At 46.0% G+C, this 143,224-nt stretch overlaps 2 protein-coding genes across 9 annotated transcripts; one reads left to right on the top strand and one right to left on the bottom strand.

The window, feature by feature from the left end:
• Positions 1–17,617: 17,617 nt before the first annotated feature.
• On the bottom strand, positions 17,618–44,531 carry ZSWIM9 (zinc finger SWIM-type containing 9). 2 transcript variants are annotated; one of them, XM_049900535.1, is made up of 4 exons: positions 44,285–44,531; positions 42,902–43,186; positions 29,409–29,721; positions 17,618–19,795 (listed from the first exon to the last, which is right to left on the bottom strand). In XM_049900535.1, exons 2-4 carry the CDS (start codon positions 43,174–43,176, stop codon positions 17,618–17,620), a joined length of 2,766 nt encoding a protein of 921 aa, XP_049756492.1. In that variant the 5' UTR covers positions 43,177–43,186; positions 44,285–44,531. The 2 variants fall into 2 exon arrangements, with proteins under 2 accessions (XP_049756492.1, XP_049756491.1); XM_049900534.1 differs by lacking the exon at positions 44,285–44,531 and adding an exon at positions 43,895–44,051.
• Positions 44,532–44,572: 41 nt separating this feature from the next.
• Positions 44,573–119,349, top strand: LIG1 (DNA ligase 1). 7 transcript variants are annotated; one of them, XM_049900542.1, is made up of 28 exons: positions 44,573–44,726; positions 52,139–52,212; positions 55,946–56,035; positions 60,340–60,475; positions 65,220–65,346; positions 69,531–69,626; positions 73,709–73,813; positions 75,482–75,601; positions 76,051–76,126; positions 89,539–89,619; positions 89,870–89,926; positions 93,118–93,290; positions 95,377–95,543; positions 96,421–96,497; positions 97,698–97,789; positions 98,056–98,155; positions 99,063–99,148; positions 99,838–99,953; positions 102,463–102,558; positions 106,489–106,599; positions 107,168–107,239; positions 110,446–110,590; positions 111,284–111,366; positions 113,043–113,195; positions 114,821–114,874; positions 115,858–116,001; positions 118,816–118,908; positions 119,061–119,349. In XM_049900542.1, exons 2-28 carry the CDS (start codon positions 52,196–52,198, stop codon positions 119,142–119,144), a joined length of 2,751 nt encoding a protein of 916 aa, XP_049756499.1. In that variant the 5' UTR covers positions 44,573–44,726; positions 52,139–52,195; the 3' UTR covers positions 119,145–119,349. The 7 variants fall into 7 exon arrangements, with proteins under 7 accessions (XP_049756499.1, XP_049756498.1, XP_049756494.1 ...); XM_049900541.1 differs by having other exon boundaries at positions 44,574–44,726; positions 73,706–73,813; XM_049900537.1 differs by lacking the exon at positions 44,573–44,726 and adding an exon at positions 45,065–45,568 and having other exon boundaries at positions 73,706–73,813.
• The last annotated feature ends 23,875 nt before the right edge of the window (positions 119,350–143,224 follow it).

Raw genomic sequence — 143,224 nt, forward strand, 5'->3', positions numbered from 1 at the left:
TCTCCAGGGGCTGATTCCTCCTGATAACATGTCCAAAGTATGTGAGACTTAGTCTCACCATCCTTGCTTCTAAGGAACATTCTGGTTGTACTTCTTCCAAGACAGATTTATTCGTTCTTTTGGCAGTCCATGGTATATTCAATGTTCTTCACAAACACCACATGTAGCTATTATTATCAAGGTGAGTTATTCCAGGCTATCACTACTTTGCTAAGAATTCTTATAGTATATATATGCTCAATTTTATAAATGATTTTACACATCTATTGAGGTGGTCATATATTTTTGCTCCTCTGACCTATCAACGTAATTAATCATACCAATGAAACTTCTAATGATCAAATTCACCCTGCATCCTTGGGCTAATTCTCTTATTCAGTTGCCTGATTAGATTTACATATTGTGGGGTCAATTTTACAATGATTTTGTATAGTTTTTTTTTCATCTAGGCTCCTAAAATGAACAGTCTTATGATTTTTCATACTTTCCTTGTCAAGTTTTGCCACAAGGTTATGTAACCTCATAATGTGATTAATGGAATGTTCCCACTGGGCTGAGCTGGTTGTGGTTAGGGGCTCCGATCCTTTCACCCTTCATTTCTAGAACTTCAGGTCCACAGCTGCTCCCACATTTGTGTAAATTCTAATTCCTATATTGAATCCCTTATTCCTAAAAAGCTTCTGTTCTTGTTGTGTGTCCTGGAGTCAATTCCGACTCATAGCCACCCTAGAGGACAGAGTATAACTGCCCCACAGGATTTCCAAAGCTGTAATCTTCACAGGAGCAGGTCACTAGGTGTTTCTCCCATGAAGCCGCTGGGTGGATTCAAACAGCCCACCTTTCATTTTTAGCAGTGCCACACTTAACCTGTGTGCCACTAGGGCTCAACTTACATATTGCCTTGCTATTTGAAATGGAGCCCTGGTGGCACAGTGGTTAACATATCAGCTGCTAACAAAAACGTCAGCAGTTTGAATTCACCAGCTGCTCCTTGGAAACCCTCTGAGGCAGGTCTACTCTGTCCTGTAGGGTCGCTATCAGTCAGAATCACAAAGGCAACGGGTTTTTTTTTTTTTAATTCTCTGCGTGCTTGCTAATTCTATCTTGACAACCAGTTGGTCTGTCTTTATTGCTGACTTTCTCATGGTTTCAAATTATTTGTCCCCAGGTATTCTTATGCCTGTTATTTTTTTAAATGGAAGGTCAAAAATTGTATATGCTGAACTATAAAGTTTCCAGGTAATGTCATTCTCCATTGTGGGGTTTTTACTTTATCCTCCACTAGTCATATAGAAGGAGACCTGGTAGCACAATCGTTAAGTGCTCAGCTACTAACCACAAGGCCAGAGGTTTGAATCAACCGCCTGGCTCCACAGGAGAAAAGACCAGGCTATCTGCTCCTGTAAAGATTTCAGTCTAGGAAACCCTATGGGGAAGTTCTACTTGTCCTATAGGGCCACGATCACCCAAAATGGACTCAAAGGCACACAACAGTAACAGCAACAGTTAAGTAAAGTGGGGGCTAATACTATTTATCCAGTTAGGCACTGTACAGAGTGGAGACTGGGTTAAGTTTGGATGAGATCCTGGTATGTTATCCAGGACTTCTCTGTAGTGAGTTTGAGGCAGTTGCAGGGTGATCAAGGGAAAAGATATGACCATGAGAAGCAGGTTTCCACAACAAAGTATTCAGTGGGGTTGACACTTGACAGCTGATGCAGGAGCTGGTACCCACAGTAGGGGGCCTTCTAGAGGCAAGGGGCACAGGGAACCACTAGAAGAATAAGACAAGAAAACTCCTTGGGAGGAGGAAAATGGAGAGGAGGCTTATGTGTGTCTCCCCGATGACTTTCTGCAGCAGGGTGGGGAGTCTCAGGATCAAAGAGCTCCAAAGAGGAGCAAAAACTTAGATCCTTATAACTGCAGGGTTTTTTCTAAAGGAGTCCTTGGGTGGTGCAAACGGTTAAGCGCTGGACTGCTAACTAAAAGACTGGCCATTCAAACACACCCCGAGATGCCTCAGAAGGCAGGCCTGGTGTTATGCTTCTGAACAATCACAGCCTTGCAAACCCTACGGAGCAGTTCTATTCTGCACACATGAGTTGGAATTGACTTGAGGGTAACTAACAACAACAAATGGCTACAAGATGTTGAGTGCAGCTTCTCATGGTATGTAGGGCAGGCTGACTCTAAGTGCCTAAAAATCTGCTTAGTGTGCTATTTTTTAAAACAATTGGATGTGTACAAATTTGAGTTTGCTGCAGGCAGGCTTTTGTGATCTAAGGAATCTTAGCTTGCTATGAAGAAATAAACAACAGGGGCCCATACTCAGAGGCCATCTTTGCTCACTGAAAAAACCCTCTCCCCTTGGCAGAAGGAAGTCTGAACTACATAAAGACTTATGGGAATTTTGAGACTGAGCTAGAAGACAAAGTTATTGAAAGAGACTGGATTGTTAAGGGAGGGTTGTGGGGTGAGGATAGAAGACAACTGAAGACAGAATTCTGGCTGATATTAAGGAGGGCAAGAAGGCCAACCCTTAGTGAACGTGGTAGGGAGTGAATGGTAAAGGAGCTTGAAAGTGAACCTAAAACTCTCATGCCAGAGAATTAAAAATGAGATGCATTTTCAAGAATGAGTGTATGGTCAACAATTGTCAACCATATCAAGTATTGAAGATTCACAAAGATTGAGGTAAGAAACCTAAATCATAAAGTTGCTAGAGAAACCAATGAGATAATGGAGAAATAGTAGATGTTCAATAAATATTAGTCCCTCCTCCATCTCCACCATATATAATGAGATCGTCATTGGTATATAGGATCAGATGTTAGAGTAGAAAAGCTGAAGGAATACAGCTTAGTAAGTTTAGAACACTCTGACTCTAGCATATAAAAAAGGGGACACATATGAAATTCACTACAGGCTATGAAAGAAAGAAGGATTGTGTTTTAAATGGCAACGACAACTGGTTGAATGGAAGAATGAGGTCTAGAGAGAATGATACAGTAAACAATTCCAAAATTCAATATATATGTTGCTCTGTGCCATCAAGTCGATTCTGACTCATAGCAACTCTGTGAGGTAATAACTATGGATTTCAATGCCAACTTTAATGAATGTCCTACTCATTTATATTCTACCATGTTTGTGGCTCTACAATTCTGTACCATAACAGACATAAAAGCAAAATGTTCAGTATAAACTGTGGGCTTTGTATATACTGAAGTCAGCGGGTACATGTAAGATTTATTGGATCACTGTTTTCCAACTTTGGTATAATTGCCATTTTGTTCAGAAAATTGCTTGTTGCAGGGGCTGACTTGTGCATTGTAGGATGTTTAACAGCATCCATGGTCTCGACCCACTAGATATCAGTAGCACCCCACCCAGCTATGAGCACCAAAAGTGTCTCCAAACACCGACAATTCTCTTATGGGTGAGGATGGCAAAATGGCCCCCATTTGAAATCTCAGTGTTAGATAAATGATAAAAAGGAGAACAATTTTTTTAGAAAAGTTGTGTAATACAGTCAAAACTCTCCCCAAAAGTTCCTCTGCACATCCTAGTGTTTATGCTTTAGAAGTATAATGTTCTGTAGAACATTAAGCATATAGGTTTAGAGAGGAAATTCAATTCAACACTCGGAAGAAAAAAATGTCTTTTAACATACCAATTTGTCTTTCATACAGGCCAGACATGTCCTGGGCAATGTGCTAGAATGCAGAGTGCTACCATTTTAATTCTACCTTCTTCACAACACCTAATTCTGTGCTTTAGGGTTTGCAACACTCTCTGGAGCCCATCCTCTGGAAGTGCCACAGCTGGGCCTGAAATACACAAGAGTCCAAAACATTTTAACCCCTGCTCCTCACACTGAACAGTCAATTGTAATTTCTTCCACAGGTTCAGTAATTTCACTTTTACATCATGATCTACTTACATTCTGTTTGTAAATGAGATGGTTCCTCCAATTAAAGCACGTAAAAGACCCTGAAGATGATGATTCCCAGTGACATGACTTCGGGGATTTTCTTCATATCTCAACTTTGTATTGGGTTCATAGGGAACTTGTTGCTCCTCACATTATGTATGTACACCTTCTTAGTTCAGCCTCGCCTGAAGAAGCCCATAGATATGATTGCCGTGCACCTCACAGTGACCAACAGTATGACCATCATGTTCAGGCTGATTCCAGATATAATGGCATCCTTCGGAGTAAGAGACCTTATGGACGATGTTGGTTGTAAGGCAGTGTTATACATTTATAGAGTTACCCGGGGTCTTTCCATCTGTACCACCTCGTTCCTGAATGCATTTCAAGCCATCACTATCGGCCCCAATAATTCTAAATGGGCGTGGCTTAAATCTAAAATCTCCACATGCATTTTTCCTTCTTTCCTTTTCTTCTGGATCATCAACATGCTGATCTACAACAGGATCATCGTAAGTGTTGGAGCCCAAAGAAATCTCACTGTCGTTGGGTCTGGGTTCCATCAAGTATACTGTAAAGGTAAGAAGTTTGAATACGATCATTCCATGACATTTGTAAGTGCCATGGTGATTTGAGATCTGCTTTTTGTGGTTCTCGTGATCTGGACCAGTGCCCACATGGTGAGTGCTCTCCTCAGACACCACAGGAGAGCCCAGCACCTCCACAGCACCAGCCTTTCTTCTCGGCCATCTCCTGAAAACAAAGCCACCCACAGCATCCTTTGGCTGGTAAGCTGTTTTATTTTCTTTTACTGCATAAACAGCTGCCTCTCCATTTATTGGACTTTTGGATCTGAGAAAAATCCAAGAATGGAGAGAATTACTGGAATTATTTCATCATGTTACCCAACCATCTGCCCTTACATGTTCTTAAAAAATAATAAAAGTATTTCCAAATTTATTTCTTACCTTTCAAAGATGAGAATTACTTTTTCTCAAAGAACATTCAGTGACTGATCCAATACCCCTCAACTTCCTTCTGCAGTAGAGGAGTCTCTATATTGATTAATATGCAGTGAAAAGATTAACTGATGAATATGAGGTGAAATATTTGATATATTTGTAATGTACTTTTGAGCCCCTACTAAACTAAGATTAAATTGTGGGAAAGTTTTATCAATACATAACCATTCTAATTATTTCAAGGCATATGTGATGCAGTGACTTAGTTAATATGGCCCTTCTAGCCATAGCCTTTGTGACTCCCACACAATCATTAGGTGATACTGGGCAAATAGGATGCTTGTGGCCCGCCAAGGGGTTTGGACAGCTTGATGCTGATACAATTAAGGTGTATGGAACCTGTTATGGTTAAGGTTATATGCCAACTTGGTTGAGTCATGATTTCCAGTGGTTTGGCTCTCGTGTAATGATGTAATATGGCAGTCACGTAATGATGTAGCCATCCTCCATTTTGTGGTCTGATGTAATTATCCCCCATTTCAGGGTACGTTATAAATCCTAGTCTCTATGCCTGTGGTTATTGTCCCATTTGGGAGTGAGTTATTCATGACGTTAATGGTGTTAATGAGGCAGGATTAGGGTCAGACCTATCTTGAGTCACCGCCTTACTAGAAGGTGTGACTCAAGTCATCACCCTTACCACCATCACCACACTTATCACCCTTATTCAAGTCACACCCTTGCATTCCCTTGCTCATGTACAGGGAGTTCCCTTGAGAGTATGGTTGGGATCCACTACATATATGAATGCTCTGTCAAAGTTCTCTCTCTTGCTCTGGATCCTGCATCCATCTTGTCATCATCTGACCACTGTTTCTTGGAACTTGAGCCTGCAGCCTGCTGTCTGACCTGCTAATTCTGGAATTCACCAGCTTCTGCAGACTTGTGAGTCAGCAGCCTGTGGTCTAACATGCCGATTTGGGTTCATCAGCCCTGCAACCACGTGAGCCAGGGCCCTGATGCCTGACCCACAGATTTGGGACTTGCCAGCCTCACAACTGTCTGAGCTATTTCCTTGACCATTCATGAGTTCTGTGAGACTTTGCAGCAAAGCGGAAAACCCAAAGACTGGAGTGGAAGTAATGAGGGGAGGAGGAGGAGATGATGTTAGAGATGATGGTGTGGTACAACAGTTTGGAGAAATTGATCATTTTGGACATCTTTAATCTCTGCCTGATAGGAACTAGCTTTGTGCTGATCCTTCTAAAAGTAATTATTCATTTGGTAAGGCATACAAAACAAGTTTCAAAAAAATTAATAAAACGTAACTACGTATTAATTCTACAATCATGCAAAACAATACAGTATGTACTTATTATAGATGAACACACAAATAGTGAAGAATGAAGGTACACATAAAAAAGAGAAATGTGTAATTTGGGATGGTGGCTACTTTTGTGAGATATGGGAAGAGTGTACAGAGGGCTTCACCTGCATTTGTAATGCTGTAAATCCTAAGCAAAGTTCTGGAACATGAGTTTTTAAAAAATTGTTTATATGAATTGTTTAAGTCTGGAATTTTTTATGCTGGATTTAAAACAATATTTCTCCTTTTCAATAATTTACCTCAATTTTAGTTTAGAGTCATATGCTCATGCTCCCTTAAAATGTCCAGTATGGGTTACTAAATGGTTTCGTTAAAAAATATTGGCTTAGGTTCTTGGGAACCATCCTCTTAAAACAAATTAAAATGATGGATAAAATATGTTTTAAAGCTCATTGAATGCTTCAAAGCACTGACAAGTCTTATAAAGAACTGCTTGGCAAAAACAAGAACCCAGAGTGGCAAGCACCAGAATCCCTAATTGATTTTTATTCTTGAGGGTCCTTGTTAATTCAGGCAAGGTTACAAAACCAGACAAGGTTCAAGTTTGGGAGGCTCCCATGACCACTCACAGGGTCAGTGATTCATAGAAGTAGTCACAGAACTCAGCAAAGCCATTATACTCATGATTACCATTTATTACAGCAAAAGAATATAGGTTAAAATCAGGAATGGAAAAAGATGCAGACAGGGACTATTTCTCCCAGTAATGATTTAGGCAATATGCATGGAGTGTTGCCAAACAAGGGAGCCCATCTGAACCCTAGTGACCAGAATTTTTATTGGGGGTCAGACAATGCTGACCACCTGTGTAGCTGACCTTGGTCACCAGGGCCACTAGAAGTTAAGCAGATGCCACATGGCCTGAGATTCTCATCATACATTGTATTGTTATAATACATTTTCAGTTGTGATCCAACCCTCACCATAAGACACATTATTATCATAGACTATCTGGTGTGATCCAAAACCCCCAGGTAAACAAAGACACTCTTATTAGGCAAAATGTTCAAGGGATTAAAGGAACTAGGGGCAAATGGCTAAACATGTTTTGGGGCAAGCTTAACCCATCATTGAATACTGACTGTCTGTGTGAGTCATGGGGGCAAACTTGGCTGCCTGAAGTAGGACACAAGGTAAGGGTCCCTTTTATTGAGGCTTCTGTAGAGCAACTCCAGGGCCTAGTCCCCTTTGTTCTGTCCTTATACCATCTTGGAACAAAATTTTTTATGGCTTTACAGTTGCACTGTATCCAACATACCAAGACTTCAGACTCTGTGTTGCTTATTCAAAATTCTTAAGAAAAATATCTGACTGGCTCAGTTTCCGTATTGAGTTGATTTCTTCTGCAATCAGTATTAGAGACTTAGAGATTAAAATATGGACTTTAGGTAGAAACATCAGGTTCTTGATGCTAGGGTGATAGTTTCTCAAAATCTTTTCAGTAGACCCTTGATGCTAGGGTGATATTGTCTCAAAATCTTTTCAGTAGACCCAGTTAGAAAGGATGTATTTTTATATTTATGCATCCAACAAAACAATTCCCTCTGTTAAATCTAACAATGGAAAAAGAACTCAAAGTCAATCCATATTGACACTAAAATTGTTGTTCTTAGGTGCTGTGGAGTCAGTTCTACCTCAAAGCAACCCTATACACGTAACAGAACCAAGTACTGCCCAGTTCTGCACCAACCTCACAATCATTGTTATGCTTGAGCCCACTGTCACAGCCCCTGTGTCAATCCATCTTGTTGAGGGTCTTACTCTTTTTTGCTGGCCCTCTACCAAGCATGATGTCCTTCTCCAGGGACTGATCCCTCCTGATAACATGCCATCCTTGCTTCCAAGGAGCATTCCAGTTGTGCTTCTTCCAAGACAGATTTGTTCATTCTTTTGGCAGTCCATAGTATATTCAATATTCTTTGCCAACACTACAATTCAAAGGCATCAATTCTTCTTGGGTCTTCCTTATTCATTGTCCAGTGCTGCATCCACTTGTTGAAACATCTCAGTTGGTATTCCATCAATTCCTGGAGCCTTGTTTTTTGCCGATGCCTTCAGTGCGGCTTGGACTTCTTCCTTCACTACCATTGATTCCTGATTATATGCTACGTCCTGAAATGGTAGAACGTCAACTGGTTATTTTTAGTACAGTGACTCTGTATATTCCATCTTTTTTGACGCTTCCTGCACCATTCAATCTTTTTTGCCCATAGAATCCTTCAAAATTGCAACTCGAGGCTTGAATTTTTCTTCAGTTCTTTCAGCTTGAGAAATGCCGCATGTCTTGTTCCCTTTTTGGTTTTCTACTTCCAGGTCTTTGCTCATGTCATTATAACACTTTGTCTTCTTGAGCCGCCCTTTGACATTTTCTATTCAGCTCTTTTTTACTCCATCATTTCTTCTTTTTGTTTTAGCTATTCAACATTCGAGAGCAAGTTTCAGAGTCTCTTCTGACATCCATTTTGGTCATTTCTTTCTTTCCTGTCTTTTTAATGACCTCTTGCTTTCTTCATGTATGATGTCTTTGATGTCATTTCAAAACTCGCCTGGTCTTTGGTCATTAGTGTTCAATGCATCAAATCTATTTTTAAGATGGTCTCTAAATTCAGGTAGGATATGCTCAAGGTCGTACTTTGGCTCTCGTGGACTTGTTCTAATTTTCTTCAGTTTCAACTTGTATTTGCATATGAGCAATTGATGGTTCTATTCCACAGTCAGCCCTTGGCCTTGTTCTGACTGATAATATTGAGCTTTATCCCACTAAAACTACTGAATGAAATTCTTTTTGCAGTGTTTTTTTCCCTCACTAACCTTTTATATTCATATAATTTTGAAGTCCTTCATAGGGTCCTTCATAATTTCTTAAAGGAGTCCCTTGGTGATACAAAGGATTAAGCACTCGACTACTAGCTGAAAAGTTGGTGGTTCAAACCCACTTAGAAGGGCCTTAGAAGACAGGCCTGGTAATCCACTTCTGAAAGGTCACAGTCTTGAAAATCCTATGTAGTAGTCCTACTCTGACAGAAGTGGGTCATCATGAGTTGGAATGGACTCAATGACAACTAACAACTTAACTTTTTATTTGGTAGGGCAACTCAATTAATTATTCAAATATACTTTCAATCAAATATTTTAGTTAATTTTTAATTGGAGGACAATGATATCTAAAATTTGAAAGTTCATATTTCTTAGAAGGTGGTGGTTTTCAGCCACTAGACTTTTCATGGTTGTGATAATCAGCTAACGGGAATTAGGATGAGCCTAGAGGGCAGACTAGAAGTGCCCCATAGAGTTTCCAAGAATGTAAATCTTTACAGAGGTAGACTGCCACATCTTCCTCCTTCTGAGCAGTAGTGGGTCCAAACAACCAACCTTCTGGTTAGCAACCAAGCACTTAACCATTGTACCATCAGGGTTCCTTAGAAGAAGTAGTAAGTTTTAGCATTTCAATTTTGTAAATCCTATACAAACATTTTGTCTTGCCACCAACTGATCCATCTGTAATTATAAAAGCTCAGATGTTCAAACACACCAACTGCTCTGCAGGAGAAAAGACCTTGTGATCTGCTCCCATAAAGACTGTTGTTGTTGTTAGGCACCATCCAGTCAGTTCTGCCTCATAGCGACCCTGTGCACCATAGAATGAAACACTGCTCTGTCCTGCACCATCCTCACAATCATTGTTATGCTTGAGCATATTGTTGTAGCCCCTGTGTCAATCTATCTCATTGAGAGTCTTCCTCTTTTTCCCTGATCCTCTACTTTACCAAGCATGATGTCCTTCTCCAGGGACTGATCCCTCCTGATAACATGTCCAAGGTAAGCAAGAGGAAGTATCATCATCTTTGTTCTAAGGAGCATTCTGGCTTTACTTCTTCCAAGAGAAATTTGTTTGTTCTTCTGGCAGTCCATGGTATATTCAATATTCTTTGCCAACACCATAATTCAAAGGCATCAATTCTTCTTCAGTCTTCCTTATTCATTGTCCAGTTTTAACATGTATAAGAGGTGACTGAAAATACTATGACTTGGGTCAGGCCCATCTTATTCCTCAAGGTGACATCTTTGCTTTTCAACACTTTAAAGATGTCTTTTGCAGTAGATTTGTCCAATGCAATGCTTCATTTGATATCTTGATTGCTGCTTCCAAGGGCATTGATTGTGGATCCAAGTAAAATGAAATCCTTGATAACTTAATCTTTTTTTCATTTATATGATGTTGCTTATTGGTCCAGTTGTGAGGATTTTTGTTTTCTTTATGTTAAGATGTAGTCCACACAGAAGACTGTGGTCTTTGGACTTCATCAGTAAGTGCTTCATGTCCTCTTCACTTTCAGCAAGCAAACTTGTGTCACCTGCATATCGCAGGTTGCTAATGAGTCTTCCTCCAATCCTGATGCCCCATTCTTCTTCATATGGTCCAGCTTATCAGATTATTTATTAAACATATAGATTGAATAAATACGATGAAATGATACAACCCTGACACACACCTTTTCTGATTTTAAAGCATGCAGTATCCCCTTGTTCCGTTCAAATGACTGCCTCTTGGTCTATGTACAGGTTCCATATGAGCACAATTAAGTGTTCTGGAAATCTTATTCTTCGCAATGTTATCCCTAATTTGTTATGCTCTTCACAGTTGAATGCCTTTGCATAGTCAATAAGACACAGGTAAACATCTTTCTGATATTCTCTGCTTTCAGCCAAGATCCATCTGACATCAGCAACGATTGCCTCTTCTGACTCGGGCTTGAATTTCTGGCAGCTCCCTGTCAATGTGCTGCTGCAACTACTTTTGAATTGTCATCAGCACAATTTTACTTGCATGTGGTATTAATGATATTGTTCAGTAATTTCCACATTCCATTGAATCAGCGTTCTTTGGAAAGGACACGAATATGGATGTCTTCCGGTCAGTTGGCCAGGTAACCGTCTGCCAAATTTCTTGGCATAGATAAGTGAGTGCTTCCAGTGTTGCGTCCATTTGTTGAAACATCTCAATTGGTATTCCATCAATTCCTGGAGCCTTGTTTTTTGCCAGTGTCTTCAGTGCAGCTTGGACCTCTTCCTTCAGTACCACAGGTTCTCAATCATATGCCACCTCCTGAAATGGTTGAATGTCAACCAATTATTTTTGGTACAGTGACTCTGTATATTCCTTCCATCTTCTTTTGATGCTACCTGCATCATTCAATCTTTTTTGCTCATAAAATCCTTCAATATTGCAACTTGAGGCTTGATTTTTTTTTTTTTTTTTTTTTTTTTTGGTTCTTTCAGCTTGAGAAATGCTGAGCGTGTTCTTCCCTTTGGTTTTTTAACTCCAGGTCTTTGCACATTTCATTATAACACTTGATTTTGTCTTCTCTAGCCGCCCTTTGAAATCTTCTGTTCAGCTCTTTTACTTCATCATTTCTTCTGTTCACTCAAGTTTCAGAGTCTCTTCTGACATTCATTTTGGTCTTTTCTTTCTTTCCTGCCTTTTTAATGACCTCTTGCTTTCTTCATGTATGCTGTCCTTGATGTCATCCCACAACTAGTCTGGTCTTCAGTCATTAGTGCTCAAAGCATCAAATCTATTTTTGAGATGGTTTCTAAATTCAGGTTGGATATACCCAAGGTCATACTCTGGCTCTCGTGGACTTAACTTTCTTCACCTTCAACTTGAACTTGCAAACGAGCAATTGACAGTCTGTTCTGCAGTCGGTCTCTGGCCTTGTTCTGACTGTTGATATTGAGCTTCTCTATCATCTCTTTCCACAGATGTAGTCTATTTAATTCCTGTATATTCCATCAGGCAAGGTCTATGTGTATAGTCACCATTTATGTTGTTGAAAAAAGGTACTTTCAATGAACAAGTCATTGGTCTTGTAAAATTCTATCATGTGATCTCCAGTGTTGTTTCCATCACCAAAGCCATGTTTTCCATCTACAATCCTTCTTTGTTGTTTCCAACTTTTGCATTCCAATCACCAGTAATTACCAATGCATCTTGATTGCATGCTTGATCAATTTCAGACTGCAGAATTTGGTAAAAATGTTCAATTTCTGCATCTTTGGCATTAGTGGTTGGTGTGTAAATTTGAGTAACAGTTGTATTAACTGGTCTTCCTTATGGAGTATAGGTATTATCCTATCACTGACAGCATTGTACTTCAGGATAGATATTGAAATGTTCTTTTTCATGATGATTTTGGATGTGGAGCAGACAGGAAGAAAGGAGTAGAGCTTAAAAGCTGTCAGCAAGCATCAAAAACTGGGGTCAGACTTTATCACACACTGCAACTTTACAAGACTACAATAATGCCTCAAAATGGAGAGTTTGCTATAAATGTGAAGACAAGGTTAATATCTCATCTGCAGGCTGGCAACTTTGCCTTAAGAATGGATGGATGGGGCTAATTATCAAAAATCCTACCTTCTTTTGATTTGAGTGCTTAGCCACAAACACAGGTAGTGCTAAAATAAACTATAGTGAATCTCATCTTTTATCCTGGGCAGCCATGTTGACATTTGCACAGATGGTACAAAAGCTTGTTGCTGTCGTTGCGTAATGTCAAGTCAATTCCGATTCACAGTGACCCCACAGGACAGAGAAGAACTGCTCCATGAGGTTTTCAAGGCTGTAATCTTTATGGAAGCTGACTGCCACATCTTTTTCCTAAGGAGCAGCTGGTGGGTTCAGGGCACTGACTTTTCAGTTAGCAGCCAAGCATGTTAACCATTTGTGCCACCCAGAAAGTAGTCATTAATTTATATAATAGCCTTACCTCCAGAAAGTGTCTTCAGACTTGATATTCCTAAGTGGAATGGGATGACAAGAATAACAATAATGCTATTTCATAGGGTTGTTATGTTTTAATATGACGCTCATGTAAAACGGAGATGAGTACAAGTAGCTTCATTGTATCATCTGTTCCAATCTTGTATGTGGATGAAAATTTCCATAATAAAAAGTTTTAACAAATAAACACTTTGCATAGTCCCAGCACACAGAAGTGCTGACATTAGTATCGGCTTCAACACCACTACTTTCCCTATCTCCTGTGCCTCCTATAACAACCCAATTATGAGGATAATACCCTATGTTGCTGTTCCTATTCAGTGCCACACCCAACTCACAGTGACCCTATGTGACGGAGCAGAACTGCCCCATAGGGTCTTCTTGACTGTAATCTTTACGGGAACAAGTAGCCAGGTCTTTCTCCCATGGAGCCACTGGGTGGGTTCGAACCACCAACCTTTTGGTTAGAAGCTGAGAGCTTAAAATATAATAATCCACTCTTCCTGGACGCCCCAATTCCCCATAATTAGGGTTGCAAGATAAAACACGGGATGCTCATTTAAATGTGAATTTCAGAGAAACAATAACTAAAAAATCACGGTTACCTAAAATTCAAATCTAACTGGTCATTTTTTCCCTAAATCTGGCAGCAGCCCTACTCATAATGTCAACTTTGCGCACTGAGGAATCCTCAGGGCCTCCCAGAGAGTGGCACTTAGTGGCCTTCCATAAATGGTGATAGAATTTATTTATATAATACCGCTACGACGGCACTGGGTTTTGTTGTTGTTGTTGTTGTCATTCCCTTTAAAACCTTTAGCTTCTCCTTAAAGCTCCAGTTCCTCCATTCGCCCATCACTGTCATAGCAGACAACACCTCCCTTTTCTATACTACCCCAACTCCTCCATAATACCCCATCTCCCTCTATAGTCTAATCTGTCCTGCTCACCACTGCATTTCCAACATCTCACAGTGCCTGGTTCATATCATTTATCATTTAGATTAATTGCTAAATGATAAATGTGTTTAACACACTCAGTTTACCCTACTGTATGTCCACTTCCCCCAAACTTAAACCCATTGCTGTCAAGTGAATTCTGACTCATAGCAACCCTACAGGATAGGGTACAACTGCCCCATAGGGTTTCTAAGAAGTGGCTAGTAGATTCATACTGCCGACCTTTTGGCTAGTTGCAGAACACTTAAGCACTGTGCCACCAGGGCTCCACTTCCCCAAAAGCATCCCAATTATCTATTAACATACTGATTTCTGCAACGACCTTCTCAAATCCCTTCATTCCATCCCGATTCACCATAACACTCCCACTCCTTCAGAACACCCCAAGCCTCCTATTATCCTCCACCAACCGCCTTTATTTCAAACCAAGTCCTCCATCACGCTCTCCATTTCCCCATCAGCAACCCAGTTCCCAGGTTGCTACTCAAATTCCTTCCACGATTTCCCTAATCCCTTTTTCTTTTCATCGAATCCCTGACCACCGCCTCCCCCATCTACTCCAGGGTTACCCTGGCAACGCCAACCTATGGCTCCCTTTCCCTCCCTGCGCGCCCTCCTAGCCCGTCACCATAGAGACCGGAGCGAGCTTCCCCAGTCCCACTCACCCCGAGATGGAGACCCTGAGCCCAAATCCCTCGGACTCTGACAGACTAGAGACCAGAGGGATGAGTGCTCCCCACAACGCACAGCGCGCAAAGGGTCCTCCGCACCCCCCAACACTCTCCCACCCCCCCCCCACTCTTCCCCACCACCCCCCGCCAAATCTCCCCGCACCCTCCTACGCGCCCTTCAGCGGGTAACACACTGAACGAACGCCGAGGGCAGCAGATTCTACTGCGCAGGCGCTTACGCTTAGTAACGCAGTTGGCGGCGCTCAGCCTGCTGGGAGTTGTAGTACTCCAGCTACTGCAGCCGGAGACGTGACCGGGTGGAGCAGTGGTTAAGCCTTTGGGCCCTAACCAAAAGGCTGGCGGTTGGAATCCACCAGCCGCTCCTTGGAAACTCTGTGGGGGCGGTTCCACTGTCTATAGGGTCGTTATGAGTCAGAATCAATGGCAAAGGGTCAATGGATCAGCTGGAGACGGGTGAGTCCCAGGTGGCCAATGGGTGAGCAGGATGAGGATAGGCGCCAGGTTTTTGAAGCTGGGACTTTTCAGAAGGCTGTCACCATGGCAACGATGACTGACTAGCCTTACTAGCCAGTCTGCCATTTTTATTCTTTGATCTTTCTAAGTGAGCGCTGATTTTGCATTGGGCACTGTTCTAGGCACTTGGGATACAATGGAAAACAAAATAGTCAAGGTTCCTCTACCTTCAAGGCGCTTATATTTTGGTGGGGGAGACTGAACATTAATAACAACAGTGAACACAGAGTGACAGACAATGTTAGAACATTGGTGCTGTTGCTAGCTGCCCAACTCATGACAACCCTATGCACAACAGAGCAAAACGGTGCTAGGTCCTGCTGCAACCCCACGATCAGCTGGGTTTGGACTGTTGTGATCCATGTTTTCACTGGCTGATTTTCGGAAAGAGATCACCAGGCTTTTCTTCCTAGTCTTAGTCTGGAAACTCTGCCAAAACCTTTTCAGCATCATAACAACACACGGGTCTCCGCTGACAGATGGGTGGTGGCTACACAAGAGGTAAACTGCAGGGAACTGAACCCAGGACTCCTGCATAGAAGGCGAGAATTCTACCACTAAGCCACCAACGTTCTCCCTCCCTGACACAGACATATAGGCACACACTTATAATACCACGGGATTATGTCCATGTCCCATAACAGAGATATGAGGTACAGCGGATCAAATGAGCACAGAAGAGGGGCCCCTAACCCAGCAGGGTGTGTGTGGTGTGTTGCTACGATGCTGGAAGCTATGCCACCGGTACTTCAAATACTAGCAGGGTCACCCATGGTAAACAGGTTTCCCTGGTGCTTGCAGACTAAAACAGACTAGGAACAGAGGTCTGGAGATCTACTTCTGAAAATCAGCCAATGAAAACCCTGTGAATCATAACAGAATATCATCTGACATAGTACTGGAAGGTGAGCCTCTTAGGTTGGAAGGCATTACCCAATCACTACCACAGGGACTCAAACATACCAACCATGGAGACAGTACAAGGCCAGCCAACAGTTTGTTCTGTTACATATAAGCTAAGGGGCCCTGGTGGTGCGATGGTTAAGCCTTCAGCTGCTAACTGAAAGATCAGGGGTTTGAACACACCCAGTGGCTCCTCATGAAAAAAACCTGATGATATGCTTACGTAAAGATTACCAAAAAAACAAAACACCCAAACCCATTGCCGTCCAGTTAATTCCGACTCATAGCGACCCTATAGCATAAAGATTAAAAAAGATTACAGCCTAGAAAATCCTACAGGGCAGTTCTACTCTGTCCTATAGGTTCAGTATGAGTCAGAGTCAACTCGATGGCAACAAGTTTGTTTTTTGGTTTATACGTAAGGTCTTCATGAGTCAGAGCTTACTCGACGGCAACTGACATCATTGGAGGGTAGAATGGGCGGTTACTGGGAAGTTGCCACCATGGCGCACTGGTCCAGGTGACGGATGAGGTTTGAGCCACCATGGGGATGGACTCATTTGTGAGTCCTCCATTCCATCCAGCCCCCAGAGGCCTTATTGATAGGAGGACTGCCCTACCATCTCCATTCCCTCTGGAGCTGAGCCTCCCACCCTCCCCTAGAAGCCAAGACCACAACACGAAAACCAAAATAACACTGTTTTATTCCAGTTGTGACGCCCAACAGGTCAGACAGTTTACTGTCCCCGTTGGAAACCCTCCATCGCAGCCCCCCAGTCATCCATAGAAGGTGAGGGTGGTCCAAGCCGCCAGGCTTTTGAGAAATACCAAAATCATCCCCCCTTGTTATTTCACTCCCCATCTCCCATGTCTTTTGTCTTCCTTTTTTGTCCCCCTCCTCCATCCTAGTCTCCTTCCCCCTACTCTTCTGCCTCCCCCTCCCCACTTATCCCCATTTCTGCCTCTTTTCTTGTCCTCTCTCCTCCCATTTGTTTCCCTCTTCTATCTTTTTTCTCCTTATCTCTTCTTCACTTCTCTTTTTGTGCTTTCTCCCTTTGCTCCCTCCATTCCTTAGACTGACCAGTCCCCTCCTGCACTTTCCTCTGCCCCGACTCTCCCCATATCCTGTGTCCTTCCCAAGCCTCCAGCGTTCTCATCACCAACCCCCATCCCCAGCTTTGCCCCCTTTCTTCCTCCTGCCCTGGCCTGCCCCTCTCATCACACATTTCCTCTCCTGAGGGAAGCCATCAGAATCCACCCTGGCCTTCACCCTCCTCAGAAGCTGTGGTGTCAGGACCTCAGAAGGCATTGTCAGCTTCTCCTCTGATCTAGAGGAGCAAGCTGCCAAGATGAAGTCCCTGGACGTTCCAGGAGACGGCCAAGGGACTGGGGTGGTCTCCTTGGCCTCAGCCCTGTTATCTTTGGGATCAAAGAATGCCCTCTCGCCCTCACCGTGGAGGGGGGTGGGCAGGGGCCTGAGGGGTCAGGGCTCTGGGGCTGTCCCCCAGCAATCCCTGAGCAGGTCCATGTGGAATAAGGCTGCCCCGGTGAGGAGGCGTGCCGCGAACAGGTGGCGGCAGGGCAGATGCCTGGCAGCGTGGATGGAGCAGCTGCAACGTGTTAGGGCTACGTCCAGGAAGAAGTCCGAGGTGCCGTCCTTGAGGGCAAAGCCAGCTCCTGTCCAGTGAAAACCCCGGGTACCGTGCTGCCTGGCGAAGGTCAGCTCCTCGGCCACCAGGTCCGCTAGCTCTGGCCCGCAGGCTGCTCGGAACTTAGCCAGGGGTTCCCAGTCTACCTCCTCTCCTGATGGGTGGCACAGCCTCTTTGGTTCCCTTGGGACTTCTCTTTCGCCTCTGTCTGGCAGGCTGTCCCCGGCAGCCAAGTACACCCTCCTTGTCTCTGCCCATTCTGGATTCCCCTCAAACACAGCCCCCACTGGCGTGCTGCACACGACTCCATTCCCCTGCCTTAGACGCCTCCCTCCTGTGTCCTCCCACTCCACCCCTTGTCCTGCTTGGTTCTTGGGGTCCATAAGCCAGGCTCCCCCTTCATCTCCATTCTCCAGGCCTGGAACCCTTGTGTCCCCCAGCTGGACCAGAACAATGTCCTCCAGGCCCCTTCTTTTTTTGACCCCCAGTCGCATTCCCCTCTCCTCTCCGATCTCTGGCCCTCTCCCCCTCTCGTCTCCCCACTGGGGCCTCCTTTGGTCTCCATTCTCAGGGACCAGCTCCTGCGGCTTTTCCAAACAGACTCCCGTCCAGTTTTGGACCTCTAGCGCCCTCTCCTCCCCTTCCAGCTGTGGCCCCTTCCAGTCTCTGGTTCTCAGGCCACTAGTCCTTTCATCCTGCAACTGGACTCCCCTCCAGGTGCTTCCCTCTAGACTCCTGGCCCTCTCACATGGGGTCCCCCGGTGGTCTGTGGTCTCCAGGACCCCGATCCTTCGCGCCTCCAACTGGGCCATCCTCCAGGCATACTCTTCCAGCCCTTTTAGCCCCTGATCCTCCAGCTGGGCCCCTCTCCAGACATAACCTTCCAGTCCCCAATCTTTCTCACTCTCCAATGGGGCCTCCCTCCAGTCTCTGATCTCAGGCCCTCCCATGCACTCGTCCTCCAATGGGGCCGTTCTCCAGACACTCCCTTCCAGTCCTTTCACCTTGGGGGTCTCCAACTGGAGCCCCCTCCATTCTCTGAGCTGAAAGCCCGTTCCCTTCTCACTTTCTAACTGCGCCCCTCGCCCGCCTCTGGTCTCCAGCCCTCTTGCCCATTCCTTCTCCAATGGAGACCCTCTCCAAATACTTCCTTCTTTTGGAGTCCCTCCCCAGTCTCCTGTCCCCAGGCCCTTTGTCCTCGCATTCTCCACCTGGGCCCCCCTCCTTGGCTCACTCTCCAGCCACTGCCCTCCGCCGTCAGAGCCCTCCAGCGCTGCCTCCCCGGCCGCGTCAGCCCACTGCATGGCCACCAGGTCACGGAGGCACTGCGCCACGCTACGCGACGGGCTGAGGCGGCGCAGCAGGCGCCGGCGGTGGCCGCGCACCAGGGCGCACGCGTCCAGGTCGCGGGCTGCCTCAAAGGCACGAAAGCGGACCCACATGTCGCGTCGCGGGGCCCAGTTGCGCTCGAAGTAGTCGACGAAGGCGGCCGGGCCGTGAGCGCGCAGCTCGGTCAGCGCCTCGGCGTAGGCGGCAGGCGAGGCGGCGCCGGCCAGGCGGCACAGGCGTGGCCACAGGCCCGGGTCCTCGCGGCCGGCACCGCCCAGCTCCTGCGCCTTGCTGAAGAGCGACTCCAGGCCCTGAGCGCGACAGATCTGTACGCGCGCGCCCGGCAGCAGCTGGCGCACCGCGGGCAACTGCGCCGCCACCTCAGGTCCCGCTGTCAGGCAGCGCACGCGGCCTTTGACGTCGGGCGCACTCTGCAGCAGCGAGGCGAGCGCGAAGCGCAGCAGGCTCGGTGTGCCCGGACGTGCCACGCAGCAAGCAGCCTGGCGCGCGCGGCCCGCGCCGTCCACGCACAACACGGCCAGAAGGTCGAGCGCGCCTTGCAGCCCCGGCAGCCGGTCCACCAGAAGCATGCGCGGGAAGCGCCGCAGCAGCGCCCTGGTGCGTGACGTCAGAAAAAACACGGTCTCCACCACCGCCTGGTCCTCCACGAACACCAGCTTCACCTGCCGGGACATGGGATGCGGAGGAAGAGGTCACCGGGGGCTGCGATTGCGCCTAGCTGCCCGGCCCTCGGTTTCACTCTTGGGAAATGGGTATCCATCCATCCATGCGTACATGCATTTATTTCTTTGGCCAGCAGGAGGCAGTGCAAGGCAGTGGTTAAAAACATGGAGCCAGACTGCCTGGGTTTGAATCCCGGCACCACCGTCTAAAAGGAGCCCTGGTGGCCCAAACAGTTAAGCGGTTCGCTGTTAACCAAAAGGTTGGCATAGCGAGGGTAATGAACGCCTAGGGGCAATCTCTAAGTTGCAGCCTGCTCTCCAATTTCAGCGCCCAGGGGAAACCTCTAAGTTGCACTCCCCCGCCCCAACTCCAATTTTAAGAGGAATAGACGTTGATAGCAGCAACTGGCAACAAAAATGCCTTTCCCCCTCTGTCCGGCTGTCTCAGTCAGGCACCTTTCATACTCATGGCACCTTGGAATGTCATTCCAGCTTCATCTGGCGGCCCCCTTGGACTTGTGGCCAGAGGCAAGTGACCCTTCTGCCCCCCACCCCCACCCCCACCCCGCGCCTCTGGTTGGAACCCATAAGCCGCTCTGTGGGAGAAAAGACCTGGGAATCTGCTCCTAAAGATTGTTATTAGGTACTGTGGAATCCAACTCATAGTGATCCCATGTGACAGAGTAGAGCTGCCCCATAGGGTCTTCCTGGGGGAAGGAGCCTTTGATGCAGTCCTTAAGCCTCGGAGGCCAACCAAAATCTCAAGGGTTCATCTGCTCTGTGGAGAAAGATGTGGCAGTCTGCTTCCGTGAATATTACAGCCTTGGAAACCTATGGGGGCAGTTCTGCTCTGTCCTGTAGGGTCGCTGCGAGTTGAAATTTACTCAACAGCAATCGGTTAATCTTTTACAGGAACAGATTGTCATGTCTTTCTGCCCCTCCAGCTGATAAGTTAACCACCATTGCACCTAACCACTGTCGTGCCACCAGAGCTCCTTCCATAAAGATTACAGCCTAGGATACCGTAGGGGGGCAGTTCTACTCTGTCACGTGGGGTTGCTGTGAGTCGAAATTGACTTGATGGCATCCAACAACCACCACCATCTAAGAGCTGTGTGATTTTTGCACATAAGACTTATCCATCTGAGCCTCAGTTTCCCCTGCTAGGAACTGGGCATTCATCCTTCATGCACAAAGAGGCAGTCTAGGGCAGTGGTTCTTAAAGTGCAATCTCGACAGCACCTGCTGGAACCTCAACAGAAACCTGTGTTCTTGGGCCTATCCAGACCTACCGAGTCAGCAGTCTGGGTTTCGGACAACCCTCCCCAGTGATTCCAATGCGCGCTCAAGTTTGAGAATCACTGCTGTAGTGGTAAAGAGCATAGACATTGGAGCCGGATAGCCTAGGTTCGAATCCCAGCCCCACCACTTCCTAACAGTTATCATGCCAGTGACTTGACCACTCTGTGCCTCAGTTTCCTCCCTAACCTCCTTAACGAGACAACCTTTGTTTCTCCTTCTGTGAACTGAATATTCACAGTGAGAGAAGTCCCTGGGTGGTGCAAATGGTTAACATGCTCAGTTGCTAACTAAAGGTTAAAGGTTCAGAGGCATCTCAGAAGAAAGGCTTGACAATTAACTTCTGAAAAGCTAGCCACTGAAAACCCTATGGAGTGCAGTTCTGTTCTAACACACATGGGGTCACCATGAGTCAGAGTTGACTTGATGGCATTTGGTAGTAGTAGAATGTGCTAAAAGGCAGCTGCTGTTGGTTGCTCTCAAGTCGATTCTGATTCATACCGACCCCACGTGACAGAGTAGAACTACCCCACAGGGTTTTCTTGGCTGTAATCTTTACGGAAGCAGATCACCAGGTCTTTCTCCCGTGGAGCTGATAGGTGGGTTCGAACTTAACCACTGGAGCACCAGGGCTCCTTCTGAGAGGCAAGACAGTGGTTAAAAGTGAAATCTCTGGAACCAGACTTCTGAGCCCCTGACACACCTACTTCTGGCCGTGTGGCTTCCAGCAATTTCCCTAACCTCAATCTCATCTGTAAAACAATGCTAATAAGAGTATGTCTGTGCCTGGAAGGATAAGATGAATGAAAGCGTTTAGAACATTGCCTCGCCCAAGTAATATTACTATTATTATTCATTCAACAAATAGTAAGTGCTTTTAAAGTGTTCATTAACTCTATAATTATCATCTCTGCTCGAAGGTCACCTCCTCATAAAAGTCCTCTGTGACCACTGCATCTACGCAAACAAACCCCATCTCTCTCTAGCCGTTTCTGCCATGACATAAGGTCCCTGGGTGGTGCAGTTTGTGCTCAACTGCAAAACTATATAGGAGCACTGGTGGCACAGTGGTTAAGCACTCAGCTGCTAACCGAAGATCAGTGGTTTGAACCCACCCAGCGGCTCCGTGAAAGACCTGGCGATCTGCTCCCATAAAGATTACAGCCTAGAAAACACTATAGGGCAGTTCTACTATGTCACAAGGGGGCCGTTTAAAAAAAAAATGTTGCCCTTGAGTGGATGCCAACTCATAGTGACCCGATAGGACAGAGTAGAACTGCCCCATACGGTTTCCAAGGAGGGCCTGGTAGATTTGAACTGCCAACTTTTTGGTTAGCATCCGTAGCTTTTAACCACTGTGCCACAAGGGCTCCAATGAGGGTCGTTATGAGTTGGAAATCAACTTGACAGCACTTAACAACAACCAACCTAAAAGTTGATGGTTTGAACCCAACCAGTAGTGCTGTGGAAGAAAGGTTTGGCGATCTGCTTGCATAAAGATTATAGCCAAGAAAATCCTATGGGGATTGCAACTGATGTCACAAAACAACATGTGTATAAATTTTTGAATGAGAAATTAACTTCAGCCGTAAACTTTCACCTAAAGCACAACTTAAAAAAAACTGGGAAAAAAGAAAAGAAGACCCTATGGAACAGTTCTGCTCTGTGACACATAGAGTCGCCGGTGATGGCAACAGGTTTGCTTCTTTGGGGTTTGGGATGTCCTATCTATATTTGATGTAAACCACATGAGGACTGGGTTGTTGCTCCATTTCCCTTTGAATGGCGCCTGGCACAGAGCAACCGCTCAATACATCTGGAATAAATGAGTGAACAAACGAATGAATGAGTGTCTGGCTATTATCCAATGGCCACATCCTTAGAGTGGGGGTCCCGTGAACACACTGTGAGTTTGACTCCTGGTTTTGCCTCTTACTAGCTGTGTGATCATTCATATCCAATCACTGCAACAACACCTGGCACATATAAGATCCCAGCTATTATTACTGCCTGACTTGGCCTCTCGAGCCATAAGTGCTTCAGTGATAGGATTCTCACCTTCCACGTGAGAGGCCTGGGTTCAATTCCCGGCCAATGCAACTCATGCACGGCCACCACCCATCTGACATTGGAGGCCTGCATGTTGCTATGATGCTGAACAGGTTTCAGCAGAGCTTCCAGACTAAGACAGACTAGGAAGAAAGGCCTGGCTATCTGCTTCCAAAAATCAGCCATTGAAAACTCTACGGATCACAATGGTCCAATCCTCAATCATTGAACCTAAGGGTGATCTTGGGGACCCGACTACACTGGGGAAGTGGCTTTCCCAAGGTCATGAGCTTACAGGTGGCAACACCGGGATCCAAGCTCAGGCCATTACAAAGGGCTGAAAAATAAAAAGGAGAGGGTGAAGGGAGGTGTGTGGGTGTCATTTAAGGGGCGTGGTGGCATCTGAAGGAGCCCTGGTGGTGCATGGTTAAGTGCTCAGCTGCTAACGTAAAGGTTGGTGGTTCAAACCCACCAGCCGCTCCATGAGGGAAAGATGTGGTAGTCTGCCTCCGTAAAGATTACAGCCCTGGAAACCTACGGGACAGTTCTGCTCTGTCCTGTTGGGTCCCTATGAGTCAGAACTGATTCGACAGCAACAGGGTGATGACGGTGGGAGACACGTAAATGAATAAATTCATTTAAAAATATTTGCAGAGTGCACACAGTGTGCCAAGTGCTGGTCCAGTCGCTGAAGAGGATGAATGAGACAGCCACAAACCAGAGACCAACGAATAAAAACAAAATGGCTTCAGGTGTGTAAAGGGCTGAGGAGAACTAATAAACAGCTGAGGAGGACTAATTGTGCCAGGCACAATTCCAAGGCATTAACTCCATCTCAAAACAGCCCCGTAAAACTTGTACTGTTGTTGTTGTTGGGCGCCGTTGAGTCAATTCCTACTTACACCGACCTCATGCGACAGAGTAGAACTTCCCTATCGGGTTCCTCGGCTTTAATCTTTAAGGAAGCAGATCACCAGGTCTTTCTCTTGCGGAGCAGCTGGTGGTTTTGAACCACCATTCTTTGGGTTAGCAGCCAAGTGCTTAACCACTGCACCACCAGGGCTCCTGAGAAGCCCAGAGAGGAGCAGATTTTGAGGACCTGAATGAGTGTGGGTGCCGCCTTAGACACACACACTGGTGCCATTGGGATGCATCTACCATAGACAGTAAATAGATCCCACGAATGCCAACAGAAACCACGCCACTTAACACTTTCCATCCATGCCTCTTCCTATGTGTGAACACACATCCTTCCTTTTTCACGTGATTAGAATGACACTATTTTCCACAGATTGTTCTGAAGAATACACTGATGGAATAAAAATAACAACTAAATTAAAAAAAAAAAAAAACTCAAACCCATTGCCATCAAGTTGATTGTAACTCATGGCGACCCCATCTGCATCAGAGTAGAACTGTGCTCCATAGGGTTTTCTTGGCTGTAATCTTTACAGAAGCAGGTCACCAGGCCTTTCTCCCGTGGCACTGCTGGGTGAGTTCAAACCACCAGCCTTTAGGTTAGTAGTCGAGAATAAACCATTTGCACCACTCAGGGATCTAATAGCTAAATAACTAACACGTATGGGACTTCCTACTTGCCAGCCACTACTGTTCCAAGTCTTTACACACACACACACACACACACGCACTTAATCCTCACACAACAGCTCTAACAATGATATGAAGTAGTATCTGTTATTATCCCCATTTTACAGATGAAGAAACTAAGGCTCCAAAACCAAACCCAAACCCATTGCCGTCGAGTCGGTTCTGACTCAGAGCGACCCTGTAGGACAGAGTAGAACTGCCCCATAGAGCTTCCAAGGAGCTCCTGGTGGATTTGAACTGCCAGCCTCTTGGTTAGCAGCTGTAGCACTTAACCACTACGCCACCAGGATTTCCAAACTAAAGCTCAGAGAAGTTAAATAACTTCCTTGTAACTTGCTGCATGTCCCACAATCAGTAAATGACATAGCCAGAGTGTATACAAAGCTTTTTGGTACCTATCAATACAAATAAAATCAAGTTTCTAGCTATTACTCTTAAAAAAGAAGTAGCCATTGAGTCAGTTCCAACTCAGGCTGACCCCACGTGTGTCAGAATAGAACTGTGCTCCATAGGATTTTCAATGACTGATCTTTCGGAAAGAGATCACCAGGCCTTTCTTCCAAGGTGCTACCAGGTGGAATCAAACCTCCAAGCTTTTTGTTAGCAGCCAAGTGCGTTAATCATTTGCACCACTCAGGGACTCCTTAAAGTTGAATAAAATAAAAAGTTCAGTTTCTCAGTCACACTAGCCACATTTCAAGGGCTCAAAAGCCACATGACACTACCCTATCGGACAGTGCAGATAAAGAACATTTCCAGTATTGCAGAAAGTTCTATTGGACAACACTGGGTCACAGAATCTCTCTGGAAAGATATACAGTGACACCTCTGAAAGCTGGAACTCGATGGGGCTGCCTTGTTTTTCTGGGTCTCTCAAGTTTTCTGCCTTTGACAGAGGCATATCTTACCACTTTTCTATGGCTGTCTGTTAGTGGGAAATATTTGAGTTTTGTTTCTCTGACAGGTTTCTCTAACAGAGGTTTCAGCTTTTGCAGGTTTTACTGTATAAGTAACTGATAACTCTAGCTGCCTCTGAGGAGCGGACCTGGGGGACAGGAGGTGACAAGTTGCCTTTTCACCATATACCTTTGTACCTTTTTAATTTAGAAACCTGTGGATGTATTACATATTCAAAAAAATATTTAATATATATATTTTTGGAAACCCTGGTGGCATAGTGGTTAAGTGCTACGGCTGCTAACCAAGAGGCTGGCAGTTCAAATCCACCAGGAGCTCCTTGGAAGCTCTATGGGGCAGTTCTACTCTGTCCTATAGGGTCGCTATAAGTTGGAATTGACTCAAGGGCATTGGGTTTGGTTTGGTTTTATATATATTTTTAAAACTAACAATAACCCTTTCACTGGTCTCTGTCTCTTGGTTTTCCAGAACTGCATCCTCATTTCTTTAAAAAGTATTAAGGTAAACCAAAACCCAGACCTTGGAGCCAAGCTTGGTTTCACCTAGATTCCAAAACGGACATTAAAAGGACAGTCTCTTTACGTGGAAGGCTTAATTTATGAATGAGCTGCTTCTCATAGGGTGTTTCCAAGGGCAGAGCTGCTGGGGCTTGTTCACCTGACAGCAGACAATGGCTAACAATTAATAGCTCAGGGAAGACAAGTGTGTATGTTACGCTACTGTGTGGGGTGGGTTGTGTGTGTGTGTGTGTGTTGTGTGCCCATTTTACAAAGTAGCAAACTGACTTGGGCTCAGCCCTCAACCCTCAAGAGGCTGGAACTGGTGGGCAGGGGCCCAAACCTTCTCTCTAAACTGGGGAATAGCAGAGTGGTGAAGAGCGTGCCCCTGGATCCAGACTGTGTGGGGTTTGAAGCCCAGCTCTGTTATTAAATAGCTGTGTGACCTCGAGCCAGTTACTCGACCTCTCTGTACTTCGGTTTCCTTCTTTGTAAAACGGGCATGAGAATGGTGGACTTATTTATACTCTCGTGAGATTTACATGAATGAAAATACGTAAAGCACTTAGGGTAGTGCCTGCCACATAGTAAGTGCCTGATAAATGTTAGCGAAAATTAGTATCAATATTATGTGTGCACAAAGGAAAACGGGGCAGGAAGGGAGGTTTTCCAGAGAAGGCCGGGCCTGGGTTTGTGGCTTGAATCAGGGTTGGTTTACTGGGTGTGAGAAGGGGAAAGTGCTGCAGCCTTCACCTCTCGGCGTCACCCTGAGGTGGGGACTTTTCCATGTGTGAGACAACGGCACAGCCAGAAGGAGAAAGCAGTTCTCCTCCCCTCCCCTGCTTTTTTTCTTTTCTTTTTTTTTAACTTCAAGTTCACCCCAGACCTGAAATTGGAGTAAAATAACGGAACGATTCCTCCTGGGGAAGCAGGATCCTCACTGTTCCTCCAACACGCCAAGCTTGCTCCAGCCTCAGGGCTCTGCACTGGCTGTTCCCTTTGCCTGGAACTCTTCCCCACCGCCTCCCCTCCGCCCCAGATGACAGAATGGGTGTGGTGTCCCTCCCCTCCATTCAGTTCTGTTCAGCTCCCACGTTTTTAGAGAGGCCTTCCCTGACCACTTAAATTAAAATTGTTGTTAGCTGCTGCCGACGCTGACTCATGGCAACCCCACGTGTGCAGAGTAGAACTGTGCTCCATAGGATTTTCAGTGACTGCGACCTTTCGGAAGTAGATTGCCAGGTCTTTCTTCTGAGGCGCCCCTGGGTGGCTTCAAACGGCTAAGCTTTCAGCTAGTAGGCAAGCGCTTCACCATTTGTACCACGTAAGGACTCAAATTAAAATAGCCCCCTTTTATAAGTCACAAGGAGCCCTGGTGGCGCAGTGGTTAAGCACTCAACCACTACCAGAAAGGTTGGTTGGAACCCATCAGCTGCTCCACAGGAGAAAGATGTGGCAGTCTGCTTCTATTAAGATTACAGCCTTGGAAACCCTATGGGGCAGCTCTACTCCGTCCCATACGGTTGGTATGAGTCGGAATCCACTCGATGGCAGTGGGTTAAAACAGTCACTCTCCGAGCCCTAACGCTATTCTCCTTTATAATACTCATGACTCCATCACATTATAAGCAACATAGCACCTTCTCTTCTAATTCTTGATCTGGGTGGTGGGTATGGGTGTTTTCACTTTGTGAGCATTCATCAAGTTATATACTTATCATCTGTGCGTTTTCTGTATGTATACTTCAACTAAAAAAAAAAATGGTTTTAAAAAATAGCACTTCACTTCAGATCCTCTTCACCATTAACACCTAACTCTTGTTGTGGGGTACCACTGAGTCGATTTTGACTCATGGCAACCCCATGTGATGAAGCAGAACTGCCCCATACGGTTTCCTAGGCTGTAATCTTTTATGGATGCATGTGAAAGCTGGACAATGAATAAGGAAGACCAACGAAGAATTTGGAAATCTTGATGGCGTAATGGTTAAGTGCTATGGCTGCTAACCGAAAGGTCAGCAGTTCAGATCCACCAGGTGCTCCTTGGAAACTCTATGGGGCAGTTCTGCTCTGTCCTATAGGGTTGCTATGAGCCCGAATCAGCTCTACTGCAGTGGGTTTGGTTTGGTTTGAAGAAGAATTGATGCCTTTGAATTATGGTGTTGGCAAAAAATACTGATGTCTTTGAGTTATGGTGTTGGCAAAGAATATTGAATATACCATGGATTGCCAGAAGAACCAACAAAATCTGTCTTGGAAGTACAGCCAGAGTGCTCCTTAGAAGAGAGGATGGCGAGACTTTGTCTCACGTACTTTGGACATGTTATCAGAAGGGACCAGCCCCTAGAGAAGAACATCACACTGGATAAAGTAGAAGGCCAGGAAAAGAGAGGAAGACCCTCAACGAGACGGACTGACACAGTGGCTGCAACATGGGCTCAAACATAGCAACAGCTATGAGTATGGGTCACGATCAGTCAGTGTTTCCTTCTGTTGTACACAGGGTCACTATGAGTCAGTGGCACCTGACAACAACAACAATCTTTACGGGAGCAGATCGCTAGGTTTTTCTCCTGGGGAGCTGCTGGGTGGGTTAGAACTGCCAACCTTTTGGTCAGCAGCCTAGCACTTAACCATCGTGCCACCAGGGCTCCTTGTACCCAACCCTGCTGACATTATATCACATTTGGATATGTTGATCTTTTGTCAGTTTCTCCCACTAGAACTTCCAGGTAGCCACTAGCCATATGTGGCTATTTATATTTTAATTACTTAAAAATAAACTGGCAAATTGGCAAGTGTTTTGTTGTGCATATTTTCACCACAATAAAAAATTAAATAGACTTGAATTAATTAAAAACAAAACCAGAATTAAATAAAAAATTCAGTTTCTCAGTGGCATACACACCACATTTTAAGTACTTAATAGCCACATGTGGCTGGTGATTACCACATCGGACAGCTCAGAATCATAGAACATTTCCATCATGGTGGAAAGCCCTACCGGGCAGTGCTGCGCTAGAAGATGAATTCTCCGAGGGTGAGGTCCCTATCTGTCTTGGTGATGCTGCATCCCCGGTGTCTGGCACCCAGCAGGCACTCAATAAGTACTTATTGAATGAATGATTGGATGAATGAATGAAAGGAGCAAATGGATGAGTGGACTGATGAATGAATGAATCACCCGAGAGTCTTCCGAGTGGGTCTCCCCCGCCCCTGTCCTGCCTCTCCCGAGACCCCACCTTGGCCTCGGGGTCCGTGCGGAAAAGACCCTCAAGCACATGGAGGGCGTCCAGGACGCCATGGTCTCGGCCCTTGCAGTAGGACAGCAGACGGTGCACATCGGCCGGGGCCACGAACTGCTTGGAGATCTTGTTGGTGGTGCGTACTGGCAGGCAGGCGTTGGCCAGCAGGTGGCCTGGGCGGAAGTAGTAGGCGAACTCCAGCGGGCAGGCAGGGTGCGAGTGGGTCAGAAGGCACTCTGTCACCACGAGGCGGTCCCGCAGTGGGCTGAGCTTGACAATGATGAAGGCAGGGCAGCCGGGCTGGGGGGGCCTGCGGGAGGAATGACCACCGCAGCCATCACCCTGCTGCCTGACCATTTCTTCCTTTCTCTCTTTGTTTAAATTAAGAATTGTTTCCAGCATAAAGAGTAGATGAGGCCTTACAAATATGCTGGCTTTGTGACCTTGGGCAAGTCATTTAAAGTCCCTGTGCCTCAGTTTCCTCATTGTTAACACTAAAAACCAAACCCGTTGCCCTGGAATCAATTCTGACTCATGGCGACTCCATGTGTTACAAAATAGAACTGCTCCATGGGGTTTTGTTGGCTGTTATCTTCACAGAAGCAGTTTACCAGGCATTTCTTACGTGGTGCTGCTGGATGGTTTCAAACCACCGATCTTTAGGTAAATAAACCAATCTTCAGGTAAATAGACAAGTGCAAACCATTTGTGCCACCCAGGGACCTCGTCATATGTTCAAAGGGGGTAATGATAATGATACCTTTCTAATAGGATCGTTGTGAGAATTAAAACGTTGATATTTGTAAAGCACTTAAGCACACTGTCTAGAACATGGTAAATGCTATGTTTTCTATAATTCTCTTTACTCACAGCTTTATCATATAGGATTTTTTGTTGTTGTTGTTATATTCACCTAAAATTTCTGAAAGAAATACACTTCAGATACCCCTCCATCCACCTCTGGTTTAGCAAAAACAACATCACAAGTTGAGGTCCTCTTGTGAACCCTGCCCCAACAAACTCCCCTCCTTTCTTCCCCAGAGTTAGCCACAAAATTAAGTATTTATCATCCATAAGCAATGGAGGGTATGCTTCTATGTTTGAAAACTTGGTATATAAGAAAAGGTGCTCAAAATCATTAGTCATCGAGGAAATACAAATTAAAACCCTAAGGAAATACCATTACACACCCACCAGAATGGATTGATAATATCAAATGTTGATGAAAATGTGGAGTAACTGGAACTCTCATACATTGTTGGTGGGAGTGTAAAATGGTACAATCACTCTGAAAAAGTGTGCCTCAGTTTTAGTAGATACTAAGGCTGATCATATGCCTCTCCTGTGATCCAGCAATTCCACTCAAGCTAAATGCACACATTTGGACACCTAAAAACATATAATAGAATGTTTGCGGCAGCACTATTAATATTAGCCAAATACTTCAGCAACAACTCAAATATCTAACAGTAGAGTAGGAAAGGAAATTGTGATATATTCCTAAAATAAAACACCAATCAACAAGAATGAACAAACCATTACCATCCCTAACAAGGTGGACGAATCTCACAAACGCACCGTGTGAAAGAAGCCAGACACAAAAGAGAACATATTGTGTGATTCCCATTTATATGAAGTTCAAAAACAGACGAAACCAACCTATGCTGCTGAAAGACTGGAAAGTTGCTACCCTTGAGTAGTTAACCCTAGGAGAGGGCACAACAGGAGCTTCTTGGGGCTGGGGGTGTTCTGTGTCTTATTCTGGGTACTGGTTATATACGTATTTTATTTTGTGAAAATTCATCAAGCTGCACATGTGCACGTGTATACTTTTCTGTATGTATATCACACTAAAAAAAGTTTACTCAGAAAATCTTTGTATAAATAGCATTGTGGTAGGCAGAATAATGGCCCCCAAAGATATCCAAAAGGAGCCCTGGTGGTGCAGTGGTTCAGAGCTCAGCTCCTAACTGAAGGGTCAGTGATTGGAACCTACAAGCTGCTCTGTGGGAGAAAGATGTGGCAGTCTACTTCTGAAAGATTACAGCCTTGGAAACCCTATTGAGCAGTTCTACTCTGTCACATAGGGTTGTTATGAGTCAAAATCAACTCGATGGCAATGGGTTTGGTTTGGGTTTTTTGAAAGATATCTAAAGGAGCCCTGGTGGTGCAATGGTTAAAGTGCTCAGCTACTAACTGAAATGTGTGGGTGGTTCGAACCCACCAGCTGGTCTTCAGGAGAAAAACCTGGCGATGTACTCCTGTAAAGATTACAGCCTAGGAAACTCTATTACGTTAAGGATTTTGAGATGAGAAGCTTATCCTGGATTACCTGAGTTGGCCTAATGTCATCGCAAGGGTCCTTATAAGTGGAAGAGGGAGGCAGGAGGGTCAGAATCAGGAAGACTGGAAGATACTACACTGCTGACTTTGAAGTCGGAGGAAGGGGCCACAATCCAAGGAATGCGAGCCCCCTCTAAGAGCTTGACAAGGCAACCAACAGATTCTCCCCTAGAGCCTTCTTCTGAACACAGCCCTGCTGAAACCTGGATTTTAGTCTAGCAAGATCCATTTCAAACATCTGACTTCCAGAACCACAAGATAATAAAAGTGTGTTCTAAGCCACTAGATTTGTGGTAATTTGTTACAGTAGCTATAGAAAACTAACATACACATCATATTGTATCATCCTCAAAAAGAACATTTCAAGTCTATCCTGAAGTACAATGCTGTCAGTGATGGGAGAATATTCACACGCCTACAAGGAAGACCAGTTAATACGACTATTATCTAATTTACTCACCAAGCACTAAGGCCAAAGATGAAGAAATTGAAGATTTTTTTACCAACTTCTGCAGTCTGAAATTGACTGGACATGCAATCAGGATGCATTGATAATTACTGATGATTGGAAAGAGCCCTGGTGGCGCAGTGGCTAAGTGTTTGGCGGCTAACCAAAGGTCAGCAGTTTGAATCCACCAGCTGCTTCTTGAAAACTCTATGGAGCAGTTCTACGCTGTCCTATAGAGTCGCTATGAGTCAGAATCGACTCAACGGCAATGGGTTTTTTGGTTTGGTGATTGGAATGTGAAAGTTGGAAACAAAGAAGAAGGATCGGTAGTTGGAAAATATGGCCTTAGTGATAGAAAAAATGCAGGAGATTGAATGATAGAATTTTGCAAGACTAACGACTTCTTCATTGCAAATACCTTTTTTCACCAACATCAATGACACAGGAACCTTGCCAGATGGAACACACAGGAATCAAATTGACTACACTTGTGGAAAGAGACAATGGAAAAGAACAAGGCCAGGGGCCGACTGTGAAACAGACCATCAATTGCTCATATGCAAGTCCAAAGTGAAACTGAAGAAAATTAGGACAAGACCACGAGTGCCAAAGTATGACCTTGAGTTTATCCAACATGAATTTAGAGACCATCTCAAGAATAGATTTGACATGGTGAACACAATGACTGAAGACCAGACAAGGTGTGTAATGACATCAAAGACATCATACATGAAGAAAGCAAGAGGTCATTAAAAAGACAGAAAGATCAAAACAGATGTCAGAAGAGACTCTGAAACTTGCTTTTGAACATTGAGCAGCTAAAGCAAAAGGAAGAAATGATGAAGTCAAAGAGATGAACAGAAGATTTCAGAGTGGCTCAAGAAGACAAAATAAAGTATTACAATGACATGTGCAAAGACCTGGAGATAGAAAACCAAAAGGGAAGAACATGCTCGGCATTTCTCAAGCTGAAAGAACTGAAAAAAATTTCAAGCCTCAAGTTGTAATATTGAAGAATTCTACGGGGAAAATATTAAATGATGCAGGAAGCATTGAAAGAAGATGGAAGGAATACACAGAGTCACTGTACCAAAAAGGATTGGCGAATATTCAACCATTTCAGGAGGCAGCATATGATCAGGAACCAATGGTACTAAAGGAACAAGTCCAAGCTGCACTAAAGGCATGGGCAAAAAACAAGGCTCCAGGAATTGACAGAATACCAATTGAGATGTTTCAACAAAAAGATGCAGCACTGGAGGTGCTCACTCATCTATGCCAAGAAATTTGGAAGACAGCTACCTGGCCAACCGACTGGAAGAGATCCATATTTATGCCTATTCCCAAGAAAGGTGATCCAACTGAATGCGGAAATTATTGAATGATCTCATTAATATCACACGCAAGTAAAATTTTACTGAAGATCATTCAAAAGCAGCTACAGCAGCATTTTGACAGGGAACTGCCAGAAATTCAAGCTGAAAATTCAGAACAGGATGTGGAACCAGGGATATCACTGCTGATGTCAGATCTATCTTGGCTGAAGGCAGAGAATGCCAGAAAGATGTTCACCTGTGTTTTATTGACTATGCAAAGACATTCGACTGTGTAGATCATAACCAACTATGGATAACACTGCGAAGAATGGGAATTCCAGAACACTTAATTGTGCTCATAAGGAACCTGTACATAGATCAAGAGGCAGTCATTTGAACAGAACAAGGGGATACTGAGTGATTTAAAGTCAGGAAAAGTGTGCGTCAAGGTTGTATCCTTTCACCATACCTATTCAATCTGTACACTGAGCAAATAATTTGAGAAGTTGGACTATACGAAGATGAGCAGGGCATCAGGACTGGAGGAAGACTCATTAACAGTCTGCGTTACACAGATGATACAACCTTGCTTGCTGAAAGTGAAAAGGACTTCAGTATGGATTACACCTCGATATAAAGACAACAAAAATCCTCATAACTGGACCAATAAGCAACATCATGATAAACAGAGAAAAGATTGAAGCTGTCAAGGATTTCATTTGACTTGGATCCACTATCAATACCCACGGAAGCAGCAGTCAAGAAATCAAAAGATGCATTGCATTGGGCAAATCTGCTACAAAAGACCTCTTTACAATGTTGAAAAGCAAACATGTCACCTTGAAGACTAGGGTGCGCCTGACCCAAGCCATGGTGTTTTCAATCCCCTCATATGCATGTGAAAGTTAGATAATGAATAAGAAGACCGGAGAAGAATTGATGCCTTTGAATTGTGGTGTTGGAGAAGAATACTGAATGGTATGCCAGAAGAACAAACAAATCTGTCTTGGAAGAAGTATGACCAGAATGCTCCTTGGAAGTAAGGATGGCGAGACTACATCTCACATACTTTGGACACGTTATTAGGAGGGATCAGTCCCTGAAGGACATCGTGATGGTAAAGTAGAGGGTCAGCGAAGAAGAGGAAGACCCTCAACAAGACGAATTGACGCAAGAGCTGCAGCAATGGGCTAAAGCATAACGATTGTGAGGATGGCACAGGACTGGGCAGTGTCTCGTTCTGATGTACACAGAGTCGCTATGAGTTGGAACTGACTCGACAGCACCTAACAACTATATAAACATATATATATTTGCTATGAGTTGCTATGAGTCAGAATTGACTAAATGAAAATGGGTTTAATCTTTATGTAAGCAGATCACCAGGCCTTTCTTCCACAGTGCAGCTGAGTGGGTTCAAACTATCAACCTTTAGGTTAGTAGTTCAGCACAAACCGTTTGCACCACCCAGAGACCTACACAATCCATTATATGAAATCAATTTAAGGAGTTAAAACCAGCATTATAAAAAATAAAATAGAATAGGGAGAAAAATCAGAATGTACTTCCCTGATGTTGTCATCCTTAGGTGCCATCAAGTCGGTTCCAACTCATAGTAACCCCATGTGAAACAGAACTTCCAGCTGTTTTCTGAAAGGGGGTTTAGTATTTTTCCATTGTGGGATAATACTGGAATTTGGGGGCGGGGAGATTTTATGCTTGTAGAGCAGAGGTTGGCATAGTTTTTCTGTGAAGGGCCACATAGTAAATATATTCTGTTGCTATATTGTGAATGCAATGCAGTAAATGAACGGGTATGGCCGTATGCCAATAAAACTCTATTTACAAAAATGGGCTGTGGGTTGGCAAGTCATATAGTTTGCCAACTCCTATAATATAAACTGTCCAAGGAGCCCTGGTGGCACAACAGTTAAGCACTTGGCTGCTAACTGAAAGGTTGGTGGTTCAAACCCACCCAGCAGCTCCCAGGGAGAAAAGACCTGGCAATCTGCTCCCATAAAGACTCCAAAAACCAAAACAACCAAACCCATTGATGACTCAATTCCAACTCATAGCAATCCTACAGACTAAGAAACTCTATGGGGCAGTCCTACTCTGTCACATGGAGTCACTATGAGTTGAAATTAGGGCAGTTCTACTCTGACACGTGGGGTCACTATGAGTTGAAATTGGGGCAGTTCTACTCTGACATGTGGGGTCACTAGGAGTCGAAATTGGGGCAGTTCTACTGTGTCACATGGGGTCGTTATGAGTTGAAATAGACTTGATGGCACCCAACAACAATTTCTAGGAATAATGCCACTTACCCCTAAATGTAAACTTTATAAGAGCAGAGATTTTTGTCTGTTTTGTTCCTTGTGGTATCCCCAGCATTGACAACAACACCTGGCACCCAGTAGGTGCTCAAAAAATATTTGGTGAGGGAATGACTGAATTGCACCATGTAACCCAGACACCCAGGAACACCATCTCAGGGATACACCTCTCCCATCCAATCCCATCAAAACCATCTGCCACCAAGTCCTGTTCATTTTGCCTTCTAAACAAACAAACAAAAAACCCCACTGCCATTGAATCGATTCTGACTTATGGCAACCCCATGTGTTACAGAGTAGAACTGCTCCATAGAGTTTTCTTGGCTGCGATCTTTACAGAATCAGATCACCAGGCTTATCTCCCAAGGTGCCACTGGGTAGGTTCAAACCAACCTTTAGGTTACTGTGGTGTTGTGTGCCATTGAGTCATTTCTGACTCATAGCGACCCTACAGGACAGAGGAGAACTGCCCCACAGGGTTTCCAAGGCTGTAATCTTTACAGAAGCAGACTGACACATCTTTCTCCCACGGAGCGGCAGGTGGGTTCAAACCATCAAGCTTTTGGTTAGCAGCCAGCCACTTTAACCACTGCACCACCAGGGCTCCTTTTTAGGTTAGTAGTCAAGCACAAATCGTTTGTACCACCCAGAGACCTTTTTGCCTTCTAAGCCTCTCTAAACCATCCACTTTTTTCCATTTTCCCTGCCTCCAACCTACTACAAGTTCTTTCCTTCTTCATGGAACATTCTTCCCTCTTTGTTTCACAGTTAACTCTTACTCATCCTTCAGGCCCCAGCACCAGCGTCACCTCCTCCATGAAGCTTTCCTTGACCATCCCCTACCTAGGGCTCATTCCATCATGTATTGGGGTGATGACTTGATTGATGCCCATTTGGCCCCCCCAGAATAGAAGCTTCCCACTAAAACCTAGCATCTGAAACCCAGCACTCTGCACACAGTAAACCATTGCTTTTAAGACGATTCTGATTCATAGTGGCCCTGCAGGCCAGAGTAGAACAGCCCCACAGGGTTTCCAAGGCTGTAAATCTTTAGCGAAGCAGGCTGCCACATGTTTCTCTCACGGAGTGGTTGGTGGGTTCAAACCACTGACCTTTCGGTTAGCAGTAGAGTGCTTAATCACTGTACCACCAGGGCCCCTCTGCGCATAGCAGGTACTCAGAAACAATCTCTTGGATAAATGGGCAAACAGGCTGGTATCTAGGATTAAAAACTCTTCAGGATGCCTGCACATTCAACTTTCATATTGATAATCAAGATTTAAATTAAAAATATGGTGGGTGGGGAAGGGAAGAAGGGGAAGCCGTAAGAGAGGGAAGACACCAGGGTGGTGGTTAAAAGCATGTGCTGTGTGGGTACAAATCCTGCTTTCTCCTTTTAGCAGCTGTGTTATCTCAGGAGACTTCTTTAACCTCTCTGTGCCTCAGTTTAAAGTTTCACACTGTTATCAACTGAAAGCTTCAGGAGCCTGATGCAGGTTGGATCATTGGCAGGACCATGTAGAACAACACACATTCAAAGCTGCCCAGTCAGCTGCCATCTTTGAGCAGGGCACCACTGCCTGTTTCCTACTTGGGTCAAAATTTGATGGTAAAGAGATTTGGTTGCTATGCAACGTTTACATTGCCCTCGTTTCTGTTGGCCATGACTGAACCATTTCGAACTGGTTCAAAGCCCTGCTGTTAATCTCGAGTCCTGATGCCCTTTCTGTAACATACCTAACTTTCCTTCCACGTGAACTTCCCCAGTCTGGGATCTCTGCCCATGGGCTGTCCCTGAGCTCTCATGCTGCAGAGGTCTCCCTTGAGCAGCTGTGGCGGAAGGAAGCTCAGAAACGGTGGGCCCTGGCACTGTCATGCCCACATTGGCACATCAACTACCTCGACCCCTGGGTCATCATCCAAGGACAACCCCACTATCCTCCCACTCACCAGGCCCAAGCTTACTCCCTCCATCACCTCTGCTATGGACTGAACTCTGTCTCCAAAAAATATGTGTTGTAAATCATAACCCTTATATTTGTGGTCTTTCACCATACTTATTCAATCTGTATGCTGAGCAAATAATCCGAGAGCTGGACTATATGAAGAAGAACACGACATAAGGATTGGAGGAAGACTCATTAACAACCTGCTTTATGCAGATGACATAACCTTGCTTGCTAAAAGTAAAGAGGACTTGAAACACTTATTGATGAAGATCAGAGTACAGCCTTCAGTGTGGATTACGCCTCAACATAAAGAAAATAAAAATCCTCACAAGTGGGCCAATAAGCAACATCATGATAAGCAGAGAAAATACTGAAGTTGTCAAGGATTTCGTTTTACTTGGATCCACAATCAACGCCCAAGGAAGTAGCAGTCAAGAAATCAAACGGCATACTGCATTGGGCAAATCTGCTGCAAAAGCCTTCTTTAAAGTGTTCAAAAGCAAAGATGGCACTTTGAGGACTGAGGTGTGCTGGACCCAAGCCATGGGATTTTCAATCACCTCATATACATGCGAAAGCTAGACAATGAATAAGGGTGAAGAAGAACTGATGTCTTAGAATTATGGTATTGGTGAAGAATATTGAATATACCATGGGCTGCCAGAAGAACAAATATACCTGTCTTGGAAGAAGTACAGCCAGAAAGCTCCTTGGAAGCAAGGATGGCAAGACTTCGAATCACAGACTTTGGACATGCAATCAGGAAAGACCAATTCCTGGAGAAGGACATCATGCTTGGTAAAGTAGAGAGACAGTGAAAGAGAGGAAGAACCTCAAAGAGATCAATTGACACCCTGGCGGCAACAATGGGCTCAAGCATAACAATTGCGAGGATGGCATAGGACCGGGCAGTGTTTCATTCTGCTGTACATAGGGTCACTATGAGTCAGAGCTGACCTGACGGCACCTAACAACAACAACAGACCTGTGTGGTAAGGAGCCCTTGTGGTGCAACAGTTAATCACTCGGCTACAAACCAAAAGGTTGGCTGTTCGAACCCACAAGCTGCTCTACAAGAGAAAAGACCTGTTGATTTGCTCCAGTAGAAATTTAAAAAAAAATAAAATAAAACCAAACTATTTGCTGTCAAGTCACTTAAGAGTCATAAAAAACCTATAGAACAGGTTAGAACTGCCCCGAACGGTTTCCGAGGACTGCCACAGCTTTCTCCTGCAGAGCAGCTGGTGGGTTTGAAGCGACGACATTTGGTTAGCAGCTCAGCACTTCACCACTGCATTACCAGTGTTCCTTACAGCCTAGAAAACTCCATGAGGGCAGTTTTACTCTGCCCTATAGGGTCTTTATGAGTTGGAATTGACTCCATGGCACACAACTGCAACACACCTATGGTTATAATCCTATTTGGGAATAAGGTTTTCTTTGTTATGCTAATGAGGTTATATCAATGTCGTTAAACCAAAAAACCAAACCCAGTGCCATCAAGTCGATTCCGACTCATAGTGACCCCAGAGGACAGAGCAGAACTGCCCCATAGAGTTTCCAAGGAGCGCCTGACAGATTCGAACTGCTGACTCTCCTGTTAGCAGTTGTAGCACTTAACCACCACGCCACCAGCGTTTCCGTTGATGTTGTTAGGTGCCCTCAAGTCAGTTCCGAGTCATAGCAACCCTATGTACAACAGAATGAAACACTGCCCAGTGCTGCGCCACCCTCACAAGCATTATGCTTGAGCCCATCGTTGCAGCCATGGTGTCAACCCATCCCCTTGAGGGTCTTCCTCTATTTTGCTAACCCTCCACTTTACAAAGCATATCAGTGTAGGGTGTGTTTTAAGCCAATCACCTTCGAGATACAAAAAGAGCAGATTAGGCGCAGAGAAGCAAGCAGAGATGGGGGAAGACAGATGCCAGGCCACATGAGATCTCCAAGGAACCAAGAAATGGAAGCTGAAAAGAGACAAGGACCTTCGCCCAGAACCAAGAGAGAAAGCAAGCCTTCCCCTAGAACCAGCGGCCTGAATTCAGACTTCTAGCCTCCTAAGCTGTGAGAAGATAAATTTGTTGGTTAAAACCACCCACTTGTGTTATTTCTGTCATAGCAACACCAGATAATTAAGACATCTGCCAACCCCCAGTCCTGTCCCGCCTGCCCTGACTCCCTCTGATATTTATGGAGTACTTGGGACAGCGCCTAAGTGGGGGTGCACTGGTTAAGGGCTCAGCTGCTAGCCAAAAATTGACAGTGTGAACCCACAGCTGGTCCGCAGGAGAAAGATGTGTCAGTCTGCTTCCGTAAAGATTACAGCCTTAGAAACCCTAAGGGGCAGTTCTGTCTTACGGGGTCCCTATGAGTCGGAATTGACTTGATGGCAATGGGTTTGGTTTGGTTTGGGCAGTGAAAATGGTTAACATGCTCGGCTGCTAACCAAAAGGTTGGAGGTTCGAGTCCACCCAGAGGCACCTCAGAAGAAAGGCCTGGTGATCTACATCCAGAAAATCAGTCATTGAAAACCCTGGGAGCACACCTCTACCCTGACACACATGGGGTTGCGGTGACTCGGAGTCACCTTGATGACAACTGGTTTATGGGTAAACTAGCGAGAATAGTAATCCCACAGTAAATGTTTACATAATGATTATAGGCAAGAATGGCTGTAAAAGATTGCTCAGCCTGTGCTTGATGCCTTCTAGATGCTTGACATGTAATGTTGTCATTAGTCGATTCCAACTCATATTGACCCTATAGGACAGAGTAGAACTGCCCCATAGGGTTTCCAAGGCAGTAATTTTTATGGAAGCAGATCACCAAGTCTTTTCTCCTAAGGAGCAGCTGGTGGATTCAAACCACAGACCTTTCAGTTAGCAGCTGAGCACTTAGCCACTGCACCACTAGGGCTCCTTCCTGTATGAGATGCTGTTGTTGTTAGGTGCCGTCTCACATCGGTTCCGACTTAGATCAACCCTGTGTACAACAGAACGAAATGCTGCTGGTCCCGTGCCATCCTCACAATATACTTGAGCCCACAGTGGCTACTGCCACTGTGTCAGTCGATATCCTTGAGGGTCTTCTTGTTTTTCACTGACCCCTTACTTTACTAAGCCTGATGTCCTTCGTCAGGGAATGGACCTTCCTGATAACATGTCCAAAGATCAACATTATTGTATTTCCCCCATTTTCTAAATGAGGAAACTGAGGCCCAGAGAGGCGAAGTCACTTGCTCAACGTCACCAGCTCATCAGCAGTGGAGCTGTGGTTTGCACCCAGGCTGCTGGCTCCACAGTCTGTGCTCCAGAATCCTGTAACAGCTACTACCCACCCGCCACCTCGTGGTTCCAGGCACCCAGGTCAGCACCTTCTTGTACATGATGCAACTGTGACCTCACAACAGCCCCCCACCAGGCAGATATTGTGACCACCCCATTTCAGGGATGAGAAAACTGAGGCTTGAAGATGTGAAGTCTGTTGTCCAAAGACACTGACCCAGGAAGTGGTGGAGCCCACCTCTGGAAACCTGAAGGCAGAGCCTGTGTTCTTAAACACAGCGCCCCAATCAAGGGTCTCAAACTCATGCATCTACAGGGGCCAGGCAGGCAAAACAAGGATGTGACACTGACAAGCATGAGGCAGTAGAGAATGGTGGGGTCTGGGGCAAACGTGACTGCCAATGTCTAAAGGAGTCAGCTACTTGCTAATGTGGGCTCCGCCCCTTCCTAACTTTCAAGAGAAGCCAGAAATGTCCCTAAGGAAAGTTGTTTTGAAATAAAAAACCCATTGCCATCCAGTTGATTCTAACTAGTGGCAACCTCCTGTGTTACAAAGTAGAACGGCTCCATAGGGTTTTCTTGGCTGTAATCTTTATGGAAATATCACCAGATCTTTCTTCCATGGGGTGGCTAGGGGGGTTTGAACTGCCAAGCTTTAAATTAGCAGCTGATCACAAGCATCTTGTTCTACCCAGGGGTCCCTCGGTGGTGCAAATGGTTAAAGCACTTGGTTGCTAACCAAAACACTGGTAGTTTGAATCCACCCAGAGGCACCTTGGAAGAAAGGCCTGGCAATCTACTTCTGAAAATATCACTAATTGAGAACCCTGTGGAGCACAGTTCTACTCTGACATACATGAGTCAGAGTCTACTGATGACAACTGGTTTTAAATTTTAAAATTAGTGTCAATTAAAACATTCCTGGCCACCCACCTGGGAGTGTTTCCTAGCTTTGATTCCTCACCTGCTCTTTGTCTTTTGTAGCATTTTGCAGCTGTTAGGGGATTATTTGTAAATTGTTCCCTTAATGTCAGTCTTCCCAACCAGTCTGAAAGTTCCGGAAGGGCAGGGACATTGTCTTGTTCATACCTTCCCTCCCCCACTATGCACCCCCTCCCCCACCCTCAGCATCCAGCAAAGGGTTGGCCCTGCATTTCTGGATGGGTGGATCTTTTCCTGTCTCTGTCCCTGTAGCTTTCTCTGCAGCTCAGTATCCCTAGTCTCTGATCTTTCCATACATGCAAAACCAGGCTCTCCCCCGGCTTTTCTGGCATCTCTGGCTCTATGTCTCATGTTTCTGGAATTTTCTGTTTTTTTTTTTTTTCCTGTCTGTGGGGTGTATGTGTCCATTTTATTCTCTCTCCACCTCTCTATGGGTCCCTATTAAAGCCTGTAAGTGGATCCACTATGTCTCTCACTTGGGCATTGGCTTTTGCCCCCGACTTCCTGTGTCTCAGGATTCCTAGTGGTTACCAAAACGTAAGGTTTGAATCCACCAGCCACTCGCAGGAGAAAGATGTGGCAGTCTGCTTCCATAAACATTATAGCCTTGGAAACCCCATGGGGCAGTTCTACTCTGTCCTATAGGGTCCCAATGAGTTAGAACTGACTCCAGGGCAAAGGGTTTGATTTTCTTTGGTCTTGTGCCTTTGTCTCCCTATAAGTAAGGTTCCCTCATCTCTCTGCACCTCTCTGCAAGTGCCTTGGTCTGCTGCTCTCCCTCCCGTCACTGGATAGTGCCTCTCTGCCCACCCATGGGCCTCTTCTGCTTTCCCTCCCCTCCCCCAACAGGGATGCGGCTCAGGCTCACGCACCCCACAGCGGGCCGGCTGGGCGCGCGCACGTCCTTGCACACGAGCCGCACGTAGCTGTACTTGAGCACGTCGATGAGCGTGTAGAGAGGAGGCGCGCTGGCCCAGCGGCAGCGCGCCAGGTGCATGGAGCTCTTGACGAAGAAGAGCGCCAGACGCTGCTGACACCATGCGTCGAAGAAGCGGCTGAATTCGGCCCATGAGAAGAAGGCCCGCTCCCGCAGTTCCTGCTCTTCCTGCCCCGCAGCTGTGCCTGGTGAGGGTTCTAGCCGCTCCATCTTGGGGCGCCTGAGTTGGAGGGAAGGGACACCTAGATATCAGATCCACCCCCACCTGGGCTGTCCCACTTCCTCCAGTCTCGGCCTACCCCTTCGGTGCTAATGTCTCTACCCAGGTGGGGTTAGGGGCCGGATGTGATTATTTCTCTCCGGATATGAACCCCACCCCTTCTTTGGCCATAGGTGACCCCGCCCTCCACCCCCTGGGAAGATTGGGTCCTGTCATCCTCATCCCAATCCCAACTGCGGTCCCCTCTTCCCTAGATCTGACCCCCAGGTCGAGGTGGGGGGCCTTATCCCAAAATATCCTTAAGCTCAGCTGGGGACAGCTCTTCAAATGTGCTCCCAACTTCCAGTTGCGGCCTCTTCCTCCCTAGATGTGCATTCTACCCACCTCCTATAAACAAACAAAAAAAACCACCTCCTATACCTGGTGGTAATCCCCACGTGCCCTCTTCCATCTGGGCTCCCCCTCAGTGTGTCTCCACTTGGCCGTAACCCCACTAGCTCCACATTCAGCTGTGCCCCCCTCTCAAGATGCCCCATCTCTAGATGTGCTCCCCACGTCACGGACCGCCATCCCCTTCGTATTTCTCGTGCACCTGTAGCTCTCTCCTCCCCAGATTTGTCTCCAGTATGTAGCTGTCGCCCCTCTCCCAAACGCGAGCCCTGTATCCCCCGCATCTAGCTGTAGCCCCTGCTTCCCAGAGATGCTCACATCTCCAGATGTGCCAGTTACGGACCCTGCACCTACAGGTGCGTGCCGCATCCACTGTGGCCAGTTCTGCCCCTGATATTTATCTGTGGCTCTTCCACACGCACAATCCAGCTGGAACCCTATCCTTCTCGCTACGGCCGCCATCCTCCCCAGATGTGCGTTCTCGTCTGAAAATATCCCCTGATCCAAATGGGCTTCTTCACCCCCGACGCTTCCCCACATCCAGCCGCACCTCCCCCCACTTTGTTCAGCCTCATCCAGTCCGCTCGCGCCTCCCCAGCCCCTCCCAGCCCCGCCCTCAGAGGCCCCTCCCAGCCCCGCCAACCCACCCAGCTGTGCCTCTCCCCTCCCCCAGATGTGCACCCTTCCCGCCCCTCCCCATTCACCTACCCGCCCCGGAGCGGCGTCCGCCTCCCACAATGCTCCGCGCCAACGCCCGACCGGGCCCTCGCTCCCGGGATGCCCCGCGCGGTCTCCCGCCTCTCTTCCCGCCGTGCCTCGCGCAACCTCTTCCTCCTCGAACCGCTTTCTTCCCCGTCCGTCACTCCTCGGACCCGCAGCCACACCCGCAGGCCGCTTCCCAGCGTGCTCTGCGGAAGGGTTCGCCCTACTTCCTCCTCTTCCTAGGCCACCTCCCACTCGGGGAACTACAACTCCCAGCGTCCTCCGCGAGGACGGCGGCCTCGGGCTGAGCGGAGGTCTCTCGGGTCCCGCCCCTCGACTAGGCTCCGCCCCCGGCTGCGAAGTCTGCGCGCGAATTCCGTGGCGCGAATTTGGGTCTGCAGTCGCGCGCGGAGCGGATCGGAACAGCGGCGTGGGGGGCCAGCACAAGGTCAGTGGGGCGTCCCGCGCGGGGCTGGGGGGCTGGGGTGGCGCCCGTGCCGAACGTTCGAGGCCCGTGGCTTCGCTGGGCCCGGGGTTGCTGCAGACAAGCTGGCGTGGGGGAAGCTGAGGCAGCGGAAAGGGGCTGCGAAGCATTGGAGGGGCGGGGCGGTGTCCGCGCGAGGAAGTGGGGCCAGGGAGAACGTAGACGAGGTCTGCAGACTATGGGACTGGAAAGGGCCTGAGGACAGTCCGGCTGGAGGGGTGGTGCCATCCAAAAGGGGCAGGGACAACAGTCATGGTCGGGGGCGGGACCACCCCGAAATAGGAAGTCTTCGTTGAGGGGCCCTGAAAAGGGTTGTGGATGGTCGGGGCCAGGGAGAGCGTTGTCGTGGGCGAGGAGAGGGAGCTGCTATTTATAGGAAGGGTAGGGAGCCGTGCAGCCAGTTGGAAAGGGTGGGCCAGACCGGACGGAGGTGGGCCCGGCCTGGTAACTGGTAAAGTCCAGGTCTAGGTGAAGAACTTATGAAGGGGTGAGGAGCCCTCTGGGTAGGGAGGGGTCTGGTCTGGTGTTTGCCTGACAAGGGGGCGGAGCCAAGGAAAGGGTGAGGAAGGGGCAGGACCTGGAAACGAGTGGGGCCCAGTGGATCGGAATGGGCCAATGCACCTTATGCACAGCCGCCACCCGTCTGTCAGTGGAGGCCTGCGTGTTGCTTTGGTGCTGAACAAAGACGGGCTAGGAAGAAAGGCCTGGTGATCTACGTCTGAAAATCAGCCAGTGAAAACGTCATAGAGCACAGTTCTATTCTGTCACACGCGGGGTCAGCTTTAGTCAGAATCAACTCTACAGCGGTGAGTTTGCCTTTGGTTTCGTGTAAACAAACCGTAATGCCTCCTAAAGTAGAATAAAACCACTGTAGGATGCCGTCAAGTAGATTACAACCTTATAGGACAGCGTAGAATTGCCCCATAGGGTTTACAAGGAGTGGCTGGTGGATTCGAACTGCTACCCTTTTCGTTAACAGTTGTAGCTCTTAACCATTGCACCACAGGACAGAGTAAAACTGCCTTCTAGGGTTTCCTAGGCTGTAATCCTCATGCAAGCAGATTGCTAGGGCTTTCTCCGAGGAGCTCCTGGGTGGGTTTGAACCACCAGCCTTTCAGTTGACAGCCGAGCGCTTAACCATTGCACTGCCTGATCATATGGTCGGGGACTGGATTTCTTTTACTGTTTGTCCCCAGAGCTCCAGCACACCAAATGTCTTGGAAAATGTGTGTTTGGTGGGTTTTGTGCATGGCTGTTCCTCAGCGTGTGCAGAGATGAATTGGCCACAGTCCCCCACGGGCTGCCAGACTGGCTGGGAAGAAAAGATACAGACTTTTAAAAACGCTTTACGTAGGGGATCGATGAGAACTTTCTAAAGTGAGGGACCTAACGGGGCTGTTCCGATCACTGTATTACTTACTGGTGTTCCTGAATTCTGAGCTTTGGGTTGTGTACTTTAATTTTTATTACTAATTTTAGGTTAATCACTCTCTTTTTTCTTTTTATTATAAAAATTTTCAAATATACAGAAAAGTGGAGCGTAGGATAATGATGATATACCCAGCACCTTGATTTTACACTTATTTAGTTCACAAGAATTATTTTTTGTTATATTTTATTACGTATGTTTCAAACATATATGAAAGTAGAGCGAGTAGTGTAATAAACCCCTATGGACTCGTCACCCAACCCTGTAATTATCAAAATATGTCTGTTCTTATTTCATCTATAAATGTGAAAAAGAACGAGTTGTCAGAGGAGAACTGTGCTCCGTAGGGTTTTCAACGGCTGATATTTCGGAAGTAGGTCACCAGGCCTTTCTTCCAAGGAGCTTCTGGGTGGACTCTCACCTCCAAATTTTGGTTAGCAGCCAAGTGTGTTAACCATTTGCACCACCGGGGATTCCATTTCATTTATAGTCTCCCTCTACTTGCAAAAAAAAAAAAAATTATTTTAAAGGAAATTCGGACATTTGCTGAAATATTTTAAGTAATATACAGACGTCATGACGTTTATTTTATCAAGTGTCTCTAAGCAGGAAAAATGTTTTCCTATATAACAACAATACCCTTTTCACATCTAACAAAATTAACAATAATTATTTGAGATAATTTGAAGTTGTAAATGGACATGAAGAGGAGCCCTGGTGGCACAGTTGTTAAGCACTCAGCTGCTAACTGAAAGGTTGGCGGTACAAACCCACCAGCAGCTCTGCAGGGGAAAGATGTGGCGATCTGTCTGCATAAAGATTACACCCTTGAAAACCCTATGGGGTAGTTCTACTTTGTCCTGTAGGGTCGCTGTGAGTCAGAATGGACTGTCGACAATGGGTTTGGTATTTTGTTTTTTGTTTTTTTGATAAGGTTATGACATTAGATAGCACTGACTCGTAAGTTAGTCCTGTACATGCTCTTTCCGTTTATTTTCTTTAAAGAGAAGTCCTTGATTTGGTGCTAGCGTGTCTTTCCTGCTCTAACTTTCACCAAAAAAAAAAAAAAATACCCCATTGCTGTTGAGCCAGCTCCGACTCATGATCACCCCATGTATTACAGAGTAGAACTGCACCACAGGGTTTTCTTGGCTATAATCTTTACAGAAGCAGATCGCCACACCTTTCTTCCATGGCACCACTGGGTGGGTTTGAACCACCAACCTTTAGGCGAGTAGTCGAGTGCAAACCGTTGGCGTGACCCAGGGAGATTTCTAGCTTTCTCACTCTTCACTAATTACAGCAGGGAGCAGCAGGCCTGGGCTTAAAGCCCACAGTAGCTAAGGATATCTAACTCGATATCTTATTTTTGTCTTTGTATTTATTTTTCTGCTGTTTTCCCATCTATGGGAGTGATAGAACTTTCCTTAGGTCAGTTTAGTCAGTCGTGAGATGGTTAAGTACATGGAGCCCAGAGCACTGAATTTGAATTAGCCTCTGCCATTTATTAGCTCTGTGACTCTGGGCAAGTGATTTTTTTACTGTTATTATTTTTACTTTGTTGTTATTCTTGTTGAGAATATACACAGGAAAAACATACACCAATTCAGCCATTTCTAAATGTACAACTCAGTGACATTGATTACGTCCTTGGAGTTGTACAACCATTCTCACCTTCCTTTTCTGAATTAACATAAACTCACTGCCCCCTAAGGTTCCTATCTAATCTTTTGAGTTGCTGTTTTCACTTTGATCCCGTATAGATAGTTCTATAAAAGCACACAATGCTCGTGGCAGACATTTTTTACTAGTCAAGCTAAACTATTGCTTGGTTTTAAGAAGACTTCAAGGAATACTTTTGGTTTAAGTTTCAAAGATTATCTCAGGGCAGTAGTTTCAGGGGTTCATCCAGCTCCCATGGCTTTAGAAAGTCTGGATTCCCTGAGAATATGAAGTTCTGTTCTGCATTTTTCTCCTCTCTGGGCAACTGATTTAGTGTCTCTGTGCCTCAGTTTCCTCATCGAAAATAGGGATAAAACTTGAAACTGCTTCATCTGGTAGTTGGGAAGCACTGAGTTGACATCATTGTTATGGTTGTTGTAGTCGCAGCATCCCCAAAATCTGGGAATCTCCCAAATCCCTCAATCCCAAGACAGAGGGTTTCTCCCTTCGTCAACCCCAGGACAGTTGTGGTGAAGGGCATGGACTCTGGAGCAGCCATCTAGCTTTGGGTCCTGGCTCTGAAACTCATTGGGCTGTGTGACCTTGAGCAAATTACTCGACCTCTCTGTGCCTCCATCGACTCATTCATAAAATAAAAAAACCAAACCCATTGCCGTCAAGTTGATTCCGACTCATAGCGACCCTATAGGACAGAGTAGAACTGCCCGATAGAGTTTCCAAGGAGTGCCTGGTGGATTCGAACTGCTGACCCGTTGGTTAGCAACCACTGTGCCACCAGGGTTTCATATTCACAAAATAGAGACAGTAATTCACTTTAATAGGATTTAAATGAATTTATATGAAGCACTTGGAATAGTAAGGAGCCCTGATGGTGTAGTGGTTAAGCACTGAGTCACTAACCAAAAGGACAGCAGTTCGAATCCACCAGCTGCTACGCAGGAGAAAGATGTGGCAATCTGCTTCTGTAAAGATTTACAGCCTTGGAAACCCTACAGGCAGTTCTACTCTGTCCTGTAGGATCACTATGAGTCAGAAGGTACTTGATGCCAGCAGGTGTTTTTTTATTTGGAATAGTGCCTGACACCTAGAAAGCACCCCAGTTAATAAACAGTTGAGTCTTTTACAGTAAAAATATTATGTGAAAAAAAACTCAGGTGCTGTGTGGTGGAAATTGTCAAGGTGGTCTGAAGAATGCCTGAGGTTTGGGAAATTATGTTTGGAGAAGATGAGGATGGAGCCAGGCATGGCGCCATTTCTCCAGAGGTCCAGATCTGATGGGGAAGATAACCTCTGAACATCATCCTCAGGACACAGGGTAGACAGAGCATGTGCAGTGAGAGGGGCAGACCAGACAAGTACCGATTAACCACCCCAGAGATAACAGCATTTCCTGTTTATTGTGTCTCCTTGCAGAGCTATTCTCTGCACATACAAGCAGGTACATTTGCATCCATTTCTTTTTACACAGAATACTATCGTGCTTTGCATGACGTCCTGGCCTTTGTTCCAACGAAAAATATGCCTTAGAATTTGTTCAACAGCTAGTTTAGGTATACCAGTGGTTACAGGTTCAGGCACATCCTGTTTCACGGTCTTAGGACTTTATGTCCATTGTCATCAAGTCAATTCAGACTCATTGCAACCCTATAGGACAGAGCAGAGCTGCCCCACGGGGTTTCCAAGGCTGTCATCTTAATAGTGAGCCCTCATGGTGCAGTGGTTAAGTGTTTGCTGCTAACCAAAAGGGCAGCAGCTTGAATCCAAATCCACCAGCCGCTCCCTGGAAACCCTATGGAGCGGTTCTACCCTGTCCTATAGGGCTGCTATGAGCCAGAATCAACCCAATGGCAATGAGTTTTTTTTTTTTTAATCTTTATGGAAGTAGACTGCCCCATCTTTCTCCCACAGAACGGCTGGTAAATTCAAAGTGCCAACCTTCCGGTTAGCAGCCCAGCTCTTAACCACTTTGCCACCACGGCTCCAGGGCGTTTTATATATAATCATCTAAATACAATATTGCACTAACCTTTAAACTTAACTGCAAACTCAAAGTTCCCCAGAGTGTTTTTCATATTAAGATGAAAAGCACGCTTTGTATGGTGAAGAAGGAGTCCCTGGGTGGTTCAAATGGTTAAACTCTTTGCTACTAATCAAAAGGTCAGAGGTTCAGAGCTACCCAGCAGCGCCTCAGGAGAAAGGCCTGGCAATCTACTTTAGAAAAATCAGCCACTGAAAATCCTATGGATTGGTTTCTCGGTTTGGAGATAGGGTTTCATAGTTTCATGGGACATCCTGGTGAATTGGCCTGATAATATTTAGTGCTTCTGTTCTATTTCCTAGTTGGTTCCTTAGTTCCTGGAGTCTTAAAAGCTTGCAAGTGGCCATCCAAGGCACGACAATAGGTCTCTATTCACCTGGAGCAACAGAGGAAGGAGAGTCAGGAATAGAAGGAGGATATGGAATGTGTGGCTTATCGCCACCATGTACAACTGCCTCCTTTGCCATGAGACCAGAAGAATTGGATGGTGTCCAGCTACCATTATTGAACATTTTGATCAAAGATTCTTTAGAAGAGTCCTGATCAAAATGGGGAAAATGCAGACCAGAATTTCAAATTCTCATGGACTGCAGACTTTCTGGAACCATGGAGGCTGAATGAACCCCTGACACTATTGCTCTGAGATCGTCTTTCAACCTGAAAGCAAAAATATGCCCTGAAGCCTTCTTAAAACCAAACAATAGGTTAGCTTAACTGGTAAAAAATGTCTGCCTTGAGCATTACGCTCTTTTAAGAACTACCTATTTGGAATCAGGAAACCCTGGTGGCATAGTGGTTAAGTGCTACAGATGCTAACCAAAAGATCGGCAGTTCAGATCCGCCAGGTGCTCCTTGGAAACTCTATGGGGCAGTTCTACTCTATCCTATAGGGTCGCTGTGAGTCGGAATCAACTTGATGGTGGTGGGTGGGTATATGGGATCAAAGTGACAACAGCAACTCAAAAGCTTAGGTAGGAACCTCAGGGGGCAGTGAGTGTCTTAGTCATCTAATGCTGCTATAACAGACTTGAACAAATAGAAATTTAGTCTCTCACAGTCTAGGAGGCTAGAAGTCTGAATTCTGGGAGCCAGCTCCAGGGGAAGGCTTTCTCTGTGTGTATGCTCTGGGGAAAGGTCCTTGTCACCAGTCTTCCCTGGTCAAGGAGCTCCTTAGCACAGGGACCATGGGTCCAAAGGGCACGCTGTTCTGGCTCTTGCTTGGTGGTAATGAGGTCCCCCATGTCTCTGTGCTTGCTCCTTTCTTTTATAGCTCAAAGAGATTAAAACACAGCAGTCCTGCCTCATTAACATAAAAAACCTTTTTTACATTAACATAACTGCTGCTAATCCCGCCTCATTAACATCATTGAGGTAGGATTTACAACACACAGGAAAATCACATCAGGTGACAAAATGGTGGACGACACACAATACTGGGGGTCGTTAACATTAAAAAACCTCATTAACATAAAAACCTTTTTTACATTAACATAACAGCTGCTAATCCCGCCTCATTAACATCATAGAGGTAGGATTTACAACAAGGAAAATCACATCAGGTGACAAAATGGTGGACGACACACAATACTGGGGGTCGTTAACATTAAAAAACCTCATTAACATAAAAACCTTTTTTACATTAACATAACAGCTGCTAATCCCGCCTCATTAACATCATAGAGGTAGGATTTACAACACAGGAAAATCACATCAGGTGACAAAATGGTGGACGACACACAATACTGGGGGTCAGGTTGACACATTTTGGAGGACACATTTCAGTCCATAACAATGAATTTATGTGACGGGGGAGGTAAACTCAGAAAAGAAGGATTGGAATGGTTGCAAAACTCAGAGAATGTAATCAATGTCACTCAATTGTACATGTAGAAACTGTTGAGTTGTTGTATTTTACCGTGTGTATCCTTAACAACAACAACAAAAGGAAAAAGAAAACCCCGTGGAGCACAGTTCTACTCTGACACACAGCGGGTTACCATGCATCCGAACCAACTCAATAGCAACTGGTTTAAATGATAAAGAAGGCAATTGATGTTTTTATTCACCAGAATATCTTGCTAGCACATCATTTTTGGTTCCTAAAAATAGGAGTGTCCTCGAAGAGAAACTCGTATTTCTGATTTTTTTTTCCTGAAAGAAGAGGATTTATGCATTTTAATCTCTGTGCAGCCAATATCCTAACACGTATTTGGGTTTCTGTTTCAGGACCCGCATACGGGAGAAGAACAGTACGAGGTGGGAAGGGAGACTTCTGACGCCATCATGCAGCGAAGTATCATGTAAGGACCTGCTGTCCCCAAGGCCTCTGCTTCTTTCTCCATATCTGTGCCTTTTCTTAGAAGAACTCAGGTCAAACTTTGTCTTAGTTACCTGGTGCTGCTGTAACAGAAATGCCACAAGTGGGTAGCTTTGAAAAACAGAATGTTAAGCAACTCATTGGCAGTGGAGTTTGATTTTTGGTTTATAGTTCAGGAGGCTAAAAGTCCGGTTTCAGGGTCTGGCTTTAGGGGAAGTCCTTCCCTGTCTTATTTCAGCGTCTAGTAGCTGTCGGCAGTCCTTGGTGTTCCTGGGCTTATAGATGTGAACTGGGGTGGGGATTCCCGGGAGCCACTGTGTCAGTCACGGAGACACTCGACGTTTGCACTCTTGTTTCCCAAATGTATGAGACCTGGTGGTGTGACGTGGTTGGGGACCCTCCCCAAATTCAGGCTTGAGAGAGGCTCATGGTCATCTGCCTTTCTCATTCCCCTGTGTTTAACTTTGTGCCTATTCTGTTTTTTTTTTTTTTTTAATAATTCAGAAGTGATTAGGTTTAAGCCTACCCTACTCTGGTATGGCCTCATTAACATAACAAAAGAAAACCCCTAATCGCGAACAGGGTTATATGTATAGGTACAGGGGTTAGGATTTCAATACATTTTGGTTGGGTGGGGGCGGGGTGGGGGGAGACAAAATTCAATTCATAACAGACTTCACGTTGGAATTTCCAGGGGTTGGGCAGGATAAAAAATAGGGAGTGCGATATGGAAGAAAAAAACCAAAACCAAAACCACTGCCGTCAAGTCAGTTCCGGCTCATAGTGACCCTATAGGACAGAGTAGAACTGCCTCACAGGATTTCCAAGGAGCAGCTGGTGAATTTGAACTGCAGACCTTCTGGGTAGCAGTCTTGCTCTTAACAACCAGGGCTCCGGGATATGGAAGAAGGGGAGGATATTAACCACAACTTTTTGAGTTGCAAGAAACAGAATCCCTACCCCAGTGGTTCTCAATCGTTGGCAGATTTGCTCCCCAGGGGATAACATCTGGCAAGGTCTGGAGACATTTTTGGTTGTCACAGCTAGAGGAACGCCATTGGCATCTAGTGGGTAGGGCCCAGAGATGCTGCCAAGCATCCTCCAGTGCACAGGACAGCCTCACAACAAGGGATGATCCGGTCTAAAATGTCGACAGTGCCAAGGCTGAGAAACCCGTACTAACCCAAGCTGGCTTTGGGGGCGGGGGTAAAGAATTGCTGGGCTTATGTAATTGAAACCTCCTGGAGTCACTGGTGGAAACCCTGGTGGCGTAGTAGTTAAGAGTTTGCTAACCAAAAGGTCATTAGTTCGAATCCACCAGGTGCTGCTGAGAAACCCTACGGGGCAGTTCTACTCTGTCCTGTAGGGTCACTGTAGTCAGAATCGACTCAACAGCAGTGGGTTTTGGAGCCAATGACCATAAGTTTGGTTAGATCCAGTTGCCAAAATGTTGTCAATGGGAGGTTTTTCTCCATTGCTCAGCTCTACTTTGTTCTATGTCCCTTGCAGGCAGGCGCCCCTCTGTGGGCTTGCAGCCCCCTAGCGCCTGTTATGAATGGAATTGTGTTTCCCAGAAATATGTGTTATAAATCCTAACCCTTGTACCTATAGATGGGATCCCATTTGGGAGTGGATTTTCTTTGTTATGCTAAGAAGCCATCTTAGTATGGGTGTGTCTTAAGCCAGTCACCTTTGAGATGTAAAAAAAGTAGAGTAGCACAGAGCAGGGATGGGGGAAGATAGATGGCGCATCACATGCCGGTCACCAAGGAGCCAATGAATAGACTGAAAAGGCAAGACCTTCCCCCAGAGCCAGCAGAGAAAGAAAGGCTTCCCTTAGATCTGGCACCCTGAATTCAGACTTCTAGCCACCTGAACTGTGAGAAAATAAATTTCTGTTTGTTAAAGCTACCCACTTGTGCTATTTCTGTTATAGCGGCACTAGATAAGACAGTACTCTTGATTGCTTTCTGTCTCTCTGCTTTTTAAAATTAAATAAAATTTTTATTTTGGGATAATTTTAGTTGTAAAGATGGAACCCCGTTTCCCCATTGTTAACATCTTCCATTACTATGGAGCTCTGGTGGCGTAGTGGTTAAGAGTTCGGCTGCTAACCAAAAGGTCGGTAGTTGGAATCCACCAGCCGCTCCTTGGAAACCCTATGGGGCAGTTCTACCCTGTCCTGTGGGGTTGGTATGAGTCAGAATCGACTCAGTGACAATGAGTTTGGTTTGGTTTTTTGGTTTATGGTCCATTTGTCACAAATAAGGAGCCAACATCCCGAGGTCATCATCACCAACATTTTGATGAACTAAACTCCACACTTACTTGGATTGTACCAGTTTTTACAGTGGTACTACCACCAGTTGCCTTCCAGTCGACTCTGCCTCATGGCGACCTATGTGTGTCAGAGTAGAACTGTGCTCCACAGGGTTTTCAGTGCCTGGTTTTTCAGAAATAGATCGACAGGCCTTTCTTTGGAGGTTCCTCTGGGTGGACTCAAAACTCCAGCCTTTCAGTTAGCAGCTGAGTGCATTAATTGTTTGCACCACCTAGGGACTCCTCACCTTGCTAGACTTTATTTAAAACAATCAGAGAGAGCAAATAAAATCCAATCTGCAATTGTACTAATTTCACATGGAAAACAAAGAGCCTCTGTAAGGCACAGTTTTCACAGTAATGTCTTTTTTCTGTTCCAGGGTCCAACTGAGGGTATCATATTACATTAGTTGTCATATGTCCTGAGTTGCCTCTGCTCTGTCACAGCTTCTTCAACTTTCTTTGTTTTTTATGTCCTTGATATTTTTGAGGAATATGGCCAGGTGTCCTGTAGAATGTCCCCCAGTCTGGGTTTGTCTGATGTTTTTCTCATAATTAGACCAGGATTATAGGTTTTTGGAATGAGTATCACAGAGGCAAAATGCCCTTTTCTTGGCCTCATATTGGGGTGTGTGATACTCACATGGCGTCACTGGAAATGTAAACCTTCATCACTTACTTACAAAAATTCTATAGAGGAATCCTGATCAAAAGGGGTAAAATACAGAACAGAAATTCAAATTACCGTGGTATCTAGACTTTCTGGACCCAGGGAGGCTGGATGAACCCCCAAACTATTGCCCTGAGATCATCTTTAAACCTTAAACCAAAAATAACCCCTCAAGTCAACCTTTAAACCAAACAAGAGTTAGTTTAATTAGTAAAGAATGTCTGCCCTGAGCATTGTGTTCTTTTAAAGAACTGTCTATATGGGATCAAAGTGACAAGAGCAACTCAAAAGATTGTATAGAAAGCTTAGGGGGCAGTGAGTTTATGTTAATGGGGAGGAACAACTCAGAAAAGGAGGGTGAGAATGCTTGCACAACTTGAGGAATGTAATCAGTGTCGCTGAATTGTACACGTGGAAATTGTTTAATTGGTATATGTTCTGCTGTGTATATTTTCAGCAAAAAATGAAATAACATTATTTTAAAAATATATGTTGAGTGAATCTTGGGGTGTGTCATATCTCTCAGGTGTGTTGGGGCAGAAAGATAAGCAGAAGGTTATCTCCTTTCTCTGAGCCTCTATTTCCTTATCAGCTAAAGGGGGTCGTTTGGAATCCTTTGTTACGTGCCGGGATGTGAAAGGGCATCAGAAGCTGTAGAGTGTGGCACAGATATGAGAGGTTGTTCGTGCTGTTATCATTCCTTGTTTTTCCTCCCATGCTCCTGCAGGTCATTTTTCCAACCCAAGAAGGAGGGCAAAGCAAAGAAGCCAGAGAAAGAAACCTCCAACAGCAGCAGAGAGACAGAACCTCCCCCAAAGTACGTCATGGGCCTTGAGTATGGTTATATGTTCCTTTGTCGTTCAGAACTCTTTTGGCTGCAAGTGTTACAAACTTAACTCAAAACATCTCGGGCCCCAAAGGCAATTTTTTGACTAGGTAGATGGGAAGTCCAAAGGCAGGGATGGCTTCAGGCCTGGCTAGGTCCAGGGCTTCTGAGTTGTCTTCAAGGCTCTTGTTTCCACATGTCTTGGCCTCATTCAAGAGCAGACTATCTGTGCTGTCCAATCTAAGGGAAAGAGACCAGTGTTCTCTCTTCCAGCATCCATATGGCAGATTCTCAGGCAAGGCCAAACTTGGTCTTGCTTGGGTCATATGATCACCCCCGAACCAGTCAACTTGCAGAGCACATAGCCTCGGTCAAATCCTTAATTTGGGACCCTGGGCAAGTAACTCTACCACCCTGTGTCCCAGTTTCCATGTGCCAGTTTCCTCATGTGTGAAAGGGTGTAATAATCTATATCAGGTTTTCTCTGTGGATTCGATGAATCAATCCATGTACAAGTGGTAGAACAGTGCCTGGTTCAGAAAAGGTGCTTGGTAAGTGGTAAGGATAAAGTAATTTTTTTCAGCACTCTTTATTTTCACATCTATCTGTTTTAATAACACTATATACATCCTTATGTAGTGTTATTTGCTGTGGTTTATTTTAATTCTTTAAAAAATGCATTAGATCATACTGTGAATATTGTTCTTCAGCTTGCTTTCTTCAGTTAACCTTATGGCTTAGAGATTGTTTTCTTTTCATGAACACAGAGGAGGACTCTTATTCCTTTCACCTTCTGCTTTATGTATCCCTTTTATGGATATATTGTGGAAGTTATTTAATGTTCTCCTATTGATGGATATTTAGGTTGGTTGCAATATGTGGCTGTAACAATCTGTGCTCTAATAAGTAGTCTATTTGTGTGTCCCCTTGGGCACGTGTGGAGTTTTTTTTTTCCTAGCATCGATAGCTGTATGTGGAATTACCCATGGTAATTCTAAATAAAGAGGCCCTGGTGATGCAGTGGTTAGGTGCACCAGCTCCACAGGAGAAAGACCTGGTGATCTGCTCCCATAGAATACCCTACGGGGCAGTTCTGCTCTGTCACACGGGATTGCTATGAGCCAGAATGCACTCAGCGGCACCCAGCAACAACAATAACGATTACAAATAAGTCAGCTCAGAGAATAATAGAGTAAAAATTTGAAGTCCTTTCAGTATTCACTCCCAGAGGAACTGCTTTTACCAGGTCGATGCATATCCTTCCATACTTTTTTTCCTGTGCATGTAAGAGTACATGTACCTCCCATAGTTGTTGACGCATAGTAGGTACTCAATACTTGTTGAATGAGTAAGTGTTTCCCTTACCCTTATTTACATATTGGGTAACAGGAACTGTCGTGTTGGTCACTGTTAGATCTCTAGTAGCTGGCACGATGCCTGACCTATAATAGATACTCAATAATACACCATTAGTTTTTTAAATAACAAGCAGAACTATTATGTACACATGCTGCCGTATATATACGTGCATATATATATGTGGAACTTATATGCAAACAAGCATATATGTATATACACACACGCACACGTTATATGTGCAGGTAGTTTCCGACTTAACGATGTGTTCAAGTTACGATGAACTGCACTTACGACCCTCCCTTGTTGGGTTTTTTTGTGTGCATGTATTTATCATTAGTAATATGTACTACATACAGTGTTGCAGCATGTAATTTACTGATGTCATCATACCTGTAAGTTTACATGTAATTGTTTCCAACCCGCGAAACAAATAAAGATCAGATTTATAAAGATACTGATAATAATGAAATCTAAAAAAAAAAGAAGTATTCAACTTAACATCAGAACTGACTTACTACAGAGTCGTCGGAACAGAACCCCATCATAAGCTGGGGAACACCTGTATGTATTTTTACATTTGTGAAAACATATTGTACCTATTCTTTTACATATAAAATACATTCACATGCAGATTTTTTTTTTCACATTCATGGACTCATACTATACATATTAATTTACTCAGCAAATATCTACTTTCTCTGTGCCAGGCACTGTTCTAGACCCTATGGATTTAGCGGTGAACATGGCCGACAGTCACACCTCTCATAGACTTGAAAGTCTGCCTTTTTTCACAAAAAACATCTCCGAGCCTGTCTTAGTTTCCCAGTGCTACCATAAAAGAAATACCACAAGTGGGTGGCTTTCATGAGCAGAAATTTATTTTCTCACTGTTTAGGAGGCCAGAAGTCCAAATTCAGGGCACTGGCTCTAGGGGAAGGCTTTTTTCTCTCTTCCTGTTGGCTCTGGGGGAAAGTCCTTGTCTCTTTTTCAGCTTCTGTTCCTTGGATCCTTGGCGCTCTTCATGTGGCCTGGCATCTGTCTTCCCCCATTCATCCTTACATGCCTCTGTGCCTAATTTGCTCCTTTTAGATCTCAAAAATGATTGGTTTAAGACACAGCCTACACTGATATGGCCTCACTAACATAGCAAACGCTATTCTCAAGTGCGATTACATTCACGAGTATAAACCCAAACCCATTGCCGTTGAGTTGATTCCCACTCATAGCAAGCCTATAGGACAGAGTAGAACTGCCTTATAGGGTTTTCTAGGCTGTAAATCTTTACAAAAACAGACTGCCATGTCCTTCTCCCATGGAATGGCTGGTGGGTTCGAACCACTGACCACCTTTCAGTTAGCAGCCAAGCGCTTGACTGTTGCGCCACCAAGGCTTCTTTCCACAGGTAAAAATCCACAGCCATTGAGTTGATTCTGACTCATAGTGACCCTATAGGACAGTGTGGAACTGGCCCATTGGGTATCCAAGGCTGTAAATATTTATGGAAACAGACTGCCACATCTGTCTCCCATGGAGCGGCTGGTGGGTTCGAACCGCTGACCTTTCAGTTAGCAGCCAAGCATGTAAACACCACACCTCTTCCAACACATTATTTTGGGAGGACACAGTTGAATCCATAACAGAGGTTTATGTACAAACCCACTTCATTCTTTGTAGTGATGTTTTGTAAAAAAAATGTGCTGTTGTTGACCCAACTGGGAGGAGGTTTGCATGTATGTTGGTCTCTTCAGACTGTACACTCTTGAGTGCAGAAACCTGTAGAACTCAGCTGTGTTTTTACTGCCTTAGTGACCTTCACCAGCGCACATCTTGCGATGTGGTGCGATGGGCCCCATCCTCAACTGTCCACCCCATCAGACTGAGAGCTCCTCAGAGACCAACCAGGTTACTACTCTTAACAGTGACAAAAGTCACAGTGACTTAGCTAAAATCAAAGTTGTCTCTTTTTTGCTAATAAAACTTGAAGCTGTGCAGGCAATTGAGGGCAGGCAGTTGGCTCTGTACCGCTTAGTTGTCATGGGGCCCAGGTACCCTCTCTCGTGGCTCCACCATTCTCTAGGGTGCTGCCCTCGTATGCATTATCCGAGCAGAACAGCAAGTCCCAATTCCAGGGGCAAGACAACATGGAGGGCAAGCATTGAGTCAGTTAAATCCAGTGGCCAGAATTTATCAGTGGACTGTACCTAGGTGCAGGGAAGCCTGGGAAGTATAGTCCTTTGCTGGCCGGCCATGTTCCTAGCTAAAATGCTCAATGCAGGGACTTCTACTCTGTCCTATAGGGTTTGGGTTTTTGGTTTTCTGTGACTAAAAGAAGATCAACATGGATGATGGAGGGCAGTTCCGCCCTAGGTGGAGAACGCATCTGTTTCCCTGCATCACCCGTTACAGGGTGGGCTCACAAGAGGCCTCTGGAGACTACCTGAATGGATAGATGGGTGATGTAACAAGAGTGCGTGCTGACAGTGAGCATAATATCACTGAACTGTATGTGGGAAGATTGTTGAAATGTCAAATGTTTCATTACGTATGTGTTTGTTATCGTTGTGTGCCATTGAGTTGATTTTCGACTCGTAGCAACCCCATGTGACAGAGTAGAACTGCCCCATAGGGTTTCCTAGGCTGTAATCTTTACTGGAGCAGATTGCCAGGTCTTTGCCCGATGGAGCAGCTGGTGGGTTTGAGCACCAACCTTTCATTTAGCCACCAAGTGCTTAACCACTGCACAGCCAGGGCTCCTTACTTATATGTTTACCATGGTTTGGGGCGAGGGGATGTAATGTGCTTAGTGGACACCCAGGGAATGTTCATTGAATGTTTGAAAGGAAAGGAAGGGAATGAAAGGAAGTGAAGGAGCTGGCGTGTTCAGGGCAGTGGCCCCCAACCCTGCGTGCTGTAACACCCCTTGTCTCCCCTTCCAGAGTGGCGCTGAAGGAGCGGAATGGAGTGGTGCCCGAGAGTGAGTCTCCAGTGAAGAGACTGGTGAGGAAGGCGGCCCGGGTCTTGAGCAGTGAAGAGGAGGAGGAGGACAGTGCTCTCACCTCTCTCAAAGGCCAGGTAGGCCTCCACCCCCTACCCATTTTTAGAGAGGACATGGAGGAAACCATCATTCCCATTAGCCTTTGGAACTGAGTGCAGCAACTGCCCTGGAGGATTCTGGAGACATTTCCCAGGAGTTAGATGAGTTTACTGGTTGTGCCCTGGCGCAGACGGTGTCGTCTGTAAGGCCCTTAGTCTGCCTCTACCCTGGGATCTGGGGCAGGCGCCTGACTCCTAACACATCTCCCGTGTGGTTGCCTCACCTGTAACATGGCGGCTCCCTGTGATGCTCAGCCTAAAGGGTGGTTGTGAAGGTGGAATGAGTCAGTTTGTGTACAGATCTTAGAATAATTTCGATGCAGGATAAGGCTTGGGAATACCTCGTGTCTCTCATGTGGTCACGGGATGTTTTGGTTTCTTAGTGCTACTGTAACAGAAATAGCATGAGAATTAACAGGCTTTTTAAGTCACAAACTTAGTGGCTTTAAACAACATAGGCTTGTAATCTTATAGTTCTGGAGGTCAAAAGTCTGAAAATACATTTATTTTCCCACAGCTTAAGAGGCTAAAAAACCCATTGCCATGGAGTTGATTCCAACTCATAGCAACCCTATAGGACAGAATAGAACTGCCCATAGAGTTTCCAAGGAGCACCTGGTAGATTCAAACAGCCGAACTTTTGGTTAGCAGTTGTAGCTCTTAACCACTACGCCACCAGGGTTTCCTTAGGAGGCTAGAAGTCCGAATTCATAGCACTAGTTCTAGGGGAAGACTTTGTCTCTCTGACAGCTCTGAGGGAAGGTCCTTGTCCCTGCTCGGCTTCTGTTCCTTGATTCCGTGACTGTCTTCAGATCTTCATGTGATGAGGCGTCCATCTTCTCCTTCTGTGCTTCCTTGTTCCTGTGCCTCACCTGTTCCTTCTATATTTCAAAAGTCATTGGTTTAAGACATACTCTATGCTGACATGGCCTCATTAACATGACAAAGGAAACCCTGTTCCCAAATGGGATTTTGTTCACAGGTATGAGCATTAGGATTTACAGCACATATTTTGGGGGACACAAGTCAATCCATAACAGGGTTTCATCTCTAAATACATTGGATCACTTCCCTCCCTGCTGAGAAGTCACTTAATGCCTTTTCACTGGTCTGTGCACAGTGTCCAAGGTGCAGCAGCGCTCAGACCGTCGCTGGTGGTCAGAGCCCGTCACCCCTGCTCAAGCCCTCCAGTGCATCCATCTCAGGCCAATGCCAGCCCTTGTGAAGACCTCCAAGGCCCCTCATGACCTTCCTCCTCCCTGCCATGTCCCCAGCCTCATCCACAGCTTCTCCTCTGCTCACTGGGCCACAGTTTCTCACACACACCAGGTGGAATTCCACCTCTGGGCCTCTTGCCTTTTCTCTGCCTGAAACCCTCTTTCCTCAGATACACACATGGCTCGATCCCTCACTTTCTGCTGGGTTTTGCCCACATATCCCCTTCTCAGTGACACCTTCCCCAGTCTCATGCGACAGTTTACCATTTGCTGCTGTATCACAGACATAGTGGTTTCAAACAACATATGTTTATAATTGTACAGCTCTGGAGGTCAGAAGTCTGATTGGCTCTCAGTGGGCTGAAGTGAAGGTGTCTGCAGGGCTGTGTTCCTTCTGCAGGTCCTAGGGGAGAATCTGTTTCCTTGCCTTTTCCAGCTTCTACACACTTCTCCATTTTTTAGGAGCCCCGGTGGCAGAGTGGTTAAGCACTCAGCTGCTAACTGAATGGTTTGCAGTTCGAACCCACCAGCAGCTCCTTGGGAGAAAGATGTGGCAGCCTGCTTCCGTAAAGATTACAGCCTTGGAAATCCTATGAGACAGTTCTGCTGTGTCCTATGAGGTCACTACGAGTATGAGTCCATTTTCCAAGCTAGCAGCATTACGCTTCTCACCTGTCTTCCATCCTCACATCTCCCTCTTACTCTCCTTTTCTACTTCCAGAGACTCTTGTAGTTACATTGGGCCCACCTGGATAATCCGGGATAATCTCCCTATGTTAAGGTCAAGTGATTCCTGACTCTTCATGACCCCCATGTGACAGAGTAGAACTGCCCCGTAGGGTTTCCAAGGCTGTAGTCTTTACGGGAGCAGGCTGCCACATCTTTCTCCCTCGGAGCGGCTGGTGGGTTTGAACCGCCCACCTTTTGGTTACCAGCCAAGCGCTCTAGCAGCGATCCTTGGTCAGCTGATTAGCAACTTTAATTCTTCGTTGCCATGTTGTCGTTGTTGCTGTCAAGTTGATTCTGACTGAAGGTGACCCGAAGGGTGCAGAGCAGAACTGGTCCATAAGGTTTATCAAGGCTGTGACTTTTCGGAAGCAGATCGCCCGGCCTGTCTTCCTAGGTGCCTCTGGGTTAAGTGGAGCACTTAACCATGTGTGCCACCCAGGGACTCCGAACATATTCCCAGGTTCCAGGTATTAGGATGTGGACATCTCTGTGAACTTGGAACTTTTTGCCCTGAGGCTCTAGGAGCCGGGGAAGAGTGTTGAGAAAGAGGACAGAGGTAGCTTTAAGTGTTTGAAATGCAGCTTTGGGGCCTGTATCTGTCAGGGTCCCCTTCGAACACAGAGATCGTGTCAGTGATTTAAACAGAGGGAACTTGCTGTAAAGAATCGTCAGCTGCATAGGCTAGTTGCAGTCAAATCAGTTACAACTCCTGGCGACCCCTTGTGTGTAGAGTAGAACTCCACAGGGTTTTCAGCGCTGGGACCTTTCAGAAGCAGACCTGCAGGCCTTTTTTTCCAGGTTGCCTCTGGGTGGGTTTGAACCACCAACCTTTCAGCTCGTAGTTGAGCGCTTAACCGTTTGTGCCACCCAGGGACTCTACTAGGTAACTTAAGGGGTAAAAAGAACTCTGAGGTGTCACAGAGGTAGCACCTGTAGAATGTAACCCCACAACTGTGGAGCTTCTGAACCTCAGCCGGTGGTGCCAGCGATGCCCCGTGGTCCTCAGACTCAGACCTAGGTAGTGGATGCTGGTATTGCTGGCTGTCTGAGGGGGCACCATGTAGCAGTGTTAGAAAAATTGTAAATGGATCAGGTCTGCTACAGGAAGACCTGCTGTGGCTCCAGTTGTGAAGTCCCCTCTGGTACCCCCGTGTGGGCACTGCCAGACACGGAGCTGGCTGCCAGCCCACGACAAAGGTTTCCAGGCCCAGCACCACAAGGAAAAGGGGAGGAGATGGGCTTGGAGCTGAGAGACATTTGCTTAATTAACTGGCACTCATCCCAGCCGTCGAGTCGATTCCATTCATAGTGACCCTACAGGTCAGGGGAAAACTACCCCATAGGGTTTCCAAGGTGGTAATCTTCACAGAAGCGGACTGCCACAATTTTCTCCTGCAGAGCAGCTGGTGAGTTCATACTGCTGATCTTTCCGTTAGCAGCTGAGTGCCTAACCATTGGGCCACCAGGGACCTGTAAGAAATGATAAGTCAGTAGTTGAAACTGAGACACAAATAATGGTTGCTTAACAAGCAAGATAAGAAATTTATTTCTCTCTAACGAGCAGGAAACGTCCAGGATTAGTTGATACGGCCGTCTCACAGCTTCAGAAATCCAGTCTGCTTCTAGACTGCTGCTCTGTTACCCTAGGTGCCGTGGTCTGAGCCGTCCAAGATAGCTACCTATGATGTCCACACTGAGCTAGTAGGAAAAGAGGGCACTCCACTTGCCTTTCAGTAAATCTTATTTGAACCACACAGAGTAGATAACATGCTTGGCAGCTTACTGAAAGGTTGGAGGTTCAAGTCCACTTAGAGGTACCTTCGAAGAAAGACCTGGCAATCAACTTCCTGAAAAATCAGCCATTTGGGAATGCTATGGAGCATATTCCACTCTGATGCACATGGGGTCGCCATGAGTCGGAATCAGCTCAACAGCAACTAGTTATTTAAACCAAGGGTAAACCAAAAACCAAACCTGTTGCCGATGAGTCGATGTCGACTCATAGCGACCTTTGAAGGACACAGTAGAACTGCCCTATAGGGCTTCCAAGAAGCACCTGATGGATTCGAACTGCTGACCTTTTGGTTAGCAGCCACAGCTCTTAATCACTACGCCACTAGGGCTTCTAAACCAAGGGTAGTGTACATCTTTTCCCCTTAACATCCTATTGGCTAGAACTTAGGCTCATAACTGTACCTGTATGCAAGGGAGTCTGGGAAATGTAGTCCTGAGGTCCATGACCGTACCTGGTCACAGGGGAGTCTGGGAAATGTAGTCCTGAGACCCATGACTGCACCTGGTCACAGGGGAGTCTGGGAAATGTAGTCCTGAGGCCCATGACTGCACCTGGTCACAGGGGAGTCTGGGAAATGTAGTCCTGAGGCCCATGACCGCACCTGGTCACAGGGGAGTCTGGGAGGTATAGTCCGGAGGCTATACCTGGCCATGGGCGAGTCTGGAAAATGTAGTCTTTAGTTGGTCCACCTTATGTCCATCTGAAAATCAGCTTCTGTAAGTCTGGGTAAAAGAGAGCGTTATTACTGAGGTCCGTGATGGGGAGAACCTGGGACCATGAAACTATGCAAGAGAGTGGAGTGGTGGTCGAAGTGAAAGAGGACAAGGCCTGAGCTAGGGCTGGGGCCATGGGGACAGAGAGGAGAGTGGGGGCAAAGAGAGGTTTAGAGTCCCCTCTACTCTCAACTCTTTGGGAAACAAGATAGCTAGATGGCCCATCCTCCCTCCGCTCACTCTAAGATTGCTCTTCTCGTCCCTTCCAGAAACCTGCTCCAGGCTCTCCGAAAGCCTCCCCTCCCAGTCCTGCCGCATCTCTGGAGAGCATCCCTTCCCCCTCCGAAGCCAGTCCCGTGGAAGTCTCCCCATCAGGGATTCCGAAGCGTCGCACAGGTAAGGACCCAGGGCTGTGCCCTTCAGCTGCCTGTCTCTCACACTTTGGTCTCTGCGCCCGATGGCCAGTCTTAGGACAGCTGTGACCTTGGTGTTGTGGTTAAGAGCTCGGCTCCACCCTTCACTGCCTGTGTGACTTGGGCAAATTACTTACTTTCTCTGAGCTTTAGTTGCTTTACCTGTAAAACAGAGATGGTGATATTTAAAGTACCTACCACAAAGAGAACCAGGCAGTAGTAGTCCAGTGGTAGAATTCTTGCCTTCTGTGTGGGAGACCGGGGTTCAGTTCCCAGCCAGTGCACCTCAGGTGCAGCCACCAGCCATCTGTCAGTGGAGGCTTGTGTGTTGCTGTGATGCTGAACAGGTTTCAGTGGAGCTTCCAGGCTAAGACAGACAAGGAAGAAAGGCCTGTCGATCTGCTTCCAAAAATCAGCAAGTGAAAATCCCATGGATCACAGTGGTCTGATCCACAACTGGTCATGGAGATTCCACGGGACCAGGCAGCGTTTCATTCCATTGTGCATGGAGTCGCAATGAGTCAGGGGTTGACTGGACAGCAGCTAACAAGAACCACAACCGCAAAGATGTGAGGATTCAAGGAGTTAATACGTGTGAAATGCTTGGCGTGTGCCCAGCCCGTAGCAAGTGCTCAGTCACTGCTGGTTATTGCGATGGTTAAACTCTATAGGACAGAGTAGAATTGCCCCATAGGGTTCCCAAGGCTGTCATCTTTACAGAAGCAGACTGCCACATCTTTCTCCCAAGGAACATCTTGTGGGTTCGAACCACCAACCTTTTGGTTAGCAGCCCAGTGCTTAACTGCTGAGCCACCAGGGCTCCTTTTAAGGAGGGCCATGGGGGCGGCTAATGGGTCAGCATGCTGGTGTACAGAGCACAGGATTGGGGAGTGCAAGCGATGAGGCTGGAGAAGGTCCCTGGGAAGCCAGACTGAGGAATGACAGCTTTGTCCTGAGGGCAATAGGTTGAGAGACCCATTCGTAACACAGGGCAGTATCCACTTGCGCTATCCAGTACCGCCACCGCCAGCCACATGTGTCTGCTGAGCACTTGAGTTGTGGCCAGTGTGCCTGAAGAATTGAATTTTAAATTCTCTGTAATTTCAGTTAAATTTAAATTTGAAAGCTGATTTTTTCTTTGGTTATTAAAAACTTTTAAGTATGTTGGGAACAGCTTGGATATGTAAATCTGTGTTTTTGACTGAATTTCATGACATCTAAACACAGATCAAATATTTTCCATGAAAATTCGGTGTCCAGATTGCTATGTGCTGTAAGTGTAGAACACACAACAGATTTTGAAGGCTTCAGAGAACGTAAAACATTTTGTTAATAAGGTCCCTGGGTGGCACAGCTCGCGCTCAACTACTAACCTAAAGGTTGGTGGTTTGAATCCACCAGCAGCACCACAGAAGAGAGGCCTGGTGTTCTTATTCTATAAAGATTACAGCCAAGAAAACCCTATGGAGTACAGGGGGTCGCCATGATCCAGAATCTACTCGATGGCAGTGGTCTTTGGTTTTTTTCCTGCTAACCGAAAGGTTGGTGGTTCAAATCCACCCAGTGGACCGTGTGTAATAATTTAATATCGATAGTATGTTGGGATAATAGTATCTTGAACATATTCAGTTGAATAAAATATATTATTAAAATTAATTTCATGCAGTTTTTTTTCCTTTTTTTTTTTTTAAATGTGGCTACTGTTGTTAGTTGCTGTTCAGTCAATTCCTACTCATGGCAACCCCATATAACAGAGTAGAACTTCCCCATAGGGTTTCCTAGCTGTAATTTTAATGGGAGCAGATCACCAGGCCTTTGGCCTGAGGAGCCACGGATAGGTTCAAAGCAGCGACCTTTTGGTTAGTAGTCAAGTACAAACCATTTGCACTGCCCAGGGACTTTAATGTGGCTACTAGAAAGATAAAAATTATGTATGTGGCTCTTTGTAGATTTTCACTGGACAGCAGTGGTATAAGAAATAATAGTGGTATAAGTCAGACGCAAAAGGACAAATATTGTATGACCTCGCTTATCTTCAGAGAGAAAAGATTAATAGTGGTTACCAGGGACTGAGGGAAGGGGGAGATGGGGAGCTATTGAACGTGGTGAATGTAATTAACGTCACTGAATTGTACTCTTAAAAATGATAAATGGTAAATGTTGTTATATATATTTTACCACAATAAAATTTTAAAAAAGAAAGAAAGAAATAATAGTAGTAACCCAGAGTACCATGAGAGCTCAGAAGGCAGCAGCCCAGAGGAGGTGATGTCTGAACTGAGTCTGGGGGATGGGTGAGGGTTGGCCATGATGAGAAGTGGTGAATGGGAGGGTGTGCCAGATGAGAACAGCACATGCAAAGGCCCTGAGGTGGCAACAGCCCGGCACACTTGGGGAATCACATGTGATTCTGTGTTTCTGGAGAATGACGTCTGCTTTGGGGAGCAGGGAGAGTCTGTGCTTAGGGTGTGATAAGAGATGAGGTAGGGAAGAGGGTGGGAGGACTTTGAGCAGGGCAGGGACAGTGCCAGCTGTCAGTGATAGGAACCCCTCTGGGGCTGGGCAAGGGACCCACCAGGGGCTGGAGACCAGGGAGGAGGCAGTGCAGTGGTCTGGGTGAAAGCCGACAATGACAGTGGCTGTGAAAAAAACAACCGATTGCTGTGAGACGACTCTGACTCATGGCGACCCCATGTGTGTCAGACAGAAATGTACTCCATGGGGTACTTAAAAAACCCGTTGCCATCGAGTCAGTTCCAACTCATAGTGACCTTACAGGACAGAGTAGAGCTGCCCCGTAGAGTTTCCAAGGAGCACCTGGTTTATTCGAACTGCCGACCCTTTTGGTTACCAGCCACAACCTTTAACCACTATGCCACCAGGATTTCTATAGGGTTCTTAGTGGCTGATTTTTCAGAAGTAGATCTCCAGGCCTTCCTTCCAAGGGACCTCTGGGTGGACTTGAACCTCCCACAATTCAGTTAACAACTGAGCTCATTATCTATTTGCACCACCCAGGAACTCCCGAAAATGGCTATCATTGGCGTTTTATGGAGTTCTTCACCAGGTGTTAGTGTCTCAGCTTGGGGTCTTTTAGAAGCAGACTGAAACAAGGACCCCACTGCAACCTATGCTGAAGTCTAGTTGTATGACAGGCATTTTATCATGGGTTTTTTCTTTTTTTGGTCAAAAATGTATTTAGCACTTTTTGGTGGTTTTTAAGACAGTACATGAGGAGTCCTGGGGGTGCAGTGGTTAAAGCACTCGGCTATGAACCAAAAGGTCAGCAGTTCGAACCCATCGGCCGCTGCACGAAAGATGTGACGGTCAGCTTCCGTAAAGATTCCTGCCTTGGAAACCCTCTGGGGCAGTTCTACTCTGTCTTACTGGAGGCAACGAGTTTTAAGACGATCTATTAGAAAAAGGAGGAAAACTGTTTAAGTCACTTAGTTGCGATAGAGACACACTTGTAGTTTTGTGTGCGTATGTGTGTGAAAATGTTTAGAGCTTTTTGTTGGTTATAACAGTCTATCTACTGGCATTAGTGGAAAAACTTGGGAGCCACAGGGAACATGGACAGGGGTCGAGGAAGGCAGGCAGCTGGTAAAGGATGTTGTTAGGCCAGTTCCCACAGTGGGCACCTGGGGAAACTCTGCGGGGAAAGTTGTGGGGCAGCGTAAAGGGGAGCCTCAGAATTACCCACCCGAGGAGCGAGGGAGCTGGGTGTTTATACACCAACTCACCTCTGTCACTGGTGGAGGGCTGCTCACAGGGCCTGTTTCCTCCTTGCCACGTAAGGCCTTCCAAGGTTCTGGAGATGCTGAGAGGATAAGATTCCAGGGATGCTGGCCGGGTGCCGAGAGCATCTGCTAAACTCAGGTGCTGTGCCTAACACAGTACGTCACGATCTTCATTTTGGGACAGTTTCCAGTCTGCAGATACGGTGACTGACTGAGGCACAGAGAGGTTAGGTGGTCTGCTTAAGGTCACCCAGCCAGGAAGCAACAGAGCTTGAAGGACGAGGCCTTGTGGGTCCATGGATGTGGACAGGAGGGGAAAGGCTGGGAGCCCGGAGCCTTCTCAGGGCCCCAGCAGTGGGCCTGAGCTGATTGGGGTGGGGCAGGCAGGCCAGTGGGGTCAACTACAGGGATCCCCTTTCTTTTGCAGCTCGGAAGCAGCTCCCGAAACGGAAAATTCAGGATGTCCTGGAAGAACAGAGTGGAGACAAGGAAAGAGAGACCAAGAGGAAGAAGGAAGAAGAAGGTGAGGGATGAGGAGGAGAGAAGGTGTGTGTGTGCATGCGCACGCGTGCTCTGTGCCCACGTGTGGATGACTCTGGAAGGTCAGGGCCGCATCTAAGAGCACAGGAGGTTTGGACCACACTAGTTTCCGCCTGCACCTGTGAATCCAAACATGTCAGTCAGAATTCCACATGCCAACACGGGAATTTTTGTTAAATGAAGCCATTTTGGAATAAATTCATTTGGCCACATTAACTCGATATTAATCCATATACAGTTTGTACTTTTTATCTTCTATCTTTACATTTATTTTATGGAAAATATTTTCCCCTAAGTAATTTCGTTCTCCTTGTAGATGTACCACAGAGCAGAAGCTCCCGATCTTTCTTGGTTCACAGGGCCCTTAGTCTCTTAGTCGTTTTTTGTGGCACCCATAGGCCAGTTCCTAACAGTTTTGTTTATTAAGTAGTTTTGTTGAAACAACTATGTATGTTTGAACTACTTAGGTATTTGAAAAAATAATACACATACACTGAAAGAAAAAAATAGCATTTTTATTGCATTCTTATCATCTTTGGCCGTTGAGTCGGTTCTGACTCATGGTGACTCCCTATGTGCCCGCACAAAACTTTGCTCCGTAGGGTTTTCATTGGCTGATTTTTTCAGAAGCGGATCGCCAGGCCTTTCTTCCCAGGCACCTCTGAGTGATCTCGAACCTCCCAACTTTTTGGTTAGCAGCCGAGCACATTGACTGTAACGCCACATAACCATAATTACTAATGGGATGTGTGTGCCTTTTGGGCAGTGCACAACTTCTCAGTCTTAGGGATCAGATGGAAAACTGCCACTCCCATTTCCCATTTAATGTTAACTTTTGTGCAATACAGGCAGTCCCTGTATTACAAATGAGTTCTGTTCCTAAGTCTGTCTTTAAGTTGAATTTGTACATAAGTCAGAACAGTTAGGTACAGGTCATATCTAGCGTTAGTCAAATGTTCATCTTGGTATGTAGTATACAGTGCACCTGTCTATGTATAAAAAACATTAAGGAAACACTTCCAGATATACTAGAACATCTTTAACATGATAATATAGTAATGATAATACTAATGTTCTGATGCGTGTCACAAAGTAGCCCATTTGTTAGTGCAAACTGTATTATGTACCTGGAATTTCTAATATAATAGGCTTTACGGGGTTTGGTGCATAAATACAGGTTGTACATAAATTGGGTGTTCATAACCCGGGGTCTACCTGTACTTTTTATCACAGTGGCCACTGAAAACCCAGCTTTACAGAGATAAGACTCATTGAAGGGAATGTGTCCTGGTGTTGCAAATACCTTGAGCTAGTAGTTCACACAGTGTCCAGCAGGTGTCCCTGGAGGTCCCTTCGAAGTGTGAACTACAGTGCCCCCCGTGAGTTCACATGGGATCCATAGCCATCAAGATTAAATCCATTGATCTTTTTAGGGCCTTGATGAGATTATACCAGCTACAGCCTTTGCCATTGTCAGGTGTTTTTTTGTTTAGTTTTGTTTTTTTTTGTAGAAGTTCCTTATTTTTACTAGACTCTGTTTTCCACTGCAAAGAATATTGAACATACCGTGGGCTGCCAGAAGAACAAACCTGTCTTGGAAGTATAGCCAGAGTGCTCCTTGGAAGTGAGGATGGCGAGACATGTTATCAGGAGGGATCAGTCAATGGAAGAAGACATTGTGCTTGGTAAAGGGTCAACAAGAAAATGGAAGACCCTCAACAAGATGGATTGACACAGTGACTGCGGCAGTGGGCTCAAACATAGCAACGATTGTGAGGATGGCACATTCTGTCGTGCATAGCAGGGTTGCTGTGAGTCGGAAGCGACTCGAGCACCTGACAACAACAGGGCACATTTGAACTTGGTCAGGATTTGATTTCATTTTGCAATTTTTAGTCAGTAACAGATTTTACTGTAAGTCATGCACTGCTAGCCATTGTCAGTTTCTAGAATGTGTAGGGGGTTTATTTCTCCTGAGGCAAAATCTTCCCAAGTTACTTTTTGCAGCTTTTATTATTACCCTAAAAGCATGATTTTTCAAGCAGTTTTTTTTTTTTTTTTTCTGTCTCCAACAAGTTATCGTATGCATTTTGAACCCTTTTAAATTCTATTTTGGGATGAATAATTCAAAAATAATAGCTTATAAGAAAAGACTGGTGGTTTGTATTTATTTCTCAGCTGCCTATGTAAACGCTGAGGTTGGTTTCCCTCAAATAGAGGCCCCCACTTTGCTCGTGATTGACTAAGAGTGGGCACACCCCCCCATTGCTTTATAGACACCCTTGAATGGTCCGATAAAAAATATAAACCCACAGTGAGATACCACTTCGTACCTAGTAGTATGCCTATTATCAAAAAGTCAGAAAATAGCAAATGTTGATGAAGGTGTGGAGGAATTAGAACCCTCAACCACTGCTTGTGGAAATGCAAACTGGCGCAGGTGCTATGGAAAACAGTTTGGCGGTTCCTCAAAAAGTTAAACATAGAATTATCATGTTTTTAGGTACCACTCAGCCACTTCCAACTCACAGCAGCCCTATATACAGCAGAACGAAACACTGCCCTGTCCTGTGCCATCCTCACAATCGTTGCTGTGTTTGAGCCCATTTTTGCAGCCACTATGTCAATCCATCTCATTGAGGGTCTTCCACTTTTTTCACTGACCCTCTACTCTACCAAGCGTGATGTCCTTCTCCAGGGACTGGTCCCTCCTGATAACATGTCCAAAGCACAGGAGATGATGTGTCACCATCCTCGCTTCTAAGAAGCATTTTGGACCCAGCAATTCCACTCCTCGGCATACACCCCAACTAATTGAAAGCAAGGACTCATGCAGATACGTACACACTAGTGTTCATAGCAGCACTGCTCACAGTAGCCAAAGGTGGAAATGACCCAAGTGTCCATCAGCAGACAAATGGGTAAACAAAATGCGGTGCAGCAAAACCTGAGAAAGCCGGAACCCATGTAAGGCAGAAATCTATCAGAGAAGGAAAATGCAAGCATTTTCCACTAAAATGAGCAATAGAAAAGTGGTAAGACATGCCCTGTCAAAGGTGAAAAATTTGCGAGACCCCGGCTCTCACATGTTTCCGTGTATATATACATAAAAAAAAAATTTTTTACATAGTGGAATATTATTTAGTCATAAAGACAGATGAAGTTTTATGCATGCTGTAAGGTGGATGAACTTTGAAAACATCATGCTGAGTGAAAGAAACCAGAGACAAATGGACAAATACTGTATGATCGCACAGGTGTGGAAGATCAGAATAAGCAAGTGCACAGAGACAGAGGAGTGTACTGGCTCCCATGGGCTGGGGGAAGAGGGAATGGGGAGTTCCTGCTTGTCATGGATTGAATTATATCCCCCCAAAATGTGTGTATCCACTTGGTTAGGCCATTATTCCCAGTACTGTGTGGTTTACCTCCATTTTGTGATTGTAATGTTATGTTGAGATGATTAGGGTGGGATTGTAATACCACCCTTACTCAGGTCGGCTCCCTGATTCAAGGTAAAGGGAGTTTCCCTGGGGTGTGCCCCGTACCACCTTTTATCTCTCAAGAGATTAAAAGGAAGCAAGCAGAGAGTTGGGGACCTCATACCACCAAGAAAGCAGCACTAGGAGCAGAGTGCGTCCTTTGGACCTGGGGTCCCTGCACCTGAGAAGCTCCTTGACCAGGGGAATTTTGAGAACAAGGACTCCTCCAGAGCCGACAGAGAGAGAAAGGCTTCCCCTGGAGGTGACGCCCTGAATTTGGACAAATAACCGACTAGACTGTGAGAGAATAAATTTCTCTTTGTTAATGCCATCCACTTGTGGTATTTCAGTTATGGCCGCTCCAGATGACTAAGGCACTGCTTAATGGGCATAAAGTTTCTGTTTGGAGGATGAAAAAAAATGGGTACTAGAATGGAAAAAGGAAAAAAAATATTGTTTAATAAACACTTAAGTTCTTCTAAAAAAAAAAAAGTAGGAGCAGACTGTTTCAGGGGTCAGAATGTCCTTAGGGGTCAAAATGACTTGTTTTTGCTATCTGACTTTTTCTATCTGTCACCAGAAGCAGAGACCCCAGCAGAAAGTGTCACAGAGCCTGAAGTGGCAAAAAAAAAGGAAGCAGAAGACGAGGACCAGCCCAGGATGTCACCTAAACCCTGCAAGACTTCTGGTGAGTTTATGATCCTCTTCCTCCCCCCAGCCCTGACTCTGATTTTGGGGTCAGATGTCTTTTGAAAAGAGTTCATTTAATTGAGACAGAGCTTCATAAAAAAAAGCCATTGTCATGGAGTCGATTCCAACTATAGTGACCCTATAGGACAGCGCAGCAGTGCCCCATGGGGTTTCCTAGGCGGTAATCTTTACACAAGCAGACTGCCACATCTTTGTCCCGTGGAGCAGCCAAGTGCTTTCACCGCTTCACCACCTCCGTAGAAGACACATAAGTCTCATTACTGTGGTTTTATTATTATTGCTGTTTGTCTTCCATACATGTGGGAAAAGAGGACAGAGCCAGTTGTCTTCTTCTGACTCAACAAAATACACCTTTTAGAAATCGTTGTTGGGTTCTGTCAAGTCGATTCTGACTTACAGTGACCCCATGTGACAGAGTAGAACTGCCCCATAGGATTTTCTAGGCTATCCTCTTTATGGGAGCAGATCATCAGGTCTTCTCCCATGGAGCCGCTGGGTGAGTTTGAACTGCCAGTCTTTCCCGTTTCACCATCAGGGTTCCTTAGGTGCAAATTAAATGCTATAATTATGGAGCCATAAATGATTGTTAGACAGCCCTGCAGAGTTAGGGGTTTGTAGAGCATAAAGTTACCCCCACAGGCCACAGAGCAACGCCCGCGGTCTGGGATGCCATGAAGCGCCAGCGTTAGACACAGCAGTCACTGCAAGAACAGTTTCCTGGCGCAGAGTCAGACTGATTTTCTGCAGGTGCAGAAGTGGGAACGTTTTCTTCTGATCACGCTGAGATGTCTTTTTGCCACTCTGTATGTGATGGGTCGAATGGTGTTCCCCAAAAATATGTGTTGTAAGTCCCAATCCCTATGCCTGTGGTGATAATCCCATTTGGGAATGAGTTTTCTTTGTTTTATTAACCAAAATTAAACCCATTGCTGTCGAGTCAGTTCCAACTCATAGCAACCGTGTAGGACAGAGTAGGACTGCCCCACAGGGTTTCAAAGGCTGTAATCTTTACAGAAGCCGACCGCCGCACCTTTCTTCCGTGGAGTAGCTGGCGGGGTCGAACCACCAACCTTTCTGTTAGCAGTCCAGCGCTTAAGCGCTGCGCCACCAGGGCTCCTTTTTGTTATGTCAATGAGGCAGTATTAGTATGTGGAGTATCAGTCTCTTGAGCTATAAAAGAGATTGAACTAGCAAGTGAGCAAGCATATATGGGGGAAGAGAGATGCCAAGCCATGTGAAGATCGCCCAAGAGCAGAAACTCAAAAGAGACAAGGATCTCCCCCCAATGCCGACAGAGAGAGAGCCTTCTCCTAGAGCCAGTACCCTGAATTCGGACTTCTAGCTTCCTAAACTGTGAGAAAATAAATTTCTGTTTGTTAAAGCCATGCACTTGTGCTATGTCTGTTGTAGCAACACCAGATGACTGTGACACCGTGTTAGTCCCCAAATCCAGGACCAGTGCTGGAATTCCATTAGTTAGCAGTGAGCAAAACAACATCAGGCCTGAGATGCCCAAAACATAGTGTATGGAAAGAGCAAGGGCAGAATTTGTCATGGTTTCCTTCTACAGGGTCAGAAAGACCTAGGGTTAAAAAAAATTCTTGAGGTCAAAACAGCCTGTGTCACCATCTGAATCTTACTTTAGAAGCAGAGACCCCAGCTGAAAGCACTTCAGAGCCTGCAATGGGCGTGAAGAAGGAGCCACAGGAGGGGGACCAGACCAAGCCTTCCCCCAGGCCTTCTAAGAGGATCAGCAGTTTCTTCAGTGAGTCCCCCTTCCCGCCTCACCTCCCTGGGACCGTGCGCGCAAAGGAAGCCGGTGGTTTCTTCCCTAGTTGTTGATGGTGGTTGCCGTCAAGCCTAGGACTCATGGCGACCCCACGTGTACAGAGAAGAACTGTGCTTCATGGGGTTTCCAAGGCCGTGACCTTTTGGAAGCAGATCACCAGGCCTGTATTCCGAGGTGCCTCTGGGTGGGTTTGAACCTCCACCCTTTCCGTTAGTAGTCCAGCGCTTAACCACCCGCAGCACCAGGGACTCCTTTCTCCAGAACACACTGCAAACCCCTTCTGGCCTTGCACCTCTTAGAAAATCTCCGTCTCGTCCCTCCTGGCTCCTCACCATCTTCCTAAGCGTTGGGGCAGCACTGGGTGGAGAGGGTTTGGGAGCTATCAGAAGGAGAAAGGACCCACGATTTCCTGGCTTCATTCCCAGCCCCTCGAAAGCCAGCCACAAAAAAAGAAGTGAAAGAAGAGGGGTCAGGCGCTCCAGGAGAAGAGGAGACAAAGGGGTGAGTCGGAATCTGGGTCTGGAAAATACCTTCTGGGCCTGTTCTTTTTTCTCTATTCTCACAGCCTCAAATCCAGCTCAGTCTCCTTCTCTTGCAGGGCCTAGCAAGCTTTTCCTATAAAGGACAGCTGTTGTTTGCTATCAAGTCGGTTTCTGACTCAGCAACCCCACGTGACAAAGTAGAATTGCCTCATGGGGTTTCTTAGACTATAGTGTTTATGGGAGCAGATCACCAGGTCTTTTCTCCCATGGAGCAACTGGGTGGGTTCGAACCACCAACCTTTTGGTTAGCATCCAAGTACTTAACCACTGCACCACCAGAGCTCCTTTATAAAGGACTAGGGATGGATAGCATATATTTTAGGCTTTCTGACCCACATTTGGCCTCTCATGCAAAGCCGTTTCTAGCTCACAGGCCCACAGAAACCAGCCCAGGGCATGGTTTGCTGCCCTCTTACCCCAGCCTCATCCCTGACCACGGTCTCCAGTCTTCCGTCTTCATCTGACCCTTTATATGGGCCCAGAGGGCTCTTTCTGATACCCAGAATTGACCATGCCCCTCTAATGGCTCCCCAGCACCTCAGGACAAAATCTAAGCCCCTTCATCCTCTGCTCCTGCCCACCTCGCCAGCCTCATTTCTGACTCCTCTGTTCCTGTCCTGCGGAATGCACCAGATTTAGAGTATGCCTTGAAAGCCAACGGATATGTCTACTCTGTATTAAGATGTACTGAGCGTGTCCCCTGTTCCCGCCCTGGGCTGCTGATGGGGGTGAACCATGCAAACCATCCCTCCCTGCCCTGGCCCTCAGGTTGCTCATAGTTATTGAGGCCGTGGGACGCTGAACAGGTTGTTAATTAGTTGTTGTTGTTGTGTGTCGAAGAGTTGATTTCAATTCATAGCAGCCCCAGGTGACAGAGTAGAACTGCCTCATAGGGTTTTCTTTGGTGTAATCTTTACGGGAGCAGATCAGCAGGTCATTATCCCATGGAGCCGCTGGGTGGGTTCAAACCGCCAACCTTTCAGTTAACAGCTGATTGCCTACCCGTTGCATAACCAGGGCTCCTGTAAACAATATGTTCACTGTCATTGTATTAAGTGCTTTGAAGAGATGATGTCTTGGCCAATTACATGTCACAGGAGACTTGCTGAAGGTTTGTTGAATGAACAATTTGGCTGATGTGTATGTAGAGAAACATGCTTTCTACAAAGCAGTGAAATCGAGCCCCATCCCTGCCCTGCTCAAAACCTGTCTAGGACTCCCCAGTACCCCATGATACAGGCCAGACTCCTCAGGGTCCTTCATGATCTAGTTCCGCCCACCTTACATGAATGTAAGCCTCCTTCTTACTCTATTGTTGTGTGCTGTTGAGTCAATTCTAACTATCGTGACCCTATAGGACACGGTAGAATTGCCCCCGTTGGGTTTCCAAGGCTATAATCTTTATGGGAGGAGGTCACCAGGTCTTTTTTCCCACAGAGCCTGTGGGTGGGTTTGAACCGCCAGCCTTTTGATTAGCAGCTGAGCTCTTAACCACTGCACCACCAGGGCTCCTTGATAAGTGATATAATGAATTAAGAAGGGAAAGGGAACAGGAAACACCGGGAGGGGAAAGGTTGCAGTTTTCAGTAGGGAATCCAGGGAAGATGAAATTTGAGTCAAAGGCTTAGAGGAGCTGGAGGAGTGAGCCCTGGAGGAAGAAGGTTCTGGGCAGAGGGAATAGCAGTGCAAACGTTTTGAGGTGGGAGTGTATCTGGGGATGTCTAAGGAGCAGTGAGGAGGCTGTGGGGCTGGAGGAAAGTGAACAAAGGGGAAAGTAGTAGGAGATAGGGTTAGAGAGGCACCAGGGCCAGCTTATGGTAGGGCTTTGCAAACTCTTGTCAAGACGTTGGTGTTTAATCTGACCTGACATGGGCTTTGAACACCCAGTCATCAGACTAATGCCTTAATAGGACTGTTCTGGCTGCAGTGGTAAGAACAGACTGAAGAGGGTCAAGGGTGGAAGCAGATTATTACAGTAATCTAGGCAAGAGATGGCAGAAGTGGTGAAAAATGCTGGACTTTGGATCCTGTGTTAGCAGGCAGAATTTGTAGTAGAGGAGAATGATGAAGGTGAGGGAAAGAGGAGTCAAAGAGAGGGGTTAGCCTTGAGCACCTGGCAGGATTGAGTTGCCATTGACTGGGACGGGGAAGACTGGAGGAGGAGCAGGTTTGGGGCTGAAGTTTAGACTGTGTTAAGCTGAAGATGTCTGTGAAACATCCAGGTGGTGAGGTGAAGGATGTGACTGGATATGTGAGTAGAGTTAAGGGAAGAAGTTGAGACTAGAGAGATAAACTTGGGAGTCATCAACATATGTTGTTGTTGGGTGCCATCAAGTCGGTTCCAACTCATATTGTTGTTAGGTGTCGTCAAGCCGATTCTGACTCACAGCGACCCCACGTACGACAGAACAAAACACTGCCCGGTCCTGCACCATCCTCGCAATTGTTGTTATACTTGAGTTCTTTGTTGCAGCCACTGTGTCAGCCCGTCTTGTTGGTGGTCTTCCTCTTTTTATCTGACGCTTTACTTTGCCAAGCATGATGTCATTCTCCAGGGACTGGCCCCTTGATAGCATGTCCAAAGTACGTCAGACAAGGTCTCGCCATCCTCGCTTCTAAGGAGCATCCTGGCTGTACTTCCTCAAGGACAGATGTGTTCGTTCTTCTGGCAGCCCATGGTATTTTCAGTATTATTTACCAACACCATAGTTCAAAGGTGTCAATTTTTCTTTGGTCTTCCTTACCTGTAGTCCAGCTTTTGCATCCAAATGAGGCGATTGAAAATATCATGGCTCGGTCAGGTGCACGTTAGTCCTCAAAGTGACATCGAACTCATAGTGACCTTATATGACAGAAGAGAACTGCCCCGTAGGGTTTTCTAGGCTGTAATCTTTATTGAAGCAGATTGCCAGGTCTTTCTCCCACAGAGCTAGCAGTTAGCAGCCAAGCACACAACCGTTGTGCTACCAGGGCTCCTTCATCATCATACAGGTGGCATTTAGTGTTAAGACTAGAGATGATCACCAGGGGAGTGAGGATGAATAAAGAAGAGAAGAGGCCCAGGATCTGAGTCCTGGGGTGCACCAACTTTAAGAAGAAAAGGAGTTTTCAAAAAAGCATGAAGAAGGAAATAAACATGACCATACATGAGAGATCCTCACAGTTAATACTGGTGTGTCTCCTCTAGTCTTATTTTCTCTAAGCAAAGTGAATGTCAGGTTTCACACACAGTAGGAGTTCAATAAATATTGTGGAATCAATGATTGAAGGCCGAGACATCTTTTGTGGGGGCTAGGAGCTTTAAGACTTGGCTGAATTCAAAACTCACCTCATTTTGGGACTTTTTCCTGCAGGATTAAGGAAGGGAGGCTCAGACTTGGGTTTATTGAACTATTGCTGCCATGGGGCATAAGTAAATGTTCCCAGTCCCCCCTGCCCGTAGCTTGGAAAGTAATGCCTTTTTTTATTACTTTTCAAAAAATGTTTTGCTAGGATACCATTGAAAATCTCTCATCATGCCAAGAATCAGGAAAACCACATTTTGAATGAGAACAATCAACTGATGCCAATACTGAGATGAATCAGATGTTGAAATTATCTGACAAGGATTTTAAAGCAGCTTTCTTTATCATAAAAATGCTTCAATAATAAATTGCAAATTCTTTTACAACACATGAAAAAAAAATCTCAACAAGGAAATAGAAGTTATAAAAAAAGAACCAAATGAAAATTTAAAACCTGAAAAATACATTAACCAAAATAAAAAACTTGCTGGATGGTCTCAGTAGTAGAGTGGCTACAACAGAGGGTAGAATCAGTGAACTTGAAGACAAATCCATAGAATTTACTCAGACTGAACAACAGAGAAAATAGACTGAAAAAAATTAGCAGAGCCTCAGAGATTTGTGGGACAATAACAAAAGATTTAACATTTGTATCATCGGAGTTCCAGAAGGAGAGAAGGAAGAGTATAGAAGTGAAAAAGTATTTGAAGAAATAATGGCTGAAAATTTCCCAAATCTGATGAAAGACATAAGGTTACAGATTCAAGAGGCTGAGCGAACCCCAGATGAGATAAACCCTTGGAAATTCACACCAAGACACATCGTAAGTAAACTTCTGAAAACTAAAGACAAAGAAAATTCTAAGCACAGCCAGAGAGAAGCAATGCAGTACCTATAAAGGAGCACTGATTCATATAAGATCAGATTTCTCATCTGAAATCATGGAGACCAGAAGGAAGTATCTCAAGTGCTGAAAGAAAAGAACTGTCAACCACAGATCCTATATCCAGCGAAACTATCCTTCAGGCATGAAGGGGGAATAAAGACATTCTCAGGTGAAGAAAAACTAAGATTTGTTGCCAGCAGACCTATCCTTAAAGAATGGCTAAAGGAACTTCTCTAAACAAAAGAGAATGGAAATGGAAGATTTGGACCTTTGGAACTGAAAGAAAACAGTGAAATGAGTAAAGATAGATGTAAACCTAATAGACTATCCTTCATCTCATGAGTTTCTTCAGTCATATTTCATAGTTTGAGAATAAGTTATAACACCATCTGATGTGATGCTCAATGTAGCGTATAGAGGAAATACTTAAGACAATTATGTTTTTAAAGTGGAGAGGGTGAAGGGACCTAAGTGGAAGTAAAGTTTTTATACTTCCCTCTCAGTGGTAAAGCATCGACACTAGTAGACTGTGGTAAGTTAATGAATGTAGATGGTAATACCTAGAGCAGTCACTAAGAATATACTCAATATACTCAAATATACACAATATATTCAAAAACATTATAAGTAAGTCAAAATGAAATTTAAAAAATGTACAAGTAGAAAGGCAAGGAAAGAAACAGGGAACAAACAGAAGAAAAAAAAAGAACAAAGTGACAGACTTAATGCTTTAAGGTAGCTATAATTATTTTAAATGTAAATGGTTTAAATGTGCCTGTAAGAAAGAGATAGGCAGAGTGGATAAAAACTATGCCCCTGGGCAGCACAAACAGTTAAGCACTTGACTACTAACCAAAACGTTGGCCATTCCGAGGCATCTTGGAAGAAAGGCCTGGCGATCTGCTTCTGAAAGATCACAGCCTTGAAGACCCTGTGGAGCAGTTCTGTTGTGCACACGTGGGGCCACCATGAGTCAGAACTGACCCAACAGCAACTGGTTTTATGCTGGCTACAAGTAACTGACCTTAGACACAACTACATACGTAGGTTGAAATATATAAAACGGTTATCAGGCAAGCATTAATTTTGCCAAAAAAAAAAACCCAGCAGGAGTGGCTATATTAACATCAGATATAGTAGACTTCAGAGCAAAGAAAGTTACTGGGGACAAAGAGAGCCGTAACGATAGAAGGACCAATCCACCAAAGATATATAGTAATCCTAAATATGTATACACTAAACAACAGGTCTTCAAATATATGAAGCAAAAACTGATAGAGCTGAAAGGAGAAAAATCCACAGTTGGGAAGTTCTACTTTTCAGCAATTGATGCCACTACTGGACAGAAAATCAGCAAGGACGTAGAAAACTGAACAGCACCACCAAGCAACAGGATCTAGTTTTTACAGAATGCTGCACCCAACAACAATGGAATATATATTCTTTTCAAGCACCCATAGAAAATTCACCAAGATAGGCATTATCCTGAATCATAAAACGAACCTTAACAAATTTAAAAGAATTGAAATCATACAGGTATGTTCTCAGATCATTATGGGATTAAACTAAGAACCGAACAAATAGAAAAATACAACATATCAAAATTTGTGGAACGTAGCTAAAGCAGTGCTGAGAGGGAAATTTATAGCACTAAATGTTTACAGTAGAAGAAAGAGCTCAAATCGATAGTCTTTAAGTTCCTACCCCAAGAAACCAGAAGTATAAGAGCAAAATGAACCCGGGTGTCTTAGTTATCTAGTACTGCTATAACAGAAATATTAAAGTGGGTGGTTTTAACAAGCAAATTAATTTTCTCACCATTTAGGAAACTAAGAAGTCCGAAATCAGGGTGCTGGCTCTAGGGGAAGGCTTTCTCTCTATCTCAGCTCTGGGGGAAGGTCCTTGTCTCTTCAGCTTCTGTCTCTTGGCTCCTTGGTGATCTTCATGTGATGTGGCATTTACCTTCCCCAACTCTACACTCTTCTCTGTCCTAATCTGCTCTTTTTATATCCTTCAAAAGTGATTGATTTAAAACACCCTACACTGTTCTGACCTCTTAACATAGCAAAGAAAACACTTTCCCAAATGACAGTATAACCGCAGTATAGGAGTTAGGATTTACAACGTGTATTTTGGGAGGACACAATTCAGTCCACAGCACCAAAGCAAACAGCAGGAGGAAAATAACAGCAGAGATTGATAAAATTGTAAATAGAAAAATAGTAGAGAAAATGAAACAAAAACTGGTTCTTCCAAAAAAAAAAAAGGCAATTGGTGACACTCTACCAAGATTGACAAAGAAAAAAAGAAGTTAGAAATCAACAATATCAGAAATGAAACGGGCTATCACTACAGAACCTGGAGCGAATAGAAGGATAATAAGGAGCTACTGCTGTCGTAGTCACCTAGTGCTGCTGTAACAGAAATACCACGCGTGGGTGCCTTCAACAAACAGAAGTATATTCTCTCACAGTCTAGTAGGCCAGAAGTCTGAATTCAGGGCGTCAGCTCCAGGAGAGGGCTTTTTCTCTCTGTCAGTTCTGGGGGAAAGTCCTTGTCATCAGTCTTCCCCTGGTCTGGGAGGTTCTCAGTGCAGGGACCCTGGTTCCAAAGGACACACTATTCTCCTGGCTCTTGTTTCTTGGTAATACAAGGTCCCCCATCTCTCTGCTCACTTGTCTCTTTCATATCTCAAAAGAGATTGGTTTAAGATGCAGCCTAATCTTGTAGATTGAGTCCCGCCTCATTAACATCATAGAGGAAGGATTTACAACAGATCGGAAAATCAGATCAGATGACAAAATGACGAACAATCACACAATCATGTCCTAGCCAAGCTGACACACATTTTGGGGGGGACAGAATTCAATCTGTGACAACTGCCAACAACTTTATGTTCATAAATTCAGCAATTTAGGAGAAATGGACCAATTCCTTGAAAACTACAAACTTCTAAAAGTCTGCCAAGGTGAAATAGAGGACCTGAATAGTCCTAAAACTATTAAAGAAATTTAATTTGTAATTTAAAATCTTTCAAAAAGGAAATCTCTAGGCTCCAGTGGTTTTACTAGAGAATTTTACCAAACACTCAAAGAAGAATTAACACCAATGCAACAGTCTTGTCCTAAAGAGGAGGGAAACATGCCCAGTTAATTTTTGGCAAAGGAACAAATGCAATTTAGTGAAGGATGGATAGCCTTTTGAATAAATGGTGCTGGAGCAATTGGACACTGATAGGAAAAAAATGACCCTTGACTTAGATCTCACATCTTTTACGAAACTAACCTGAAATGGAAAATGGACTTAAATGTAAAATGCAAAACTCTAAAACTTCTAGAAAAAAAGCACAGGAGAAAATATTCAAGACCTAGGATCGGATAAAGAGTTTGTAGAGTCAACACCAGAAGCATCATCCGTAAAAAGAAAAATTGATACGTTGGACCTCATTAAGATGAAAGACTTTTGCTCTGGGAGAGACTCTGTGAAGAGGATGAAAAGACAAACTACAGACTGGAAGAAAATATTGGCAAATCTCGTAGCTGACAAATAGCCTGTATCTAGAATAGGAACTCTCAAAACAACGTTAAAAAAAAAAAAAAAAAACACATACGAAACAATCCAAGTAGAAAATGGGCAAAAGAGATGTAATCGTTTCGCCAAAGTCAACACACAGGTGGCAGATAAGCACATGAGATGAAGCGTGACATCGTTAGCTACAAGAGACATGCGGGTACATACCACAGTTAGAACGGCTGGAATAAAAACCAGCGTAACGCCAAGTGCAGGTGAGGATGCTGAGAACCTGAATCACTTGCACACTCTGGAAAACAGTTTGGCAGTTCATTTTAAAAAGTAGACTCACCATGCGACCCAACAGTTGCACTCTAGGATATTTATGCCAGGGAAATTAAAACCTTATTTTCATGTAGAACTCGTACATGAATGGTTATTGCAGCTTTACCCATCGTACGTCCTTCAGTGTCCTTCAGTGGCTAAACAAACCGTGGCACATCCATACTGTGGAATACTACTCAGCAATAAAAAGGGACAAACTGTTGGTGCTCCTCAAGGTCCAAGGATGAGGAAATGATGCTAAGTGAAAACTGAAAGAGCCAATGTCAAAAGGATGCACACTTTTCAGTTCCATTTATGTAACTTTCATGAAATAACGCACTTATCGATGGAGAGCAGCTTAGTGGTTGCTTAAGGTTAGGGCTGGTCGTTAGCACGAAAGAATCCTGTGATGGTGGTACAGTTCAGTGGGTACACCGAGGTACACGTGATAAAATTGCATAGAGCTACACACACAAAAGAGCCCTGGTGGCACAGTGGTTAAGGCTAGACTGCTAACCGAAAGGTCGGCGGCTTGAACCCACCAGTCTCTCCATGGGAGAAAGATGTGGCAGTCTGCTTCTGTAAAGACTGCAGCCTTGGAAACCCTATAGGGCAGTTCTGCTCTGTCCTATAGGGTCACTATGACTTAGAGTCAACTCTGCGGCATTGGGGTCACACACACACGAGTCCCTGGGTGGCACAAACAGTTAAGCGTTCAACTACTAGCCAAAAGGTTGGCAATTCAGATCCATCCAGAGGCACCTTGGAAGACAGACCTGGCAATCTGCTTCCTAAAGGTCACAGTCTTAAAAACCCCGTGGAGCAGTTCTACTCTGCACACATGGGGTCGCCACGCGTTGGAATCAACTCAACAACAACACACAAATGGATGTGTGTACAGGCAGTCCCCAGGTTCCAAACGTCTGACTTAACAGACAATTACTTGAGAACAGACTGCCATAAAGCCTATTACAATAGAAATTTAAGTCAAATACATACAGTGATTTGTAATAACAAACACAGGTACTTCTTGATGCTCCTGAAGTCATTATGTGGTTTGGAAGTGTTTCTAAGGTGTTTTATATGTGTAGAAATATATGCTATATACTACGACAGGCATTTGACTGACGCTAAATGAGAACCTGTTCCGACTTACTTACAAATTCAGCTTAAAGATAGACTTAGTAATGGATCTCACTCGTAACCTGGGACCACCTGTAGAGCTGGTGAAACCTTAATAAGCTGTGTGGATTCTACCAATGTCAATTTCCTGGTTTTGATATTGTACTATGGTTAATGTTGACAAGCAAAATATGCACACCACGGGAGGCCGGGTAAAGGATACATGGGCTCTCCTGTGCTTTTCTTTGCAACTGCCTGTGAATCTAGAATTTGTTAAAAAGTTTTTTTTTTTTTAATTATTTATTGAATATCTGAAATATTCACACCCCAGCAGTACAAGCAGTATAAAATACAAAATGAAAAACCAAGCCTGTTGCCTCAAGTTGATTCTGACTTACGGCGACCCTATAGGACAGAGTAGAACTGCCCCATAGAGTTTCCAAGGAGCACCTGATAGATTTAAACTGCCGTCCTTTTGGTTAGCAGCCCTAGCTCTTAACCACTACCCAGTGGGGTTTCTAATAAAATACAGGAGAATTAAAACACAGGGCTCCCAAGCAGTGTAAATAATATGAGAATAGTTTAATGCTTTGGGTTAAATGCTTTATATATTTCTCTAACAGTAGCGGTGGCGCAAATGATTAAACACTCAGTTGATGTCTAAAGGGTTGGCCGTTGAACCCACCCAGCCACTCAGCAGGAGAAAGACCTGGCAATCTGCTCCTGTAAAGATTACAGCCTAGAGAACCCTATGAGGCAGTTCTGCTCTGTCACATGGGGTCACTATGATTTGGCATTGACTCCCTGGCACCTAACACCAATAACGTTACATACATATTTTAATTTTATCTCTAACCCTCACGGCAAGTTTTAAAGTGTGTATCACATTCCCCGTGGTGTCAATGACAAAACTAATTGCAGAAGAGGTTAAGTGACTTGCCCGGTCACACAGCCACAGGGTGGAAGAACTGGGTACGAACTCCCATCTATCTATTTCTCAAAGCCAAGAAGCCAGACCCATTGCCCTGGAGTCTTTCCCAAGTCCTGGCGAATATTTCTCAAGTGAATGTGGATTCCACCACATCATGCTAACTCTCCACCCAGTGCTACGAAGTCGTAGCTAAAATGAAAAATTGTTAAAAGTTCTTTGGAACCCAGAATCTGGCATGGAGTAGGTGCTCACTGAATGCTTACTAGGTGTCATATGTTTAAGTGCTGGCCAGACTTGACTCCCCTAGACCTACCAGTTCCACTCAACGGAAGCCTGAAATTATTGTTATTAGTTGTCGTTGAGTCAGTTCTGACTCATGGCGACTCCACGTGTACAGACTAGAACTGCCCCACAGGGTTTTCAAGGCTGTGACCTTTCAGGAGCAGATCGCCAGGCCTGTCTCCCAAGGAGCCTCTGGGTGGGTTTGAACTGCTAACCTTTTGGTTAGCAGCCAAGCACTTAACCAACGTGCCACCAGGGCTCCTTATTGAATAACTGAAAGAAAAAAAAAAAACCCATTGCCATCGAGTCGATTCTGACTCATAGTGACCCTGTAGGACAGAGTAGAACTGCCCCATAGGGTCTCCAAGGAGGACATGGTGAATTTGAACTGCCAACCTTTTGGTTAGCAGCCTGAGCTCTTAACGACTGTGCCACCAGGGCTCCATTGAATGATTGCTGCTTGACAAAAGCCCCAAACCAAACCAGTTGCCATGGAGTTTACTCTGACTCAGGGCAACCCCATGTGTGTCAGAGCAGAAATGTGCTCCGGAGGGTTTTGAATTGCTGATTTTTCACAAGTACATTACCAGACCTTTTCTCCAAGGCATAGCTTCCAGTATCACTTGGAATGTGCAAGCCACCAAAGTATGACAACTGACAGACAGTGAGTGGGAGATATGATAGGGCTTAGGGAAAGAAACATGTTTTGGCCTTTGTTAGTTGCCATCAAGTCGATTCCGACTCCTGGTACCGCATGTGGCATGTGTGCAGACTAAGACTGTGCCTGGAAGAAAGGCAGATTGCCAGGCCTTTCTTCCAAGGCAACTCTGGATGCTCCAGTATATCTCCTGAAATTACTTAGAAAGGAAGAGCTAAGAGATTTCTACCGAGAGGAAATTTTACCTTAGGCTGTCGAGATTCACTGACATTGTATTAAACTGATTATTCAAAAATATTTAATGAGCAATTTCAGACAGTATCTCTGCCCATATGGAGCTTATAGCCAGAGGTAGAATGAAAAGTTGTGCACGTAATTGTCATACTACAAGAGTAACAAAAGCCATCAAAGAGCAGTGCATTGCACTGGTTATAACAGAGCCCTGGCGGCACAGTGGTTAAAAGCTCAGCTGCTAACCGAAAGGTTCGCTCCGTGGAAACCGTATGGGGCAGTTCTACTCCGTTCTGTAGGTCTGCTGTGAGTCGGAATCAACTTGACAGCAGTGGGTTTGGTTGTTTGGTTTGGTTGTAATTAATTAAAGTCTTGGGCACACACCTATCTAATTGGCAAAAAAAAAAAAAATCATAGCATGACAGAATACAAGAAATTAGACATATACATGGATTTAAAAATATTCTCCACTGAAAATCTCAGAAAAGTTTGTCATTATAGTTAAAGGCTTATCTCCTGACATCGTTTTTTTTTTTTTTTAATGATTTATTTTGTTTTTGTTATTGAAAATATACACAGCAAAACATACTCCAATCCAACAATTTTTATATGTACAACTCAGTGACATTGGTTACATTCTTCAAATTGTGGGCCATTCTCACCCTCCTTTTCTGAGTTATTCCTTCCCCATTAACATAAATTCACTGGCCCTACGTTTCCTGTCTAACCTTTCAAGTTGCTAGTATCAATTTGATCCTATATAGATAGAGCTTTAGAGGAGAGCACAATGCTCACGGCAGACATTCTTTACTAAAAACAAAAGTCATCTTTACTAGTTAAGTTAAACTCTTGTTTGATTTAAAGAAGACTTCAGGGGGTATTTTTGGTTTAAGGTTTAAAGGTATCTTAGAGCAGTAGTTTCAGGGGTTCATCCAGCCTCTGTGGTTCTAGAAAGTCTGGATTCCATGAGAATTTGGAGTTCTGTTCTTCATTTTCCGCCTTTTGGAGGTCTTTATAACGTAGAGGTGTCTTAGGTATCTGCGTTACTATAGCAGAAATACCACAAGGGGGTGGCTTTAACAAACAAATTTATTTTCTCACAGTTTAGGAGGCTTTAAGTTCAAATTAAAGGTGCCAGCTGTAGGGGAAGGCTTTCTCTCTCTGTCAGCTCTGGGGAAGGCCCTTATCTCTTTCCAGCTTCTGTTCCTTGGCTGCTTGGCAGTCTTCATGTGGCTTGGTATCTGTCCGCCTCCATCTCTGCCTGCTTTTACTGCTTGCTTAACCTGGTTTTATATCTCAAAAGAGATTGAGTTAAAACACACCCTATACTAATACTGCCGTGTTAACATAGCAAAGAAAACCCATTCCCAAATGGAGTTATAACCACAGATTTATAACACATATTTTCGGGGGACACAGTTCAATCCCTAATAGACTCTCAGAGTGAACTCTAAAAAACATGCAGGATATGTTGTTCCACTCTAGCCACGCTGACCCCCCTTCTGTTCCTCAAACATGCTCCAGCGTGCCTCTACCTCAGGGCCTTTGCACTTACTGTTCCCTCTGTCTGGCATGCTGTTCCCTCTGCTCTCTACTCTGCTCAGCCCCTTTGTCATTCTGCCCATATGTCTCCTCACAGGCCTCTCCTGATCCCCCTCTGAAGTCACACCTCCCACCACATTCCCTTTCCCTGCTTGGCTTTATTTTGTTGCCCAAAACAATTTTCTTAAACACCTGAAATTATTTATTTGCTTATGTTGCTTGTTTTTTTCCCTGACTCCCACTAGAATGCGAGCTCCAGGTTAGCGATCTTTCTTTTCATTTACTACTGTGCCCTTGATCCTAGAACAGTGCCTGGTACAGAGCAACTGCAAAAACCAAACCCTTGGCTGTTGAGTTGGTTCCAACTCATGGTGACCCCGTGTGTTAGAGCAGAACTGTTCTCCAGAGGGTTTTCAAAGCTGTGATCTTGACAGAAATGATCGCCAGGCTTTTCTTCCACAGCACTGCTGGGTGGGTTTGAACTGCCAACCTTATTAGTAGTCAAGCACAAACTTTAGATGCTCAGTAAATCTTAGTGGGAGGAATGAGTTCTCTTTGGCCCAGGTATTGAGCCCATTTAATCTCCTTTTTGCCTCCCCAGACCCCTGGACCCAGCCGACTACAGTCCTGCCAAGAACAACTACCACCCTATTGAAGATGCCTGCTGGAAGTCTGGCCAGAAGTGAGGCTTCTCCCATTCCAGACGGTCGTACTGCAGTCCACGTCACTGCGGGAGGGTTTCTAGCTGCAAATTGTCAAATCTCTCCATGTTTCGGGGACGCAGGCAGCAGCTTTGCAGGAAAGAGAAAACTCTGGGCATTGGGGTTGCTTGTGTGCCTTTGAGTTTCACCAGGGAGGTGTAGCAGGGTAGGGTGGGTGGAGAGACAGCATGGGCTGGACAAATTTCTCCTGTGTCTCTTTCCATTCCCCAGGGTCCCCTATCTCGCCGTGGCCCGGACCTTTGAGAAGGTTGAGGAGGTCTCTGCTCGGTAAGTAAGCCATGGCGAGGACAGCGTAGGGAGGGGCTCTCACAGTCTGTGCCTCGCAAGGCGGCGGCTGCCAACTGGGGCTGCCTGATCCTTCCCTCTCCTCTTCTCCACCCTCACTGTTGCTTATTGAGCATCTGCTCTGACACTGGGAACCAAGCAGCCAATAATAACACTAATAAGAGTAATAACAAGAAACGTGTTAGTTTTGGTTGCTAGGATGGAGACCCAAAGTATCAGTGTCTAAGATAAGGTAGAAACTTCTATCTTTTTTTGTAGAATACAAATAAAAGTGTAATGTACAAAATTAAGGCCTTCATATTTCAGAGTTCACTAAGGCTGAAAAATTCCAACTCTTAGTGACCCTATAGACAGAGTAGAGCTGCTCCATAGGGTTTCCAAGGCTGTAAACTTTATGGAAACATTGCCACACCTTTCTCCCGCAGAGCAGCTGGTGAGTTCCAACCACCAAGCTTTCAGTTAGCAGCTGAATACTTGAACCACCACGCTGCCAGGGCTCCTTAAAGAAAGACTAGATTATTCAGTCCTTCACAAAAATTTTACTTTCATTATCCTCTCTGTTCTCAATTATAAAATGGTCTGACCAGATATTATGGAAACAAATATTATAAATAAAACCAAGTCCTTTAAAGAACATTACCCTAAATGTTATTTCTCTCTGTGTTCGGGGGACACAGTCGGCAGCATTGCAGGAGACAAAGAATCCTGGGCAGTGGGGTTGCTTCTGTGCATTTGTTCCTCCCCCGTTGACATAAGCTTACTGCACCCTAAGCTTCCTATCTAACCTTCAAGTTGCTGTTGTCAGTTTGATCCCATATAGACAGTTCTTCAAAGACCACAGCACTCAAGGCAGACATTCTTTACTAGTTAAGCTAACTGCTGTTTAGTTCAAAGACGACTTCAGGGGATAGGTGATCATTGGCATGGGACAGCCGATCTTCAATCCTTTGAAGCATCCCTGGCAACTCCAGCCTGCCCATCATTTTCAGATTCAACAAAAGCAATGTCATGTGTCCCAGCTACCAAGCCCACTTCCCAGAAAGCAAGGAACTGATTAAACAGCATGGATAACAGTCTGGGTGTGAGCAGTCCAGGTACACAAAGCACATCACGTCACGATGCTTCTTAGAATTGACGGCATCTTGGAATCGATGACCGTGGTCATTTTATGGGAGGTGGGCAGGGTGGGCCTCATCGGGAAGGGGACATTTAAGCAAACACCTGAAGGTGGAGAGGGAGTGGGCCACACAGATGTCTGGGGGAATTGGATTCTGGAAGGGCAGAGGGAAGACAGGCTAAAGGCCTGGAGGAGCTCGTATGCCAGTTTTTTTTTAAGGCCAGTTGTCTTAAATAGAGTGAACAAGGGGTAGGAGATGACCAGATTGTCTTGGGCAATGCTGGCCGGTAGAACTTTCCATGTCAATGGAAATGTTCTTTATCTGCACCGTCCAGTATGGCAGCCATGGGTCACATGTGGCTATAGAGCACTTGTAATGTGGCTAGTGTGAGTGAGGAATGGAATTTTTAATTTTAAAAAAATTTAATTAATTTCTAAATTTAAGTTTAAGTGGGACATGTAGCTGGTATAAAAGGACTTCAGCTTTTATTCTCTGTAAGTTGGGAAGCTATTAGGGAGTTGAGGTAAAAAAAAGAAAACCCTGTTGCCATTGAGTTGAATTCAACTCATGGAAACTCCGTGTGTGTCAGAGTAGAGTGTACATAGGGATTTCAGTGTCTATGACCTTTTGGAAGTAGATCGACAGACCTTTCTTCTGTGGCTCTGCTGAGTGGATTTGAACTGCCAACCTTTCTGTTAGTAGCCAGCCACAAACTGTGCCCCCTAGGGATCTAGGGAGTTGAGAAGAGGATTGAGATGATCTAATTTGGTTTTTGGTGGATCTTCTGGCCTTGAGGTGGGTAGCAGACTATAAGGGGGCAACAAGGAAAGCCGGGAGCCCACGGAGGAGGTGGCTGTAGCAGTCTGGGCTGGACAAGGGTGATAGCCTTGCAGGTCATGAGAAGTGGTCGGATCCTGGAGTGTGTTGGACGTGGAGCTCTCAGGAATTGCTGATGTGTTGCATGGACGATGAGGGAAAAGAAAGGGAGATCACTCCCAGACTCTTAGACACGCATCTGCAAGGATGGAGGAGCCCTGGTGATGCAGTGCTTAAGCAATTGGCAGCTAACCAAAAGATCAGCAGTTCGAACCCACCCAGTGGGTCCTCAGGAGAAGACACGTGGCGATCTGCTCCAGGAAAGAATGCAGCCTAGGAAACCTTATGGGGCAGTTCTGCTCTGTCACACAGGGTCCCTATGAGTCGGAATCGACTTGATGGCACCCAACAGTGGCAAGGATGGAGTTGCCATCTCCTGAGATGGAGCGGACTACGAAGGAGCACACCTGGAGAGAAAGGTCAAGAACTGAGTCGTGGACGTGTGAGGTTTCAGATGGCCATCAGGTGTTCAAGAGCAATGTGCTTAAAACCAGCAGCCGGCACACAGAAAATGCTCCGTGCGTGTTAGCTCTTACTCCTCCAAAGATGATCATCACTGCCATCATCGTTGCTGCTGTCAAATTGCCTTTTTTTCCTTTAAAAATTTTTGTTGTGAAAATATACACAACAAAACATACCAGTTAAACAGTTTTCTTCATGTGTAATTCACTGAGACTGATTACATACTTCAAGTTGTACAACCATTCTTGCTATCCCTTTCCAAATGATTCTACCGCTGTGAGCATAAGCCCACTACCCCCTAGGCAGATTGCCTTTGGAATTGGCACCAAATTTGGAATTGGTACTAAATTTCTGTTCCACCAAAACCAAAATACCAAACCAGTTGCCATTGAATAAGTTCCAACTCACGGTGACCCTGTGTGTGCAGAATAGAACTGCCCCATAGGGTTTTCAAGGCTGGGACCTTTTGGAAGCAGATAGCCAGGCCTGCCTTCCGAGGCGCCTCTGGGTGGGTTCACACTGCTAACCTTTCAGTTAGTAGTGGAGAGCTTAACCGTTCTCACAACCCAGGGAGTAGATGATGTACTAGTGGCCTCAGGTCCTGCACCTTGGACTGTTCTTGAGCCCTTTCCTCTCCTCCTGTCCCTGGTTCCTCTTACCCTCCTCCCTTGACCCTGAAGAACCACGTCATCACACCCCCCTGTCCCCTCCCTCCAGGCTCCGGATGGTGGAGACACTGAGCAACCTGCTGCGCTCCGTGGTGGCCCTGTCACCTCCAGACCTCCTCCCTGTCCTCTACCTTAGTCTCAACCGCCTTGGGCCACCACAGCAGGGCCTGGAGCTTGGCGTCGGTGACGGCGTCCTTCTCAAGGCCGTGGCCCAGGCCACAGGTAAGAAAGGGCGGTGGCGGAGGTACCAGCAGGAGGAGAGCTGAAGGGAGAGTGGGGATGGGGGTAAGGGTCTTGGGAGGTGAAGGAGGGGCCACTGGAGGTGGAGAATGGGAACCTGTTGGGGCAGGAGCCCTTGTGATGCAGTGGTTAAGACCTCGACTGCTAACCAAAAGGTTGTCAGTCCGAATCTACCAGCCTATCCTCAGAAACCCTATGGGGCAGTTCTGCTCTGTCCTGTAGGGTCGCTATGAGTCGGAATCAACCCAACGGCAACAGGTGTATATATACATACACAACATATATATATATATATATATATATATATATATATATGTATTACCTTCTTCAAGTTGCATAACCATTCTTGCTATCCTATTTCAAATTATTTCACCACCAGTGACGTAAACCCCATACCCTCTAAGCAAATTGGCTTTTGAATTGATACTGAATCTGGAATCAGCACTGAATTTCTCTCCCACCAAAATCGAAAAACCAAACCAGTTGCATGTATGTATATTTATAGAAATACACATACATGCAACTGGTTTGAACCTACCAGCCACTTTGTGGGAGAAAAGTGTGACAGTCTGCTTCCATAAAGATTACATTCTTAGAAATCCTATAGGGCAGTTCTACCCTGTCTTATAGGGTTGCTATGAGTAGAAATCAACTCAACAGCAGAGATATATACAATTATATACACATATATATGTGTGTTTATATATGTGTACAGGTACATACATACACACACATGCACATAAAGAGAGAGATTTACTTTAAGGAAATAGCTCACATAGTTATGGAGGCTGGCAAGTCCCAAATATGTAGGTTACACAATAGGCTGGAGACCTTCTCTGGCTTACAGGATTGTGGGGAGCAGACAGGTCCAAAACCTGCAGGTCAGGCAATGAGAAGAGTGCAAGGTGGAGAGAGAGAACAGACTCTGACAGAACATTCATTTATATCCTGGAGGCAGGCCACACCCCCAAGGAAACGCCCCTTTCAACTGATTGGCTGCTCACATCAAATCACAAAATGGAAGGCGACTACGTTACACTGTACTATACTACATTACATTACAGAACAACCAGTCCGGTGTCTAGCCAAACTGCTGAGAATCATAGCCTCACCAAGTTGATGCATGAAATTAACCATCACATGTGGGGAGAGAGCGAGGAGCAGTAGTGGTTCAGGTGTGAGGGGACAAGGCCCTGGTGGGGCAGGGGCTGTGGGGATAAAGAGGAAAGATGCTGGAGGTGAAGACATCAGGGTTTGGGGACTAGAATTGGAGAGTGAGGCATAGAGAGTGTCGTCTTACAAGGGCTGCAGTAACAAAATACCACAAGGCAGGTGGCTTTAAAGAACAGAGATGTATTGTTTCAACACTTCTGGAGGCCGGGAGTCCAAATTCTAGGGCATTGGCAGGACCGTGTTCTCTCTGTCTGCTCTAGGGGAGGCTCTTTCCTTGTCTCTCTGCTTCTGGTAGCCCCAGGTGTTCCATGACTTGTAAACATGTCCAAAGGTCTACATGTTGTCTTCTCCCTGAGTGACTGTCTCCACGACACCACTCAGAAGGGATTAGGACCCACCCTACTCTAGTAGGACCTTGTTAACTGATAACATAGTCAGAGACCCCATTTCCAAACAAGGTCCTGTTCACAGGTACTCGGCTTAGGACTTCAGTGTATCTTTTGGAGGGACACAGTTTAGTTTATAATAGCCTCTTACACCTACATAACAGGAAGTAGGTATGTAACGAGCTATTTCAACCAAGTAACCAAAACAAAAGCCAAACCGATTGCCATGAGGTCAGTTCACAGTAGAACCATGCTCCATAGGGTTACGTGATCTTTCAGAAGCAAATTGTCAGGCCTTTCTTCTGAGGCATCTCTGAGTAGGTTCAAACTGCCAACCTTTCAGTTGGTAGTCAGGTGCTTACCCATTTGTACTACCCAGGGAACCTAGGCGAGCCTTAGCAATGGGGGGAGCCAGGGCCCACCACAAACACATGCAGTTGGGGCAGCCCGAGAAGGGAGACACCCAGCTGTGCATCTCACCTCACCATCCACCCCCCTCTCTCCCCAAGGTCGGCAGCTGGAGTCCGTCCGGGCCGAGGCAGCCGAGAAGGGTGACGTGGGGCTGGTAGCCGAGAGCAGCCGCACCACTCAGAGGATCATGTTGCCCCCTCCCCCACTTACCGCCTCTGGGGTCTTCGCCAAGTTCCGTGACATCGCCCGACTGGCTGGTAGTGCTGTGAGTGGGCAGGGTGGATCACCCACTCGACCAGACCCTTTGCTCATCCTCTCAGAATGGAAGGGGGCCATGGAGCCACGTGTGTGGCAAAAAGTCTTCCGGTTTGACTATTGGGGGCTGGCCATCTCCATTCTGCTGTGGTGCGGAGCATCCATCTTCCTTCTTCCTGCTCTCGAGACTGAAGGAACAGCCTCTTGAGATTCTAGCTCCTACTGCAGCTACCTGGGTGGCGCAGTTTGTGCTTGGTTGCTAACCTAAAGGTTGGTGGTTCAAACCCATCCAGCAGCTCCACAGAAGAAGGACCTGGCAGTCTGTTTCTGTTAGGATTGCAGCCAAGAAAACCCTATGGAGCAATTCTGCTCTGTCACATGGGGCTGCTATGAGTTGGGGCTGATTCAGCGGCAACTAACAACAATGCGCAGAGCGCGCTACATGACCAACCAGTTGCCATCGAATCGGCTGCAGCTTCTGGCGACCCCGTGTGTGTCAGAGTAGAACTGTGCTCTGTTGGGTTCTCAATGGCTGATTTTTTCAGAAATAGATCGCCAGTCCTTTCTTCTGAGGCACCTCTGGGTAGACCGAACCTCCAACCTTTCATTTAGCAGCTGAGCCCGTTAACTGCTTACACCACCCAGGGACTCCATCACATGACAGGAGTCTATTAATATTGGCTGAGGGAGGGGGCAAGAAGGAAGGCCAGCCCCCTTTTACTACACAGAGAGCAAGGGGCCATAGGAATTGGGAAATGGGGATGAGGTGAGGGTGGGGCTCTTCTAAAACGGGGAAGCAGCAGCACCTGGGCAGCTCAGCTCTGGGAGGAAGTGTGATCTCCTCTCTTCCTCCCAGGTCCTCACTGTTCTTCCCCATCTTCTTGCAGTCCACAGCCAAGAAGATAGACATCATCAAAGGCCTCTTTGTTGCTTGCCGACACTCAGAAGCCCGATTCATTGCCCGGTGAGCGTGTGGGCCTTTGAGAACTCAGTGGTGAAAATAGGAAGGGCGAACAGCTGGAATTGCCCCAACTGCCCTTAAATGAGAACAGTAGGAGCAAGAGAGTGGGAAATACAGGCTCCATTTCATAGGTGGCTCCTCTTCCTTGGATTCTGGGGCTCACAGATAAACAGTGCCATGATCGATTAATGATGTCTGCCTTGGCCTGGATGCTGGAAAAGTGTAGCACCTAAGCCAGGTGTTGTGATCAATTGGTGATGTCTGCTTTGGCCTTGTGCCATGAAGTGCACCTAAGCCAAGTGTTCGCTGTGACAGTGAAAACAAAATCATTAGCAACTCACGTTCATGGGACTTGTGTTGGGTGCCCTTCCATGTGCCGTGTTTTTCCCAACAACTCTGTGGGGTAGGCCCTGTTAACCCTCACCCCCAATTTATAGAAAAGGAAACAGGCAGAGGTTACGCCATTTGCTGAGGTCACTGGCTCAAATCCAGGGCTGTGCTGGGGTCAGGCTCTTGACTACCACATGCCTCAACATCACCGGGGCAGGCCGCACTCCTGGCTCCAGGCCCAGTTCTGCTCCTAATTCCCCCTCCCCTGCTCCCTTGCCCTCTCACCCTCTCTGAGGGCAGCTGAGGTGAGGGGTAGGGACACCTGCAGGGCATCTGGGCCTATTCCTCCATAAGTGCCAGGGGTCAGGACTATTACCAGCCAGCTTCCATTTCATCCTCTGTTAAATGGACCCTGTGATCGATCTCTTGAGTCCTTTTCTGCTTCTTAACCAAACAACAGTTTAACTTAACTAGTCAAGAATGTCTGCCTTGAGCATTGTGCTCTTTTAAGAGCTATCTATATGGGATCAAAGTGACAACAGCAACTCAAAAGGTTAGATAAGCAGTTTAGGGGGCAGTGAGTTTATGTTATTAGGAACAACTCAGAAAAGTAGGGTGAGAATGCTTGCACAACTCAAAGCATGTAATCAGTGACACCGAATTGTACAGGTAGAAACTGTTAAATTGGTGTAGGTTCTGCTGTGTATCTTCTCAACAAAAAAAAAGATTAAAAAAAAAAATTGTTCTGGGTTTTGAGAAGAGTGTCTACAAAGGGTTGAGGTGGGAGCTACCCGAGGCTGGAGGAGCAGTGTGTAGGCGGCAAGATTTGAAAGGTGTGAGCAAACCCATGTCTTCTGCTCCTCTTCCTCCCAGGTCCCTGAGTGGACGGCTGCGCCTCGGGCTGGCTGAGCAGTCAGTCCTGGCTGCCCTCGCCCAGGCCGTGAGCCTCACACCCCCCGGCCAAGGTGAGCACCTTTGGCCAATCGTGGGCCCCATGACTCTAGTTAACCTAGATTCCCTTCCCCCACCTCTTCCCCCAGGGTTCCTGCCCCTTCCTACCACCTCCAGGCCCGCCTCTCCCCAGAAGCCTCCTCTCTGCCCCTCCTCTCAGGGGACATGTATCCCGCAGTCTCATTTACCTTCCTTGCGTACGACACACACCACCCTCTGTGGATCTTGGGGTAGGTGAGGACATGGGCCCGACTCAGAGCCCTGCTGGGTCCTTTCTTAGAATTCCCCCCGGCTGTGGTGGATGCTGGGAAGGGCAGGACAGCGGAGGCCAGGAAGACGTGGTTGGATGAACAAGGCATGGTCCTAAAGCAGACGTTCTGGTGAGTCTGGAGGGGCCGAGGGCTCAGCATGGAGTGGGGGAGGCAGAGTGGAGGGGCCAGGGGGAGGCAGAGTGGAGGGGCAAGGGGCAGAGTTCGAAGGGCTGGCTAGGTGCAGACTGGCATTCGTCACCACCATGGGACTGGTGCCAGAGCGAGGGCTGGTGATCTGCATGAGGTTGGTGAGGGACACAGAGTGGTGACAAAGATGGGGGAGGTGGCACACAGTGAGGGGTCAGTGGTTGGGGCAGGAGAAGCAGAGAGAGACAGCTGAGAGTGGCAGGCCTCAGTGGTTTCAGAGTTAGCTTTAGGGCTGGGCACAGGAGAACAGGCCATCAGAGACCCAGGGAGCAGCTGATGATGGACACAGAGCTGTGGTCAGGGCTCCAGCGAAAGCCACATAGAGCAACATTGGCCAAAGGCAAAAAATGGAAGTGATGGTGACATGTTGCTGCCCAGAGGGAGTGGCAGAGGTCGGTCCAGGGCAGTGGCCTCAACTCTGCCTCCATGTTGGAGTCTAGAAGGTATTGGCCCCAGGCCCCATTCCAGATCTTTGGAGGTGGAGCGTGGCCTTAATTTTTTTTTTTTTTTTTAACACATCTTTGAGGGGTTCTCATGTGTCACCAGGGTGGAGAGTCACTGGTCTGATAATGACAGGAGGGGTGATAGCAGACCCAGACTGAGAGAGAACAAGTCGGGGATACATAGTGCTACAGAGGCAGAACTGTGGCAGAGACAGGTGTTGGGGGAAGTCAAGATCGAGGCAAGCAAGCCCAACCCGGGACATGGTGGCAGGGACAGTCAGAGGTGCTCAGGAGTCCAGACTTAAGGGGTGGGGTGAGGGCCTTTCCCGAAAGCCGAGTTCCCAGGTGGCCTGAGTTCTGGAAACCCCCCTTTTCTTCCCACCCAGTGAGGTGCCCGACCTGGACTGCATCGTGCCAGTCCTGCTGGAGCACGGCTTGGAGCATCTACCAGAGCACTGCAGGCTGAGCCCAGGTACGCTGTGGCCGCTCCCAGCCCCCGCCCTCTGCCTCCACTCCCTGCTCCAGGGCAGGCGTTGGGGTGACAGCTTCTGGGTGCCCCAGTGTGAATCCTCTTCTGCAGGGTTCTCTTCTCTCCCTGTTCCTGGTGTGAAAACCCCTCCCTCTTAATTGTGGAGTTTACCCTTCTGTGTTAGGGAGGGCAGAAGTGACGCAAGGAGCCCTGGTGTCTCAGCAGTTAAGCACTGAGCTGCTAACAGAAAGGTCAGCAGTTCAAACCCACCAGGTGCTCCATAGGAGAAAGATGTGGCAGTCTGCTTCTGTAAAGATTTACAGCCTTGGAAACCATATGGGGCAGTTCTACTGTGTCCTGTAGGGTCTCTATGAGTCAAAATTGACTCGATAGCAATGGGTTTGGTTTTTTGTTTTTATGAGCCCTGTGGTGCAGTGGTTAAGCACTCAAGCTGCTAACCCAAGGTTGGCAGTTCAAACCCACCCAGCAGCTCCATGGGAGAAAGTCTGGTAATCTGCTGCCATAAAGATTACAGCCAAGAAAACCCTATGGGGCAGTTCTACTCTGTCATACAGGGTCACTATGAGCCATGGTGATATTAGGGTACATTTAGCAATCTCCATCACACTGCCTCTCTAATTTATTGCCTTAACTCAGTCTCCCTTAACTCCTTCTTTCATCTCCTCTTCCAGGGATCCCCCTGAAACCAATGCTGGCCCATCCCACCCGGGGTGTCAGCGAAGTCCTAAAGCGCTTTGAGGAGGCAGCTTTCACCTGCGAATACAAATACGATGGGCAGAGGGCACAGGTAGGGGCAGGACACACCGTCAGGTGCAAGTACAGGGGACACGTGCCTTCACCAGGCACAGGTAGGGGTAGGGCACACCTTCACTGGAAACGGGCTACCAGACAGCAGGGCATGGAGCAGCCAGAATGGGCTCACATGCTGCCTGTTCGACCTTGCATGTCTGAGCTTTAGTTGCCATCTCTCTGCAGCGGATGTGATCATAACCTTACCAGCTTATCTAAAGATGTTGTCGTTGGGTTCCATGAAGTCGATTCCAACTCATAGCAACCCCACATGACAGCGTAGAGTGGCCCCGTAGGGTTTTTTAGGCTGTGATCTTTTTTTTCTAAGTTTTTTTATTTTTAATGTTTTATTTTGTTTTTGGTGAAAGTTTGCACAGGAGTCAGGTTTTGGTTTCAGTGACATTGGTTACATTCTTCACAATATATCAGCATTCTTGTTATTTCCATTTTGGTTGTTCTATTTCCATTAATCTAGCTTCCCTGTCCCTGCTTGCCTTCTCATTTTTGGTCTAGGATAAATGTTCACTATTTGATTTCATCTAGACAGTTATCTTGAGGAGCACAGTACTTGTGGGTAATATTATTTATTTTATAGGCCAATATATCATCTGGCTGAAAGATAGCCTCTGGGAGTGGTTTGAGTTCCAAGTTTAAAGAATATTTCAAGGTGATACTCACTGTGTGAGTTGTCGAGGGTTCATCTAGTCTCTACAGGCCCAGTAAGTCTGGCCTTTTTTTAGGAATTTGAGTTTTGTTCTATATCTTTCTCCCATTCTGTCCAGGACCATGTATTGAATCCCTGGTCAGAATAGTCGGTGGTGGTAGCTGGGCACCATCTAGTTCTTCTGGTCTCAAGGAAGGTAATGTCATTGTTCATGTAGACTGTTGGTTCTGTAGACTAGTTTCTTCTTTGAGTCTTTGGTTTCCTTCTTCCTCTTTAGGTCCGGAGTAAAGACCAATAGTTGTATCTTAGATGGTCGCTCACAAGCTTTTAAAACCCCAGACGCTACTCACCAAACTAGGATTTAGGACATTGTCTTTATGAACTATAATGTCGTAGGCAATAATCTTTATGGGAGTGGATTGCCAGGTTTTTTTGTGGAGCCATTGGGTAGGTTTGAACTACCAGTCTTTCAGTTAGTAGCCAAGCATTTAACCATTGTGCCACCAGAGCTCCTTTATCTAAAGATAAAACCCTCAAAATTCCTGACCCGTAGCAGTGGGAGCTCAAGAAACGTGGGCTGCACTTGTGCCCTGGTGGTGGATGTGTGAATTCTAACAGCCATGCTGGGAGGCCCCTGGGTGACCCCTAGTGCAGTTACATATGCATGTGTCTTGTGACCCAGTGCCAGGGAAGGCCTTGGGCTGGTCTCTCAGGCTGCTTGCTGCTCCTTAGTCCTGGCGGGGAGTTAGGGGCCACCTAGGTGCTCCTCGCATGGAGAGTAGATAAGCAAAGTGGCTGAGTGTGCACGTTAGCGGTGCTTTGCAGCAGTTAGCAGTGGTGCCATAGATCTTAAAAATTGAGTGTTGCCAAAAAAAAATCAAAATGATTTACAACAAATAACAATAATTTTAAAAACATACAGCTATTTCTTGGAGTCCTTGGATGGTGCAGACATTTAATATGCTCGGCTGCTAACCTAAAGGTTGGAGGTTCAAGTTCACCCAGATGCTCATCAGAAGAAAGGCCTGCCTGGCGATGTACTTCTGAAAAACCAGCCACTGACTGTCCTGTGGAGGACAGTTCTACTCTAACATACGTGAGGTCACCACGAATTGAAGTTGACTCAATAGAGCTGGTTGATATGTTGTTTTTGTGTGCTATAAAGTCAGTTCTGACTCATAGCGACCCTACAGAGCAAAGTAGAACTGACCCATAGGATTTTCAAGGAGTGGCTGGTGGATTTGAACTGCTGACTGTTTGGTTAGCAGCTGCAGCTCTTAACCACGGCACCACTAGGCGCCATATATGTAGCTCTATTCAAGGACTGTGACCAAACTGTATTAAAATAAAGAAATGGAAACAGGACAACTAGAATGGAAATAATAAGAATGATCATACATTGTCAAGAATATAACCAGTGTCACTGAACAGTTTGTATAGAAATTGTTGAATGAGAACATAAACTGCTGTGTAAACCTTCACCAGAAACACAATAAAGGATTATTTAAGAAATAATAATAATAAAGAAATGAGTAAACAATAAAAACTGGAATGATGTTTAGGGCATGATAACCTTTGGACAAATTAACATCTACACACACAGCAAGACATGTGCTTATGGGAGAGAGGGGAGCAGGGATTAGGGATGATGAAGAAAAAACGGGGGGCAGGGGTTCCACAAACAGTGATGGGAGCTGAGATGATTCACTCAGGTCTCTGCACCAGTCCTTCCAGAGCATCTGGAACTTTCTGCTGCTGAGGGTGGGTATGGGGAGAAAAGAGGGGCCCCCTGGAGTGAATGCAGCCCTGATTTTCTTTCTTTCTCCCCTCATGTGGTGGCCAGATCCATGTTCTGGAAGGCGGGGAGGTGAAGATCTTCAGCCGGAATCAGGAGGACAATACCGGGAAGTACCCTGATATCATCGACCGCATCCCCAAGGTGTGCGTCTGCTGTATCCACTCCGCCAGGGGCAGCTCTCACCGTGGAGGGCTTGTTGGAAGGAGACTGGGATGCGCGTGGCTGCAAATGGCAGAGTACCTGACTCACAGTGGTTTGTTATTAGTTGCCACCACACGGGCGACCCCGTGTGCTACAGAATGAAACAGTCGCCTGTCTTGGGTCATCTTCCCTGTCGTCGGTACGCTCAAGACCATTGTTGCAGCCACTGTGTATTTTGAGTGCCTTCCAACCTAGGGGGCTCATCTTCCAGCACTGTGTCGGGCAGCATTTTGTTGTGATCCATAGAGTTTTCATTGGCTGATTTTTCGAAGTAGATAACCAGACCTTTGTTCTTAGTCTGCCTTAGCCTAGAAGTTTTACTGAAACCTCTCCACTATAGGTGACCTTGCTGGTATTTGAAGCATGGGTAGCAGAGCTTCCAGCATCACAGCCACACACAGGCTACCATAGTACAACAAACTGACAGACGGGTAGTGGCACAAACTAAACCAAACCTGTTGCCAACGAGATGCTTCCGACTCACAGCAAGCCTGTAGGTCAGAGTAGAACTGCCCCACAGGGCTTCCAAGGCTGCCACATCTTTCTCCCTCAGAGCAGCTGGTGGGTGCAAACCACCGACCTTTCTCTTAGCAGCTGAGTACTTAACCACTGCATTACCAGGGCTTCTGCACAGTGGCTTAAGCACGTCTCAATTTCCCTCAAAGAAATCTGGAGGCAGGCGGTCCAAGGCTGGCACAGCTGTGCAGACCTGAACTCCTGAACCAGCTCACTTCTATCTCCTTCCTCTAGCATCCTAGGCTGGGTGGCTTTTCACCCCAGTGCTTGTCCCCTTATAGTCCCAGGACAGCAGCCACACTTCCAGACAGGAAGACAGAGGATCAGGGGTTCCAGCTTCCATCCCTCCTACGAGGAACTGCCTTCCACCATCCCCAGACTCCTGCTTGGGTTTGTTGTCCAGCACTGGGTACTGTGATCTAGCATAGGAGAGGATAAGACAGCCAGAATCAAGCTTTCCAGCCTCTACAGTGGGCAGAAGAAGGGGAGAGAGGATCAGGGACGAGTGTAGAGGGAGCCGGGTCCCTGGGTGGCACAAACAGTTACGCTCCATTATGACTCGAAAGGCTGGCATTTGGAACCCACCCAGTGTTGCCACAGAAGAAAGTCCTGGCAATCTGGTGCCATAAAGATTACAGCCAAGAAAACCCTATGGAGCAGCTCTGTTCTGTAACACATGGGGTGGCCACAAGTCGGAATCAACTTGACAGCACAATGGGTTTGGGTTTTTTTGTGTTTTTTTTGGTGGAGGGAGCCAGCCTGCAGGTCTGTTCCCAGAGTCTCACAGAAATGTAAGCCCAAGAGTAGCAATAGGGCCAGGCCTGGAAAGCCCTGGAGCTGGGGGTTTGTCTGGATATAAGGGGGGTGTTGGAGCTGTCTGAGGAATCCTCGCCTAAAGAGCTTGTTTCCTGGCCCTCATTCGTTAGGAAATTGGTCCTGTCACAGCAGGAAGCACAGCGTTCAGACTTCTGCCAGTTAGAGAAGGCCACAGTAATGGGGCGGGTCAGTGTGCGCGTTCCCGGGCTCCTGTTAGGGGCCAAGCATGGTGGTTGTTTTAAATCAGTTTTGTTAAGATGCACAGTGAACAGGTTCATGAGTTTTGCTGAATTTATACATCTGCGAGACCAACACCCCAATCAAGGTAGAAAACATTTCCGTGTTTCCACTACCCTGAAAAGTTTCCCGGTGCCCCTTGCCAAGCACCCACCTCCCCCACCCCGGCACTGTCCATCCACCGGAGGTGAGCACTGGCCTGCGTTCTGTCAGCCACAGGCTCGCTTTGCCGTTCTAGAGCGTTAGGGTTGGTGTGTTTCAGAGCTCTTGGTTCGAATATAAAGCTTTACACAATTGTATCTGTAACAATGTCTGTTTAACAATCTTATGAAGTTGTAACAGGCTCCTTTAGGAAAATTTTAAAGTCTTTAGACAGAGGTTTTTGTGTATATGGCAGTTTACACAGTTTTCTAAGTAAAACAGAGTGTGCTGAAGACTTTGAAAGCAAGTCACCATCTATATATTTAGGGGTTATGGTTAGGGATAGGACTAGATTATGGTTAGGTTTAGGGTTATGGTTAGCATGAGGGTTAGGGTAAGGATTAGAGTTCTGGTTAAGGTTAGGGTTACGGTTAGCGTTAGTGTGTTTAGGGATCTTGGTTTGAACATAAAGCTTAGCACAGTTACATCTGTTGTAGTATGTGTTTAACATAAGGAGCTCTGTTGATGCAATGGTTAAGCACTGGGCTGCTAACTGAAAGGTCGGCTGTTCGAACCCACCAGCCACTCCGCAGGATTCTGCTTCCGGAAACCCTGTGGAGCAGTTCTACTCTGTCCTGTAGTGTCACTATGAATCGGAATTGACTCAACGGCAACGGGCTTTTATGTGTTTAACAATCTAGGAAGCTTCTAACAGTCTCTTTAGGGAGGTTTCAAAGATTATTAGATTTTGTTTGTATGGTGTTTTACAATCACACAGTGTATAGTTTTTTGTGTTTTTCACTCATCATTCATTCATTCAGCATGTATTCATTGGGTGTCTGCTCTGTCCCAGGCCCTGTGCTGGAAGTGTGGGGGTATAACAGAGACAGACGTGGTCTCTCCCCTCCCCGAGTCCGTGGCCTAGTGTGGCAGGCAGATCCTCAGAGAGTCTGCTATTGACTATATAGTTGTACCTGGAGAGCAGGGCTCTGAAGAAAAAGACCGAGATTCTGTGAACTTTTTGTTGTTGTTAGGTGCCATCAAGTTGGTTCTGACTCAGCAACTCTGTGTACAACAGAACAAAACCCTGCCCTGTCCTGTACCATCCTCACAATTGTTGTTATATATGAGCCCATTGTTGCAGCCACTGTGTTGATCCATCTTGTCGCTGACCCTCTATTTTACCAAGCATGATGTCCCTGGTCCCTCCTGATACATGGCCAAAGTACGTGAGACAAAGTTTCACCATCCTTGCTTCTGAGGAGCATTCTGTCTGTACTTCCTCCAAGACAAATGTGTTAGTTATTCTGGCAGTCCATAGTATATTCAATATTCTTTGCCAACACCATAATTCAACGAGAGCCTGTCCAGGGAACAAACTAACCTTGGACTTGGTGACAGAGAAGCAGGGCTGTCACATTGCACAGATCCAGGATACCATACGACTGGTGTCCCCTAGAGTTATGCAACACAGCATACTTCAGGGAAGTCTCCCCAGAAAGGAGAAGAATGGGAAAAGGCATTCTCCTAGAGGGACCACCATGTGACTCTTTGGTGGGAGGGACTTTGCACACTGAAGAAACCGAGCAGCTGATGTGCTGGGCTTCAGAGAACATAGCTGAAGGGAGCTGGGTGAGGTGCTGACTGAGGGGCTGATCCCTAGTTTATAGCAGAGATGTGCTATGATTGGATTTTGGGGTTGACAAAATCACCCAGCCTGCTGTGAGGAGAGTGGTTGGTGGGGAGGAGGAGTCAGTGCAGGAGCAGGGAGACCGGTAGGATGAGGGTTGTGTCCCGTAAGACAGCTGTGCTGGGGGCAGGGAGGTGGTGAGAAGTGGATCACTTAAAAGAGAGATGTTGGAGGTAGAATGAAGTTCACTGGGAGATTGAACGTGGGTTGAGAAAAAGAAGGAGAAGACAAAGACCCCTGGGTTCCCAGCTTGTGGCACCAAATAGTAAGACCTCAGGAAAGGTAGTTATTCCCCCGCTCAGGGGGAATAGGAAAAGAGGATCTGTGTTCACATTTGTCTTTGTAGTTGGTTGGTGTCATCAGTGGATCTCAAGAGCTGGGGAAGGAAAAAGGAATCTGTTCTGCTGTGTCTGTCTTGTGTCCTTGTCTTCCACCTCTTAACAGCCCTGCATTCCCCCTCCACCTTTCAGATCAAACTCCCATCAGTCACCTCCTTCATCCTGGACACTGAGGCCGTGGCTTGGGACTGGGAAAAGAAGCAAATCCAGCCATTCCAAGTGCTCACCACCCGCAAACGCAAGGTAGCCTCAGCCTCCCTCCATCCCCCCACTTCCCCTCCCCCCACTGGCCCACACACCATTCTCCCAGCCCAGTCTCCTGGTCCTGCCGAATCCCCAAAAGGCTGAGCATTAGTTGGGACACAGCTCTCTCAACCTTTTGCAAAATAGCTGCCACAGCTCCAGCCATCATGTACTCACCCCAGCATCCCAAGTAGGAAGTGAGGGAAGAGGCTCTTCCCTGCATCTCTGTCTTTTTACTGTGAAAAAATATCTGTCCTGTAGTGTAGCCCCTACAACCTGCTCCCTGGCAGACTTCCCCTTTGATTCTCATTGGGTGGAATTGTGTCGTGTGACCACCATCACCTGCAAGGGAGGCTAGGCAAGCAGATATCTGGCAGAGGGGAAGAAGGTTGTCAGGATTAGCCAAGAACCGTCATGTTTCAGGGCCTGGGGCTGGCAGCACTGCTGCCCACACAGACATGTGGTTCTGTTAGTGGGTGGAGGTGGGGACAGGTGACTGTGGTGTCTGCCTCAGACAGGTCCCCTTTCACCTTCCCCTACTCCTCATCTCCATTCTGCCCCAACCCAGGACGTGGATGCATCAGAGATCCAGGTGCAGGTGTGTTTGTACGCCTTCGACCTCATCTACCTCAATGGAGAGGTGAGTTCTAACTCCCTGTCCACTGGGAGCTTGAGGGGCAGGTGGATTTGGAAGCCAGTCAGCGTTCTGCTTTTGACACTACCACTTCCCTGAGGGGGAGGCCGCACTGGGAAAGTGGTCCTAAACTATGATTTGAGGACCTCTGTGGGTCTCCAAGGCCCTTCCAAGGGGGTCTACAAGCTCCACCCTTTTTCAGCTCCTTGACGTCTCTGGGTGGTGCGAATGGTTTGTGTTTGACTACTAACCAAAAGGTTGGCGGTTCAAACCCACTCAGTGGCACCACAGAAGAAAGGCCTGGCAATCTGCTTCCAGGAAAGCCCTGCAAAGCTCAGTTTTACTCTGTAACACGTAGGTCGCCATGAGTTGGAATCAACTCACGGCAGTTGGTTTTAATAAGCTGTTAGTTTGAGTCTGGAAGCTCTGCCGACCCTGCTGGTATTTGAAATACTGGTGGCATAGCTTCTAGCATCACAGCAAAACTCAAGCCACCACAATACGACAAACTGACAGATGCGTGGTTTAAGACTGACTATGAAGAAAGGCCTGGCAATCTATTTCCAAAAATCAGCCTGTGAAAACCCTTTGTGGATCACAATAGAATACTGTGCAGTGTAGTGCTGGAAGACACCCCCCTAGGCTGGAAGGCCCTCAGAATCCATAGTGGCCACAACAAAGGACTTGCGTGTACCAACGTTCATGATGATGGTGCAGAACTGGGCAACATTTCGTTCTGTTGTACACGGGGTCACCATGAGTGGTGCTGATGCACGGCAACTAACAGCGAATAAAGTATTCAAACTCAGACGGGACCGATGCTGCCCTTGTCTGATGCTCTGTGCTTCTGAGGTCACCAAACCAAAAAAACCCATACCCATTGCTGTCAAGTCGGTTCCAACTCATGGCGACCCAATAGGGACCCGTAGGGTGTCCAAGGAGCGGCTGGTGGATTTGAACTGCTGGCCTTTTGGTTAGAGCGGCTGGCGGATTTGAACTGCTGGCCTTTTGGTTAGCAGCCGAGCTCTTAGCCACTGCACTACCAGGGCTCCCCTGAGGTCACAGGGTGGTTAGTTTTCTCTAGCCTCTCATGCTAATGACCAGCCCCTCCTTAAAATCCTCAAAGTCCTTATGTCAAGGTGGCTCTTCCCGCTCAGGGCTTTCCATGAACTACGGTGTGACCTCTGCGTTCCCTGTTGCTCCTGAGATTCACTTTGTTGTGTGCTGTCTTAAGTTTCCTAGTGCTGCTGTGACAGAAGTACTACAAGTGGGTGGCTTTAAGAACAGAAATTTATTTTCTCAGAGTTCAGGAGGCTAAAAGTCCAAATTAAGAGTGCCAGCTCTAGGGGAAGCATCTCTCTCTCTACTCTGGGGGAAGGTCCTTTTCTCTTTCAACTTCTCCATGATTCCTTGGTGATCTCCACATGGCATCTATCTTCCCCATCTATGCTTCCTTGCTTCTGTCTCATCTCCTTTGACATGGCCTCATTATCATAACAAATAAAACTCTATTCCCAAATGAGACTGTAACAGTTATACACAGCTGGTAGGAATGTAAAATGGTACAACCACTTTGGAAATCGATTTGGCGCTTCTTTAAAAAGCTAGAAATAGAACTACCATATGATTGAGCAATCCCACTCCTTGGAATATATCCTAGAGAAATAAGAGCCTTTACACAAACAGATATATGCACGCCCATGTTTATTGCAGTACTGTTTACAATAGCAAAAAAATGGAATCAACCAAGATGCCTATCAGCGGATGAATAGATAAATAAAATAAAGAACAATGATGAATCTGTGAAACATTTTATAACATGGAGGAACCTGGAAGGCATTATACTGACTGAAATCAGTCAGTTGCAAAAGGACAAATATTGTATGAGACTGCTATTATAAGAACTCGAAAAATAGTTTAAACAGAGAAAAAAATATTCTTTGATGATTATGAGAGTGAGGAGGAAGGGGGGAGAGGGGCTTTCACTAATTAGATAGTAGATAAAAACCGTTTTAGGTGAAGGGAAAGACAACACGCAATACAGGAGAGGTCAGCATAACTGGACTAAACGAAAAGCAAAGAAGTTTCCTGAATAAACTGAATACTTTGAAGGCCAGCGTAGCAGAGGCGGGAGCCTGGGGACCATGGTTTCAGGGGACATCTAAGCCAATTGGCATAATACAATCTATTAAGAAAACATTCTGCATCCCACTTTGGAGAGTGGCGTCTGGGGTCTTAAACACTAGCAAGCGGCCATCTAAGATGCATCAATTGGTCTCAGTCTCCCGGGAGCAAAGGGAATGAAGAACACCAAGGACACAAGGTAATTAGGAGCCCAAGAGACAGAAAGGGCCACATAAACCAGAAAGTACATCAGCCTGAAACCAGAAGAACTAGATGGTGCTCGGCTGCAGCCGATGACTGCCCTGACAGGGAACAAAACAAAGAGCCCCTGAGGGAGCAGGAGAGCAGTGGGATGCACACCTCAAATTCTCCTAAAATGACCAGACTTAATGGTCTGACTGAGACTAGAAGGACCCCGGAGGTCATGGTCCCCAGACCTTCTGTTAGCCCAAGACAGGAACCATTCCCAAGGCCAGCTCTTCAGACATGGATTGGACTGGACAATGGGATAGAAAATGATACTGGTGAAGAGTGAGCTTCTTGGATCAAGCAGACACATGAGACTATGTAGACATCTCCTGTCTGGAGAAGAGATGAGAGGGCAGAGGGGGTCAGAAGCTGGCTGAATGGACACAAAAATAGAGAGTGGAGGGAAGGAGTATGCTCTCTCATTAGAGGGAGAGCAACTAGGGGTATATAGCAAAGCATGTGTAAGTTATTGTATGAGAGACTGACTTGGTTTGTAAACTTTCACTTAAAGCACAATAAAAATTAAAAAAAAAAAAAAAAACCTATTGTGGTCAGCTACTGTATAGATCAGGGTAGAACTGCCCCATAGGGTTTCCAAGGCTGCTATTTTTATGGAAGCAGATCTACAGGTCTTTCTCCCACAGATTGGCTAGCAGGTCCAAACTGCCAACCTTTTGGTTCCCAGTCAAGTGCTTTAACCACTGCGCCACCAGGGCCCCATCCGCAGGTATAGGGTTTAGGATTTTCAACACATAATTTTTGAGAGAGACAGGTTGGTCCATGACAGGGGTGTACTGTCTTCACAATGATGCCACACCTCTCCCCTACCCCTCCTTTAGTCACTGGTACGGGAGCCCCTCTCACGACGCCGGCAGCTGCTCCGGGAGAACTTTGTGGAGACGGAGGGTGAGTTTGTCTTCGCCACCTCGCTGGACACCAAGGACACAGACCAGATCGCCGAGTTCTTGGAGCAGTCAGTGAGAGGTGAGGGCATAGGCCTTCTCTTTGCTCTTCTGTGGCCTGCACTGATCCCGGCCTCCGCCAGCCCACCGACCCCAGGCGATTTGGGGGTGCTGTCTTAGTAATCTAGTACAGCTGTAAAAGAAATACTGCAAGTGGGTGGCTTTAACAAACAATTTTTTTTCTCACAATTTAGGAGGCTAGAAGTCTTAATTCAGGGTGCCAGCTGTAGGGGAAGGCTTTCTCTCTCTGTGGGCTCTGGGGGAGGTCCTTGTCTCTTCAGCTTCTGTTCTGTGATCCTTGGCCATCTTCACGTGGCCTGGCATCTGTCTTCCCCCACCTGTGTGTTTGCTTCTGTGCCTAATCTGCCCTTTATCTCTCAAAAGTGACTGGCCTGCACAATTCTGAGAATTTATGAAGAACAATTGTGTACTTCACATGGTTTTGAATTGTATGATATATGAATGTACTCCAATAAAGCTGGGGTTTTTTTTGTAAGTGATTGGCATAAGACATACTCTACACTGATATGACCTTATTAACGTAACAGAGAAAACTCATTCCCAGATAGGATTACATCCACAGGTATAAGGGTTAGGATTTACAACACATTTTTGGGGGGGACACAATTCAACCCATAGCAAGTGGGGTCCTTCCTATCCCAGCCAGCCGTGGGAGCAGGGGGTCACAAGGGGCATATCTCTGTGTCTCCTCCAGACTCGTGCGAGGGGCTGATGGTGAAAACCCTGGATGTGGATGCTACCTACGAGATCGCCAAGAGGTCGCACAACTGGCTCAAGGTGACCCCCACCCGCCCCTCTGCCCTGGCCTCACCGAGAGCTGAGCCAGAAGTCTGTCCTGACCGGCAGTCTGTTTGAAGTCCATGCTTCCCCCGTCTGAGTTCAGCAGCCCTTTTCTCGATCTACCCTGCCTTCCCTCCAAGCCCTAGTTAATGAACCTGCCACAAGCCAAGCCCCAAGCATTGTGGATACCGCGGTGCAAAAGCCAGGCGGGTGTCAGCCTCCCTGCCCTTCCTTTCAAAAGCTCCGTGGGTGGTGCAAGTGGTTTGTGATCGACTACTAGGAACCTAAAGGTTGGCGGTTGAACCCACCCAGTGGTGCTGTAGAAGAAAGGCCTGGTGATCATCTTCCATAAAGATCACAGCCAAGAAAACCCCACAGAGCAGTTCTGCTCTGTAACACATGGGGTCGTCATGAGTCGAAATCGACTCAAAGGCAACGGATTTGGTTGCGCTTGGAGCTTGCCTTCCCTTTGCGGGTGAGGCCAACAGAAAAGAAGTCAACCAATGAGGAATGAGAGACAGGCAGTTAAAAGCACAGTGAAGAAAGCAGGTGATCTCCAGGGCCAGAGAGGGACAAGCAGTACTCTGAGTGGTTGGGAAGAGCCTCTTTCGAGGCAGCGTTTGAGTCGAGACCTGGGTGACAAGGAGCCGGCCCCGAGAAGATCTGGGGCAAACCTTCTGGGGCAGGGCACAGGGAAAGCAAGTGCAAAGGCCCTGTGGTAGGAACTGTTTGCCCTGCTCAAGGAGCAGGAAGCGAAGGCCAGTGTGGTATAAGGTGATCGTGCAATGCCTGGGAGGCCAGGAGAAAGTCAGATTTTCATCTGAGGGTTCCAGGAAGCCAGTGAGATTCTGAGGAGGGGAGCCACATGCTCTGGGGTCAATTTGCAGAGGCCGCTCTTGCTGCTGTGGGGAGAGTGGCCGGGGCTGGGGGAGCTGGGCAGAAGGGGAGAGGCGGTTAGGAGGCTGTTGTCTGGTCAGTGATGGTGGTGGCTGGAGTGGAGGTGGCAGCGAGGGTACAGAGCAGGGTGGTAGATTTGGGAGTTGCGCTAGGGTCCTGCTGACAGGATTTTCCTGTGCCTTTAGTATTTGTTCATGCTCAGTCTCCCCTCCTAGACTATAAGCAGCTCTGACAGTACCCACCTTTCATGTCTTAGGAAATATTTGCTGTTCTCTCCCCAGTACTGAGCTCCTGCCTGGCTCACAGTTGGCACTTAATAAATGTATCCTGAATGGATGGATAAATGTTCTCCATGTGAAGGAGCGGGTGGATGAAGGGAGTAGGGTGCAGGTGTCTTTGTACCAAGGCACACAGTCGGCAGCTAATAAATGTATCCTGAATGGATGGATAAATGTTCTCTGTGTGAAGGAGTGAGTGGATGAAGGAATGTGTGTATCTCCATATGGAAGGAAAGGAAACCAAGTATAGTCCCCTCATTTTCCCATCGGGCCTCAGTCCAGCCTGCTGCTCCCATCTCTGGTGGCCTCTTTCGCATTTGCTCTTGAAGCCTAGAATCCCTTTCCACGTTCCTGTCCCTTCTCAGTAGCTAGCCCAGAGTTCTTTCTAGACGTTCTCCTCAGACTCACCCAGTCCCTCGTCAACACACCAATTAACCTCCAGTAGTGAGGCCGCCACAACAGGCACTTTTCCCTCACTTCTCACCATCCCCCTTCCAGCTGAAGAAGGACTACCTCGAGGGAGTGGGCGACACCCTGGACCTCGTGGTGATCGGTGCCTACCTGGGCCGGGGGAAGCGTGCTGGCCGCTACGGGGGCTTCCTCCTGGCCACCTACGACAAGGAGAGTGAGGAGCTGCAAGCCATATGCAAGGTATGGGGAGCCGGTGCTGTCCAAAGAAGCAGGAGGGAAGGAGAGTAGACTCCTGGGGGACTTCCTGTTGGACAACTGTGGAGGGCCTGGGCCAAGAGGGTTTTGTGTTTCCCTGGTGAAGGATTTCTTTTTTTTTTCCTAGCTTTTATGTACTCTTTCTAATTCTGTAAGTAACTCTTATATCATATAAAAAAATGAGTTAGTATAGAAAGGTGTAAGGAAGCTTTGTCAGTTAGGAATTGAGCTCAGCTGCAAATAATAGTGGCTTAAGGAAGAAAAGGATTTGTTTTTCTCATATGAGTAGTCTTGGAGAGAGACAGGGAGCTCTCTGATGTCATTAGAAACCCAGGCTCCTTTTCTCTTGCCCCACAGTCATTTTTATCATATGTTTGTGGCCTGATTGTCACATTGTGGCTGCAGGAGTTCCAGCCCTCATAGCTGGAAAGAGAAAGACCCAAGGGCAAAGGGTTATGGGCCACCCAAGTCAGCCTCAGTCAGCAAACAACTTTAACTTGAAGTTGTGATCCTTCTCTTTGTATAATTTTTTTTTTCTGCCTTTTGTCCTGTAAGTACTTGACTTTAAATGCTATCATGTGCATTTTTGCAAGCAATATAGTAATGATAAATATCAAAGTGTTTTCACGTGCCATTCAGCACTTTTATAAACATGACTTTTAATGCCTGCACAGGAGTTTTCAAATAGATGTGCCCTCATTTCCAAAACCCGTTCTTGTGTTTCGGTTGTTGCCCACTTTGTTCTTACAAATAATGCCTTCACATTAACAGTATGTCACATTATACAACAATACAGTCGCCCAACTCTAGTCCCTGAGGGAAGTGATTTGACAGTTTGTAAATACCTTTGGGAGTAAGTCTGTCATCATTTTACGTTATTTCAAGTAGAATTTTTAAAAAGCTATTACTGGGACAAAAGGAGAGAGGATTTTTAAGGTTCTCAATACAAAGAGCTTCCCAGCTGGAATTTTGTATCAGTAGTTTGACGATAGGTGGCTGGGTGGCACAAACGGTTAAGCACCCAACTGCTAGCCGAAAGGTTGGCAGTTCAAATCCACCCAGAGGCACCTCGGAAGACAGACCTGGCAACTAACAGCAACAGTTTGAAGCTGCCCCTCTTGCCACCTCTTTGCTAGCATTAAGTATTATCATCTTTTAGTCTTTACTATTTTGGTAGGCAAAAGACAACTCTTGGCAATATTGTAATTAGAGATGACAACACCCAGTTATGGGGCAGAGGGGCTGTGCTGAGACCAAGAGGGCGACCTCCTGAGCCAGGGAGCTGGAGTAGAGGAGGCAAGGGTTTCTCTGTAAAGTGAAAGGCAGTGATGGGTTAATGGGACAAGGCTGGCTGGAGTACAGTTCCTATGCCCGGCAGAGTTGTTTCCCCATCAGGGTCTTTGGCTGTCCAGCGAGGGGTGGCCTGGCTGCCCAGCGCCCTGCTGGCCCCTGCTCTGTGGTTTCCATGGATACCAGTGGGACCGGGGATGCTCCTGAACCGGAAGGCTGAGCGGGTGGGGGATGTCAGGTACACACAGCCGATCTCTGGACGGCGGGAGGAGGGAGGATGTGGTGGGCAGCCGGGCCCTCACCCACCTATTCTCCTGCAGCTTGGAACGGGCTTCAGCGACGAGGAGCTGGAGAAACATCACCAGAGCCTCCAGGTAAGCCACACCGAGGCCCTCCGCATGGCTCTTCCAGTGCGGCTTTCTGTCTCCACCCCTGCTGGGGCTCAGGTGTTGGGTGGGTGCAGGCACATGGGCAGTGGGCAGTAGAGCTGGCTTTGGAATCCAGCAAATCCAGGTTCAAGTCCCAACAGTGGTGCTGGACAAGGATCCTTATCTCCCCAGCTGAGTACCTTTGGTGGGTCGGGGGGCAATCCCAAAACCTACCCCAGGGTACTGTCTGGGGTTCCCTGAGTTCATACTTACAGGGCGCTGCGAAAGCCCTCAATAAGTGGGAGTGGTTGTTGCCACGGTCACAGGCACCTTTGCCGGGACTCTGTCTGTCCTGTATATTGATTTCTCTGGATTCTGACTGTCTGTCCCATTCTTTGGTTCTCTCTCTATCCCCTTCTTTCTCTGGGTCTCTGTTCCCCTTTCTTTCTGAGTCCCTGTACCCTTCTCTCTCTGGGCCTCTGTCCCTCCCTCTCTCTGAGTCTCTGTCCCTGCCCCCCCCACCCCCGGTCCCTGTGCCCCTCTTTCTCTGAGTCCCTGTGCCTCTCTCTGGGTCCCTGTCCCCCTCTCTTTCTGGGTCTCTGTCCCCCTCTCTTTCTGGGTCTCTGTCCCCCTCTCTCTGGGTCCCTGTCTCCCTCTCTCTCTGGATCCCTGTCCCTCTCTCTCTCTGGGTCTCTGTCCCGCCCCCCCGCCCCGGGTCTCTGTCCCCCTCTCTTTCTGGGTCCCTGTCCCCCTCTCTGGGTCTCTGTCCCACTTTCTTTCTCTCTCTTTAATTTTTCGTCTCAGCTCCCAGAGCCTCTGTCTTTCCTTTCTGCTCTTCTCCTATTCTCCTTCACTCCTGTTTCCTTTACAGACTGTCTGTCTCTCTGCCACCCTGTTCCCTCCTCTTTCCATGCTCCGCAACCCTCAGCTCTTAACCCTGGTTTTGAGACCCCACACCCTTTCTCGCCCCCTTTCCCTTTCTCTCACAGGCCCTGGTGCTGCCCAGCCCTCGCTCCTACGTGCGGGCCGATGGGGCCGTGGCCCCAGACCACTGGCTGGAGCCCAGCACCGTGTGGGAGGTGAAGTGTGCTGACCTGTCCCTCTCCCCCATCTACCCTGCGGCCCGTGGTCTGGTGAGTCCTGGGGCTGAGGAAGGGGCCTGGGGAGACTCTAGAGAATTCCCAGGTGGGACAGCAGGGGCAGACTGGGGAGGGGACCTGGGGAACACACATGTGCCCTTCAGGATGACGATGAACAACACAAAACCAGCACCCAGAAAGCTCTGACCTTTCTCCTTCAGAAGAACACCTCCCAAACCCAACTCACTGCCGTGGAGTCACGTCCAACGCACAGCAACCCTGCAGGACAGAGTAGAACTGCCCCATAGAGTTTCCAACGCTGTAATCTTTACAGAAGCAGACTGCCACATCTTACTCCCAAGGAGCAGCTGGTAGGTTTAGACCTTTCAGTTTGCAGCTAAGCGCTTTAACCACTGCACTACCAGGGCTTCTCTCAAAAGAACAACAACTCTCAAACATGTACTCACTCTGAGATTCTTCTCATCCTTCAAAACGTATGGCACAGACTTTCCAGTTTAGAAGTAGGCTTCCATTTTTAAAGGGGAAACTCATATTTTAAAAAACTTTTTTTTAATTGTGGTAAAAATATATATAGTGAGGCCTGAGAGAGCTGGAACTCGACAGGACTGCCTCATTTTTCCAGGTCTCGCGAGCTTTCCACCTTTGATAGGGTGCAGTTTTACCACTTTTATTTCTCTCTGTTAGTGGAAAATATTTGAGTTTTCATTCTCTGACAGGTTTCCGCCTGACACGGGTCCTGGCTTTCACAGGTTTTTCTGTATCACACAGCATTTACCAATTCAGCCTTTATTTGGGTGTCAGGTGACGGAGTCAAAAAACTCACCCTTTTAAAAAAGAAATGCTCTGATAATAGAAAACCGAGAAATTGCTCCCTCCAACATAACCTCACGTTCCGCTTCTAAGTAAAGTTCAAAAGTGCCGTTTTTGTGAGTAACGGCTTCGTACACTTTCTGCTGAGCTGCCTACATCCACAGCCACCTTTTCTTTTTCAACCATAATTTATTCTGCCACCAAGAGCTTTTTAAGTCCTTTTGGCTCATCTCCCTCAACGGTGGTTCAGACCTCAATACTAACTAAACGTTAGCCCTTCAACGAGCTCTGGGGAAGCGCTTATCCTTCTCCTTCAGAAGAACAATTCTGAAAAAGTACTTGCTCTGAGATGCTTCTTTTCTTTCAACACCTAGCTAGCTCATATTTTTCTGGTTAGACGTGGACTTCCATTTTTAAAGGGGGGAGACTCACATATGTGTATATATTTTTATTTGAATATATAATATATATCTAACACAACATTCTGCAATTCAGCATTTTTTACACATACAATTCAGTGACACCGATGACATCAGTCATGTTGTGCAGTCATCACCAGTGTCTGTTGCCAGATTTCCTGTCACTATAAACAGATACTCAGTGCTTTCTAAAAGGAGCCCTGGTGGTGTCTTGGTTAAGCAGACGGCTGCTAACCGAAAGGTCAGCGGTTCGAACGCACCAGCCACTCCGTGGAAGAAAGATGTGGCAGCCTGCTTCCATAAAGACCCTATGGGGCAGTTCCGCTGTCCTATAGGGTCACTGTGAGTCAGAGTCAACTCAGCGGCAGTGGGTTTGGTTTGGTTTGAATGCTTTCTAAACAATGATGTCCCCTTTCTCCCTCCCTCCCACCACTGGCAACCACTGCTAAGCCTCGGTCTCTCGGCATTTGTCTTTTCTAGATATTTTGTGCAAGTGGGATCATACAGTATTTGTCCTTTGATGACTGGCTTATTTCACTCGGCATAATGTTTTCCATGTCCATCCATGTTGTAGCACGTATCAGAACCTCATTTCTTTTTTGAATAGTACTCCATTGTCTGGATATGCCACATTTTATTTATCTATTCCTGAAACTCATATTTTCGATCCAGTTTTTTCTAAAGACCATATATGCTCGCTTTCCTCACTCATGCTCCAAGGAGAAAACCAGGGTCCTTTGGCTGCAGAGTGATCAGAGCTGGCGGTTGTTCAGCACTTACTGCGAATCAGCTGCTGTGCTAATGATAAGCACCTCACTTGTATGTACTCATCCTGGTAATCCTCACGAAAATGCTGTGGCATGGGAACACGAACAGCTTTGTTTTACAGATAAGGAAACGAGCCCCAGAGAGCTTAGGTAATCGGCCCAAGGTCTCACGGCTCCTGGGAGTTGGGAGCTAGGATTTGAACCCACCCAGTCTAGCTCTGTGCCACGCATTGGCGGCTCAGTGGTAGAATTCTCGCCTTCCACATGGGAGCCCCAGGTTCAGCTTCCGGCCCGTGCACCTCATGCACAGCTACCACCCCTCTGTCAGTGGAGACTTGTGTGTTACTACAATGCTGAACAGGCCACTGCAGAGCTTCCAGACTAAGACAGACTAGGAAGAAAGGCCTGGCAATCTCCTCCCAAAACTCAGCCAGTGAAGACCCTGTGAATCACAAGGGTCTGATCCGCAACCGGTAATGGGGATGGCGCAGGACTGGGCAGCGTTTGGTTCATTGTGCGTGGGGTTGTCATGAGTCGAGGCCACCTGGACGGCAGCTAACAGCACGAGCCACGGTCATGTTGTAGAGTTCATGCCTCTGATCCTGCTGTTCTGCTTCTCGGCCCTCATAATAATGATAATGAGAAGTGCTTGTTCTGCAGCAGGCACAGTTCTAAGCACCTTGTATCCTTAAAACAACCCATTGCTCATCCCCATTCTATGGAGGAGGAAACTGAGGCCGGGGTGAAGGAGGGAGGAGGAGACTTTGAATAATAGGGAATCACAGCAGCAAGCCAACTGCAGTTTGGACCACAGGACAGTTCCCATCATCCCTGCCCTCCCCGCCCCAAAGGTGGACCGTGAGAAGGGCATTTCCCTTCGCTTCCCTCGGTTTATTCGCATTCGTGATGACAAGAAGCCAGAGGAAGCCACCACCAGTGCCCAGGTGAGGCCTGGGAAGAGGGTGGGTAGCCTGGGGTGGGCTTGCTTGGCCAAACCAGTTCTAGTTTCTCAGAGAGGTGGACTCTGGAATGGCATGGAGGTGGTGGGGGGCAGCCACTGAGCTGCGACTCGTCCACCTGCGCCGTCTCTCCTCAGGTGGCCCAGCTGTACCAGGCGCAGAGTCAGATCCAGAACCAGAAAGGTGCGAGCTCGGAGTCCGACCTTGAGGATTTCTACTAAACCCCTGTCCTCCCAGGGCCTGGGCGGAGGGTAGAGGGGAGGGAACCAGGGTATTGCCTCTGTTTTTAAACAGATCTGGCATTGCAGTCCACGTGGTTTTTGAGATTCAGTGTGTATGTGTGTGTGGAGGGGAAGCAGGGTGGTGGCTTAAGCTGGGGTCTGGAATATACTTGGTCATTTTTTTCAATAAATAATTATTGAACATCTTCTGTCAAGGTATGTTCTGGGCTCAGGGTGGGGGTATCGTGCCTGGGACTGTGTAAACCAGCGCTGTCCAGTGGAAGGCACTAGAAAAGGACAGCATGGTTGGTAGAGGGCCAATGAAAACGAGGGAAACCCTCCATGAGCTGGATTGACACAGACATACCAACAATCATGAAGATGGTACAGGGCAGTGTTTTGCTCTATTGCACATAGGGTCGTCAGGAGTCAGAGCCGACTTGACTGCCACTGACAACAGTGTCTAACCCAGCGCCGTCCTGTGGAACTTTCTGGAATGATGGAAATGTTCTCAGTCTGTGCTGTGCAGCATGAGAGCTACCAGCCCCACGTGGCTATTGAGAGCCTGAAGCGTGGCTAGTTTGACTGAGGACCTGAATTTTTAATTTTAATTTCAAGAGCTACGTGTGGTTAGTAGCTACTGTATTGGGCAGCACAGGGCTAAACTCTTTGTATATATTAACTCATTTAACACCCCCCCCCAGCAGCCCCACCTGGTAGATTCTGCCATGAGCTCTGTTTCTCAGATGAAACAGAGAAGGTAAGTAACTTACCCAGGTTACACAGCTGGGAGTGCCCACAGCACCAGAGTTCTGACTCCAGACACCACGCCCATGTCTTAGGCTGGGTTCTCCAGAGAAGCAAAACCAGTGAAGAGTATATATAGAAAGAGAGATTTATCTCAAGGAAATGGCTCACTCGTTGCAGAGCCTGGCAAGTCCCAAGTCCATGGATCAGGCACCAGGCTGGAGGCTTCTCCTGACTCACATAGGTGGAGGGGCTGCTGAGCCCAAAATCGACAATTCAGATATTAGGCTGCTGGCCCATAGGCTGTGGAGGCCGGTGAATCCCAAGATCAGCAGGTAAGATGGCAGGCCACTGGCTCAAGTCCCAAGAACCAGAGGTCAGATGATGATGAGCTAGATGCAGGATCCAAATTGAGCAAAAGCCAGTGAGCTTTGCCAGAACATCCATATATATTGGATGCAGGCCACACCCCCAAAGGAAATCCACTTACAACTGATTGGCTGATGACATCATGGAGATGATTACATTATATCACAAAATGGAGAATAACTGTCAGACTACATCCTTACATAACTGCCGCACCACTGAGAATCATGCCCAGCCAAGATGACACAACGTTAACCATCACAGCCCCTGACCTCTTGGGGAGCAGTACGTATAGTGGCCTCAGAATCCTAAGCCCACTTTTCCAGACGTAACCCCATGGAGGCAGGCAGTGGCCAGACTTGTTTTTATGGATTGATTTGAGTGCCCCCAAAATACGTGTGGGAATCCTAACCGCTATATCTGTAGGTGTAATCCCCATGTGATAATAGGGTTTTCTCTGTTGCATTAATGAGGCCATATCAGTGCAAGGTGTGTCTTAAACCAAATGACTTTGGAGATATAAAAGGAGCAGATTAGACAGCCAAGCCAGCAACCAGGAATGGGGAAAAGATAGGGGCCCTGTGAAGATCTCTGTCTTAGGCTGGGTTTTCTAGAGAAGCAAAACCAGTGAAGCATATAAATATGTTGTTGTGAGGTGCCGTGAGTTGGAACTGGCCCTGTGTACACCAGAACAGAACACTACCTGACCCTTCGCCATCCTCAGAGTCATTTCTATGCTTGAGCCCATTGTTACAGCCACTGTGTCAATCCGTCTCGTTATATATAAACGTAGATATTTATATTAAGGAAATGGCTCACACATTGTAGAGGTTGAAACGGGTCAGGCTGGAGGCTTCTCCTGATTTCATGTAGCTGCAGGGGCTGGTGTACCCAAGATCAGCAACTCAGACAGCTGGGCTTTGGCTCACAGGCTATGGCGACCAAGGAATTCCAAGATTGGCAGGCAAGATGGCAGGTAAGCTGCTAGCTAAGTCCTCAAAACCGGAGGTCTGATGAACAGGAGCCAGCTGCAGGATCCAGTACGGGCAAAAGACCATGAGCCTTCCCAAAGAGTCTGCTTACATTCAGTGCAGGCCACACGACCTAGGAAACTCCCTTTCAACTGATTGGCTTCTCACAGCAGATCCTGTCCTGGAAGTGATCACATTATACCAAATCTCATCGTGGACGTGATTACATCATTGTACAATGGCCCAACTGCATCATAACTGCCAAACCACTGAGAACCATGGCCCAGCCAAGCTGACACACTTAACAGTCACAAAATTCAAGGAACCGAGGAAAGAGACAAGAACCTTACCCCCAGAGAAGACAAAGACAGAGGAGCCTTCCCCTAGAGCGAGTGCCCTGAATTCCAACTTGTAGAGGAGCCCTGGTGGCACAGTGGTTAAGTGCTCAGCTGCTGAATGGTCAGCGTTTTGAACCTACTAGATGCTCTGCAGGAGAAAGATGTAGCAGCCTGCTTCAGAAAAGATTAAAACCCATTATTAGAGGCGGGGCCAAGATGGCGGACTAGGTGGACGCTACCGCGGATCCCTCTTGGAGCAAAGACTCGGAAAAACAAGTGAATCGATCACATACATAACAATCTACGAACCCTGAACAACAAACAGATTTAGAGACGGAGAACGAACAAATACGGGGAGGCAGCGATTGTTTTCAGAGCCTGGAGCCAGCGTACCAGTCAGGCGGCTTCATTAGTATCCGAATAGCCTGAGCCAGAGGGAGAACTCTGATAGGGATCTGACTGCATTTTTTTTTTAGCGGATTTTCTGGAAAAACTAGTTTCCCACTGATGGCTCGGAGACAGCAGTCCATATCAAACCACATAAAGAAGCAGACCATGACAGCTTCTCCAACCCCCCAAACAAAAGAATCAAAATCTTTCTCAAATGAAGATACAATCCTGGAATTATCAGATACAGAATATAAAAAACTAATTTACAGAATGCTTCAAGACATCACAAATGAAATAAGGCAAACTGCAGAAAAAGCCAAGGAACACACTGATAAAACTGTTGAAGAACTCAAAAAGATTATTCAAGAAAATAGTGGAAAAATTAATAAGTTGCAAGAATCCATAGAGAGACAGCATGTAGAAATCCATAGAATTACAGAATTAGACAACGCAATAGGAAGTCAGAGGAGCAGACTCGAGCAATTAGAATGCAGACTGGGACATCTGGAGGACCAGGGAATCAACACCAACGTAGCTGAAAAAAAATCAGATAAAAGAATTTAAAAAAATGAAGAAACCCTAAGAATCATGTGGGACTCTATCAAGAAGGATAACTTGCGAGTGATTGGAGTCCCAGAACAGGGAGGGGGGACAGAAAACACAGAGAAAATAGTTGAAGAACTCCTGATACAAAACTTCCCTGACATCATGAAAGACGAAAGGATATCTATCCAAGATGCTCATCGAACCCCATTTAAGATTGATCCAAAAAGAAAAACACCAAGACATATTATCATCAAACTTGCCAAAACCAAAGACAAACAGAAAATTTTAAAAGCAGCCAGGGAGAAAAGAAAGGTTTCCTTCAAGGGAGAATCAATAAGAATAAGTTCAGACTACTCAGCAGAAACCATGCAGGCAAGAAGGGAATGGGACGACGTATACAGAGCACTGAAGGAGAAAAACTGCCAACCAAGGGTCATACATCCAGCAAAACTCTCTCTGAAATATGAAGGAGAAATTAAGATATTTACAGATAAACACAAGTTTAGAGAATTTGCAAAAACTAAACCAAGACTGCAAGAAATGCTAAAGGAGATTGTTGGGCCTGATGACCAATAATATCAGGTACCAGCACAATACAAGGTCACAAGACAGAACGTCCTGATATCAACGCAACTCAAATAGGGAAAGGACAAAAACAAACAAATTAAGATTAATTAAAAATAATAATAATAATAATACACGTAACAGGGAATCATGGAAGTCAATAGGTAAAAGATCACAATAATCAAAAAGAGGGACTAAATACAGGAGGCATTGAACTGCCATATGGAGAGTGATACAAGGCGATATAAAACAATACAAGTTAGGTTTTTACTTAGAAAAATAGGGGTAAATAATAAGGTAACCACAAAAAGGTATAACAACTCCATAACTCAAGATGAAAGCCAAGAAAAACCTAACGACTCAACTAACATAAAGTCAAACACTATGAAAATGAGGATCTCACAATGTACTAAGAAAAACGTCTCAGCACAAAAAAGTATGTGGAAAAATGAAATTGCCAACAACACACATGAAAACGCATCAAAATGACAGCACTAAGAACTTATTTATCTATAATTACGCTGAATGTAAATGGACTAAATGCACCAATAAAGAGACAGAGAGTCATGGACTGGATAAAGAAACACGATCCATCTATATGCTGCCTACAAGAGACACACCTTAGACTTAGAGACACAAACAAACTAAAAGGATGGAAAAAAATATATCAAGCAAACAATAAGCAAAAAAGAAGAGGAGTAGCAATATTAATTTCTGACAAAATAGACTTTAGACTTAAATCCACCACAAAGGATAAAGAAGGACACTATATAATGATAAAAGGGACAATTGATCAGGAAGACATAACCATATTAAATATTTATGCACCCAATGACAGGGCTGCAAGATACATAAATCAAATTTTAACAGAATTGAAAAGTGAGATAGACACCTCCACGATTATAGTAGGAGACTTCAACACACCACTTTCGGAGAAGGACAGGACATCCAGTAAGAAGCTCAACAGAGACACGGAAGACCTACTTACAACAATCAGCCAACTTGACCTCATTGACTTTTACAGAACTCTCCACCCAACTGCTGCAAAGTATACTTTTTTTTCTAGCGCACATGGAACATTCTCTAGAATAGACCACATATTAGGTCATAAAACAAACCTTTGCAGAGTCCAAAACATCGAAATATTACAAAGCATCTTCTCAGACCACAAGGCAATAAAACTAGAAATCAATAACAGAAAAACTAGGGAAAATAAATCAAATACTTGGAAAATGAACAATACCCTCCTGAAAAAAGACTGGGTTATAGAAGACATTAAGGAGGGAATAAAGAAATTCATAGAATACAACGAGAATGAAAATACTTCCTATCAAAACCTCTGGGACACAGCAAAAGCAGTGCTCAGAGGCCAATTTATATCGATAAATGCACACATACAAAAAGAAGAAAGAGCCAAAAGCAGATAACTGTCCCGACAACTTGAACAAATAGAAAGTGAGCAACAAAAGAATCCATCAGGCACCAGAAGAAAACAAATAATAAAAATTAGAGCTGAACTAAATGAATTAGAGAACAGAAAAACAATTGAAAGAATTAACAAAGCCAAAAGCTGGTTCTTTGAAAAAATTAACAAAATTGATAAACCATTGGCTAGACTGACTAAAGAAATACAGGAAAGGAAACAAATAACCCGAATAAGAAACGAGAAGGGCCACATCACAACAGACCCAACTAAAATTAAAAGAATCATATCAGATTATTACAAAAAATTGTACTCTAACAAATTGGAAAACCTAGAAGAAATGGATGAATTCTTGGAAAAACACTACCTACCTAAACTAACACATTCAGAAGTAGAACAACTAAATAGACCCATAACAAAAAAAGAGATTGAAACGGTAATCAAAAAACTTCCAACAAAAAAAAGCCCTGGCCCGGACGGCTTCACTGCAGAGTTCTACCAAACTTTCAGAGAAGAGTTAACACCACTACTACTGAAGGTATTTCAAAGCATAGAAAATGACGGAATACCACCCAACTCATTCTATGAAGCCACCATCTCCCTGATACCAAAACCAGGTAAAGACATTACAAAAAAAGAAAATTATAGACCTATATCCCTCATGAACATAGATGCAAAAATCCTCAACAAAATTCTAGCCAATAGAATCCAACAACACATCAAAAAAATAATTCACCCTGATCAAGTGGGATTTATACCAGGTATGCAAGGCTGGTTTAATATCAGAAAAACCATTAATGTAATCCATCACATAAATAAAACAAAAGATAAAAACCACATGATCTTATCAATTGATGCAGAAAAGGCATTTGACAAAGTCCAACACCCATTCATGATAAAAACTCTTACCAAAATAGGAATTGAAGGAAAATTCCTCAACATAATAAAGGGCATCTATGCTTATGCAAAACCAACAGCCAGTGTCACTCTAAATGGAGAGAACCTGAAAGCATTTCCCTTGAGAACGGGAACCAGACAAGGATGCCCTTTATCACCGCTCTTATTCAACATCGTACTTGAAGTCCTAGCCAGGGCAATTAGGCTAGACAAAGAAATAAAGGGTGTCCGGATTGGCAAGGAGGAAGTAAAGTTATCACTATTTGCAGGTGACATGATCTTATACACAGAAAACCCTAAGGAATCCTCCAGAAAACTACTGAAACTAATAGAAGAGTTTGGCAGAGTCTCAGGTTATAAAATAAATATACAAAAATCACTTGGATTCCTCTACATCAACAAAAAGAACACCAAAGAGGAAATAACCAAATCAATACCATTCACAGTAGCCCCCAAGAAGATAAAATACCTACGAATAAATCTTACCGAAGATGTAAAAGACCTATACAAAGAAAACTACAAAGCTCTACTACAAGAAATTCAAAAGGACATACTTAAGTGGAAAAACATACCTTGCTCATGGATAGGAAGACTTAACATAGTAAAAATGTCTATTCTACCAAAAGCCATCTATACATATAACGCACTTCCGATCCAAGTTCCAATGTCATATTTTAAGGGGATAGAGAAACAAATCACCAATTTCATATGGAAGGGAATGAAGCCCTGGCTAAGGAAAGCATTACTGAAAAAGAAGAAGAAAGTGAGAGGCCTCACTCTACCTGATTTCAGAACCTATTATACAGCCACAGTAGTCAAAACAGCCTGGTACTGGTACAACAACAGGCACATAGACCAATGGAACACAATTGAGAACCCAGATATAAATCCATCCACGTATGAGCAGCTGATATTTGACAAAGGACCAGTGTCAGTCAACTGGGGAAATGATAGTCTTTTTAACACATGGTGCTGGCATAACTGGATATCCATTTGCAAAAAAATGAAACAGGACCCATACCTCACACTATGCACAAAAACTAACTCCAAGTGGATCAAAGACCTAAACATAAAGACTAAAACGATAAAGATCATGGAAGAAAAAATAGGGACAACCCTAGGAGCCCTAATACAAGGCATAAACAGAATACAAAACATTACCAAAAATGATGAAGAGAAACCCGATAACTGGGAGCTCCTAAAAATCAAACACCTATGCTCATCTAAAGACTTCACCAAAATTGTAAAAAGACTACCTACAGACTGGGAAAGAATTTTCAGCTATGACATCTCCGACCAGCGCCTGATCTCTAAAATCTACATGATTCTGTCAAAACTCAACCACAAAAAGACAAACAACCCAAACAAGAAGTGGGCAAAGGATATGAACACACATTTCACTAAAGAAGATATTCAGGCAGCCAACAGATACATGAGAAAATGCTCCCGATCATTAGCCATTAGAGAAATGCAAATTAAAACTATGATGAGATTTCATCTCACACCAACAAGGCTGGCATTGATCCAAAAAACACAAAATAATAAATGTTGGAGAGGCTGCGGAGAGATTGGAACTCTTATACACTGCTGGTGGGAATGTAAAATGGTACAACCAGTTTGGAAATCCATCTGGCGTTATCTTAAACAGTTAGAAATAGAACTACCATACAACCCAGAAATCCCACTTCTCGGAATATACCCTAGAGATACAAGAGCCTTCACACAAACAGATATATGCACACCCATGTTTATTGCAGCTCTGTTTACAATACCAAAAAGCTGGAAGCAACCAAGGTGTCCATCAATGGATGAATGGGTAAATAAATTGTAGTATATTCACACAATGGAATACTACGCATCGATAAAGAACAGTGAGGAATCTGTGAAACATTTCATAACATGGAGGAACCTGGAAGGCACTATGCTGAGCGACGTTAGTCAGAGGCAAAAGGACAAATATTGTATAAGACCACTATTATAAGATCTTGAGAAATAGTAAAAACTGAGAAGAACACATACTTTTGTGGTTACGAAGGGGGGAGGGAGGGAGAGGGTTTTTTATTGATTAATCAGTAGATAAGAACTGCTTTGGGTGAAGGGAAAGACAACACTCAATACATGGAAGGTCAGCTCAATTGGACTGGACCAAAAGCAAAGAAGTTTCTGGGATAAAATGAATGCTTCAAAGGTCAGCGGAGCAGGGCTGGGGTCTGGGGAACATGGTTTGAGGGGACTTCTAAGTCAATGGGCAAAATAATTCTATTATGAAAACATTCTGCATCCCACTTTGAAATGTGGCGTCTGGGGTCTTAAATGCTAACAAGCGGCCATCTAAGATGCATCAATTGGTCTCAACCCACCTGGAGCAAAGGAAAATGAAGAACACCAAGGTCACACAACAACTAAGAGCCCAAGAGACAGAAAGGGCCACATGAACCAGAGACCTACATCATCCTGAGACCAGAAGAACTAGTTGGTGCCCGGCCACAACCGATGACTGCCCTGACAGGGAGCACAACAGAGAACTCCTGAGGGAGCGGGAGATCAGTGGGATGCAGACCCCAAATTCTCATAAAAAGACCATACTTAGTGGTCTGACTGAGACTAGAGGAATCCCGGCGGCCATGCTCCCCAGACCTTCTGTCGACACAGGACAGGAACCATGCCCGAAGACAACTCATCAGACATGAAAAGGACTGGTCAGCGGGTGGGAGAGAGATGCTGATGAAGAGTGAGCTAATTATATCAGGTGGACACTTGAGAGTGTGTTGTCAACTCTTGTCTGGAGGGGGGATGGGAGGATAGAGAGAGAGGGAAGCTGGCAAAATTGTCATGAAAGGAGAGACTGAAAGGGCTGACTCAATAGGGGGAGAGCAAGTGGGAGTACGGAGTAAGATGTATGTAAACTTATATGTGACAGACTGATTGGATTTGTAAACGTTCACTTGAAGCTTAATAAAAGTTAATAAAAAGAAAAGAAAACCCATTGTTATTGAGTCTGACTCATAATGACCCTATAGGACAGAGTAGAACTGCCCCATAGGTTTTCCAAGGAGCACCTGGTGGATTCGAACTGCCGACCTTTTGGTTAAGCAGCCGAAGCTCTTAACCACTACGCCACCAGGGTTTCCCCGTAAAGATTATAGCCTAGGAAACCCTGCAGGGCAGTTCTACTCTGTCACATGGGGTCGCTATGAGTCAAAAATCAACTCCACGGCACCCAACAACAGCCTTCTAAACTGTGAGAAAATAAATTTCTATTTAAAACCACCCACTTGGGGGTAGTTCTGTCAGAGTCTCCAAAACCAAACCAAACCCAGTGCCGTTGAGTAGATTCCAACTCATAGTGACCCTGTAGGATAGAGTAGAACTGCCCCATAGAGTTTCCAAGGAGCGCCTGGGGGATTCAAACTGCCGACCCTTTGGTTAGCAGCCGTAGCACTTAACCACTACGCCACCAGGGCTTCCTCTGTCAGAGCAGATGAGTGCAAATTGCCATGCTCCTATTTGTCAGCACTTTACATTCATTATTACCATTTAACAAATGAAGTAGAGTCAGATAGGCAAAGGTGATGCCCGGGCGACATAACTTGTAAGTGTTCAAGCTGAGATTGAACGAGAGTCTGTCTCATTTCAGGAGTCCCTGAGTGGTGCAAAAGGTTAAAGCACTCGTCTACTAGCTGCAAGGTTGGTGGTTCAAACCCACCCAGAGGTGCCTTGGAAGACAGGCCTGGCCATCTGCTTCCGAAAGGTCACAGCCTTTAAACACTGTGGAGCACGGTTCCCTTCTGCACACACAGGGTCGCCATGAGTCGGAATCAATTCCTCGGCAGCTCTGTCATCTGAGGTTTTGAGTCAAAACTCACCAACAACAACATGGCAAAGAATTACAGGTGCAGGTGAAATTAAAGTTGCTCATCAGCTGACCAAGAGGCCCTGGTGGCACAGTGGTTAAGTGCTCAGCTGCTAACTGAAAGGTCTCTGGTTCAAACCCACCAAGGGGCACCATGGGAGAAAGATGTAGCAGTCTGCTTCCGTAAAAATTACAGGCCCGGAAACCCTATGGGGCATTTCTACTGTATCCTATAGGGTGGCTATGAGTTGGAATCAACCTGACAGCACACAACAAGAGGGTCAGTGTCCCAGGGAACAGACCACGAAAGGCCCAGAAGCCTACATTGGCAAAAGCAAAGGGTCACCCCAGGGTTCTTAAGAATCCAGTCAAATTTGATTGTACGAAGTTCCCTCCGGCTGCTAACTGGGAATGGACCGGAGGCACTTTGATTGGAGGGGGCAAGCGTCTGTCAAAGCAAACCTCTCTGGCAGGGTGGGGACTCAAATGACCAATAACAGCAGCTGATGGTGACTTATGGCTTCCACATGCCTGGCCCCGGGCCAAGTGCTTTACCTATATCAACTCACTGATCCTTTTTGCACCCCGAGAGGTGGAGACCATGACTACACCCATTTTATAGATAAGGACACTGAGGCATGCCTGAAAAACTTGCTCACGGTCTGCCAGCTGCTAAGCAGCTAGTCCTGGTTTCACACACCACCATGCTCTGCTGCCCAACGGCCTTGGCTTCTTCATCTGGCAGTGCTGAAGAACAAGACCACTTGCTCTGCAGAGTGGGTTGCTATCTGTCCATCCGTCCATCCGTCTATCCATCTAGCCATCTACCCTCTAGAGTGGGTTGCTTTCTATGTTTGACTGTCCATCTGTCTGTTCGTCCATGAGTTCATTCATCCATCCACTGGAGTGGGTTGCTGTCTGTCTGTCTTGTCTACCTATGTATCCATCCATCCACTCACCCATCTGCTAAATGTTTAAATTTGGCCCACAGCTGTAGTTTGCCAACTCCTAGCTTAAGTGGACAAAATTGGTTGAATTGTCCAATCACATTTTAAGTTTTCCTTATTGATCTGATTGATTATACTTTAAATGAGATTCAGACATGGAATGACCGTGACAGCACAATCAAACTGGCTGACAGTAGCTACGCTCAAGACGTGGTGATGCAGCTCCTGGAGGTATCAGTGAAGAATGTCAGGAGAAGCAAGGAGAATATTCTCAGAGAGATAAGGAACTTGGCCAGGTAGGTGGGAGGTCGTGGAAACTTTCCCCTCCATGCATTAATTTATTCAACCAGTACCTATAGATCATCTGTGATGAACCAGACTGGTCCTGGACATTGATAATAAAACAGAGCACAAGACAGACCTAGCTCCTGTCTTCAAGGAGGTTTCTGGGGAAGACACCAAACCAAAAAACCAAACCTGCTGCCATTGAGTCGATTCTGACACATAGAGACCGTATAGGACAGAATAGAACTGCCCCATGGGGTTTCCAAGGAGCGCCTGGTGGATTCAAACTGCCGACCTTTTGGTTAGCAGCCGAACTCTTAACCACTACACTACCAGGGTTTCCTGGGGAAGAGAAGCGGGGAAGAAATAGATATTCAATGAGTAAGAAAGTAAGCAAACAAAATAATAGACAGTGATAGGTGTTTAAAGGGAAATTAATAAGCTTGTGTGGTTACGGGTACCTCAGTGCAAGGCTTCTCCCGGGGTAGTCATGTGTCTTGCTACACTTGGACGTGCTACCACTAAAGAGGGAAGAGGGAATGGATGTTGGAGGTCGGTTCATTGTCTCTGTCACAGTGTGTCTTGAACCCAGGCTGCTTGAGGACAGAGCTGTGGCTTGAACACAAGGATCAAGTCTCAGGTGTGGCTGAGTCGGCCACAGGGGCCTGGGCTGGGACCTGGAGATGGACATGAGCCTTGGATAGGGATGGGGTGAACAGAGCTGTGAACAAGGGGGGACCCTCTGAACTGCAGAGCAGGGTTTCAAATCGGTTCGTTCTGGTTTGAACCCTTGCTGAGAATCTGCATTTCTAACAAGTTCCCAGGAGATGCTAATACTGCCGGTTAGGGACCAGTTCTGAGAACCACTAGTAGAGCACCACTAGTTCTCGAATTTTATTATACACAAGAATCACGAGGAGGTCTTGTTAAAATGTAGATTCTGATTCAGTATATCTGGCATGGACATGAAAATTCTCAGCAGGGATTCGAACTGGTTCAAAGCCCTGCTGCAGACAGAACAAGTGTTGAGAGTCTGGGTACAGGTGTGAGAAGTGTCCCAGGTAAGATGCCAGCCACAGGGTATTCGAAGGAGGCCCTGACACACTCCTTTCAGAGGGTTGTGAGAGGATTTGGTTGTTTTGTGCTGCTGAGTCAATTCCATCTCAGAGCGACCTCATGTGACAGACTAGAACTGCCCCATAGGGTTTCCAAGGCTGAAGTCTTTACAGCAGCAGATTGCCAGGGCTTTTCTCCTGTGGAGCCACTGGGTGGATTCAAACCTCTGACCCTTCAGTTAGCAGTCAAGCACTTAACCACTGCGCCACCAGGGTTCCTTCGTGAAAGGGTACAAAAACTTTTTCCAGGGATCTTGAAGCTTGCCCCATTCCCCTGCCACTGAGGAAGTTATAATAATATTAACTAATATTTTGGAGAGAATTTACAATGAGCCAGGCACTGTCGAAGGTGCTTTGCATGAATCAATCCATATAATACACCGAACTGTCTTAGGGAGAAAGTTTGATCCTTAACCCAATTTACAGATGAGAAAACTGAGGCACCGGGGGTTAAGTAACTTCCCCCAAAGTTAACAGGAGTAAACTCCAGGCAAATGTGCACTATTAAACCAAAATGCAGCTTAGCAAAGTGATTACCAGTTCAAGAGTCAAACTTCATGGACTTAAACCCCAACTTTAGCACCCTTGAGTAGTACAAACAGGTAACACGCTCAGCTGCTAAAGGAAAGGTTGGAGGTTTGAGTTCACCCCGAGGCACCTTGGAAGAAAGGCCTGCCATTCTACCTCTGCATAACCTCATTAACTGATAACAAAAGAAAAACCTATTTCCAGGCAGTCCCTGGGTGATAGAAACAGCGCACTCAGCTGCTAACGAAAAGGTTGTAGGTACAAGTCCACCCAGAGGTGCCTAGGAAGAAAGGTCTGGCAATCTACATCCAAAAAATCAGCCATTGAGCACTGTTATACTCTGACACACCTGGGGTCTCAAAAATCAACTTGATGGTAGTTGGTATTTGTATTTCCAAACAAGGTCACATTTACAGGTGCAGGGATTAAGACTTCAGCATATCTTTTTGGAAGACACAATTCGATCCATAACAGATGGGAATAATGACACTACATATATCAAAGGGTAGTGTTGAGTATTAAATGAAACCGTTTGAGAACTGATGGTCTATCTCAAAAATCAAACCCACTACCATCGAGTCGATTCCAACGTGTGGCAACCTCACGCATTAATGGAGAAGAATTGAGCTCCATTGGGTTTTCTTGGCTGTACTCTTTATGGAAGCAGATCGCCAGGCCTCTCTTCCGTGGCGCCTCCTGGTGGGTTCAAATCTCCAACCTTCCGGTCAGTAGCCAAGAGTAAACCGTTTGCGCCACCCAGGGACCAGCCCGTAACAAGTGTTCCGTAAATACGTACTGGTGGTGGGAGTGGTTTGAGTTTAACCCTCGGAACTACCAGGAGAGGTGGGTCCCCATAACCTGGCTCCGTAAATAAGAAAATTGGGCTGATGCGGTTTCAGGTAGCTAAATGGCTTTTGCACACCCAGTGGAAATGAGAATTAACTCTGATGTGTTGCAGGGGTCAAATAGGGTATATTCTGTGAATGTTCCTGCCGCATACGATACGCTTAACAACTGACAGTGATCCCCTGGTGGCTGAAAAGGGCTCCAGAAGTATCTGTTAAATGAAAGTCAGACCTTGTTGTGTAACAGCCCAGCGGCGCCTGAACTCAAGGTCGGCTGCATCCCCAAGGGACCAAAGAAAGACTCCAGAGCCAGCGATCATGACATATGCTCTATTTGGGAAACTTACTTACAGGACTGTGGCCCAGGGCGGTGGCAACCTGCTAGCGGGGGACCCAAGCTTATATACCATTCTAGCTGGGGCTAAAGGCTCACTTGTTTTTCTCCCACGTCTTTGGGGGACCAGCGTTTCCAAGGACTCCACGTCCAGGCCCAGATGTTTTGCTTCTTGTTGATAAGGCATTCCTCAGCCTTGGCCACCGACCCAGTCACAGCACTCCCAGCCTTACACCTTAGCCCAAGTTCATCACAAGTTTATCCCCAGCCTGCTTCAGGGGAGAACAAAGCTGACTCCATTAGGAGGGGATGCATAGAGCTGAATAGAGTTACCCTACAGACCTTCTCACCCCAATCTCAGGGAGCCCCAGAAGTTCCTAGGGGTCAACGGGGAGGAATTGTTGGAGGACGTGGTGGAAGACGTTGAAGGCTCATGGGCCATGGGGACTGAGATCACCAAGAACACGGACGTGACATTCAAGGACCCATGGTAAGTTTCTGTCCTGTCCTTTCCTCTGTATTCCCTGTCCCCGAATGTCCTGATGCCCACACCTGTGATCCCCTTGGAAGGCCAGTGGGTGCCTCAGTGCACATGCCTCCAATTCTGAGACCACTGACTGAGTCACACTCCACCTATTACTCACTCTGTGGTCTCAGGTGAGATAACGCCACCTGCACAAGCCTCCTGCTTCACAGGAGGTGTTGTGAAAATCAAAGTAAGTTTGGAAAGATCCAAGAAACGCACTTGGCCCTGCAAGAAGAGAGCTAGTGTCGTTAGGTCTCCACCCTAGCCCCTCTTTCAATCTCTTATGGTGTCTAAATCCTCCTCTATCAGATGCCATTGAGTTGATTCCGAGTCACGGCGACCCCATGTGTTACAGAGTAGAACTGCACTCCTTGGGTTTTTTTTTTTTTTTAATAATTTTTATTGTGCTTTAAGTAAAAGTTTACAAATCAAGTCAGCCTCTCACACAAAACCCCATATACACCTTGCTAAAAAACAAAAACAAAACAAAAAAACCCAATTACTCTCCCCCTAATGAGACAGCCCGTTCTCTCCCTCCACTCTCTCTTTTTGTGTCCATTTCGCCAGCTTCTAACCCCCTCCACCCTCTCATCTCCCCTCCAGGCAGGAGATGCCAACGTAGTCTCAAGCGTCCACCTGATCCATGAAGCTCATTCCTCACCAGCATCCCTCTCCAACCCATTGTCCAGTCCAATCCATGTCTGAAGAGTTGGCTTCAGGAACGGTTCCTGTCTTGGGGCAACAGAAGGTCTGGGGGCCATGACCACCGGGGTCCTTCTAGTTTCAGTCAGACCATTAAGTCTGGTCTTGTGAGAGTTTGGGGTCTGCATCCCACTGCTCTCCTGCTCCCTCAGGGGTTCTCTGTTGTGTTCCCTGTTAGGGCAGTCATCGGTTGTGGCCAGGCACCATCTAGTTCTTCTGGTCTCAGGCTGATGTAGTCTCTGGTTCATGTGGCCGTTTCTGTCTCTTGGGCTCATAATCACCTTGTGTCCTTGGTATTATTCATTCTCCTTTGATCCAGGTGGGTTGAGACCAATTGATGCATCTTAGATGGCTGCTTGCTACTGTTTAAGACCTCCATGGGGTTTTCTTTATGGAAGCAGATTGCCAGTCCTTTCTTCCAAGGTGCCTCTGTGTGGACTTAAACCTCCAACCTTTTGCTTAGCAGCTGAACATATTAACCATTTGCACCATTCAGGGACTCATAATAATAATAATAATAATAATAATAATAATAATAATAATAATAATAATAATCTGTTCCATCGAGCTGATGCAGACTCATGGCGACCCCATGTGTTACAGAGTAGAACTGTGCTCCATGGGGTTTTCTTGGCTGTAATCTTTACAGAAGTAGGTCACCAGGCTTTTCTTCCATGGCACCACTGGGTGGGTTCGAACCACCAAACCTTAGGTTAGTAATCCATCGAAAACTTTTTGTGCTACTCAGGGATCTAAATCGCCCTTTTAGCCCCTCCAGCTCCCCGCCCCTCAGGTTTCCCTGAGCTCTTTCACAGAACTGAGCTTTTTTAACCCATCAGCCTGCTTGCTTCTCAGCGTCCTGATGCAGTGGTTCCTAAACTTGGATAATTATCAGAGTCACCAGTGCAGATTCATAAAAATTCTAGACTAGAGCTTCTCCACCTGACATTTTCGATTAGATAATTCTGTGTTGTAAGATGTTTAGCAGCATCCCTGGCCTCTACCCCCTAGATGCCATTTTGCACCCTCACCCGCCCGCTCGCCATCATACAACCAAAAATACCTCCGTGCCAAAACTCACAGCGGCCCTACAGACAGAGTAGAACAGCCCCGCAGGGTTTCCAAGGAGCAGCTGGTAGATTCGAACTGACCACCTTTTGATTAGCAGTGGAATTCTTAACCACTTCACCACCAGGGCTCCAAAAAAAATCTCCAGGCATTGCCAAATATTCCCGGGGGGGGGGGGAGTGAAAAAATCACCCCCAGTTGGAAATCACAGTTTTAGACCAATTGAATTAGGATTCGGGCAGGCAGAGCCTAGGAATCTGCATTTTTAGCACAATAGCATGTGTATTAGGGCTGCTGTAGCAGGTCACCACAGACCGGTGGCTTAAAACAACAGAAGCGCATTTTCCCACAGCTCTGGAGGGGAGAAGCCAAGATAACGGCAGGGTTGGCTCCTCCTGGAGGCTCTGAGGGAGCCAATCTTTTGGTTAGCAGCTGAGCTCTTAACCACTGCACCACTAGGGCTCTAACCACAGGTATAGGGGTTAGGATTTACAACACATATATTTAAGGGACACAACTCAACCCATAACAGCAGTCGATGTAGACTATAGTGACTCCACAGTAGGTGGTGGGACAGGAATTAAACCCAAGATTTCTGAATGAATGAATGTCCCTTCCCCAAATCATGCATGACAAATAGAGGCTTCCAAGCCTTCTGTTCTTGTCCAGTGTACAACGCTGCCTACGGAGAATGATGGAGACCCTTTCCTCCGTAGGTTTTACTGCTGGAGTGGTCATGCCCAAGTGGCCCCACCACCTGTGCTTCCCCCAAAGTCCACCATCAGCTGCTTCCTTGCGAAGACAAGCTCTATCTTCCAGGGCAGTGTGGGCTTGCTGGTCTACCACGGCCCAGAAGTCCACCTGGCCCTCCTGTTCTCTACACCCTTCAACTATGCCCTTCACAGCATCGAGTTCGCCTTGGCTGTCCTAACTGGGCCAATTACCAGTGACCAGCTGGAGCATGTCTTTGACAGCATCCTGCAGGAGAAAGGGTCCAAAGAGATGAAAGTAGTGAAATGTGTCCTGGGGGTCCCCGGGAGATCCTGGAGCTGGAGCATGACTCTGACCATCAGAGCCATTGTGTCCAATGTCCAGATGACCAAAATGAATGTGGTGATCGAGACCAAAGCCACTTAATGACTCTCTTATTATTTCCTCTCTGCCCATGTTGCCAGATGGTCAGCTCTGTAAGGGTGACAGCTTGAACCTACATCATGGGCTCTCTCTTCACAGCCAAGTGGAGCTCTGAGAATATATTAAGCGCTCAATAAATGCTTGCTGCTTGACTTGTGGTTTGAGTGTGTGTGTTTTGGTTTAATGCATCCCCTCTTTTTAAAATAATATCTTAATGTATTTTTGGTGACAGTGTGCCCAGCAAAACAGGCCCCCATTTGTCTTAGTTATCGAGGGCTGCTATAACAAAACTACCACAGGTGGGAGGCTTTAACAAACATGAAATTATTTCCTCACGGTTTAGGAGGTTAGAAGTCTGTATTCAGGGTGCCGGCTCTAGGAGAACACTTTCTTCCTCTGTCCGCTTTGGAGGAAGGTCCTTGTCTCTTTGAGCCTCTGCTCTTGGGTGATCTGCATGTGGCTTAGCATCTCTCTTCCACCACCTCTCCCTTGCTTGTTTAATCTCTTTTATATCTCAAAAGAGATATAAAAAACTCAAGATACACACTATAATGGTTAAGATTATATGTCAAGGCTGGGCCATGATTCTCAGTGTTTTGGCAGCTATATATTGTTGTGGTCACTTCCCTGTTGAGATTTGATATGTGACCACCCTCATGATGGAATCTGCTGTGAATGGTACCAGTGAGAGTGGGGTCTGCAGTGGCTTACCACCCCCTCAGCCTTCATCTCTTGGCCCTCCACTATCTAGTCCTTCCTGCTCTCCTTGCCCAGGCTTTTGCTTGTTCCGGATCCTGGAGCTGGCTCCTATTCGTCTAGCCTCCGGTTCTTGGGACTTGAGCTAGCAGTTTACCTGCGGTCTTGCCTGCTGATCTTGAGATTCATCCGTCTTCACAGCCTGTAAGCCACAGCCCTGCTCTCCAGCCTGCTGATCTTGTGTTCACCAGCCCCTGTGACTACATGAGTGAGGAGAAGCCTCTTTCTTGCCTGACGGACTTGGGACATTACCAAAAACCATTGCAGTCAAGTTGATTCCGACTCATAGCGACCCTATAGGACAGAGTTGAACTGTCCCATATGGTTTCCAAGGAGTGCCTGGTGGATGCGAACTGCCATCCTTTTGGTTAGTAGCTGTAGCTCTTAACCACTATACCACCAGGGTTTCCTAAACCAAACTCATTGATGTTGAGTCAATTTCAACTCATAGTGAAGAGAGCTGCCCCATAGGGTTTCTAAGGAGCAGCTGGTGGATTTGAACTGCTGACCTTTTGGTTAGCAGCTGAGCTCTTAGGCACCTCTAAAAAACTGTGTGAGCCATTTCCTTGATATAAATCTCTCTCTATATATATATATTTATATACTTTACTAGTTTTGCTTCTCTAGAGAACCCAGCCTAAGACGCACACTAATCCTGCCTCATTAACATAATAAACATAAGCAAATCCTCACTGATGTAACATAATCCGGCTTCATTAATGTAACAAACACAACCCATTCACAAATGGGATTATAACCACAAGCAGACGTCAGGATTTACAACACGTATTTTTGGAGGATACAATTCAATCCATAACACCATTCAACCATTTCTACATATTGTTCAGTGACATTGGTTACATTCTTTGCATCGTGTCAACATTCTCATTATTTCTGTTCTAGATGTTCAGTTCCCATTAATGTAGTCTTATCCCCCTCCCCCCCACCACCATCTCATCTATGCTGTGCAGTTGTTGACCATTTGGTCTCATATACAGTGGAATCTGTGAAGGCTGGAATTTGATGGGACTGCCTTGTTTTTCCAGGTCTCACAAATTTTCCACCTTTGACAGGATGCAATCTTTTCTATCACTTTTTTAGTGCAAAACATTTGAGTTACCCTTCTCTGGCAGGTTTTCGCCTTACATAGGTTCCAGCTTTCACAGGTTTTACTGTAGATGATTTTTCCAAAAAGCATAGTACTCAAGGGTTATATTCATTACTTCATGAGCTAATGTACTATTATGCTAAAAGTCGACTTGAGGGGATAGCTTCGGTTCAAGGTTTAAAGAGTATCTTGGGGCAGCAGTCTCAGGGACTCCTCCAGGCTTAATGGATCCAGTCATTCTGTATTTTTTGAGAACTCAAAGTTCTGTTCCACATTTTTCTCCCTTTCTAGCAGGATCCATCTATTGTGGCCCTGATTAGAACACTGGGTAATGATAGCCAGGCACCATCTAGTTCTTTTAAGTCTCACTGTAGAGCAGGCCATGGTTCATGCAGACAATTAGTTCTGTAGACTGATGCCTTCTCTGACTCTTGGGTTTCCTTCTTTTTCTTTTGCTCCAGAGGAGTAAAGACCAATAATTGTATCTTGGATGGCCACTGCACCCCCTTTTCCCTCAGTGTATCCCTCTATTCTTTCATTTCTACCGTTCTTGGGAGAGTCTTGCCTTCTGCCCTTTCCTACCTACCCTCATAGTGTCTTCCCCTCCACCATCTTCTCTAGGTAGACATTTCCTCTGCCACCTTTTCCATTCCCCCATTCTTACCTCCCTCTTTCTTTCATTTCCCTTTCCTTCCCATCCTCTTCCATCTACCACCCAGTGATTAAGCATCAGGACTATAGAAATGAGTTGTTTCCATTCCCTGCTCAATGGGCAAGTTCTTTCACCTCTGTGTCTGATGTGATGGACTAAACTATGGTCCCCCAAAACATGTGTTATAAATCCTAACCCCTCTACCTGTAGACCAGGAGAAAAATGTGGCTGTCTGCTTCTGTAAAGATTGCAGCCTTGGTATTAGGGTGCCTATATCATTGAGAGCCTTAAATGAGTTAAAGAGTCTTGAGACCTTAGAACAGCGTCTGGCCCAGCCTGAGTGGTCAATAAACTTTGTTGTTGTTGTTGTTATTGTTAGTTGCCATCAAGTTGATTCTGACTATGGCAACCCCATGTGTACAGAGTAGAGCTGTGCTCCATAGGGTTTTCAAGGCTGTGTCCTTTCAGAAGCAGACCACCAGGCCTGTCTTTCAAGGCATCTCTGGGTGGGTTCGAACAGACACCTTTTGGCCAGTAGTTGAGGGCTCAACCATTTGCACCACCCAGGGACTCCTCAATAAACGATAGGCATTATTATTAATACAGTGGCTTTCCACAGTTAACAGCACAACCATTTGTTCATTTAACATCTAACATCAAGCAGATGACCAACAGAGGTCAGAGGTGCTCTGGTCAAAGGAGGGGTCACAGAGCCCATCCTTTTGGTCCCTTTTCCTTTTCTCAGAGTTCTTAGAAAAATCTGCAGAACCCGAAGGCACTGTGGAGCACTTTTATTTCTTTTACTTGAGGAGGGGGCACCTTTAAAAAATTAGCTTTAGTCAAGAATCTGCCTGTTGCCCTCGAGTCGATTCCAACTCATGGTGACCCTACAGAACAGAGTAGAACTGCCCTGTAGAATTTCCAAAGCCCTGGTGGTGCAGTGGTTAATAGCTTGGCTGCTAACCATTCAAATCCACCAGGCGCTCCTTGGAAACCCTATGGGGCAGTTCTACTCTGTCCTATAGGGTCTCTATGAGTAGGAATCAACTAGACGGCAATGGGTTTGGCTTGGTTTTAATCTTTACGGAAGCAGACTGCCACATCTTTCTCCCTCAGAGTGGCTGGTGGATTTGAACCACCGAGTTTTTTGGTTAGCAGTGAGCACTTTAACCCCTGTGCCACCAGGGCTTCTTAGAGCATTGTTAGAAACATGTACAGTATTGTTGTCGTTAGTTGCCATTCAGTCGATTCCAACTCGTAGTGACCCCACGTGACATAGTAGAGCTGCCCCCTAGGGCTTTCTAGACTATAATCTTTACAGAAGCAGATTGCCAGATTTTTCTCCTGCAGAGCTGATGGGTGGGCTCGAACCGACAATCTTTTCATTAGCAGCTGAGCACTTAACCATAGTGCCACCAGGGCTCTTTAGAGAAACATGTATTTTGATCAACAAATTGAATATCTGGAGAGGAGGCTTTGGCTAAGTGCCACTGGGTGAATCAATTCTCATGGATTTGCTTCTGGCCAATTCACTAAGAGCCAGGGTACCAGATGAGTCGTTGTATTTTAAGCTCTGTGACCATAGGTAGTCACTCAATCCCTCTTATGTAAGAGATTAAATACACTTTTTTTTTTTTTTTAGAGTGTATCACCTTTGTGACCGAGAAATCATTTAAACACTTACTTTCTATAGATACCTGGAGAGTGAGTTACTGTCTCCTGTGAATCTGCAAGTGGGACCATTTTTGCCCAGGACCATCCTGGGTGGTTCAGTTGACATGTTTGGGTGCTAACCAAAAGGTTGGCGGTTCAAGTCCACCCAGAAGTGCCTCAGAAGAAAGGTCTGGTGATTTATTTTCAAAAAACCAGCCATTGAAAACCCTCTGGAGAGCAGTTCTGCTCTGACATACACAGGGTTGCCATGAGTGAAGTCGACTTGATAGCAACTAATATATCCAGCATATGAGTAGAGGGGCTGGCACAGGGACCAGAATTCCAGTTTTCCAGTTTTAGGAATTTCGCCAGCAGACAGCAGAGCTTGGGTATCTCATCATCTAAATTTGTGATAAGGAGCCCTGGCGGTGCAGTGGTTAAGTACTTGGGTGCTAAAAATGTCAGTGGTTTGAACCCACCCATCAGCTCCATGGGAGAAAGGCCCTGCAATCTGCTCCCGTAAAGATTCCAAAAACACCAAAACTTACTGCGTTCTAATCAATTCCGACTCATAGGAACCCTGAAAGACAGAGTAGAACTGCCCCATAGGGTTTTCATGGCTGTAATCTTTATGGAAGCAGACTGCCATATGTTTCTCCCTTGGAGCAGCTGGTGGGTTCGAACCAGCAACCTTACAGTTAGCAGCCAAGCACTTAACCACTACACCACCAGGGCTCCCGCCATAAAGATTACAGCCTAGAAAACCCTATGGGGCAGTTCTACTCTGTCCTGTAGGGTCGCTATGAGTGGGAATTGACTGGACGGCAGCGGGTTATACCTAGCAGTGAAATTGCTGGGTCGTGTGGTAATTCAGTGTCAAACTTTTTGAAGAAGTGCTGGATTCTTTTTCCAGCTGCACCATTTTACATTCCCAACAGCAGTGCCTGAGGGCACCAATTTCTACACATCCTCACCAACATCTGTTATTTTGGGGTGTCGTGTTTTGTTTAATAGCCGTCTTGGTGGGTGTGAAGCGGTATCTCATTATGGCATGGATTCACATTTCCCTAATGATGATCTTTCACCCTTTCCACTTCAATAATAACAGTACTTACCCTTTAGGGTTGTTTTGAGGATTAAATGAGATAATACACGTAAAACACTTAGAACAATGCCTGACTCATAGTAGGGGCTAACTAAATAGTGGCTATGTTATTATTATGGGAAAGAGGTCAAGTTGAGGATCACCCTCACCCTTCTTGGGCTCCAACACTCTGGGCCATGGGGAATTGCTGGGCATATGGTAGGAGTGGAATTGCTGGATCATATGATAACTCTATGTTTGACTTTTTGAAGAACTTCTGGACTGTTTTCCCAGATGCACCATTTTGTATTCCCACCAGCAATGTAGGAGGGTACCAGTGTCTACACATCCTTGCAACACTTGTTATTTTCTGTTTGTTTTTTTCCTATAGATATCCTAGTGGCTGTGAAGTGGTATGGCTCCTCTGTGGGGACTCCCTCTTCACCCTGCTACCCCATTTGAACTCTGGGTCCCCACACCAGAGTGTCCTCAGTATCCCCCCATGTGGACGGTGTCCTCACCCCTTGTATTCCGATACCCCATTCTGGACCACCATGACTTCTCACTCCCACCTGCTCCCCCACCCCAACTAGCATGGACACCTGCCTTGCTCTGTCCCCACTGAATTATTCAGGAAGAAAGAAAGGGAAGGTTAATGAAATATCCGGAATAGGAAAATGCATGTAGACCAAAGTTGATTGGTGGTAACCAGAGGTGAGTGGTAGGGGGAAAGGGAGTTATTGCTTAAGGGGGCATTGAGTTTCTATGAAGGCTGATGGGAAATTTTAGAAACGGATAGTAGTGATGGTTGCACAATATGGTGAATGTAATTAATGTCACTGAATTGTACATGTAAAAATGATTGAAATGGCCAAAAAAGAACAAGAAGGAGAAGGAAAAGAAGAAATGGTAGTAGAAGGAGGGGGAAGAGGCTGAGCAGAAGAAGAGCAAACCCCATGCTCTTAATCACTATGCATGACTATTTCCCAGAGCCATGGTATTACACAATTCCTCATTCCACTCATTTGCACATCCTGCCTGCCCCCAAACCAAGCCCATGCCATCAAGGTGGCCCCGAGTCATGGCAACCCCATGCGTGACAGAGTAGAATTGCTTCATAAGATTTTCTTAACTGTAAGCTTTATAGAAGCAGATTGCCAGGCCTTTCTTCCATGGTGCTGCTGGGTAGGCTTGAACTACCAACTTTTTGGTTAGCATCCAAGCATGTTAACCATTTGCACCACCCAG

This window comes from Elephas maximus, chromosome 11 (genome assembly GCF_024166365.1).
Source record: "Elephas maximus indicus isolate mEleMax1 chromosome 11, mEleMax1 primary haplotype, whole genome shotgun sequence".
Taxonomy (NCBI): Eukaryota; Metazoa; Chordata; class Mammalia; order Proboscidea; family Elephantidae; genus Elephas; species Elephas maximus.

Coding starts and splice junctions, on each gene's coding strand:
- ZSWIM9 (XM_049900534.1), bottom strand. Junction 29,722..42,901: donor CCCAGCCGGCCCGCTGTGGG/GTGCGTGAGCCT, acceptor TTCCTCCCGCAG/GCCCCCCCAGCCCGGCTGCC. Junction 19,796..29,408: donor GCACGGACCCCGAGGCCAAG/GTGGGGTCTCGG, acceptor ATGTCCCGGCAG/GTGAAGCTGGTGTTCGTGGA.
- LIG1 (XM_049900541.1), top strand. Junction 96,498..97,697: donor GAAGCCCGATTCATTGCCCG/GTGAGCGTGTGG, acceptor TCTTCCTCCCAG/GTCCCTGAGTGGACGGCTGC. Junction 111,367..113,042: donor GGTCGCACAACTGGCTCAAG/GTGACCCCCACC, acceptor TCCCCCTTCCAG/CTGAAGAAGGACTACCTCGA.